This window comes from Esox lucius, chromosome 22 (genome assembly GCF_011004845.1).
Source record: "Esox lucius isolate fEsoLuc1 chromosome 22, fEsoLuc1.pri, whole genome shotgun sequence".
Taxonomy (NCBI): Eukaryota; Metazoa; Chordata; class Actinopteri; order Esociformes; family Esocidae; genus Esox; species Esox lucius.
In genome coordinates, this window is record NC_047590.1 from 8,917,028 (window position 1) to 9,061,206 (window position 144,179).

General features: G+C 42.5%; 1 protein-coding gene and 1 long non-coding RNA gene across 7 annotated transcripts; one reads left to right on the forward strand and one right to left on the reverse strand.

The window, feature by feature from the left end:
* Positions 1–21,619: 21,619 nt before the first annotated feature.
* On the reverse strand, positions 21,620–94,505 carry zeb2b (zinc finger E-box binding homeobox 2b). Of its 4 annotated transcripts, none has more exons than XM_020042352.3 (10): positions 94,283–94,505; positions 92,579–92,725; positions 39,595–39,846; positions 35,666–35,734; positions 33,451–33,660; positions 32,137–32,351; positions 29,870–29,978; positions 27,315–29,404; positions 25,416–25,518; positions 21,620–23,735 (listed from the first exon to the last, which is right to left on the reverse strand). In XM_020042352.3, the coding sequence occupies exons 2-10, from the start codon at positions 92,649–92,651 to the stop codon at positions 23,158–23,160; spliced, it is 3,699 nt and encodes a 1,232-aa protein (XP_019897911.1). In that variant the 5' UTR covers positions 92,652–92,725; positions 94,283–94,505; the 3' UTR covers positions 21,620–23,157. The 4 variants fall into 4 exon arrangements, with proteins under 4 accessions (XP_019897911.1, XP_019897910.1, XP_034145489.1 ...); XM_020042351.3 differs by having other exon boundaries at positions 25,338–25,518; XM_034289598.1 differs by lacking the exon at positions 94,283–94,505 and adding an exon at positions 70,622–70,627 and having other exon boundaries at positions 92,579–92,671.
* LOC105022545 lies at positions 92,670–97,316 on the forward strand. Of its 3 annotated transcripts, none has more exons than XR_828903.3 (4): positions 92,670–92,753; positions 94,550–94,937; positions 95,530–95,665; positions 96,976–97,316. It is a non-coding gene; the product is annotated as an uncharacterized LOC105022545 (long non-coding RNA). The 3 variants fall into 3 exon arrangements; XR_828904.3 differs by lacking the exon at positions 92,670–92,753 and adding an exon at positions 94,066–94,160; XR_004575130.1 differs by lacking the exon at positions 92,670–92,753 and adding an exon at positions 94,071–94,160 and having other exon boundaries at positions 94,550–94,924.
* The last annotated feature ends 46,863 nt before the right edge of the window (positions 97,317–144,179 follow it).

The following is a 144,179-nucleotide window of genomic DNA, read 5'->3' on the forward strand; positions in this document are numbered from 1 at the left end:
ACTTAATGCATTATTACTGGTCACAGTTATCTGACCTATTTTGTTATGTGTTAATCTTTCTTGTTTTGATTATTTTAACAACACAATATTTAATTATTTAATAGTCTGTAATGATGTACAGAAATATGCATCCATGAACACATTGCCTCCAGTAATAATTGATCCTCCTCCTTCTCTTAGTCCACTCAGCCGTCTTCAGACAGGTGTGACAGCCCACGAGGCAGAAGAATTGGATTGCACTGTATCCGTGTGAATAGCAAGGTGGCTGAAAAAAAGTCACTCTCAAAGCCCATTTCCCATCTGTCCTGATGATCCGTTTACTTGCTGAGTCTCTGGGATGAATTCAGATCTCCTGAGCACAACATGAAGAGTTCCCCAGCTTTCCTGGTCCAGAGGTAAGCAAAGTTTAAGCTACAGTACCAAACTAATGCCAGTTTGATTAAATGGCTGAGGACAGAAGCAGCGGGGGTGTTTTTGATCCCTGCAATAGTGCAACTATAGTTATCTGGTTTCCACTGCCCTTCTGTCAGCATACAGCTACACTCTCCTGACATCCTGACACCCAGCACCCTCTGCTAAAACCTATTAAGATCATAAATACTATACTTTAGCAACAAAACTATTTTATTTACAGTATGGTAATTACAGTTGGTGTGGACTATTGTTTTGGTTAAACATCAAATTGCATCTTGGGCAGAGACGCAGTCCCCGGTTTGTTTTCAGAAATGCAGACATTTGTAAATAACTTTTGTTTACGACCACTAAATTAAAGGTTATTTCTTTGAGAGTCTGTAAACACAAATCATAGCTTAGAGATGACAGTTCAAATCAGATGAGTTATTTTATTAACCTATTAACGTGAACAGTTCACTTTATGATCCCAACATGCTGCCTTATTTAACAGTGTTAACTAAAGACAGATACTGTATCATTTTGAAGAATTTCACTGGGCTTCCAATAGCTTACAAAAAAGCTCCTGGTTCTAATCCCCGAGGTGAAAGGTTTGTCATTGTGCCATTGAGCAAGGCACCATCAAGGCTCCTGTAAATCTGTTTAAGAGTCTCTTTTAAATGACTAAAATGTGATATGAAATGCAAATATCCGTCCAGTGGAAAAAGAAAAGTGTTTTTCTTGGGATACGTCCTCTTGCATATTAATTTGTATTAATGTGATGAATAATCATGCTCTTTCCGTAGAAGAGTCACTACACAGGGATGCAGACAGCCCCACTTTGAGCTGTCATAATTAACTGTCTTCTCTCAACAATGGACTTGTATATCTCCAGGAGGACGCTTATTAACACAGGACATTATGGTGAGATTGAAGTGCATTCCGGATTCTAAAAATAAACCTTTTGTGGACCACAGAAGCAACTGGAAAAAAACAATGTTTCACATTGTTGTGTGGTAGCATGGTGCAACCAACCTATAGACTTGTTCAATTTCTGATGGGCTAAGCACGCGGGTTAAGACAAGGCATGTGCCCCCTGGTCTAAATCTGTCTGGCATGGTTCTGCCTCCCCTTTCGTTACCCATGGGGCATGTACACTCACCTCATTAACGACAGAGTGACCCTTGGCTATGCATGTGGGGGATTCACTGCCCTTATACATAACTGGCACATTGTTATGATGTCAGGGGGACGCCCACCTCACGCTCACAGTCTTTTCTTCTCACATTCCATAATAATGTAAAGTTGTGAATAAAAATGTAGCTCTCTAGGGTTTGAAAAAAAGGGTCTTTATTATTATTATTTTTATATGTACATACAATATAAGATGCAGCTATTATTAATGTATTCACATTACCTATGCTATTTTGACTTTCTGTAAAATAGCTGTATACTCTTTCAGAAAACTGTAAGCTAATAGAAGCTATTCACACATTCTTTATTTTATGTTGAATTTGACATCAACTGCTTTAAGCCCTACATTTTAAGGGAATAGGTTTGTTCGCAGTGTTTGCATCAGGGTTGATTACACACCTATGTCGAATATGAGATGTGGGGTGATATCGACCTAGTTTTGTTTTCATTCAATACCACTGTCCTCGCTCTTTTGGAGCTCGAGATTTGGAGCTGTCCCCTTCCTCTACCATGCAGGGTTAGGTCGGGTCAGAGGTCATGTGGTTCAGGCAGGTTGGGACCAACGGGCCTGGTGAGAAACAACCTGGAACAAAAGACAAAGTGTTAAAGTTCTGTCAGTTCGCTTCAAACATTCACCTTCACCCCTCATGGCCTCGGTTCCCTCCGCAAGTACAAAAACTATCCCCTGTGGGGACGCTTCAATGGAGGCCTCTGAACGCAGAATCACCGAGGCCTCGGCTGGGGGAAAGTTTTGATCTCGTCAAGGGAAGTCACAGTGGGACCTCATTGGTGAGCTCTAATGCAGGGGGGGGATGGTGGAAAAGGGTGGAACGCACCTCTGTTTTCAAATGTCTAAAGGGACAAAGACTCTCAAAGGAATGATAACCTTCATAATCAGTTCCAGCGGGTCCACGGTGAACAAACATTTCAACTGACTCCATGCAGCTGTGGGAAGAGTTCTTACTGTGACATCAGAACACAGATGAGTTAGGGGTTGCAATACATACATATGCATGGTTGGATTCATTTGGCTAAATATTCTTAATACTCAGAGTCTAGAGGCTATTTACAGTTTCAAACATTTTCAATCAAGTAATACATATGCTAATCAAAACAATATGCCACTAAAATGGATGAAAGAGTATTATTTTCATAGAGCCTTATATACTGATGACAGAAGGCAGGCCTATGCATTGAGTTTTGCAGATAAGACTGCGAAACACTGGCACAGGCCTGCTACTCATGTCAAATCATTAAGAAAGGGACACGGGAGACCAGGGGTTTGGTCTTGAGACGAAGAAATAGAAGAGTTTGTTGTTTCGCCGCCTTTGACTAAGGTCATACCAAATTAACAGTCTTTCTATTGCATAAAAATAGCATACCATTAATTTTTTCCTCATAAATCTTAAAGGTTGACCTGATTTTTAATGTTAAACTATGTGAAGAAATTAAAGAGGAGAGGGTGGGGGTGGGGGGGGGTGGGGTGAAAAACATTCAGATATGCAGTCTGCCTGCCTGGACTAATTTTAGAAGCGTCGTCTGCACAGGTTTCCATGTGGGATCTGCATGTGGGATCTTACAGGCTTCTTCGATGCATGAACACTGAAATACTTTGGTTTTGTGCATGGAAACAATTAAGAAAAACCAAAGCACCAAAACAATTACCGGAACGTTTATCAATTGCAGTAATTAAAAGTTAAAATTAGGTTTTTTTTCATTGTGTTTACAAAGATTTTGCAGCAACGTTGTGGTCAGCCAATACTGCAATCCCGAGAATGATTATACATCATCAGGTGATGAAGCCATAGCTAACAGTAGGGGGGTAAATCGTTTAATTGCCACCCCATTTGTTAGCTAACAGGCTTAGCTCAGTATAAGCACTATGGTCAGTATTCAGTATTTAAATAGATACTAATTATTTCTAGTTGAAGGTCTTAAAATTTGTCAACTCTTGTGCAACACAATGATAAAGCATGACTGCTTTCAAAACCTAATCATTACAAGTACATTAGATGAGCATAACAGGCTAAGAGGTTGCAACTTTATTAACATGTGTACCCACCAGTAAAGAGGTCTGGCATCAGCCAGAGAAAGATTATGCCTTCAAATCAAGCCAGAACTGATGATCGAGTCCTCCTAAACAGAGTCAATTATAGCATTTTCATTAGGGCTCTTTTGTGCTGTGTATTTGTTGTTGTTAGCTTGATAACATGGAACGCTGACTTTGGATTGACAAGGATTTACAGTGGTGGATTGTATATAAACTACAAGCCCATCACATTCCAAAGAGCATGAATACCAATTAGAAAAAAAAAAAATCTGCAATAAAGAATTAGGGCATTTTTTTTAAGGGAGAAAAGCAAAATATGTGTAGTTTGCAGAAGAATGATGGGCACCATTCTCTTCATAATAATATGCTAATCAGCCTCTGAAATACTGATGAATTTCTGTATCACAAAGAATAAAAATGAAGACTTAAAAGCTACAATATTATTATGATAAGTGTTTTTATTTTTCAGTACAATGTATTTTCGAAAGAAATAAAATGAAGGAATTGCATAAGCAATGACAATTGCTTTTCTAATACTGTTGACAGTCCATAATATATGGTAGCAAGTGCATATGACTCTATAGATGACTGAGGTCAATATATCTGGATGGACCTCATAAGAAAATGATGTTGCATTGGCTAATTCATTGGATTCTGGGATTATGCAGAGCAAGACATAAGGTATCTCAAATGAAAGTCCACAATGTACCAAAATCAGTCCCAGCAATGCTCCCTTCATACTTTTGGCAATGACAATAAGTAACACAACTGTCCCAAAAGAAACATAATCCACAAAGATATGAAAAAACTGCCATTTCTATCCCTGCTGTCTACTATTAAACACAAAGCCCCAATCAGACCTATATGATCCTTGATAGCGGATGAAATTATCATTCATTGCTCTTCAGCGATCAAATAATTTTTCGCTCCTGCTCCACTGACCAACAGGCATGCCGTGGCAATTATAGAATAAAAGACAGGGTTACAAAAAGAAAACTATACTGTTTGATAGATGTGATTAATAAAATGCACATCTCGTCACTTCTAATGTAGAAGGCAAACCTATGAGTCTTTGAAGATTCTCAATCTCCCTAACTTAACCCAGCCCCTACTCATCTGTGGCTCTGCAAGGACTTTATTGTGGTGACCCCACGAGCCATTCAAACTGCCACACATCTTCAGTATGAGGATTATTTGCATTTCCTGGTCTGTTGGAGCTTCAATCAGAAAGCCTAGGACCCACATAAAAAATAGAAACCACGCCCAAGTAATGTAGTCTGTAGACTCAAACCAGATGAAACATCTCTATTTTTACCTTTTCTTGCCAAGAATTGTCGCAGAGACATCCTGTACAGACTTAAAAACCCAAGTGAAGTTTTCTGCAAGGAACAAATACGTTTGGTGTGGTGAAACATCTTTCCATTCCTATGTGTTTTTTTTTACCCCATTCTTTGTAGTTTGATATTCACCTTTGATCTGGTTAAAAATTATCTTAAAGTAGCAGATTAACTTAAGTGCCTGGTTCTCATCTTATCATGCACAAGAACATTCTGAAGACCAGTATTTAGGATATGGAAATACAGGTAACAGAAGAAAAGTTTTATCGTGCGCCCTCATCTGAGATTTTTAAGATTTCAGAATGTTTTGGATGACAGGTGTGAAATAACTTAATTAGATACTGTTTATTTTTAGCTATCTTTCCGGCTGCAAGTTTCATACTCATTTGTGGTTAATCAAGGAGTGTCCCCCTCTAGCAAAAATGATACACCTGTGACCATTCAAAAGAGACTTGTACAAGCTATGTCAAATCAATAAACACCGTACTCTGAATAAAAACATTTTAAAAATAGATAGATAAAAATAGAGATACCCATGCACCCATGGTTGTTATCAGGAATAGATTCGGAAGTGGTTTGTTTTGCACAATGTACAGCAATGTCTGTATCGGTGTACCTTGGTCTAAGGGAGGCTCATTTACAATTCCAGATATTTAGATAAGGCTTGCTTATGGGGAAATAAAAAAAATAGAAATAAAAAAAATTATCTGTTTCCTAACTGCTCTCAGATACATACACATTTGAACCGGATATTGAGATTAATTTATTGTATTTAATTCTAACCTTTTCTATAAGTCAAGAGCTCTACTGGGTTATTTCTAATTTAAAACTGGAGCTGTACCAGCCATGAACACCCTCAATCCTTATTAAAGAGATTTCAGGGCATTCCATAGCCAGAAGGCATGGTTTAAATATATATATAATTTAGTGTCATTTCCAAAGGAAATCTGGGTTTTACAGAGAACAGTTACTGTAATTCTGTTGCTGCTACTAAGGGCTTTAGAAAAACCAAGACATCACTTACAACTGGATCTGTTTGTCAAGGAAATACATTTGAATTAGATACTTTTGGAGGTTGCATAGAAATGACAAAACTATCCACAATTCTTAAATTGAATCCTACTAATATTGCTTTTGACAACTGGTAGAAAACATTGTGGATATTTTTTTTTTAAGGAACGTACGGTTTTGCCGTGTGTGTGTATGACTTTGTTTATTTGAGGCCAAAGGGTGTGACATTAGCCTGGGAATGCAAACCAGCTGGAAAAGCCAGCCAACCTACAATGCTTCCTTAGCTACCCAGAAAACATGTGGTTACTGCAAATAAAAAATAAGAATCACATCAAAACACATAACAAATCAAACTAAACCAAAGACAAACAAAACAACTAATTTGCACACAAAAGAAAACTGAATTAAGTATGGCCTTCCTTGGGTAAGGACTGTTGTAAACAAGGTGCTGGGCTGAGATGATACAGCTGGATATTCACTCCATAAGCAATGGTAATCATCACTCACTGTTTCTCAGTAGCCAGACAGAATCCCACCTCCCAACTACCAAACAGTCTTGGGATTCCAAATCTGACCAAACAAGGACGGTACATAAATTAATTTGGTAGGCCAAATTAAGTTGACTTAGCATGTTATTTTCTCGTTGTTTTTTTTACCTCGTACATGAACACAGAATGTTCGATTGACACAGAAAGTATTGGCTGCAATGAAAATGACTTTGGCTCCTATTCTGTTTCTGATCTCTAGTTATTCTAGTTACACCTGCAACAATCGATTTGTTGGTTTGATTCTGATGGCTGGTCAGTATAAATAAATCTGAAAATATATTTAGCCACCCATACGACCGTAAAATACTTCTGATGTCGCCATTGGCAACTTGAACTTGTTGTGATCATCAATAATAGACAGAGCACCAGTGTTCCATCTCAGTTAACTATGTCTCTAAAGTTGGAATGGAAGCAAGAATTATGTCCCACAAAACAATTGTTACGTTCCTGAAGTATGACAAAAATAAGAGTTGAACTCACTATGTTGAAAGTGTTCTTAAAGTCTGAATATCCACAAACACTGAAAATCATTTAAAGCTGAAATATTTTCATTTTCTAACAAAAATGGAGTGAAAAAGATTATCATATGCAAAGTGTTCTAAGTCTTCATATTCATGTTATAGAATTGAAACGACTCCATCTACTCTTCAATTCCCTGGGGAAAGTTCTAAGCAACTTTTTTTTTTGTCATGTCAAAAAAAAAAAACTTTAATTCAACTTGGCACGTATTTCCCAGAATACTGTGATGCTCAGGGGAAAACATAACTGTGGTCTCACTTGTTAGTGGAGGTTTTGAGCTGAAAAGGCTCAGACAATGGCTGAGGGAAAGGCCCGCTGTACGACTCGCGAGGTATTGACACAGGAGATATTATAGAACAAAGTGGATCCGTGAGAAAGGAGAGAGGACGGGAGATTGAGTGAGAGAGAAAAAGAAAAGATTATCTTAATTATCATTCAGAAGCCGCTCAGAGCAGCACCTGTGCATGAATAATATCATTTATAGGCACATTGAGATGTGCATAATTCCCCTTAAATCATACACATTAGCAGTATAACAAGGGATGAACAAGTCTGTTGCTCTCGCAGGCTCAACTCGGTGCGATGGTAGTTATTGTCAGAACCCTCACCTCCTCAATGAGAATGCAGTTCTTTATTCAGAGGATCAGGCTTTCTCTTCATTCCGACATTTGACTACTAGATGTAGTCCAGTGGAGAGATCATATTAGGCTGCCCCGATGTGATGCCTTGTTTTGGAATTTCTGTTTTTCATTGCATTAAATCATTGGGTGTAAGCGATTAATTTAAAGAGGTTATAGTGCTTTTGACACACACTGGATCACTGGATCATTGGATCGTTGGCAGGATGCGTGGTGGTTAGAGCACCGGTACAGTAATCCAGTGGTTGTTCATTTCAGTACCCAGGCTGGTAATTAAGGTGCGCCCTTGAGCAAGGCACTTTACCCTAATTGCTCCTGTTGGTCACACTGGATTAGAGTGTGCCTGCTAACTGATTCAAATGTTGCCGGTCTGATTCTTCAAGGTGAAAAATGTGCCATTGTGCCCTGGAGCATGGTACATAACCTCTCTGGTTAAGAGTGTCTGCTTAATTAATAAAATGTGATGAAAACGCTTAAGCAGTATAAGTGAATGACTCACATGTTACCATGTCGCAAATAATCTCTTTAAATCATGTCACACTCTCATCATTCAATAAAGCATCGTATTTTGGAATTACCATAACCTAACCATATTGCTTAGGCGTGCAAAATGTGGGTGAACAAGGAAGATAATAAACATACTACACAAGAACATTATTAAATCGCTGCACAAGAACGTCAGTATAACCTTTCCTACAAATTGATTTGTGGGTCCGTCTTCACTATAATGTACGCCGATCTCTGCACGACGATTAGATTTGTTGCAAGCATATACAGTAAGGCTTAGGACACCCCACCCCAGACGCACAAATGAGATAAATTGGGCAGGGAACGGGCCCTGTCTGGAGGAATAAAGGGCTACATGCAGTAGAGCAATGAATAAAAGGACAGTGGATCAGCAAGCAGAGATGTTGAGAATTCAGCCACTGCGGTCTTCTTAGCGTGGACCATGAGAAGAGAGCTACAACCCGCGCGTGCTGTCAAAAGTTCAATGCAATAAGGGAAGCCTTTGTGTGGTGCTAAAATCAAACACGCCTTCACTTGAGTGGAATACTTCAGAACAATGCCAGCAGAGATAGGTCATTTTGCCCCCATACAGCGGTCTTCCCGAACTTCAACTAGAATTGGCCAAAACGTGTTTGTGTAATTCAGGCTTTTGTGTACATTTTGGGGATCTGAAATGGCTAGAAAACCTGAAAAATCAGTTCACAAGTTTTTGTTTTTACTGGCTTAAGGGTTAAGTTTAGGGTTAATTCTACAAGTGGTTATATTGTAAGCTTGCTAACATTTCCATCTGATAACAAAGCACCTCACATTCTCATTGTTGTCTGAATCATCGACTCCATTAAGCCACTCACACGTTATGTATCTTTAGAACAGCATTTTGTTTGGTACTGTGGGCATAAACTTTATTTTTAGAGGACTCGGGACAGTTTATGTGGAGATCTGTGTGTTTTGAGACAAGGCCATTGTGGTTCTTATTATGCTGCTCACTCAATCAAACAGTCTATGCCAGAATCTCCACGCACCGGAGGAAATGCACTCTCCAGAGTATCTACCTTGATTGAGCTCACAGACACCCAGAACACAATAGTGTCGCTAGCTCGCAACGAGAAAAAGGGAAGACAAAAAGACTGTTTACCCCCCCACCCCCCCCCCCCACCCTAATCCGAGAGGCGGACTTGAACCCTGGTCCCCCAGTGACTTTAAGCAGCTTTAAACAGCTTTATTGTCATAGAACAGTACAAGTACAGTACAACGAAATACAGTTAGCAGCTAAGCAGAAGTGCAAATTGAAGAGGGGCAGGACATTTACAAGTATTAAGTAAAGTGTACACTCACCTAAAGGAGTATCAGGAACACCTGTTCAATTTCTCATTAATGCAATTATCTAATCAACCAATCACTTGGCAGTTGCTTCAATGCATTTAGGGCTGTGGTCCTGGTCAAGACAATCTCCTGAACTCCAATCTCATAGAAGAGCAACTTTGACTGAAATAACCACTCGTTACACCCAAGGTATGCAGCAAAGCATTTGTGAAGCCACAACATGCACAACCTTGAGGCGGATGGGCTACAACAGCAGAAGACCCCACCGGGTACCACTCATCTCCACAACAAATAGGAAAAAGAGGCTACAATTTGCACGAGCTCACCAAAATTGGACAGTTGAACACTGGAAGAATGTTGCCTGGTCTGATGAGTCTCGATTTATGTTGAGACATTCAGATGGTAGAGTCAGAATTTGGCGTAAACAGAATGAGAACATGGATCCATCATGCCTTGTTACCACTGTGCAGGCTGGTGGTGTAATGGTGTGGGGGATGTTTTCTTGGCACACTTTAGGCCCCTTAGTGCCAATTGGGCATCTTTTAATTCCATGGCCTACCTGAGCATTGTTTCTGACCATGTCCATCCATTTATGACCACCATGTACCCATCCTCTGATGGCTACTTCCAGCAGGATAATGCACCATGTCACAAAGCTCGAATAATTTCAAATTGGTTTCTTGAACATGACAATGAGTTTACTGTACTGAAATGGCCCCCATAGTCACCAGATCTCAACCCAATAGAGCATCTTTGGGATGTGGTGGAACGGGAGCTTCGTGCCCTGGATGTGCATCCCACAAATCTCCATCAACTGCAAGATGCGATCCTATCAATATGGGCCAACATTTCTAAAGAATGCTTTCAGCACCTTGTTGAATCAATGCCACGTAGAATTAAGGCAGTTCTGAAGGCGAAAGGGGGTCAAACACAGTATTAGTATGGTGTTCCTAATAATCCTTTAGGTGAATGTATGTTACAAGTGGAATGTACATATGTGCAATGAATCCAAATACAGTGTAAATGGCAATTCTAAATGAGCAATGAAGGCAAATAGGGGAGGGCAGAAAACGTACAAGTAGTAAGTATATGTATGTACAAGTGAGATAGGAATAGTTGTGCGATGAGGCAAATGCAAGTACAAATGGCATTTCTGACTGTGCTGTTAATGCTGTGCCATTCAGTAGCCCCCCTCATTTACAGTTATGTCGGGTCAATCAAATCCATTTACCTGTGACTATTGTCAACACAGCCACTTGTGGCTTTTCACTTAAATATTCCAGCATAGCTTTGACTGGCTATAGCTCAACAGTAACTGAATGTGTTGTTTTATATATCCAGGCAAGATTCCCCAAGCAGTATTGCAAAAGAGCTTACTAATTTTTAAACTTGCTACAGAAATACACATTTTTGTCAAACATTCTATGAAAGTTTGAAAATCAGGAATGACTATATATTTGTGGTTTTATTTGAGGTGGTGTATATAGTTAAAGTTTCAAAAAAAAACTGTCAGCTCCATTTAAGTATGAACTAAGGTCATTGTTAATGACCTTGTAATTACAATGTAACAACCTATTCTAACAATAGGTCTCATGCGCTCCTTTGCCCCTTTCTGAAACTTTCTTGGTAAGTAGGACATCCATGCAGGTATCCCATATACATTTCAACAACATTGCTGGTCATAGTGCTTACAAACGTCAAATAGGCATCAAAATGCTAAAAGATTGATTAGCAACAGATAAGCAACCACTTTAAAAGCAACCTTCTACAGGGAGAAAACATAATACTTGTTTTTACCTTAATCTTTCTCCCAAAAAGCATAGCTAACTAGCTACGTTAACACCAAATTGTTTAATTTTCATACCCAGAAGACTTGCACCAAGCTATTAGTCAACAAAACAGTGCACTAAGTTCACCAAATTTCTCACAGGGTCTCACTTGAAATGTATATTCTTGTGTTAATGCCGTGTTAATTACTAAGGCTTTCCTCAAAATGCGCATGCAGTAATCTCATACGACGGACAAACATGTTTCACTCAACCAACCAAGCCTAGATTATTATATGGGCAACCCTCTCAACCCTCTTTAGCAAAGGTATCTGCCACAGGTGAGAGAGATGAACAAAGGACTCACTGGCGATGCAACGGAAGAAGGTAGGTAGCGCTCCAAGCTAGGCTCAATGCAGTAAAAGCCACCAGGTGCTCTAACTCTCCGAGAGTGATGTGAGGGACACTAAAAAGAGTGAACGCTCGACAAAGCCGCTGTTCCAGATGGCGTACCCAGCCGTATCCTTAGAGTGTGTGCCAGACGGCTGGCAGGCGTCTTAAAAGATGTCGTCAACCTGTCCTTGTCAGAGCCTGCAGTTCCCACTTGCTTGAAGAAGACTACCGTTGTCCCTGTGCCCAAGATCACCAAGGAAATGCGTCTCAATGACAATCACCCCACTGCGCTCAACCCTTTTAATCATGAAGTGCTTCAAAAAGCATGTCATGGCCCACATCAAAGGCAGTCTGCCTGGATCACTGGACCTAATGCATTTTGCCTACCACCAGAACAGACACACAGAGGACACATACAAATCTTAAGTTGTACGACAAAACGATTTCCTGTGCAGAACAAAAGGCATTTGATATTGTGAGATGGCTAGAGCAAATGTTGTGAAGAAATTTAAAAAAAAAACATGGTCAAGTTGAAAGTAGTACATCTGATGAACACTAGTTAAATGTCACTTTCTGTCACCTAATGGAACTAGTCACATTTATATCAAAGGAAGTGATTACCATTGGTTATTCGAACCTGGACTGGGAATCACAGGAAGCAAATAGTACTAAGCAGTTCTGTGATGACCAAACCAACTCGGGACAAATTTAAAGGGGGCTATAACGTCTACATCAATTGATTATAGCAAATAATCATCCCACTTATATGAGGACAAGAGTCAAGAACACATCCAATCCCTGGTTTAATTCTGACATCTCTGTTGTTATTCATATAAGAAATGTGGTGGGGGAAAATGCTAGAAAAACTATTTCCAGCTTAGACTGGCAGGCGTTTAAGGCATTGAGAAACCTGAGTATAAAACATATAAAACATTGCGATTGCTAATGCTCTGTTGGTTAACTTGTCAGAGGTGTTCGATGTAGTAGATTACTCAGTCATACAGGAAAAGTCATGTTCATTGGGCCTGATCAAGGACACTTGCCTCTGGTTTCGAAATGTTTTAGGGACAGAACACAGATCATTGTAGCTGATGGAATTACATCTTCATGTCTTGTAGTCCAGAAAGGAGTTCCACAGGGTTCAATTTTGGGTCTGTTCTTTTATGCTGTTCTCTCCGACTACCCACATAAGACATTAAATAAACCTCAATTAGAGCTAAATAATGTTCAAATCTTAACTATACCTAAACAATCTCATAACATCACCCATTACTCACAGCACTAGCTTCTACAATGGAAAGGCTAAATCAGCTAGTGCTGATTTTGAGGTTGACAACTAACAGAGCATTCCATGGACTTGCTTTCTACTTATCTCTCTGAACTGGTCCTGCCGGACACACCTATACATCATCAGACGAAGGCGTCCTTACTGTAAGTGGAGATCCATTGTTCAGTACTGTGAAATTATTTGCCATTCCATGTGAAAGACACAGGCTCAGTTTCAAACTTTAAGGATTTCCCGAGGACTCATTTCTTCAGTAGGGTCTATGGATTCTACGTTCTGTGGATAGGACTGACCCCATTTCAGAGGGTACCTTTTTACACTGTAGCAGTTAATGTGCCAGCAAACTGGGTATCCCGAAGAGGTGTCTTAATTTGATCTGAGGAATGCTCCATCTAAATGAATCTTAGGAGGACCTGAGTCCTTGGGACACATTTTAGGGATCCCTGGCCTGGGGACTCTCTCTAGAGTCCCCCTATCAATCAATCAATCAAATGTATTTATAAAGCCCTTTTTACAACAGCAGTTGTCACAAAGTGCTTTACAGAGACACCCGGCCTTAAACCCCAAGGAGCAAACAACAGTAGTGTTGGATTTCAGTGGCTAGGAAAAACTCTCTAAGAAGGCCGAATTTTAGGAAGAAACCTAGAGAGGACCCAGGCTCAGAGGGGTGACCAGTCCTCTTCTGGCTGTGCCGGGAGAGACATTAAGAGTCCAATTACAATAATAAATAAATTTATCTGGGCCAAATCCAGAGTCTATTTGATTCTAGACTAGGTCAAAAGTATGACCAGGTGGACAAGGACAGGGACAGCAACGGGCCCCCCAAACCAGGTACTCCGCAGGTCTGGACCAGGACCTCATCTCCTAAAATTTTAAACTGGAGGAGACTGAGAAAAGTTAGAAAGTGCATTCCTCATATCCCCCAGCACAATAAAATAGCAGCTTAACACCTTGGAACTGAGACGGGGGGGTCCGGCGAGACTGTGGCCCTACCCGGGGGAGGCCCCGGACAGGGCCCAACAGGAAGGAAATCAATCCACCCACATTGCCAAGCATCAACCAAAGGGACACCCACCAACCGCAACACCCCTGAAAGAGGGCCGAGTATTGCCAGCAGCGTACAGCCCAATTGCACAAGTGCGCAACAGAGAGACAACAACAAGCCAGTGACTCTTCCCCCGAAAGGCATTGGAGTACCTTAAAGACACTGAACACAGCCCACCTGGTCATCTCTGTCCTTATTCACATGGTACCTTAAAGACACTGAACACAGCCCACCTGGTCATCTCTGTCCTTGTCCACCTGGTTGCTTCACTGGACACGAAAGTGAAGAAAGTTGGAGGAGAGGGTTTTTACAAAAGGTGCAGTAGGTCAGAATCGAACCCACAGTGCAACTGCTGCACTGAAAATAGAACATGTGCATTAATTTTATGATTCTGTGTTGTTACATTATTGGTAACACAGTCATACCTGTGGAAGTACTATGTTGTTACAGTACTGTGCTGGTTAAATGGTAATTAGGGCAATTGAATATAAAGTGTTATCGAATATTCAAATATTCTGACTTTCTGGTGTATAGATGCCTCCATCTTTCAATTTAAATTTTTGAAATCAGTTTTATTTTACTCCCCACAGTTTGATTTAAAAAAAATATTGCATCACAATATATTATTCATGTCAAATAGCTTTTCATCTTCTAAGATACAAACTTATCTGATCCTTTTAACAACTATTTATTTCATACCGAAACAGAGCTCTCCCTAGAAGCATACGACTATCTCCTGAGGACATATCTCTTAAAGAAAAGCATCATATCTTTGCATACCTATGATTTGCATATTAAAGGAATGGTAGATGAATGTTGGAAGAATTGGGCATAGCAATCTAATCATTGCCTATCTCTGACTGGAATTCTAAATTCTTATGGGTCTCCCTTCTGAGACATAACAGAAAGAAAATGCTCTTAAATTAAGAGGATCTTTTCAAGTTCATTATTCTCAAGACTATTCAAGTGCTCAGCTCACTTTTACTTGGAGCGATCAGCCTCAGTTGGTTGCATGTGGCTCAGATTCTATTTTTGACATCTCAATTGCCGAAATTAATGGATTGCCTGTCTTGAAGAAACCCTGTTGAATATAGTAAGATAAAGCATTTTGGATATATTTTGATAAACCTTTGGGATGTAGACCAAGCTTGATGAACATGTTTGAGAAATCTACAGCATTTTCAAGGAAACTTTTATCGCCATGAAGGTAACACCTGTGGTAAAATGGAAAGAAGCAAGTGTGTCTACCAGTACTATAATACGACCAGATTAACCGCATCTCAACGTCCTCTGTTAATCATTGTAAGGTCATCACAACAGAAACTGCCTTTGCAATTACAATCTATGCGGACGAAAAGTCCATAGCGTTGGCACGGACCTAAACGCATCACCCTGATCAAGCTGGCACACCATTGATTCATGTGCCCCATGGGTATGGATGCCACACACAATACATAGGCAGGACAGGAATCGTGGATGCCTCCTCGCCAAAAGTGACTGACCATGGCTCTAATGGGTCACTACAGACATGGGTGTCACTGGCTTTACTGCCACTCCGTGTACAGTCACCTTGACCCATCCCGAGTCTGACCCAGTTCTCCAGTCAATCCACCCATCCGCACAGGCTAGCGTAGCTTTCCACAACGTCATCCCCAATTGGGCCTGACACTTGCAGAGGTCACCGGTGATGCAATCCCACCACAGGGCTAATTAGAATAAAGCCTTCATAGGAGATCAGATGAAGTGTTTCCCCCCATTATTAAAGTGGTATCAGGGGAGACAGCAGATTGAAGCTCCTCTCATCACTTAAATGAACTCTACAGACACTTTGTAGAAGACACTCTACAAACTTCCCTTCTGTCCATTCATTGACCAACTTCAGTTTGGGAGACGTCTTCTTGCACAGACAGTAGCCCGAAGAGACATTGTGTACATGATTAAATTCAACGGTCACAATAATTCATCTAATTAAGCAACATTGCTAATTGGGAATCTATTTACACAGATACCATGTTGGTATCTTGTCCAAACAATGTGGATACGAGGGAACATCTAAAAAGCAACAACACCTCTCCTTAGGTGAAGTCCCTCCAGCGTAAGTCAGCGTGTTTCATTTGGATCTCCACCATGGCGGTGACACAGGCCTTTAGTGTGCCCTTCACTGTGTAAATGTGTCCATTTGAAGTCGCCGGCGCAGGCAGAGGGCTGCGGAGCATCGCTCCTCCTCATGCGGATCCCATTACAAGTGCTTCCTGGAAGGTTGTCTCTCATATTACACACGGGGCAGAGGTGGAGAGTTTACAGAAAAGGCACGGCTTTGTTACACACGGAACAATCGCAGCCACAGCAGTGCAACCTGGTCACTGCAGATAGCCAGCGGCTTCTAAGATAGATCACTCCACCTACATGCCCCTGGTGTCCCCGCTGTACAGCAGAGAGCAGCGAAGCAGAAACTCTCTTCCCAACTTTCTTCCTGTTCTACTTGACTCCGGCGTTAACAGAAGCGGAATAATTTATTTTTTCAGCTGGTGTTTTAGAACGGTTCAGGGTTAAATCAAATCTCTGGCGTGAGAGGTCTCTGGGATTCACAAACTCTGGTTTTAATGAAGTAAAAACAACACCCACACAGCTTTTCCTGACCAAATTTGGAGATGATTACAAGTGAGAAAAACCAAGGGGGGTCTGGCTTTCTGTCAAATCAATTCTTCTTCTTCCTCTTCTTCATCCTTTTCTTCTTCTCCTCCTCCACATTTATTTCTACGTTAACGTAATGGTGTATGCTCAAATCAACAAGGAAGTCTCATTTACTGTACAACATTGGAGATACGTAAAATATACTGCATGTACAGCCTCAACATCAGAACCTGTTTGAAAGAATTGGTCAAGCAGTACCTAGATACACAATTTATATTTGCTAGAGCTTTTGCGTCTACCCAGAACAAACCTTATATTAATATTTTAATATCATTCTCATGGGTTTCTTACATATCCTGACAAACAAATTATAGAATGAATTCCTTAACATAGATACAGTTCAGCCACATTAAATGACATGCAAATTGAGTATGCATAATATTATGCCCAGTGAATAAGCTAGTAATACAGCCTGAAAACCTGCTTTTTAGAGTGAAAATGTTAACACTTTAACAATACAATTTTTGTTATGTTACGTAATACGTAACAACCTATGATTGAATAATACTTTTTACTACAGTAATTGATCTCCTAAAGGGGAGGCAACTTTAAATGTTATACAGATTAATGTTGCAAACCAGAAGAATGACGGATAACACTTTTGTTTTGCCATTTTAGCAGCATAAGTCAAGAATCATTACACTTCAAAAGTGCAGGCCTTACACTAAAGCTAATCATTAAATAATTCTCTGAAAAGAAATATACCTAATTATAGGGAGCCAAATTCATATTATGGATGTTTCTTACTTATAGGGCTGAGTGCTAGGAAATACACATTATCCACTGGGGATTATTACCCGACTAGAGTCACCAGCCCTGCCACATTTTGTATTACCAGCCAGGTTTGTTTCACTGACATCCGTGGATGATGGCTGAAATGAATTCCTTTGAGAACAGGAATCACATGCTTTCATGAAGAGGACACTGTCCCAATCTAGAAAATGAAAGTAAGACACAGACACTGCCTTTGCAAGACGGGCGTTTTAGTTAATAAAGTGGCTTTTCGGGCTGTCTCCGTCACAAAGTACATCAATCTCTTCTGTTAAAACATTACATGATGGCTAATGTTACTTCATAATTGGCCACTGTTGTATGTCGACTCCATCACTTCATCATGGTCTCCTCAAATTGAAGAATGTGCTCAAAAGACATTTTATTGAAGACACTGACAAACTAGTTGTATCAGATAACCACTTCAAGTTACAAAATAGATGATATTAGGCCTGAGTGTCAATACTAGCATGCACACCAAATACATGAATTAAATGATACTCACGAAAACTGCCTTATCTCAAAACTATTTGTCATATTCCTTCCTTCTCCTCAAGATATTAAGCTATTTAATTACAGTTAAGAGCATTAAGGAGTGATTTTAAGTATAATTTGCAGTTCATGAACTGTTTTTAAAAATTACACTTAATATAATTAACTGCTGTCATTAGGCCTAATCCCGGAGGGAAAGGAGTGAATGCTTGCTTTAAGAAATTACATATACCTAAAACGGCATTCATTTCAATCCAACAAAAAGGTCTGCGCCGCAAAAGGTTTGGCTCTCTCAATGGCATAATTATCTATTTTCACTGTGTGTAGTGTAAAAACAGTGCTAAGTCTATTAACTCAGACGCTTATTCACCGTGCATAATCATATACCTACCATGTACTAACCTCATAAATTAATTGGCAATGGCCTCTTCAGAGCCAGCGCTAAACGTTGTGTGGGGGTTATAGGCCATACGAACATCTGAGCGTCAATCATTCCAGCTATTAACAATATCCTGTTTACTATAATTCAAGCTGTGTTTAAATGATACCTTGACATCAGAAAGGAGGACAAGAAGACAATGTGTCTTGGGAGAGTTAAATAACTACACGAAACCAATACTTTGAATTACATCTTCCTTTTGGGTCTGGTGGTGAAGTATCTAATTAAAATAGAGATATTTTCCTGTCAAAAACAGTGGGGACCATGTTTAATTAAGTCAAGAGGACAGTAACATATTAGTGATATGAAAGTCTAAGCAGTCATCCACCATTTGCGTGATGTCTTTCATAAAAAATGCATGTGCCCATCTTGAAAGGATCCCTATAATTCGTGAAGGGCCTTCGCGTGCCTGTGAAAATATCCCTTGTAAAGTTTCGTATTGAAACCACGGAAGATAATAGCGGCTTTTCGCAAAAACACAAACAGTACAGTCTTATCACCCAGATGAATAAGAGCTGAGGTGATTAACGTACCCACTGATAAGGTTAAGGAGGTGTCACTTTGTCTCGGCCCGACCGTTTTAATCACCTCGGAATCATCCTATCCTCCTGTCCTATGGCGTCTTAGACGACCGTTGACGTCGGCCATAACTGACCAGTAATTTGAATAGATGTGATTACACCTACACCGGCATGCTGGGCCGTAGCGCGAATTAAGCTCCCCTAGAAATGTGTACTGAGTGATGTTCCCTGTACCCAGCTGAGGCCCTGCAGTCACAGCCATGATCCAGCATTCTAATCACCCGTCAGCCAAAGCCGCTGTTGCTTCGCATTAGAATCTGTGTTTGTGCATATCAAAGATTCCACAAACGCGTTGGCAAAACACATAATCACTTTTGCCTTCCGAGAGAGGGTGAGAGAGAGGGAGAGAGGGAGAGAAATGAAGGGGTGGGGGTTATTCAGGGGTGAAAGGGTGGATAAACTGTCCACGCTGATTGCAAGAAAATAAAGACATACAAAGACACGGGGAAGAGAAACTCTCCGTTGAAGTCTCCGTTTGTCTTGCGACAACGCTGCGCCTGGCTTCATAGGCCGAGGGAGGGGATGGAGCTAGCCATCATAACATTGCTTAAATAGTCTATGTACTCTTCTTTTCCCGCCATGCCTCCTATCCAGTCCAAGCCAAACTCGGTTCGGTTGTGAGGTAGCGTGTTAAATGCATGATAATAAAAGTCCATGCTGGAGTCTTTGCCCCCCGCTCCACACACACACACACACAGATTTTGGGAACCTTGTTGTCTTTGTGACCTCCTCAGCTCGCCAGCCTCCTCCACGCTCCGCACCTGTTGCATTAGAAGGGAGGCCAGATGAGGACCTCTGAGAACCGCTCAGCCGAAAGTAACGGCACTCATTCATTCTGATTCCTTGGAAATCAATGCGTGAGATCATGTTGAAATATATTACCTCTTTATATGGTAAAGACTGGTGATTGTGATTGGTAAATATTAAAACATTCACCGTCGAATGAATGTGTGTGTGGTTGTCTTTCCAACAGCTCTTTTCACTACAATCTGGTATTTTTACACCACAATCAGTGTTTTTCGGATATTCACCGCAGATGGTGAGGCCATTCATGAAAGTACTGAACTCCTCAGTTTTCCACCATTCTCAGCAAGGCAACAGAGCAGAAACTTGACGAGAGACGCTGCCCTCCAATAAGGATATGGATCCGTTTGGGGGATTTTCTTTTATTGTCATCATCATTTTTAGTCAGTTTTTTTGTCCCACCACTGGCACAGTACCCCACCACCTGCTGTCGGCTTCTTTCTGCTTGGGCCAGACTGAACAGCTAACAGCTGGCTGCTCTTCTGACACTCTGATTGGCTAATCCCTACTGGTCACTTGCGCTTCTCCTGCCTGCTTGTCATTGAACTTTCTCTCTCCCAGTGCCAGGTCTGGGCCTCCTTCACAGGGGCCGTCCTTCATTCGCCCTGAGAATGATTCGGGCAGCATATGGGAATATGTAAATAATTTAATGAGGTCAAAAGTGTGAGCTCTCTTTTCTACCTCTTTCACCCTGGATACAAATTTTCCTGGATCTTATATTCTTGTATCTGCCGATTTTTTATTACATTTTTCAAACTGTTTTGGAAAGGCTTTGAAAAAAGTTTGGGTAATAAGTAGACATATCTTATCCTACATTCAGGTTCCATTGTGCTGTGTGTACATTTTGTTTGGTACAATGGTAAAACCTATATTCACTTTTATTTTCGTCTTTTTGTTATAGAGCTTGTAACCGCAACAGCAAGCCAATGACAACCTTAAATCATGTTACTCGTAACGCTTGAAAATATGAATGGAAGTAATGGTGCACACTGAAGGCCAAATACTCCGTTAAAATGTGAGTTTAAACATAAAACCTGTAATGAATCATCAGAATTCATGTTCCAACCACATGTCAGATCAGACCAAACAAATGGTAAAAAGACAATAGTTACAGATTAACTTTACTCTGACACATTAGTCTTGCTCAACTATGTGATTTCAAATGTTTTAAAAGGAAACTGGTACATACTTTTATTTGATTACTGTGGTGTCAAGTACAAGTACACCTTAAATCCAATCACAATCTCACTTATTGAGATGCAGAAAGGTATCAGCATGTTTCATAGAACAGTCCACCTGGAGTGTTCTGTCCCTGAAGGCATCTCATGCTTACCTCTGGTCTCTGTTGACGTTCTGCATTCCTTACCGCGTCTCCCAACAGTTTACAGGACATATTCAAATTCAATGGCTAATCATTTTAAGTCCTCCCCTTTTATCTATGAGAGAGCACCAAATGATCAGATGGCATCAGGATCAATATGAAAACTGGAATATGCAAAGCATGTTCTGTGTTTGGCATTGCTCAACCTTTTCCCTTTCATCTGAGCCTTTTGATGTTACTTTGGATCTGCATATGCAGTGTGAGCGATTAATAGCTATAAGCATCTTCAGACGAAAGTACTTTTCAGCCAGCGTCCACCTTTCATTTTAATGACTTCACTTTTTGAATTAAATAATGAATTAATGTGTGAAACAGAAAACTAAAAACAATTTGGGAAAAATCTGGTGCTGTGACTTTCAGACAAGTCCTTTTCTGAGTTATAGGCATAGTTGGGCACTTCTCTGGCACTGACACGAAAGCATAAAAAATAAATTAGAACAAGACGTTTGTGTTCTGTAATTTGGCTACTTTTATTCGAGCATGTTCATTTCCAAGAGAAATTACAAATTAAAAATTCAATAATACTTTTACAAAGACATTTCAGGAAAGATTTTCTTCAGTCATGGTATCATACATTGTATCTTAACAGTCCCTCTTCATTTTTTTTTAGCAAAAAAAAAAACAAGATGAAGAAAGTGGAATTCTTTTCAGTCGAAAATACAGTGTTTTCACAATATTGTATAAAAGTTCCCAAATTTGGAATTTCCAGTAATTGGAAAGTAAAGGAAATAAAACAAAATAATAAAGTTGAAAATTCGCATTTCACAATTAATGTTTCAAAACACAATAAATGCTCTCTTTACGTAAAATTTGCCCCAATGATCAACGCCAAGTTCCTTTTTACTAAAATATATCTATATATTGAAGAACTATAATACTGTACACTACAGTATGAAATAAATAAAATTAGGAAATATAAAATGGGCCACATAAATAAAATGTTATTTAACCTACAATTAAAATGAATGCAATTTTGCTGTTTAAAAAAAGGGTTTGGTGTAACACTGACAAAAGTTAATGAAAAAAAAAAAATACAACCCTGAAAATTGCACAGACATATTAAAACTAAGGAACTGCTGCCTATACTAATACTGACATGGGTGCTTCAAAGAACAAGGTGAACTATTTCTTAATACCGAAGCTGGTGAAGAAGTGACACATGTCACCTTCCTTTTACACAATACAAGGATGGCACTTGCAGAAACAGACAGATTAAAATGTTTGCATATAAGGCTTTTTCTTCTCAAAAAACACCTTACAAAGGCTTTCTCCTTCATTGTTCACGTCACCCTTCCATCTTTAATTGTCGAACCGTTTATCCCTTCATTTCAAGGACTCTTTAAGACTTAAATATCTTAAAATCAAACAGGTAATATCTGTTAAGATCCTTCACATAAAGAATTTCTGAGGCCTAAAACTGTGTGGCTAGCTGGCCTGACAACAGGGCAAAAGTATAGACAACACATTAAGTGAAAGATAAGTAATAATACTGATGAACTGTAGTGTGGACACTACTGCTTTTTTCAACACTGTATAAATATATACATAGGCAATACTTTTTTATTATTTTGTAGTGATTATAGTAGCGGAGTGCAATTTGTACAAGTCACTAGTTTGTGCTATAAATACTATGGAACACAGGGTTTTTAGGATGTTAGCACCACACATATTTTTAGGCCTTAATACTGTACAATTTTTTAAATGTATTACTTTATTCATTTTTAATTTTTGCATAATGCAGCCTCTTACACGATTCCCTCACCAATCCCCAGCTCACCCACCCCAGCCCAATCAAAACTTCAAATCAATGTCTCCTTTGGCAGACACAACCACCCGCCCCCCCCCAGGAGTCCTCCGATACAAAGCTTCCTAGAAGCTTCAGGCACGTGCATGTACAGCTTCAACACAGCAGTGTGTTGGAAAAACCAAGCGGTAACAACACTGAACAGAAAAAGTAAGATGGGAAGCTTTTGAAATGCAGTAGTTTTATTACATGCCGTCCTCCATATTGTCCTCGTGATCCGATTTGGTTTCTGTTTTCCCGTCCAATGAGCTATCGTCCATCGAGTGCTCCCCGTTCTCCTCCTCGTCCCTCAACGTGTCCGGATCAGTGTCCATGCTCTTGTTCTCGCTCTCCTCTTCCTCCTCCTCAAAGTCCTCTTCCCTGCGTCCTATCTTGGCGTACGTTCCCTCCACTTCCTTCTGACGATCTCTCATTCCTCCGTTCATCCCTCCGTCCCTCAGAATGCCCTCGCGGTCCTCCAGGCCAGGGTAGCCCTGAGGAGTCATGCCCTGTAAGTAGGCCCGGCTCATTAGTAGCTCAGTGGGCTCTAAATGACCCTTTTCCCTGGCCTCTCTCTCGGCCGCCTCCCTCTCCTCGGCCTCCCTCTTGCAGTAGGAGTAGCGGTGGTTCATGTGCTGGGAGTAGGAGCCCGAGTGGGAGAAGCGCTTCCCGCACTTGTCACATTGGTACGGCTTCTCGCCCGAGTGCAGTCGTGAGTGTTCAATAAGGTGGTGCTTGTGTTTGAACGCCTTCTTGCAGATCTGACACTGGTGCGGGCGTTTACCTGAGAGAGATGGGAGGGAGAGGAGAGGAAAGCGTGAGTTTCATGGCTGGCGACTTCGTTGCTGCATCTCACGTAAATTATAATTAAAAAAAATAAAAAAAACATCAAGAGGAGAACAAACACAAACTAAAAAGTCGATTTTGATGATTCAAATGGGTATGGGCAACATGACGTGTATCGGTACTGTGCCAATTCCCAAGTTTGTTTATTCCAAAGGAGAAGATACTAGAAGCTCAAAGGGAACACAGTGACTGCCTGCGCATGCATTCATTTATATGTTTACATTATGAAATTCCCCCCCCCTATCGTTAAAGCGTGGAGGACCAGAATCACAAAACACTTATTTTCGGCATGAGTGCCACACTGATGACGCAACATAAATAAACCAAACTAAACAAACAGAAAGCTGTGTCAAAGAAATAAACAAACACAAGATGAAAATTGAACAAGAGAACTCGTTTAGCTACCCGGATCATCTCAGAATTGCTATGCGCCTCTGTCCCTCAATTATTTTAGGAGTCACAGTGAGTCAGTCATCTCTGCTCCACTCTGTTCATAGGACGGGATTCTCTGAATGCAAAAGTGTCCGAAAGGGAAACTCAAGCAGCCCTACATTGATGGAGTACGATTTCATTACATAATGCTACCATCGTCTGGCTAAATAAAAACTCCCCCGGTAGCCGGCAATGGTCGCGGCGCATATGCCCGGGCGGGGAGTCTCAACTCCTTTCGCATTTACTACACCTCAGCACATCCAGGAGTACAGCATTCTGACACAAATCACAAGACAGTTTCTCCTTTGGCATTCAATTCAGCTGTTGACACCCCGTGCGCCGCTAAAAATACAGACACACGCGAAAACAGCTGGGCAACTACTAGCCGCAAATAGCCGTGGGACGCCTTCAAGACCTTCCACGGCTTCCATACTGGCAGCACCTACGCCCTCCTACTGCTAGCACCGCTGAGCACAGGAGGACAAGACGCAGTCTGCGCAAAACCTTCTCCTCCGCTCAGCTGTGCAGCACGAGGGGGGACGTGTGTACCGAATGACGCAACGTAGTGAAAGAGTGCCATTGTGAGAGGTGCAAGACTTTCATTGTCATCAGCACAATGTTCAATGGGCTGAACCGATATATCGCGCATCCGAGTGATAGCCAATGTTGGCCCGGTCAGGTGATATGGGGTTATACGTGGGTTCGTGTGTGGGAGCTGTCCGCGTGGTCTGGAGTGTTCTGCAGATCATAATAAGCTCAATGAAGTAGGAGGCGATGAATATGATTAGAAATGGCCACGGGTGACCTTATGACCTTATAAGAAAATAGCACAACATTTATGTAGATGCTTTCTACCCCCCCGAGACTTTGATTTAAGTGTGGAGTTAATATTGCCAGAGAAAAGGATTTCTGGCGTAACCCTGACAATGCAATTTCTTGCTCACCCCTGTGAAGAAACAAGTTAGGACTTGATTTACATACAACTGTCAAATAACCAAACAAGATAGAAGTGGGGAGCGAAAAAAATAAATAATGAAAGGGTTTAGTAACACAAAACATTAAAAATAAAAACAATGGGGGAAAATAAGTGTTCCAGAACAGTATATACCTGTGTGCTCATATTTGTGTCTTAGGAGGGAACTGCTCTTCTGGAATGTTTTGTCGCACAAGTCACACGCGTACATACCACTTTCTGTCTTCTTTATCTTCTTCCGGGACAGACAGGAGTCTGAGTCTGTCATGTCTTCCAGTCCTGACATATAACCTGCTGTTCCGTCTAGTAGCTCCCCCTATGAAAAATAAACAACTCAATCAACCGTGACGTCGGCCTGAAGAAAATACGAGTTTCCCATTCTATCGAAGACCGAACTGTGAAGGTAAAGGGACAGTTACATTTTTTGTATAAGCTAGTTGAAAAAAGGACGCTGGGTTGTCTGTGAGCTCACATCGGATGCGACACGTCGGCCTTCTTCATGGCCTCAACAAGGTTTTTCAGATTATTATTGAACAATTAGTGTTCATCTGGGTGTGGGATCTAGGACATCCTATCAGCCAATTAGGGCTGTGTTTGCAAACACATTGCTTTTGCCCATGTGATCAGACTCAGCGTTTCATTGGCCCAAAGGTATCTCTGGTTAATAAATGATTCAAATATATGTTGGATACACAGATATGTATTAGGCGTTAAGTTTAAAATAATAAATAAAATAAAATTGCAAACTGCGTTATTTTAATCAGGCAAATAATCTAGCATATTCTTAAAAGCACATTATTCAATGTATTGCATTGCAAAAAATATAAAAGGCTGACTATACTATAACTGTCTTCAATACACTCTGATTCTAACCCGTCTTCTATTTCTTTCTCCATATTTATATTTAAATTAAAATGCGGTTTAATTTTATACATAAAAGACTGTTAATTCTATATTTATCTGTTCTTTATAAGGGAAGATTAACCCGATAGGCTTAAACTTCATATTCAAAAAATATTATTACATTAGAATGTCATAATAACAAGACAAAACCCTTTGCAGGGCATACTGGCATATTCTTCTAATTTCCAACTCACAATGATTAAATCAAGAGGTGCTCTAAATGACCGATATTGAGGACCAGTGCTCTCATTAAGAAGTGCTTGCTCGGTTCTGACAATAATTCCTTTGCCAGGGACATTTTCTTTCTTACACTGTTTTTAAAGAACAGAGCACTATCATCCCGCAATCAATTTGAGCTAAATGCCCGTAGCTGTATTTTTAAAATCTAATTTAATAACTTAGAATAGGAAACATTATTAATACTTTTTATCAAAATGGTTCCCTCTATGTTAAACAGCCCTCAGCATTCAGCGGTAATGAACACGAAGCCTGTGCATTATTAATCTGCACGTAGAAACTCATTTTGGCTTAGGAGAGCTACTTTCCTTTAAGACAGAATACAAGAAAGTGGAGTTAGATCATCTGTGCTGTGGGTAGCTCCAGGGCTAACCCTTACCCCTTTGTAAAGACATTGTACAACACTTCACTCACATAATTCACAATTCACACACACACACACACACACACACACACACACATACAGACACACACAGACATACACAGACACACACACACACACAAACTAAATGGGCTGCGACGGATTGATTTTTAAAAGGTACATAGTTTATATTTTACTCTGGAGTAGACTACACCGAACAGCTGGAGACGTGACGCTGCCTGCACTCCACAGTAAGGACAATTCACCACGGAGTTTGGCAACAACCGAATCCCCGACATCATAACTTCCTCTGAAACACCAATTATACGCTGATATTGCTAATGATCCCTGCTTAGAGAACTGAACCACTCCAGGCTCGTTTGACAGCTGGTTATCAACCTGACTTGTGTTTTATGCCTAGTTCAGTGTTCTGCAGGTAAGCGTTTGAGCTCATTTACAGACTCTTGAGCACTTGTTAATTAGTGGCACAATGGGCAGATCATTTCAGAGAATCTGAGAGGTGAGAGGACGAGAAATATACAGTGAGAGAAAGAGAGAGAGAGAGAGAGAGAGAGAGAGGAAAAAGAAAACTAAACCACAAATCTATTTACCTGGAAACCTGGCTTTCGCTGGTATTTCCTCCTCTGCTGCTGTTGCATCTCAGCAAAGGTAGCTGCTCCTGTTGCATAAGTGTAGGCCATGTGTGGCAGGAAGCCCATCTGATCCAGCCCTGGGTAGGGCCTGAGCCCGGGGATGCTGGCCTGCATCGGAGGCATGAAGGTGGCGGGCGGGAACGCGCTGTGAGGCGGCAGTGACGTGTACATGGGCTTGGCACCGAAGGGGTTCATCCCGAACAAGGGACTAGTGCTTTTGTTGAGGTCTCCATTGTGGTGGTTCTGGCCCCCCCTGGCTTCGAACTCCTTCTTGAGATAGGCCAGGTTCAGAGGCTCCTCGAAGTGCTCCCGCGGGGAAGGAACACCGGAGCGGTCGTGGTGGCCGATGCTGTTCAGTTTGGGCCCGCTCCTCATGGTCACGGCGTGTTTGGGCTCCCGCACAGGCTTCGGCAGCGACAGGTCAAGTGGTTGTTCAGACTGGTTGGTGTTGAGGTTGAGGCCGAGGTTCAGGTCCTCAGACGTCAAGCTGTTCGGAGTGTACGAGCTAGCGTGGGAGTTTTTGGAAGATGTGGAGGAGAGGTTTAACGGGGAAGGCGTGTTGCTCCTCGAGTGGTGGTCCAGTTTGGAGTGGTCGCCCGTGTGCTTGGTGTGTCCGCTGAATGTGTTGGCTTTCATGAGTCTGTGTTGGTTCTCACAGTTGTTGACATTGTTTTGGAGCTCTGTAATGGAGGGGGATGTTATATGGTGGTCGCGGTCACGGTCAGCAGACTTGATCATGGACACCGGGGATCTCGCTGCCATCAAGTCTTTAGTGTGGTTGTGGTTGTTCGCAGCCAGAACCAGATCTGAATGGTTGTTGCGTTGTTGTTCTAGTGGTGGAGTTCTTGGGTTGCCATACTGGTAAACTTTCCTCTGCTCAAACCACTCCTTAACAAATTCCTGAGGAAGGCCAACCGCTATGGATATCTTTAGAAGTTCCTCTGAATTGGGCTCCATGTTCATAGCAAAGTAGGCCTTGAGCACTGACATGTGGTCCTTGTAAGGGTTGATTGGACTTTTCTCTGACAGCATGGAGGAGAGCAGGAGGGCATGCTTCTCCGTAAACATACCCTGTTTGGTGGGCATTAGGTTCTCGCTAGGCTGTAGAACTGCCTTGATTTCCTCGTTCATTTTGCACAGGTAACGTTCATGCTGATGCAGTGGAATTGGACCTGGGAAGGTTTCTTTGCAGTACTGGCAAGCGAAGGGTGTAAACATAATGTGGTTTTCATGCATCTTCTCCTCTGTACCTAAATCTAGCATGTGGTTGGATTTCTCTCGTTTAATATTGCTTATTTGTCTCTTTGAGTCCGTGGTCAAGCTCTGGAGGCAGGCTTTGGCTTCATTGACTTTTTCCAATGTATAGTCGATTATGCTTTTAGTGGCTCCGTTATGACTTACCACTGGGAGACCAATCTGGTGGCCCCCGTGTGACGTCAATCCCTGTTTCTGCTCCTCAATCTGGTTCCCCAGCTCCTTCATGTAAGCCTTGAGCTTGGAGATCTCCTCCGGTTTGCAGTCCATCTTCTGCCTGCACACAGTGTTGTCCACGATTTGGAGCACCTTCTGCACCTCGCTCAGGTTGTTGCTCAGGGCCGGGTAGCCCAGGAGCTGTTGCTCAATCCCCATTCCCATGTGGTGCATGGGGCTCTGGGCTGAGCCGTGTATCCCGAGCGGGCTTCCGTTTCCCCCCATTCCTCCATTCATGAAGGGCCCAGGTCCGCCGAAGCCGTGGGAGGCCATCATGAGCTTGTAGTCATTGAAGTCCAGAGGCTCTGCCTTGATGTTCAGGTGGTGGTTGCTGTGGTCTTGATGGTGTCCCGTGGGCTTGCTGTTTCCGTTCTCCAGCTTGTGCCTCAGCTGGTTGATGGCAGTGTTAGTGGGGGAGGAGGAAGCCGATGTCGGGGAGGAGCCTGTCTTCATGTTGTTGCGCATCCTGCCATTGACCGCTATCAGTCCGATGCACTTCTTGCTGCTGATGTGGGAGCTGTAGGACCCTGAGTGGGAGAAGCGTTTCTTGCAGTTGGGGCACTCGTATGGTTTTTCGCCTGAAAATGAACAACAACAAATGCATTTTAAAATAAGCGCCATTTTTCTTTTTAAGATGTACCATACATTTTTTGGGCTGTAAGAAAAGTAGGCAGGATTCGGACACGTGCCCCGGAGGCAAAGGCTGAGAACACTGGACTACCCTAGGCCTCACAGACACATTGTCAGTGGCATACGTAACAATGAACAAACACATTCTCAAATATTGAATGTATAAGTGCAGTAAAAAAAAAAAAAGCGCTGTTAATTAAAAGCCCAAATAAGTGCAAACACTTAACTAATTAAACTGCTCAATTGCAAGATTGGCAGATACAAGAAAACAAAGTAGCTCAAGTCATCCATTGGGACAGTGAGAGGAAAGAAAAAGGCAAAAAGATTTTTGGCGTGCCCTAAGAAGTTCGCCACAGTCTCAAATCGAGGTTGTGCCTATTCAAAGAGTAGTGCACAGCCCCCCTGTTACCCACCACTGTGAATCCGCAGGTGTTCCTTCAGATGGTGCTTGTATTTGAAGGCCTTCCCACATTCTGTGCATTTGAACTTGCGGTTGCCAGCCCCCTGGTTCAGCAGTTGGTGCTGTATAGGAAGAAGAAGGTATTTACATGAGATCCAAGCACGGCATTACAGGGGAAGAGGAGTTTAACAAAATAATCACAATCAGCCCTCCATGAAATCGACCGACAAGCCAAATGGCTTGTGTTGCATCACAGCCCATCTTGCCTCTTTTTACTACCATCTCCAATGAACGAGTACAAGAGTGGCGCTGATAACTGAGGGAATCACATACCTTTTAATTTCCTGGCTTTCGAGCCAAGAAAGCAAGCCTTTAGAATTTGGCAGCCAGTAAAATAAACTAAATGAAAGGCACTCTTTTTTTTTTTTTTTTTTTTTAGATAGTTTCCCCCTCATTAGAAACAAGCAATCTGATCTACTTTTATTAATTTGGGGTAATCACTCGAAAGATATTCAGGCTATTTCACAAGAAGTCCTTCCCCTGTATTTCACATACCTGCATACAACAGTACTTTAACATGGAGCAACATTACATTTCCATAAATTTTGAAATGTCTTAATTGGAACAGATTTCCACTAAGCATTTGAATCCTCAAACGTCCCTTTAATAATTTTAGACTACACTGGATAGGATGGGGCTAGGCCTTGATTCCCTGTTCAAAGGTAAACATCAGTTACGGCCTCTCGAATTTGCAATTCAAACAGGGGGGAGGCCTCCGCCGGTTTCAAAATCAAGATATAATAGCAATAACAACAACAACAACAATAACAGCGTACGTGTTAATCGGGTGGGCGTGCACCATTAATTCAGAGTGGGAGGTGAGCGTGTTAAATGGTTAGGAGATACAAAAGATCTCTCAGCAGCGCTCCCTTACGCAGACAGGCATAGCAGAGAGACGCAGCCAGCGTCCCGATCCAGCTTGACAACTGCTGGGGTGTGTGCTAACTCTACCCACATACCTAGCGAGACAGATGGTGTTAGGGAGGACACAGGGAGGATTGTTCAAACGGCAGCAACCTTCAAAGATCAAGCAAAAGTGGGTCTGTCTGTCGGTGGGGCCGCCAAGCGCCAGTCAGGGACCACACTGTTCGTATGTTGCCGAGCCGCGTAAACAAACAGCAACAGCTGCTTGGGCTCCTCCTTCTTTCCTCTTAGGACCCCCGTAAACTTTAGTTATGCCACCGCTAATAAGACACAATCGTTCTCCAGCCCTAATTGTCAATGGCACCGGCACTTGTTTTGGTGGGGGGTGGGGCTCACTATCCTACATGAAAGTTAGGGGTGAGATGTCGGATGTTGCAGGTGGCGTGCGTGCGTGGGATGGGCACTCAAACATGATTGGCGCGTAATTAACGACTCAAATGTTTTCAACATTTGTTATTTGAACGGGGATGTTAACAAATACAGGTTATATTCTAATTATTTTGATGTTGTTTATGGTAAGTAAATCTTTACCCTGGTACAGAATCTCCCGGGATATGCGATTGGGACTTGCCTTTAAGCATTGCTACAGTGGTTCACTAACTTCACAAGAAATATTTGTTTCATTCTTTCATTCTATTTTTTTTTACCCCAAGAGGACAGATATTGTCACACCCTGTTCTGTTCAGATTCCTTTCAAGCAGATGGCACATCCTTGAATAGGTGTGCTATTTCCACTAAGGGAGTAAGATACGATGTACTGTATGCAAATATGCCAATGAATTCCCATGATACCGGTCGTCTGGATATAAAAGACGAATCATTGCTCAGACCTAATGGGTAAGCGTACACATACTGTCTTTGTGTATGATGACAGTATTGTACAAGGAAATGCTTGATTTTAAAGAACATCTAAGCTAGTAGTTGAAGTTATGGAGCAGATCAAATTTATAAATGGGAAATTAACACAATCATTCAATTGTGAACATAAGACTGCAAAATAAAATCAGACAAGGCCATCAAAAAACCATTTAGGCCCTCAATTAAAGTTATTACCATTAAAAGATCTGCATCTTCAAAACGCCATGGAAAATTAATAATGATTGCCAGTCAAAATGACACATTTCTACAAAGAACCATACAGCATTAAGAATGAACTGAGTGAGGGGGAAGGAAAATAAAATAAATGTCATTGTACAACAAAAAAGACAGAAAAGGGCACGATCCATCCTGAAAGTGACTGAAAACTGCAAGAGAAACTACAGAAAAAACAAAAACCCCTAAGCGTGTGATCCTCACCTGATCTCTGCCGGGCTTGTGCGTGGCCATATGTCGCTCAAGCTGAGTGCGGTAAGCAAATGTGTAGTTACACAAGGGGCAGGCAAAGTTCTCCTCGTTCTTCTCATGGCGGTACTTGATGTGCTCCTTGAGTGATGTCAAGCGCTTGTAGCCCCGGTCGCAGTAGGGGCAGGTCAACAGTTGGGCGAAAGCATCTGGAGTTCCAGGTGGCAGGTCTGGGGGGGAACATGGGGGAAGGAGGTAAGGGACAGTGGAGAGGGGAAGTAGGCCAAAAGGTCAGCAAATCAATGGCAGCTAATGGGCCTGCTGCCCAGAGTGGTATGGGAGGTATCTCTGCAATCTGCTCTACAGAGTGCCATCGTCTCAAGTTGGCATTCGTGCCCTGATGCGCACACGCAAACCCCCTCCCCCACAGACAAACATACACACACACACACACACACCCAAACAAAAACACATACATACACACACATTTGTCGCAGCCTTTTTTCCCACACATTCTGCACACACATCCTGAAATGTACTTAATAACTGATATACCACATTCTGTATATAATGTGTAGCGTTACATACTTTTAACAAGCTGTTTCTTTTATTTTGCAAGAGGAGACAAATGGAACAGAGTTTTTGATTTTATACAGACACCAAGGCTCATAAGTGTCAGTCTGACATATTTGAATTAATGCACCTTGACCTGGTTATTAAGAACACCACACCACCCCTTCCCCACCCTAACCATTGTTCCCCTGCCTAATTGCTTTTAAGTGGCTTATTTAATACAGTTTTTCCCACACTTTCATCATTTCTGAAGTATGCATCATAAATCCGTTCTAATTCAATCCCTAGTCCCCCCCAGGGTCCAGAAGGTGTGCTATCTGATTTCAGACCTCTGGCTGCAGCTGCTACTGCTTAGAGACTGAAGGAGCGTAGGTGGACACATAGGCATCCAGGGAAGAATCCGTGAGACCAGCAGCTGCCCATGGCATTAAGTCACAGGGCACAGGGCTGAGCCACAACCCTCTGGTTCTGCTCTGCCATGTGTCAGGAGTCTCAGAGTGTTATCACTGGGATCCTCTCCGTCACGACGACGCAATCTCCTTCGTAATGACCGTAAAGGCGAATACGACGCCGGACTTTGTGAAACCAGTGGCTCACATCACGCTCGGGTCTCCCCAGTCCATTGGAAAAACATTCATTGTGATCCAGGGGGCCAAACCGCTCCTGGATATTCAAGCTCACTCCTTGACAAAATAACACACACTCCCCTGTTTTGTTTTGTCGGTTTCTGGTGCTCTGTAATCTCCAAATTCCTACCATTTTCCTCCTGACCGTTGACTTCGGGCGCCTCAGGCGTGCCCAGCCGGGACAGCTCCTCTCCCTCGGGTGCCTCCGGGTAAATGATGGCTGTGTCGCCCCGTTGCAGGTACTCAGCGATGCTCACCACATGGCTGTGGCTGTCCTCTTGAAGCTTACTGCGCTTAGAGAAGAACTCCTCAAATTCTGAAGTGCAATCAACATTCCTAACTGAAAAGGAGAAGGAAAAAGAGAGAACGAGAGGTGCGAGAGAGAGCGAGAGAGAGACAGAGAGAGGTTTAAACAATTTGATTCTTCACTCCCCAAGAGAAATGTGTTTTCAGCAGTGCTGGGATGATGTTGGGTCTAAATGTGATGAAGAAAACACCATAGCAGACATTCAGCTAGTAGTTGAAGGAGAATACATCTGAATTACTGTGTTATCTTGTCACATAACAGCCACTAACACAAGAAATATGAGTTAATCTTACAAAAGCACCACCTTAAATCATTGGAAATGTCTTATAGATAAACATAGTTTGTTAAAAAGTATAACTAGTTATACAATATGTATGGGGAACACATTTGAGACCTAATTTCCCTCATGTTTTAAAAAGAAATTCTGAAAGTTCAATAAGATTTGGGGAAATTTCAATATTTCAAATTAAATACTTGGGGCCTTCTAATTTTTTTTAAACATTGTGTACCAACAGTGCATTGAAAATCTGCATGTATAGACACAAGGTGTCAAAGAAAGGTCTCTGGTAAGTTAATTTGCTGTGGAACAGATTAATGAGGACAAACCACATTGTTGCACAAAAAAAGCTTTAACCATAGTCAGAAAATACTTTCTAAAGCCATCTTTCTAAAATAGCTGAAATCACACATTGTGTACTTCTATTCTCCAAAGTTCCTTCTCTTTAGGGAATCCCAAAGCTGCAGTCCAGAGATAGCTGGCTCCAATAGCAAATAAGGCTCATCAAAATCTACAACCTTCATTAGTGAAGAGAAGATGATGGAAGGTTCACGTCAATTCAAAACTATTCAGCATCCCAACAAAAAGAGGGAGGTCTGTATACCATTACACACTATATCACACTTGTCACTTACAATATTATTGTGCTGTTAGGAAAAGTAATATAAACTATATTTTAGTGTACTTAGGTAATCGCTTTTTTCATTAGGAATTTTCTGAGCCAAGGTACATTTTTATATTGTGATTTGTAAAGCAGTGATTATTTTATGGGCCCAATTTGTGAAAGGTCAAGGTAGTGGATATGGTTGTCAAAAAGTGGTATGAAAATGTCACTGGTGCCAATGGATGTTTTATTAAATCCTATGATACAACTGTTAACTAGGCTGCCCCATTTCCCGCGTTCTCATTAGAAGGTCTTTGTGTGAACCGTTTGAGAATATCTAATGTAATTAAAAGACACACAACGTTGAGGATGCTTGAGATCCCGGTTTCATTCCCAACTCACAGTTAAACAAATATACATCTTAACATACATCAGAATAATCCAAATTAAATGTTGATGATAAAATGGAATTCAGGAGAACACGTTGCAACCTCAACCATGTAAAACACCCCCTTTTCTAAAATAAGAGGGGGTTGTTTCTTCTGTAATAGTGGAAATCACCTGGATAAAAGAGGGCTTAGGCAGTAGTACGTGATTGCACTGTTCATTTCTTAAATGAAATCACATGTAATCCGGGGGGGGGGGGGGCGGGGTCATCCTGTGCTGTGGCATCACACAGTTTCCACAGCCTTAATGTCCTGAACGGAAACATGCCATGTCTAGATTTCCACAGACAAAGGTCAACCATACATGCACGGGAATGCTTGTGCAGGAATGTTTAAGGAAGCTCCAAAATATATATATATATATAAGAACAGAAGATTCCTGAAGAAGGATTCCCATTATGTATGAAGGGAATGTTTACTTGAACAGCCAATTGTCAGCAGCGGTCAGGATGATATTATGTAGGGAGAACTTAATGCCCAAGAGGCTTGTGGGTGGAAATCAGCTTTGTTTACTTAATTAAAAATGGCAGGTAGGATTTGGTTCCACAGTTTTGTGTAGAGAGGGCTGCGCGGGGGAAACCAACGCTGTATGGAGTCACAGAGACACACAGCCACCCACACTTGATTTCCTTGAATGGAAAGAAAGAGTGTGGTTGGTCTCCTTCGCCCAACAAAACACATCAAATCTCACAATGGACCCAATCAACTCACCTGTACCGTTTCCAACAGACTGTAGAGTGGCTTCGGGCCTCATAGTGTCGTACTCATCTTTCATTTCATCTGTCGAGAAAAGAAGGGAGGATGGACAGGAGAAATTAGTGAAGAGGAGCAGAAGAGAGAGGGGGGGGGGGTCAGTTCAATGTTCAGTCCTGTATTGTTTCAAGCAAACCAGAGTCTTACAATAAAGTGTTCGGAAGAAGGTACAGTCCTATAAAGGGCTCGCTGTGTTGCACTGCGCCGGGGTTTTGTGCTGCTTTCTTAATGAATGCTATCATCAGAGCCAGACAGAGACTTATTTACCTTAAACACCACAACAAAGCGGTGGGTGTGAAAAAGCTGCTCTGCCACTCCGGGGCTAGCGCCAGTTGCCAGGAAGAAAGATTAATTTAAGAAGCCAGCCCTGTCCACCTGAGCAATCAGAGAGGAGTAACCAGCTCAAAAGGCCCCTTGCATTTGTTATTCCCTGACTGCTAACAATCGACACACAGCAGAGAGCACGACAAAACCACGCAGCAGGATTTTCGCAGAAAAACGTGGGCGGTTGGCTTCGGCCCTGGTACCAATCAGCGTAATGCACGGCGTTAGGAACGCCAAGGGCAGACTTGCATTTTGTCCTGGCACAGGTAAGACAGCCGTAAATAAAGGACCCCTGGATTGACAGACAGGCTCGTAAACTAGGGAGAGAACAACTTTTGACATTGGTGGGTTAATTCACTTGGAGTAAGCTGCAGCAGAAATGAGCAAAAGGACATTGTTGGTGTTTTGGTCCACACAAACATATTTTAAGGAGTCCTCTGAAACTCCTTTTGAAGGTATCCTCTGTAATTCCTTTTTAGTCATTCACCTTGTCTATAAATATCAAATATCGAGGTACTTCAAAAAAGATAGTGATGTGTAATAAAAATGGTTGGTTCCTTATTCTGATTTTCCTTGCTTTGGCCATGTGATTTTTACAAAATGTCAAACATATTCTGCGTTGTCACAGTGATACACAAGCCAAACATTCAAAAATGGGGAAACAAAAACGTATTCCCCAAATGTATTGGGGAAAACAAAAAAACTAAAATAAGTTCTTGAGAAACGTTTCAGTCATTAAGAGAGTTTTTTTTTTTCTAAATGTGTTCTCTTAAAGTGAGACAGGTTCCTTCTGCACCAAACAGATAAAAAAAAAAAAAACAGCCAATAGCTTCAGAGAATGAGAAGTACTAAACTTTCCCTTGACATGAAGCTTGACTGTGTGGTAGAAAAACTTGCCAGCCATTTTTCATTTGCATATGAGGGGTTTGGAGTGCCGTTGTCTTCTCAGTAATGACATCAAACCAGGCTGCACTCTAAGGAAATGGCCCTTCAGCAGCATTGTTGAAGATACGCTGGAGTATTGCGAGCAATCAAAAAAATCCCCTACCACATTCTAGTGTTTAAGAGACCATATATGAATACATTTTATTTTTATTTTTTATTTATAATTTACTGAATGTTAATGAAGCTCACTTTTTCCCTTTCCCTCGTATTTCTTTTCCCCTGGAAAGGGGAACGGTTCGCATGGATTCAGCCATTTTGTGTATATATATATATATATATATATATATATATATATATATTTTTTTTTTTTTTTTTTAGCTGCCTTTGGTAAATCTAATTTCACTGCATATTTTTGATATGACTCAAGGAGCACAAGTGGGGATTTTCCTTCTGTCCCTTTCTCCACTCGCTTTACCTTGAAAAGCCCCTATTATCTGTAAGTGGTCAAGGGACGGGGGTGAGCAAACTTCCAGCAGGAGGTAGACTAAGACCATACATACAGCTCACCTCTGCGGCTCGTTGCGCAAATACCTTTGGTACTTTCTCTATTTCTTTTGACATATACACATCCATTGGAAAGAGATGTTTTTTTGGGTGTTTTTTTATAGTTGAAAGTGTAATGTGAGTCGAGAGTCAGCCTGAACGGATAAATGGCATCAGCGAGACGCAAGGCGTGGGGGAGTATGTGAGAAGGCACCTAACTGAAGGACAATGTTTAAGTTTCTGACTGCAACCCAGGAGGGTTCCAGAATACCTCTCTCCTGCCATAAGTCCACCTATTTATTTAACGCCATCCGTGCTGTTTATTTTGAAAACATTCCATTTTTTATGGCAAGTTACCATTGGAACAGGCCACAGTAAAAACATAGGTCCTCCTCCTCTTTATTGTTATTTCTTTGAAAGTCCTTGAACAGGCCCAGACCAGGAGAAGTGAGATAGGAAAGAAAGAAACAGACAGGGGCAGAAAGGGGAGAATGCAGGTGATTTATACTGGAATCTCTGTCAGTGATAATGATGTCATGGATTCCAGCACACAGTGTCCACCACCCCATTGTGGGATGAAAGAATGTGAAGGACAATTCTAGAACACAAAACTACAATTGTGTTGGCACCGGAAAGGCAAAGAGAGAAACTTTCTCTGTGCTCTTCAGTTCAAAACCATGTCCTCTACACAATGTACATGCTTTCGAAGAAAATGCAGGGAGACAGACACAGCTTATCTCAGGGTTATGCTATGTGTTGAGGTATCATTGTAGATAGTATAGCACCCTGAATGAGGCAAAAAGACAGACACGCACAAGCTTGGGAAAGAGACTTCACTCCCAGCATCTACTTTAATGAACTACGCTAGGTCTCCGAAATATGGCAGACGTTTTATCACATGAGAAGCAGATTATCATGGAATTGCAACATAGTCGAATTACAGACATTAAGGCACCAAGATATGCTTTTATTAAATAAATAATTACAGTATGATTTGACTCCTCGTCTATGTTTTATCTTGATTTATTTAAACAATACTATTTTCTTTGGGACTGAACCCTGTATGAACCTTAACTAGTGAATGAAAAATATAAATATGAGTAAACATTGCAAGTTGATTGCCTATGTCAAGTATTTCGCTGATTTAAATGCCAATATCTCCAATGAGTGAACTTTCTCCCTCTCAATACATGCATTTTTTTTTTTGTTTTGCGTATTAACATTTTAGACTGTGGAATATTGCCCCCTTTTCAGCACTCTACAGAGCCTAGTTCATTAGCAGAAATGAATAGCTAACACCAGCTCATTTAAATGGGGTGTCTTACATGAGTTCTCACCCCACACTCTGTTTCTGTCGCACCACTGCAAGAATCATTGACTCTTATTATACATGTAAATGGCTATCATAAAAATAAAAATTTCATTTAAGATTGTTAATGACTTTTGCAGCAGTCTGGCTTCCTTTAATGATTATCCTCTAGCCCTAATTAAAAGTATTTATCTTTCAAGCATCCATGACTAGGCCCCCCTGCTATTAGTGACTGAATGTAAGGCCTCTCCAAAGTTGTATCTATCACCTGCCTGGAACGATCTAAACTAGATTATTAGCAAATGATGCTGAAGATAGCACACTACATCAATCACATAATGTAGGTCTGATCATAGCGCTACGCTAACGCGGACGACATTCCAAAAAGACCGTCATCTTCTGGATTGTATGAACGACCAGTAGCCACGGCTTAATGTCATTCCGTGTAATGTGAGTGAGGGTGAAAAAAAGAATGTAACAAAGATTTCGTGTTCGATACGAGCCGGGGTGAATTTCAGTCACGTGATTGAGGTGTAGGAATCATCCACACGTGTTTACTTCAGGATGAGTGGGATAAGTGAACAGGGAACCTACTCAAATGCAAAAAGTGGCGCCATATTACATTCCCTTTACTTTATCAAGTTACAGTCATGTCCAGGCTCTGCCTGCCCTTGTCAACTCTGACTGTATGTCAAAATGTGTCCTTCAGCACCACCCCTGTGACTGCCATCCTGCTACGTGGGAGGGGGAGGGTAGACTACTATTTCATGGAAACTGAAGTCTGAAACTGTGTGTTCGCGTGTGTGTGTGGGCGCCTATCACTTACCAGTACCGTCGACGGAGGCGTGCAGCATGTCGTTGTCATGCCAGACGTGGTCCACACCGCTGTCCCTCATGTCGTCGTCCTCGTCCTCCTTTGTCAGCAGGGCGTGTCCCACCCTTGGCGAACCAGCCTCGTGATTGGTCAGGCTGGCAGGGCTACACAGTCCATTGAGCAGGCCGTCCTCCTCCGAGACCAGCAGCTTGTCTTCGTCCTCCGTCTCAGAGCCGGTCTCCATCACGTTCTCATAGTTCAACGCTGTGACAGACAGAGAAAAAAAAAAACAGGATGGGTCACCACGGAGGAATTCACTTACGGCTCGTCGTGCAAACCCCTGGAACGGAAGACGGAAAGGTGATCGGACATTATGACCTCAGACAAAGTCATGATTACAGGTAAACACATCCCGTTTTGGGAGCTGGATCCTTTCGTGCTCCAGTTACGACCCCGCCTGTGACCAGATCTGAAGCATTCCCTTCGTGACTAAGATAGTCACATTTACAGATGTGACATGAATAATGTCGACCTGGACTGAAACGGCTTAACCCAAGTCATTTCATTGTATTCACACTTTCTTAATGTGCAACAAACTATACCTATTTCATAGAAATCACTCTTTAATGGACAAAACTCAGGAGATAACCGAAATTGCACTTCACATATACATATATATATAAACCTCCCAGTACTTGAAGAGAAGAATCTGCTCTCTCTCTCCACAGGTTGTTTTTGGTTATCTCGTTCAGGGAGTGTTTTCAACGAGTCACGGTTGCAGAGAGAAATACTGCGCAGTCAAGCCCCACATGAAAATAACTCACACAAGTAGCAGCCCGTTTGATTCCACAACACTTGGTCCCAGACACATGGCAGCTTTTCTTAAAATAGACAGCCTGTAAATAAGGGCTGTGAACTCAATTGAAGGTGGCTGTTGGTGAATTAGTCTGCCCTTGCAAGGCTGACTCTAGCCTCTCCAGTCCACACACTAAGTCCATAAATTGTGGGTCCCACGGAGGAAGTTAAAAGACTTATTAGCAGAATAAACACGGGACATTAACTCAGCCAGACAAACAGGACGGCAGCATCATGGCGACACAGCTCACGGGCTAGTTCCTAAAACACTACACCCTTAAGTCAGACACTCAATGTAACTATGGGGGGGGGGGGGGGGGGGTTTGAGAATGACCTCATGGGAACCCATTTCAAAATGTGAGCAGAGGAAAGGGAGAAATAAGCACAAGCATTAAATATAGATTATTTTGATTTCTCTACTGTAGCCATATGACTTAATAAAGAAAACACTTCTTACTTTACGAACTTGACAAGGCAGAATACATCAGAGCATTTTGTTTTGATATAGTACGGAAAGAGCTACGACCGCACGGCGAATATCCGTTCGTGACGTGGTCCTTGTATAATCCACGGGTCCTCACTTGTCTTCCCGAACAACTGCACAACAGGTGCAAATGAAAAAACCAAAACGGTGGCGCAGGCCAGGCCGGGCCGGCGGAATCTTACTGACCTGGTTAGAATACCAATTGCCGGGGGAAACAAAACCTTTTCAAGAGGTGCGACCGCAAGGGTTTAGGCAAGTTAAGACTGGTTAATGCCCTCGGACATGACAAAGAAAAATGCCAGAGGAAAAGCCAAAAAAGAAAGTGAGACATTCAAACGTTCACACTGTGTGCCCCCCCTGACATACCTTGGTTATACAACTGATAATGCAGTTTTATTCCTATCTACCCACCGGTCCATCCCAGCTCCTGCGAACTCCCCCCCCGGTCTCTGAATTTGAACCATTTCTTAGCAACACAACATGCTGTGGACTCCCCGCGCTCCTTTTCTCCCCGGCGTCTCTCTGAGGGTGGCCTAGCGGGGAGGCGGGAGGTAACAAAGAGACAGGAGGCCTGGGAAGCTATCACCCCGCCCCTGCAGACCTGATCTCTGGACGCCGTCTGAATACAGAGATGCCCAGGAGGAATGAATGAAATTATCTAAGGCTGGCCAGGTCTTAAAAGGCCTTTCTTATGGCCAGAAACTCTGATAGGGCCTTTTCAGGGCGTTGCACCAAGTCTATAGAGTGTAGGTTAACACATGAATGGCAGTGATACAATTTGAAGTCTTCAATATTTAGACATGGAGATGGAGAAGATTGGTCTTGGACATTAAGATAATCACTAATCTCTATACTACTATGGTTATCCAAACCTAACCAAACTACTCCAAAGCGCTACAAAAGCCAGTTCAGGTCTGAATGTTAAGGAGAGTGTTGAGTGGGAGCTAACTGGATGCGATCTGCAAGCACAAACATTGGCCATCAAACGGAGCATTACTCAACAAAGAGCTTGGAGACGACAGAAATGACAGTGTGTAACTTGTCAAGTCAAGAAGCACGTAGCATTAACTTTCGAAAGCTTGCTTTGTTTAGGAGACATCTCTGACAGACGCCTCGCTATCCCACAAGCCCTGTCTGATGTTGGGCATTGTACTCCGAAACAAAGTCATTTCTAACCTACTAATGTTAGCGGAGACTATGTCATTATTTTGTTCTTACCTCACTGCTAATCAATCTTTTGTGTTTCTAGATAAAAGAGACAAAGAAATGACGGTGTTTACTTTCTAAGCTACATTTTCTTTCAGACGACACTTTGAATTATTAGAATTTGTTGAGTTTATTCGTCATCCTCAACAAAGGCAATTATTGCTGACATTTTCTGACTTACATTACCTGTTACCAGCAGATATTACCAACTCTTTTCTGTCTTATGATTTGAAGTAAATAAAAGGGGCACACTTTACAGATATTTAAAATGACAATTTGCTGGATTCAATCTTGCGTAATATCAGGCCTTAAAATTGTCTGACATAACCCTTTCAGAACTGTGCCATTAGGCTGTCATTTAAACCATTAGAGGGCAGTTCAAACATTATATTGATTATGTTGGCTTCAACCTTCCAAAAAGAAGCTTTTTGTTCTGTTGGACAACCAAGGTGACTAACTGAAATCTAATCATTTTTCTTAAATAAATAACATAATAAACATTATTTCCACGAGGACAGTTTCTTTATATCCTTCCAATATATATATTTTTTAAACTGACTCACATGAAACTCTACATATTCCCGCAAAGGGAAATTATGGATTTTATGCACACAAGCAACACACTCAGTGTTACTTAACTAAACAACAAAACATACCTCGTATGAACGTGCTGTCACCGTGAAACCCAGGGGCCTTTCTTTTCCACAAAGCTCTCATAATGGGACCGGGGTATGCGGAATTATCTGCAGTCCGTCCATATCATCCGTCCGAGTCATACCGCTAAGAAGGCATGAAAACGCTCCAAACAGGCAGAGCACGTGGCACCAGCCGACCTGGTCTATCCAGTGACTTTAGACCTGGGTGACACGTGCCCTGTGTTTGGAAGCAGACGCTTCCCCCCGTAGAGGTGTTGGAGAGCCAGTGACTCACGCAGTCTAACTGGCAGTCGAGGCTTCAGGTGATGTTCCGTTTCCTGTAGCTATCAGTGTCATTAACGAGCCGGGGCATTCACCCTATTGGAGGATAACCGTCCTGTCTCATGAATAAGAGCCACGCAGATCACCTGAACGGCTTGGAGGGAAGAGCGGTTTGAGGTGAAGAAACAGGGGGGAGGGGGGTGGGGAGAGGAGCGGGGAGGGGAGGGGTGCATTAAGGTGGAAATGAGGTCATAGCCTCGTGGCTACTTCACTGGAAGGGGCTTTCACAATGACCTTTTAACTGTCATAATTCCTTTTCACAACGGAGTTTAGGGCTGTGAGTAGGCCGTTTCCGTGAATAATCAGCCTTTTAGGGTAGCAGCTCTGGGGGATATATAGGTAGGGGAGGGGTGGGTTTAAATATATTCTTGTGTCTTCTGAATATCAAATATTTCTCACTGGAAGTACATTGACTGTTTTTCATTTATTACATACCAGAAATACCACACAATTGCGTGGCTGTTTGTATTTCAGTGAGATAAACAACAATGGTGGAGATCTTGTCTTGAGTGTAACAGCCTTGCGTTTCACAGGGGGCAGAACAAGCCATAACCAGTAAAAGGACAGTGGCATTGGGCGAACAAAGAGCTGAAAGGAGAGGGGCAGCATTGTAGAGCCGATGAATGGTGAAAACTCAGCCATGTGTAAACTAACCTGGGAATGGTGAGCGTGTTGTCTGGGTCTGGAGGAGTGTGTGTGTGTGGGTGTGTGTGTGCGTGTGCGTCGTGACTGATTCCAAGTGTATCAGGAAAAGGGTGGTTACATTCAATATTTTCAGCCATGAGGCGCCCACAGTAGCCTGACTGTAATTGAATTAAACTCCCATTTATTTGCAGAGTCCTGAGCAACAGGCTGGAGAAAAGGGAAGGCTTCTAGGTTTGCTCAACTGCTCAGAGGGTCCACCTTTACTTGCCCTGTACAGATACACCATCTGTGCATCCCGGCGCACATGTTCCTGCTTCTCGACAAATGTTCTGAGCCCCCTCCTCCACAACACGGGAGCTCCCCCAAACCCAAAAAAAAAAAAAAAAAAAGAACGGGGGGAGAGTCTCACAAAAGGTCCCTAGGCTGCCCTCAGGACTGAAGGCTGGAAACAGGGAGGGTGATCTCACACTGAGCCGAAGTAGAAAGACCATTTTATTCCGTAAATAAAAAGGAAAATCTTCACCGGCTCAGGTAAGATCGAGTTCCAGCTAAAGGTTCCTCTAGACACTGACATGCGTCAAGCAAAGGAAAGGTTAAAATTAGAAAATGTAATTTATTTGATAATTTCCCAGAATAATTAGTGTTAATATGGGTTAATTAATATGCAAATCTCTCAGCAGATGTTCTGCAGCGGGTTCTTGCTATGTGTGTATTTATGTGTGTGTGTGTGTGCGTGTGTGTGTTTGCGTGTGTGTGTGTGCGTGCCTTTGCAGGCTCTACTTTCTCCTGCCTGATTTTGGCTGTCATTTATTGGCTGTAATTACTGTAACGAACCAAATACACACAAAACCTCTCGGAGAGGAAAGGATAAAACGCCATTCAGTTTGAGTCGTTCATCATGGGCAAACTGCTACTTTTCTGACATAAAGGAAGACAAATTCTAATTTTCTTTGACTATAGTATAAAAGCCCCCTTTTTTAAGCTTCTTACCCCCTTTTTCGAATGAATGCAGCAAGCAAGTACTTAAACTATTTGAAATGTGTGTGCTTTTGTATGCAAATGTGTACAAATGTAAATTGTATAGTAATCATGGCTGGGCATACAAAGAAAGCCACCTGCGCATCAATGTCAAATCGATGTCGGACGGTTGACAAGTCACCTATGTCTGCTCGGTTTATGCTAATATTTATAACCAGATACATGATGCGATGTCCTACAATAGGAATAATGGATCAAAGAAGTAAATAAAGGGCTGGTTTTACAGAGAAGAATTATGTTTCTCATCAAAAACGAATGTTCCCCCCAAAAAGTGCTCAGCTGGCGGGCCCCCAGCAGTACAAACAACAACTTCAACAAAAACAAGGAAAATGCAGTATAGTTTATATGATGAGTTTGTATGATGAAGAAATGTTCGGTATGTATATCGCCAGTGTGTTTATATATGTACATTCATATCTGCTTTGCAAATTGTCTCAGCAGACTAGCTGGCTGAGGTCCTCTGCTCTGTCGTTGATAGTAGAATATTGCTGTATGCTGAGAATCTTATCTGGACTTGTATTTTCTCTCTGTCTCCCTTTGGCCCTGTCTCTGTTTCAACACCTCTCCTTGTATCTCTCTCTCTCTCGGCCTGTCTCTGTTTCAGCACTTTTCCCTGTCTCCCTTTCTCTCCCTGTCTCTCTCTCTCAATCTCTCCCTCTCTGTCCTGTCTCCCTTATTCTCTCGCTCTAGCCCTCCTCACCAATTCCAAAGGGCCACCATGGCTTGCTGCCACAGGTTCACGCCCCACACCTCCGCCTCCTCGCCCTCCCCTTCGAATGCTCTTTTATCCACGCAGATACGATTGCATAAAGAAATACACAGGCACACTCAAAAGACAGAGAATGATACACGCCTGCATAAAAACACAGTGTGTTGAGTTCCAGGTACAGGAATCTGCTGACCGAGCCAGTGTATGGCTAGGCCCTCTCGTCGGTTTGATGGGGGAGTGTGTGTGTATGTTTGTCTGTGTGTAGGGAGGGGGTTTGCCAGGCGCCATATTGATAGTCACAGCATAGTGTTATCAGCAAGCTGTTTAATATGGCCTGACTCTGTTGCTCTGTCTCTGTTGTCATGGTTGAGTTAGTAGGGCCTTCCACCTTGTACACAGTCACCAGCATAGCCCCAGTCCACTGGCCGGAGTTATTAAAGCACCTTTCCACCATACAGCAACTGAGTGCCGCTATCAGAGATGTCGTTGGGCTGCGCCACTGCGTGTCTGGAACATTTGTTTTCCGTCACATATCAATTCATCAAGGACAAAGAAAGAAAAGGTGCTCCGTGTGTGGTATCATCCACACTTCCCAGGGCCTTGGAGAGTCACGACGGGACCACTGCCCGTGTCAGGAACATGCCTCTACACAACCTCTCAAACAGAAGCTAATGTTTTTGGATGCAGGTCATATGGATATGTTTCATGCCACTTTAAAGGAGGCAAAACGCATTAGGTGTTTCTGCAGTACACTACACTTCCCTTACAACAGACATGTTCTTGAAAACAACTACTGTAAGGGTGTTCTATGGAAAACGCAGCAATGTTCTGTAGCTGAAGGGCCCCGTTTTAATAAAAAGGAATCCATAAAAATAAATGACTTGTACTAAGTATATGCAAATTCAAATGTAAGCAATCAGCACACAATTAATTTTGCCAGAACTGATTAAAGGCTTTAATAAATCTATATACAGTATTGCTTCAATCTGATATTGTAAATGTATTACACATCCTGTAAGATTAATAAGAATGCTACAATAACATAATGCATTGCCAGGATGGATTACTGTAGGTTTTTGTTAATAACAGCTAAGCAGAACCTGAGTTCTAATTATGCACTCTAACAAAGTCATTTGGTGGTGATTTCCTTTACTAAGAAAATGAAAATGCTAAAAAAAACTAAATCAAAGAATGAGGTAAAAAATATTACAAAACTATGAAAGTAGCAGCATTTCTTTTTTTTGTCCCTCAATGGATTTGAAGTCGTAACCTTCGGCTTAACTGTGGATCCACTGTCTCGATCAACAACATATTATCAAACTGTCTATTTAAACGCAATAGCGATCTCATTCGCCCCCCACTAGTCATTGTTACAGGCATACTCCCAACCTGGACCAACATCTAATATAGATGTCGATTTGGTGTGAAATGGCTCAGTTCACTACCCTGTGAGGCTAAAAAGCCTGACAAGCTGAGTTGTTTTGTGTTCCCAGAAATGCTTTTCACCTTTCCTTGCTGGCCAAAACTATGGTGCAGACCGTTAGATAAGTGAAAGGGTAAAAACAACAGTTTGATCCGGTCAAGGTTGTTATATGTTCCTGTCGAAGCAGCTGGAGCCCACAGCTACATTTATCTCAGAAACACTGAGCTGGCACCTGAAGCTTAACACAAGCTGTCAGTTGCTCTGTCTTCCTCCCTTTCTCTCTCACCCACTCTCTCTCCCTGTCTCTCTCTGTCTCTCCCTCACTCCAGGATAAATAAATAAATAAACAAGAGATGCATTAGTATTCACAGAGTTACAAACTTTTGTTAACCTGACCAAATGCATAATAGAGCGATACAAAGCCTTAACTATACAGCAGCATTGATTTATTATAGCTTCTCTCAATTTTTTCTTTCTTTCTAAAATACTTTTACTGCAGCCAAAACAATGACCATGTTTAATGTATTACCTTTTACTGCATTAAATATTAGAGCTCTTTTTGCGTGGCCTCTGAATTAAATGTATCCTATAAGTATGAAATAAAGGCTTACTGTCACAGGACAGCATCTTGGAAGACTTCCAAGACATCCAGCATAGATTGGGATTCATTGTTAGAGGCTGGGTGAGTAGAATTTTCCTGATGTGTATTAAACACAATGAACTAGATATAATAATACAAAATCGGTGTGAAAGCACATTTTCAGCATAGCATCTGTGCTCCGAACTGTAGAGGGGAGAGAGGGACAGAGGGAGAGAGAGAAAGAGAGAGAGAGAGAGAGAGAGAGAGAGAGGGGAGGGCAAAGATAGACAGACAGAGAGACTGCACCCCGTCATAAAACTCTGCCGATCTGCTGGTCTGTCACTAGCTGGGTTCAGGGCGAGGGGAGGCATGGGGGGTTTAGTAGGGTCGAGGGGGGTGGGGGATCAGGCCCCTCCGCTCGGGTAAAGATCAGTGGGGGGGTGGGGGGGGTGGAACCAATCCACCCATCCAGGTGAGGACCAAGCCAGGCAGGGGGAGCAGTCTGGTCCGCATGGCCCCCCGATCTGAGCCCGCCTGGGCCACGGGTCTCAGCCTGCTCATTCAAATGCTAATGAGTGTGTAAATCACATCTGGTCACCCCCCTCTGTGCCTGGATCTTTGTCACCTGAATAGCATCCCCACCAGGTATCAAACGAGCTGCAGGAAATGGGCCTCTTTTCATCCCCTCATCCTAGCCAACCGCTCTCCAATCAGCAAATGAGCGGCGGGCAAACCCCCTGACATCGGACCCCGGCGAGACTCAGTGCCCTACAGGGAGTGAAACAGCCTCCAGGGTCTCAGAGAGACTCCGACACTGTTACCACTTCCCAATTAGTCAGAGCAGCCAGGAGGACGCAGCTTCCGGAGAGACCTCATCACCAACACGGACGTGAACCAGGAAACTAATAGGATAAAAAAAAAAAAAAGAATACGCTCATCACTACTGCGTTCTGACTGCGACCAAGGTAATAGATTTGAGGCGTGAGAACAGATGTGCCTTTGTAGCCTAGGAAAAGGCCCTAGAAACGTTCTCACACCATTATTAGGTGAACGAAGCTCGACGGCAGATTTGTGTCAGAGGCAACGCGACACAACGTGGGACAGCTTTCTGACAGATAGTCTACGGTCCAACAACAACGTCTTGCTCAATGTGTATTGGTGTTGAATGAGTGGTTACGTAGCGTGTCGCATTCTGTCGGTCCTTCCAGCTCCATGAAAAAAATGAAAACGTCTTTTGGAAGTAACAAAAAACATTTTACACGTCACTTGGCCCAGTTCAGACACTACAGACATTTTACCGCCTACAACTCCCATGGTGCATCTGCATTTCACCACCCAGAAGAGAGCAGAAACAGAAATTATAAGATACACCTTTAATTACGTCAGAAGTGGGTCTCCCTGTCCCCACAGACCAGCTTTGTCCCAGTCATTGGTAATTAGGATTTCTGGCCCTCAGACTGGCCAGTCCATTAAAACCCACAGGACACATTAGGACCTCCAAGGGCTTTTTGTCATGCTAAGCACACCTTTACAAACCCTAATATTTCCCCAGGATGCGTCAACAGAACACAGGGCCTGTAATGTATTGCATGGCAGAGAGGCTTTGACACAAGAAAGACCCATCTGCCCTCATTGAAACTGTTTCCGAAACAATCCCAGTCATTATATTGAAGCATGTCATTGCTTATTGTGGTAGCTGTTACAACCACATTGTACAGCAATTTTTTTTTCACAGTATAACAAAGCAATAAGTAGAAGAAATTAAGAGAAAGTGCATTCAAAGGCACAAATAACTCTTTAAATCCCAACACCTGAACCAAAGTAGATGCTTTAGTCGGTATGAATGACAATGGATCGTCTTTGAATATTCCCCCCAAAAAAACTCTCCTCTTGACTATCTGACAAAAAGCCAGCTAGCATTCAAAAGTGTTTTCGTCCAAACTAACTAAATTCCCTGTCAACTGCACATATAAATGGTTAATCACTATATGACATATGATAGGCAGGTGCCCCTTATATAATTGAGCAGTTTCCCTGGCATAGAGGATGTGTGAAGGGACCTGAGAATTGGAACGGTGCATGTACACACGCCGCAGTTTCTTTTTTCGCGAAAAGAGTAAAAAGGAAATTTTGATCTAAGGCTTTTTCCCCCCTTAGCTCTACCCTTGGGTTCAGCCTCCCTGTGTTTCCGTCAATCCTCTCCTTTTTTGATCAGGAGCATGAAAGAGTGAGCGTGTGCGAGTACGGCAGGTACCTGGGGTAATGCAAGGTGCTAATTAGCTCAGCGGGATAATTGATGTGTAGATTACACCGCGAACAAATGCTTCGACTTGTTTGTTCTTCTCACTTTTACTCTGCTTACCCCACCACCCCCCCCACCCCCGTTCCCTCCTCGCCTCCCTCTCTCAACACCTCCTCTTTACCTCGGCCTTAATGAACAATTTACCTGCCTTGTTAAGAAGATGGCAAAGCATGCCAGGCTGCTGAAGCGACAACACAAAGAGGTTTGTAGGGGGGAGGAGGGGAATTCAGCTCCCACAGGTGAAGATAGCACGCATTCTATATTCTATGTTAACCCTGGTTCTATTCCCTGTTCACGTTGGCCATCCTGGCACGAACAGCAGGAGTGATAGCTCTATGTACAGCGCGGTGAGAGGAGAAGGCCTGTAAAAGAGCAAGACAAGCACATACAAATTCTAAAAGGAAACAATTTCTAAATGAAAGAGCATTCCATTAGCGAGCTTCCAATAGGCCTCTATTGTTTTGCCCCCTATAATGCTATTTCCTTAATCTTTTGTCTTTGGGAAACTATTATTAGCTAAGCACTCACAGCTGCCTGTGAATACGTTCAATGGGTTGGGGGGGGTGGGGGGGGTGGGGGTGGGGGGGGGGGTTGAATTCATTCATTAACAAGTGAATATCCGTTAACACATTTGCTGAGGCTTGCCTATTGCTAATAAACTAATAATGACTGTTTCTTTTAATTGGGAAATTGGAACGAGGGTAGAATTTTTTTTTTTTTTTGCCCCGAGGTTTGTACTGGCAGTGGAGTGGGTGCAGAGAGGGAGAGGGGGAGAGAGAGAGAGAGAGAGAGAGAGGGGAAGGACGAGGGGGAATGAGGTGGTGAGAGAGAGAGGGGGCCTGGCCCATTAGCAGGACAGATGTGAAGGCAAAAGGTGAACAGTTGAAATGTCGCCTCCTTGCCTCCCTGCCAACCACAAGTAATCTGTCTTCGACTAGTTTACAAGTTAAACACATTACTGTGCTTATACAGTCTCATTCTGAAGCCCCTGTGCAGTGAAAGGCATCTCTCCCACACAGGACTCACCAGCACACACACACACACTAGTCTCGGTCACTGCCTGCGATCACCATTCCTCCAAGACTCATGATTAGCAGTAGAGAAGAGCTACACCAGGCAAAGCCTCAAGCTCATTGTTTCCTGATACTTCCTCAAAGTGCCTTGGAAACACTGTTCAGTCTGACTTAAGGAAGCCCCAGTGACTCAGCGTATATCAAATGTTCATCTCGACCGGAAGTCATAATAATTCTACTTTCTCCGTCAGGGCTTGGTCAGACAAAATGATTTGTACAATGTACACTGGAGGAAATGTGCCGTGGGAGAGGACTTCTTGCCCTGTTTAACTCTGTGAGAAACTGCTTTTACACATCACATCTTTTACAGATTTCAAGAATAAAATTAACGTCAAATAAAGGTGGGCATGATCTACAGCCCAAAGCGCGGAATTTAAATTTAAAATATAAATTGGAGGGGTTAAACAACTGATTAAAAACTAGTACTTATCCCATGGTATATCTTTCCTCAGACAGACTGTTTTATTAAAAAGGTTAGAGGAGCAGAAAAGCATGCTGGTACTTTGCAACATGGGGAGGGGGTCAGACAAACTGGCAGTTTCCGTCACCAACCTGATAATTCTCCCAGCATCCCTCGCCCACCCCAGCCTTTTGTTTTTCCTCCCTGCCTTTTTCCTGTCGCCATCTCGTTATTTAATCTTACACCGCCAGGCAGTGCAGAGGGTTTGCTTTCCTCCTCAAAGACAGTGTAGACTACGCAAGAAGGCAAGAGGAAGATTGGGAGCTAGGAACTTGCAGGGGGACAGATGGGGGAGTTAGCAGAAAGGCACAGGAAACCTGTCCTGAGTGTAACTTTTAACAAAAGCCTTTCATCTTCCCAGCTTTCCTCAAGACACCGCACTTCCAACAGTGCCTCTCCTTTTAAGTATTACCTGATAAGGAAACTTCTCTTTCTTTTTTTCTTTTGCTTTCGAGAGCTACAGAAAGGAAAAGGGAAAAGAATCCCCCTCTGTATACACGTTAAACCTCTCATCGCTTTGAACGCGAGATATAGCTCCTTTTATCCCGGCGAAACCCGTTTCCTATGGCTATTAACTCATTCCAGCCAGGTAATTACAGCTGTGGCAATAGGAGCCGTTGCAGATCAGAGCAGAATAAGAGCTCTGGACACTCCACCACTGACATCACACAGCTTCTATGGGCCGAGTCCAAAATTGCACCCTATTCCCTTTTGTTCTACTTTAACCACAACCCACAGACCGCAGGTCGGAAAGAACCCCCCAGAATAGGGAATGGGGTTCCATTTGGGACGGGAGCGCGGCGTCTTAGTGCATTAGGTAGTTAACAGTAGAGAGGTAATAATGCCATTTGAGGATAACGGCTGTCTCTAATCCAGTTAAGTCAGGAGGTCTTTGTGTGACGAGGGGGGGCCGGTGTGCGGCATGGGGAGAGGTGGGGGGGGAGGGCAGGGGGTATATCTGATGGGAGAGTCATAAATCAAACGGGTAGAGACGTTTGGTAAAAAGGGGAACAGCGAGGAGTGGTCAAAAGGAACGCCCCCTGGAGACAGAGGGCAGAAAACCTGAGACAAACACTGGGGATTTCAACACTGAGGCTTTCAACACTGGGGATATTAACACTGTGGATATTAACACTATGGATATTAACCCTGGGACTATCAACCTAGGGTTAAAACAGCAGTGAACTCTGAGCGGTAGGAGGGGAGCGACAGCACGACATCCGCACCGCCCTCCCTCATTCCCCTTCCTCCCTGCTGCACTCAAATACGGAGAGGAGAGATGTTAACCCAAATAAAAAGAGGTGAAGCATTCGTTTGCCACCTATCGCGTTCATCTGTAACAGGAAGTGCGAGGCACTTTCAGACGGTCCCCTCCGGGAGAAGGACTCATTTCTGTTCTTTCTCCCCCTCTCTCTCCTGTCTCCATTCTGTGTTGTTTGTTGTTTCAGTTAATGAAAACAAAGAGCTGACAGAGACATTTTATGTTGTTACTGTAACACACACACACACACACAACATACCTAAGGCTCCCACGTGAGTGTTCAGAGCTGGACATGAAGGGCCTGTCAGACAAGGTCTTTAAATGTTCTGATGGTTTTCACCTTCCTGTACATGGACACCGACATCTATGGAAAACCTCTAAATCCATTGTAATGGACAGTTGGTGCATCCCTGGGGCTCACACAGGGCAAGCATTAAGCTTTCCCGTTGATGCTACTGACAGACAGAAAAGGTATTTGGCGGGCACAACCATTTTGTGCGGTGGCTGCGGGGTGTTTCAAAGGTGCTATGTATGCCTATTTGTTTCTTCTCTTGTTCTTATCTGTTTTGGTCCCGTGTAAGGTGTGACAGAACAAACGGGCTACCAGTTCCCCTTTTAAGTGTGTTCACAGGGTGACAACCACCCAGTCGATCTACTGCAGAGAGGAAACTAATCACGCTTTGACACCTTGAACCGTTGGAGTCTCTCAGAGTGTGGCGACGACATCTCTCTCTGCCTGCCCTGTTCGCTCGCTGTCAGGCCTACAAATTGGCTTCAAATTCGAATCCAAGGTGCCAAGGAACCATTAGACAGACAAAGGCTTGAATTCTACACGGGGTCTAATGTGTCAAAATCCTTACCCTGTGCTACAGACGAATAAACCTCTTCATTACAGCTTGTTATAGACGGTTGTCCATTTGCTTTCCCGATACCCTGGCAGGCCACAGTGAGAGGAGGCTCTTTTCCGACCGCTGCGCTAAACGTCTGTTGAATCACCGCAACGGTTCTCTTTTATTTGAAATAAGGATACTGAGCTGCTATGTTCATAATAAACAGGAGAAAAAAGTCATTCAAGAACAGAATTATGCAGCAGGATGGAGGCAGGTTTGTTGTAGATGTCTACGCTCCGTGGGGTTAAAAAAAAAAGAAGCCAACAAGGGCATAGCCAACCCAAACAGACACCTGCGCCGCTTGGTAAACAGTCAACCGCTGACAGAAAGCAGTCTGTAATTAGACAAAGTAGTAATCTTGTTCCGACAGAGAGGATTATATTTGGTCCCGGTGTGACTGGGGGAGCAGATTTCATTTCCTGGAAAAACCTTTCCTTCCTCCCTCTCCTCAGATCCTCCACAGTTACCTGACTCAGCTGCTTGTAGGAATCACATTCAGTAGACAGATAACAGCTAATCATTTGTCACCCTGAGAACCAATTCCCCGCAATCGCAGAGGAAGAGTGTGCCACTTTATTCCGCTGCTCTGTCAGATGGCGAAGAAATTGCATTCCGCCGCGCCTAACCTCCTGCTCTCCAGAGCCACCCGTAACAACAGTTGACTTCATCAGGAAGAAGCCACCATGGCTAACCCTGAACGCCAACGATTCAGGCGAGGCCCACCCCTGGCCCCTAAGCTCTTTTACCAACACCCCCCCCCCCAACCCCAGACTAGGCAACCCAGCAAAAATACAGACAGACGCCACACAGCTGTTCCCCTCCAGTATTCCTTGAGGTGTTCCTCTGCGTTGCCGTTCAAAAGTCTTAATCAACTGATTGTCATTGTTGTTACAATGTTATCAGAGAACCAGTACAAGTTCTAGAATCTGAATCATATTCCAGATTCCAAGTCAAGTCTCCATGCCTTTTTAAGGACTGGGGGAAGCCATAGCTGCTTAGCATTCTTTTAATGGTCTTTAAAAAAAATAAAAATAGCAATTGTGGGTTCATAAAGGTTATCAACTTTGTTTTGAACCGGCTCCTTGAAAAGAGCCACACCGCATAGGCCAAACTTAATAACATCTCCAGGGGAATGGAGAGGGTAGCAGAGAGGACACAACGCGGTGGGGGAAAGCACTACCTACTAGTACCAACTAGCTCGCTTATTGACATGTTTGAAAGGGACTATTCAATAAGATTAGCAATGGCATATTAGCAACAATTTGCAAAATAAGGCTAACCTAACAAAAGATCTGTGAAATGGCAGCGTCTCAGAGACAGTGCTCTTGTTGATTGAGTAAAATGCCATGTCTGTGTGTTGCAGATAAGAGCCTGGTACAGATGCACTGCCGGCCCAGACACCATTGAGCCTGTGTGTGTGTGTGTGTGTGTGTGTCTCAGTGAGTACAGGAGAGAGACAAGGCCAGGGGGAAGGTCAGAGGTGCGAAACATCATGTTATCTGTTTCTTGCTGTTGTTTTTGTGTATTTTTTTTAAATAAATGTCCGAGCAAAAGCAGAAACCAGCAAAGCTTAATCCTCAGAAGTCCCCAAAGCCTCGCACGATGACAGAGTGTGCATTGTTATCGAAGATCTAATGCAGACGCTTTTAGATTTAGATGAACTGTTATAATTATATGTATTATATTTACTATAGATTTTGTTTAGCCTCCCCTGAAGAGGAAATGCAATACAATGAATGTAACGTGTTCACTTACTAATATTTAAAAGGTGTTTTCATCAACATTTCAGTATTTGACCAATTCCAAATATGTCCATCAATTAACTGAATGTATACATTTGTTATTGTGCTAGGTGGTATAAAAACATCCACTCCTCTGAAATTGAAGTAGGCTGCACAGACACAAATTCCCAGGGAGAAGTGTGATTTTCTCAGGTTTAACTAAATAATGTATGCATTCGTTGGCATGATGAAGCAATTTCTGCCTTTACAACCCCACTCAGGAGGGAACAAGGCCTGGCTTCCTGCATGGATGAATTATTCAACTACCCAGGTGGAGGATTATCCAAACACCTCTAGAAACGCTTTGTGCTAACTCTAATGGAAAAAAAAAAGGTCTTTATAAAATGTATTTGATTGATTGGTTGATTGATTAGTTGATTGATTTACAATTAAGTGGACGTTTCAGTCGGCTCAATTCTATCAGTGTCCCAAACACAATGATATGAAGATATGGTGTTATGAACAGAATTTAAACAACACGATATGACTTCAGTCAATGAAAAACAAACATGGTTTCGAAAAAAACTGTAGGTATAAAAAAAGGCTAGTTCAAAGGAAACGACAGATTGGAGGAAAACATCCGACGTGTTTGTAATGAGAGGTCACATTTGGTTACCTCCCTGTCAGTCAGAGAGCGTCAGAACTCAGAACCAAGAACCCAGGCGAAGGGTAAAAATGGCCTTCTGAGTCAACACCCCGTGTGAGTGCGGCTTGTGGGAGTGTGTGCGTCTGCGCGTGCTGCTGCATGTCTGTTGTGTTAGTAAAAATGGCATTGTGAGTCAACTCCCTGCTGGCTTCATGTCAGGTTTCAATATGTGCCACAGGGGAATTCATACGCCTTCTCTCTCACAAATCTGGGATGACGTTCTCAGGATCACTCAGTACACACTGCTGACTAAATGTAGCTGGAGCTCCGGTTGCCCTTGGTAAATAAATATATATACATGTATATACTACATATATGTGTGTATATATACATAAGTGTATAAAAAAAAAAGTTTTTCAGAAATCAATCAAGAGAGTGTGTGTCAATTTTGATGAGGTTCAGGGTCAAGCGCTATGAATGGATGGATGGACACCTAGTTGCTTTATGCGGTGAACAGATGTAGGCCCCCAGGTGAATGCATACCTAGTTTGTTTGGGCCCTGAACAGATGTAGGCCTCCAGGAAAGAACTATGCAGGATTCTCCAACCAAACGTGAGCGTTTAAAGGCTATTAAATGAAGGACATAGCTCACTATCAGCACCCCAAGACAGCTGAATCCAAGGGCCTGCCTCTGGTTGCCAAAGCCCACAATGAGCCGTAGCAACCAAGACACCTTTTACAAGTTAGCTCACTGGGGGAGTGGGAAGAACTCTATTATTACAGTTTAAATCTTAGTAACAGCAAAACTGGAATTACGATTTCATTATTGTTTAAAACAATACAGAAAACAGGAACGAAAGGCCTAGTGTTCGAAGGGAGGGAGGAAATAAAACCATTGGAAAATAAAAACAAAGGTTTCCAACCACTACCTTTATCCTTCTACCTCACACTGTAAGCCTGGCCAGCGCTCAATATTTACTGCCCTTGGTGTCCAAAGAGAGAGATGTTGTCAGAAAGTAATACAAATCAATGAAGCAGGAACTCCAAAGCCCCCCCCACACACACACACACACCTGGCCAAAGGGCCCCCAGTGTTGTAAGTTTTATATGTGTTGCGAGAGCCTGGATCGTTTTCCACATCCAGGCAGCTAGGCCCCGGCTTCCTACGCCAAGCCAGAGCAGAGCGAGGAGAGCGGGGCCGTTGCCGCCAGGCCACCTGGGAGGGGGCCTTTGGAGTAACACTCTTCATCCCACGGAGTTGTCCGTCTGCCAGCACCGTTGCATCAGTGTCAGCACCGGAGTGCAGGGTCACACACGCTGCACTGAGCCACAACTGGACACCTCCGACCCCGTTCCCCCGATCACCGCGCCGCAACCAGCCTCCAACCCCCCAACCTACTACACCTACTCAGCCGGGCAGGGCTGCATGGAGCCAAACCTCCTTCACAAAAGGGCTCTCCCGGGACGAGTTCTTGCATTGCGGACATGGTGGAGGTTGGCCTGTTTTACAGACCCTGGTTTCCACACACCCCCGTGATGGGTGACCTCCCTTCACGAATGCACACACACACACACACACACACACACACAAACACACATATACAGTACATACACTCATATATACACTCATAAACACAACTACTTCCTCTCTGGGCTTAGGAAACACGGCAGCTGAACAACATTAAACCTGACGTTTTCCAACAGCAGTTTTTCACAGTCAACTCAGAGTTATTTGAATGCAAGGCCTACATATGTACAGGACCGAGGATCACAAGAACATTGGCTCAACTGTTATCCAAGAGAACCTGCTACCGCCCTGTACACACACACACACACACACATCTTAAGGCAGATGAACGGTCGTGCCCTACAAAAGAGACAACCAAAGAGTATTGTTCTTCCTCCACACCTTAGGCCAGGTGAACAGCTTGTGTCTACCTGTTGAGGACACAGCCTAATTCATTTTCGGGGTGAGGTTGGCACGGCTGGGTTTGAAGCTTAGCTTGCTGTTCATTCCTGGCATGCAATCTGTATTAGACAATCTTAGAGGAATTGCTTTAGTGGGCTTGTTTACTAGGACACCTCCCCAATGGCATCCCGTTCCCTACGCCCGTACGGGTGGACCACTTGCACTGCGTTTGACCAGAGCCATGACGCCGAGTAGTGCACTAAAACCGACACGGGATTCCATTTGGGAGGGAGCCAGGGTTTGGCTGAGGACAAGCCACATATGCCGAGTGAGATTCCTGGGATACATTGGGTCCGCCCACACATACCATCCCCATCACGAGTGGATACTCTCGGGTCACAGTTACGAACGCAACCTCATTTCTGTGGGTCTCACGAGCTAAGGACCCGACAGTGTTGTTGGGACGGGGGGGGCGGTTCGTTGTTGGTTCACCGTGAACTGAATCCTGCATTATCAACATGTATTGTCCGGACTGGGTATCATTAGCTAATCAGGGATCAGGGTTCGTCAATATCTATATTACAATTTGCTAATTGCATTTAACTGTCTTCATATGAACATTCAGTGTTACTGAAAGCTTGTTAAAAAACACGAGTCCCTCATAGATGGAAATGACTGATGAATAATACATGAATAAATTGCACAAAGAAAAAACATATTAAGCACCTTGACCTAAATACTTTCCCTCCAGTTACAGTATATCACCATCCATTCAAACCTGCATTAAAAAAAATGCTTTGTCTGTCTTTATCAGCGGCATTTGGAGAGTGAAGAAACATGTATCAAGCATGATGCCTAATTACAATCCCAGTAGAAGAGCTTCTCACCCCCCCACCCCCCAGTCACCCCCCAGTCACCCCAGCCCAGCGCGCCTCCAACCCATCCCCTCCAAACGCACAGAAACAATGGAGAACAAGGGCTAGCATTTTAAAATGCACAACGTATATAGATAAACATTACCCGTGTGAATTGTCCCAAGGGAAGGAGTGACTATATGCTACTGGCGTGGAAGGTCCTCTGAGGCACGGAGCGGCTCTGGGGCCTCTTGACGGTGACACCCCTAACAAAAAGACAAGGGGCTTTATCAGCCCGGCGCTGCCCGCGATAGCCCCTCAGGCTACGGAAGTGCCACTCACTGGCACTTAGAGCTGTGCCACTCCATAGCTTCCATTGCACTAAGAATAGCATAAGGTTCGGTTGGTAAATGAGAGATTATACCACACCACATCTCTGGGACTCCTCTCCGGTTGTAGGTTCAGACAGCGGGGGAGGTGCTGGGAGGGGGGTCAGAAAAGGAATGGAACTCGTAAAAAGAAGCAAGTGGTGACCGAAATCCTCAATCTGATAAAGGATTATGACTCTGATAATAAATATACTCAACCTTATAAATATTTTAGCTTGGCTACTCCCTGGGCTTAATGTGATGTGCAGTGTCTAATTAAGCATGTATCTGATAGATGCCACTACATCATGATGTGCTGGAGTCTATAGGGGGTTTGGCCAGGAAGGGAAGTATTCAGGGAAAGACACGCTTTGTAATAATGATAGCCATGATAATGATGATACTGTTACTTCAATTAAAAGTACTTTCTTCTACAGCTGCTACTCCTTCGACCAGTACAATGGCCATTACAAATTAATGACTAGGGTTGGATATTGTACGTACACACACACACACACACACACACACACTACCAATGGTAGCCACGGCATTGATTGACAAGGCCCGGCTACACTCCTCTTGATTAGGTAAAACCACCTTTTCAGCAGTTAATGCATATTACAGGGACAGTGTTATTTCAGTTCACCTATTTGGGTACAAATTCTGTGAAATTTTGCAGTAGTGAAACTGGTCTATGTTCTGCTGATCTGGGCAGTTTGGCCCAGAGGACCTGCTTGGCCAAGCACTATCTGAGCTGTGATACACTGACACCGAGGACGAAAACGCACTCAGGCACACACACTTGTAGGTCACTGTTCCAGCCTCTGTTAGTATTGCAACACACACACACACACACAAAGGGAAGTATCAAGCTAGTAATAAATTCCTGAGCTAGCAAGATAGAAGTGTGAAGTCCTTAGTTAGTAAGTCATTCTAATATAAAAGCCCAATAGCTGAGCGACTAAAATATGTTTCCTTTCTGAATTTTCAAATTTATGGGTCTTGATGTGGTTGGTGAAAGCCCATAAAAGGCCCTAACAATCACTATAAAGAGAGGAAGCCTAGCATAATTCTTACACAGGATCTTGAGACAATTTATAGACCCTGAATACAAACAAAAATCACTAATCATTCCCTGCTCTGGGGAAAATTCACATTTGGACTCACACTGTTTGATTCTTCCCAGCTTCCCTTAATTTAAGGGTCAAAGAGGTCAGCAGCCTGACATTGAGAATGGCCCTGGGTTCAAAATGTCACCTATTGTCTTCCCCTACAGTTCACTTAAACGCCGTGGGACAAAGAGGTGCTAGCTGAACAACAACCACTAACACGGGCTCCTTGGCTTGAATAACCATCATTGCACTTTTCATTTTTCATTTGATTAATGCGCTAATCAGCTGATCGATACAGATTTTCTTTTTCCTCTTTGAATGCAATCGTCATTTTGTGGCAGTGCTCCACGCCTATGGCCACATCGTAAAAACCAAACAACGGCTTCAGACAGGACGGGCTTCGTGTGGGAAAGGGGCCTCCGATGACCTCAGGTAAACACAAGCACAAGTACACACAGTCATTATTACATTACCACAATGGTGCATTACCGCATTATACTCAGGGAATGCCCGTTCGACCCGCCCTCTCTCCCCCCACCCTGTCTCTCCCTCCTCCCCTTTCCCAGCCGCCTTGCGACCCCCCCCCCCCCCCCCCCCCACGCTGACCTGGCCTGTGTCTGACAGGGTCTCCTTCCTGAGCTCTTATTACTCCGCAAATCCCTCTGCCAAGTGCCCGTGAAACAGGCCTAATGAGAACATTATTGTATTTACCTTAGATAAGGTGAGCTGCCTATGAAGATAAGACCGAGATAACGCCCTGTTTCTATGGAAAATGTACACTGGCACTGTGTTTTACCTAAGTCCTCTGGTATTTCAGACACTACTTGTAGCTCAACATCTTACTGTACACATTAGGTTTCGTTAAAACAAATTGCATCGACATATTGTGAATTTGTTTGTCCAGGCTTAAAGAAAACAGTCCAGCGTAGGCAAGGTTCCAAACCGGTGAAATAAACAGTTGACAATTAAAGCAAGGGTCAGTTATCAGTGGTTTCAAAGCCTGTTTGTTCATGCGTGTCTGAGACCTCGCAGCGCTTTTCCAGTGTGCTAATTGTTAACTGATATTTCCAATGAGGGGTTAGCGCATCCCCAGCATTCACCCAGTAATGCTCACACAGGAGGAAAGGTCATCGACGAGTCTTCTACTTGATCATCCCTGCTTTAGCACATCCCTGCAGTACTCCCTGGAGCTTGTCCGTCACATTTAAACCATTTTTCTATTTATCTGACTGGGGCTCCTCAAAAGTATAACCTATTGACCAAGGTTCAGCACAAGGTCATAAATTCATGGCTTGAGCTTGACAGATGAAAACTGATGGACACGCACAGAGTCACGCAGCTCAATTGTGTTTTTATGTACTACACTTCGGAGACAGTCATCCTCAGATAAGGAACCAAGTTAGTGTAGCACAAAAAAAAATACAAAAAAGTGGTATCTGCGCCTGTCAATTTTATGTATTTACACTTCCTGATTTAAAGTATTTTGTCCCCCGGTGCCACCACTAGTGTGCCAGATGTGTGCCTCCTGCATGTGACCTGAGACAGCCTTGAAGCCAGGAGCTGGGTAATTTCTCGCTCGCATTCTACACCGTCGATCGCGGCGGCTTTTTGAGGTGAGAGAAACTGACAGCATTAACTCTCCAGGGCAGAACTTTCCAGTCAAGTGGATCAGAGGACTGAAAATCGCTTATGAATAGTCATTAGGCCTTCATTACAAACCCCTCACAACCCACTTCTTCCTGTGCAACCAAATGCCTTTTGTCATCTTCACAAGGTGCATCATTTAATTGCCAATTGATTTTTTTCTCTCCCTATATGACAACATGTCACATTACAAAATGCAGCCCTGGCCGACCTTAGGGCTAAGAAAGGCCGTCGTTACTTTTGGCATCCAGGATGGCTTTGTGAATAAACCTGAATAAAGAGAGTAAAGACAACAGAATCCTTGACGATAAAATTATTTATTGACTATTGTTTGTTTCTGTGTCTGTGTTCCGGCTATGCTGTATTTTAAGGTAACATTTTCAAACGCTGTGTTGGCTTATGGTTTATCAGGGTGGAGGCAGTATAAGACAGAATACATTTACAAATATGTCCATTCATTGAGATGTATACGTAGTCAATGTCCGTGCCACTAATATTAGATGTGACACACCTACATCTCTCAGCGTTAAGTCCATGACAAATGGCCTGATCGCTATGGAGTGAGCTATCAAAAGATGTTCAGGTTAACATTTTGGTGACAATTTATCTGACAGCCTTTCAAATTCCAATTTTTTGAAAAAGAGGAAATTCACCTCTTGTCTGAGATGAATGACCACTGAGCATGCTAGATGAAAAATAAAGATAAAAAAGGCAAAGGTACGTTGGTAATTCACGTTTGCGTCTAAACCCATTGGTTACAGCCAGTGTCCTACAGTATTTTACATCCACCTTGTGATGACCTAGCTGGCATTATAAAATAAAGAGCTGATCAACAGGGCGATCAATCGGGTGCACGTTTCCATCCCACGAGGTCCTCCAGAATAGTGTCAGGCGGGCAAAATATTACATCATCACCGTACTTACAGAACAATTTCATCCGCCTGCCCATCTGCGCTGAACGGACGGAGGCTAAACCCGCCCGCCCCCCCGCCCCGTGTTCCTCAAGCCTGCCTTCAAATGTGGGTAAATCAGCACAGTTCCCCTTTGACACAACGAAATGCAGCGCGATTACCGAGTTGGTACGGCCTTAATAAGCTGAATAATGAGGGAATTTCAGAAATGCTTGAGCGCCATTGTACGCTGACAATAAGAGTGGAGACTGAGTAAGCCAGGCAGGGCAGAAGGTAGGTGTTGGGGTATAATGAGGCCAGTGTTGTAAGTAATGTACTCTCCATTGTGCCTCCATGTAAATGCTGCTGCCCATGTCTTCTTCACGTACACACAGCCGCCACGGCTTTAAGCCAGACTCAGTCTGAGATTTCTTCTCTTTCTTCGAAAGAATGGCTCTGTGGCATTTCTCTTTTTCCCCGTCCTCCCTCCCTCCCTCCCTCCTTCTCTCTCTCTCTCTCGCCGTCTCCCTCTATCTCCCTCGCTCAGTTTTTTTCTCGGTTTAGTGACACGCGGTGACTGACACTGGCACAAGCCCTGCTTGTCTTGCTTGTTGAAAGCAAACATTACAGCTGGTAGGATGAACTCCAGGTGTGGTACTGCCAGACTTGTAAACATGTCACTAATTACATATTCTCCCCTCCGAATTACAATGAAGGTCAGTGAAAACAGTTTTTTTTTTTTTTTTCATATATAATCCTTGTTTCTCTAACCGGTAATAACACGGAGGCTGTGGGAGGTCCCACGCTCCCGTTTGGTTCCTGTTATGGTTGTCGTACCAACCGGCGCCTGTGCAACTCAGTTTATACACCTGACAACTTGTGATATTACAGGAAATGGTAAAACAATTACAACTGGATCATTATGGTCATTAATTATATTGACATTTTGTGAGACAATGTTTGTCTTACCGTTCGAAGTATGTGTCTGCATGATACTAAATTCTGCCACGATTCTCAAAGATCATGTCTTTGGCCCAGGCATTTTGTTTGTTGGAAAATGTTTGGAGGAGCGCAGCACTTCAGAAAAAGAAAAACTGTGTACAATTAGCGGCATGTGGCCATTTTGGTGAATAGCCACATACAGTATTTCGATCAAAGAGCCGAATAATTGTCTATTTTGAATAACAAGACCCGAATACTGCTGTTGGACAAGAGCAATAAAAGTCCCTTGGTCTTGCATTTTTCTTGTTTGTGTTTTTCCTCCACCAACCTTTTCTGTTACTGAAACAGAAGGCTAGTGAAAAATGTAACCGGCCACACTGGGTTGGTTGTCGTGTGGGGGACCAGAGAAGTGTGCTCACCCATCATCACTGCCCTGAGAGCCAGATCGGTCGAGTCAAACATCCCAGAGTAATGAACCATCCTTCTGGGCTTGGGTCGGAACCATTCAGGTGAATCACATTCAACAGTCCCACCAATTCCCATGTAAATGAATGGAGCGACAGCCATCTCTTGTCCATTATTACTTCATAGACCTACAGAACCACGAGCAGCCTACAACCTGCAGAACCGATTCATACGATTGATTCTCACTCCAACAAAACGGCACGTTTGAAAACTGAGGCTCGATTCAGTGTACTTGCCCACTGCCAAGTAACCCACTGCCATTTGTGGGGACTAGATTCATATTTGCAGTACTTTTTACAAGCTCTTAGTATTGATTGCTGCAATGGTACTAGGGGCAGGAGGTTCAATCCCAATAACAGCATTCCATTATGAAGAGGCAACAAAGAGCCATGCCTAGCGTTCCGCATCTCTTTCTCGTATACCGTAACACCACCGAAGCCCAGAATATTATCAAATTGATACTGACTCAAATTGATTTGGGTAATGAATGCCTGCACCTTGAAAAATAATGGCCACTTACAGTAATTACCATCACAATTATCAAGGTCAACCAGCAAAACAATGGTCGACATTTTGACAACCCTAGCTGACACACATTCAGCATGACATGACGCAATCTGCTTATCATTATATAATTAAAGTGATATGTTAGCAAAGCAATGTGTATTTTTTTTTTTATAATACACACTTGGTTGCATTGATTATGTAACATTTAAATTGGGGAAATTGTGAGGGAGCTATGTGAGAAACACAAATCCACACTTTTTTGTCCTTCACTCTTTTTCCTTAACCCAAGCCCTGGACGCGTGTCAAAATCTTGGCCAAATTGGGATGACAACAGCAACACAAGTGAGCTGTCACTCAGAAAATCTCATCATGGCCACTCCCAGATATCCAAACATGTTTGTATCAAATCGAACATATTCTTAAAAAAAAATGGTGTACATGCTTGAAAAAACACTGAGGAAAATAAAATGTCAAACATTTGAGTCTTACAAAAAAAAAAAACTTTTATGACACGCTCGGAATTCAGAACTCAGTGCAGTTTAATCGCAAAATTCTATACCCCGGGATCAAAAAGTCAAAAATTATATTTAACGTTGAGAAAAAAAGATACCTTTTACTAGCTTGTCGGTAAAAGCAAGCAGCAAGCTATAGCCAACAGAGTCCTACACCCATTTCTTTTAAAGATCAGTTGACCATCAAACAATGCTGTAGTGGGTTTTGGTTCACGCACATAACCCAGCAATAAACACTTGGCCTTTGTCTCTCATACGCTCGGGTAGAAGGATGACCTCAGCTTCAACACAATAAACCCCCTGTAATGCCGGCCTCCAGAGGTCTGTTGCACTAACTTTATTTCATTTCAATTCAATTTATGAGAAGAAGAAAGGAAAAGAGTCGTGCCTTATCAACTCAGTCAGGTCTATTGCAACACATTTACCTGTACCAACTCAAGATTGGGCCTCACCACTTAGAGAAAGGATACAACAAGCTAGAGCATTGGTCGATGCCAACTGTCAGTGTGCGTGTGTGTGCGGGCGTGTGCGGGTGTGTGTGCGTGTGAGGGAGGGAGAGAGAGAGGTAGGGCTGTTCCTGTGCTTTTGGTGTGTGGTGGCGTACTGGCTCTGAGGTGAACCAAGAGAGGCACCCAGAGCAGCTAAGAGGATCACATATCTAAGCACAACAAAGGCTGTGTCACAGGGGGCGTTCGAGTCACAAGCTCCCTCACTCAACAGACCCCACCCACCCTTCTTGTCCTGTTGCCACGACAGCACCAGGTCACAAAGAGACCACGGATGTTGGAAAGAACAAAACAGAGGACAGATGTGGGCATTGTAAAGCGGAGCATCGGCCTCTTTCCCCAGCGGCATCCGCTAAACGTCAACCGTGGAGAGAAACGGTGATAGCTGCAATCCATATCAGCACAAACTAAAACTAAAATACTGTCTATTTCCTTTTTGACTTGGTTAGCAGTCTTGGCGGTACGTCCCCCCCAAAAAAATGCTAGGTAAACGTCTCACTCGCTTTCTCCTTTGGTGCATGAGGACTGCTTTTGGTCGTGGGACTAGAGACCGACAGAGGTCTTCCTGAGACTTGACCAGGACAAAACCGCTCTAACCTTATGGTCATCTTGTAGGATCTGACCCGAGTCTAAAGTGGCACAAGATGAAGCTGTGTATTATGACAGCTGAGAGCCTAACCAGACTCAGTGAAACGCAGGGTCAGGATGAACCCAGATTGATTGAGACCAGATGGGCGGCGTCATCCCACGTCCACACAGAGTGCAACGACAGGAATAGAAAGGCTTGGTCTACATTAAGGGGGGGAACACTCACATTGTCCTTTAGCAGTCACAGGTGAACAAACATTGTCTTCCATATCATCCTGCACTCCAAGACTTTTGACCAATCTTTAAAACCAAGGGAATAGGACCGACAGTCAATCTCAGGGTAGAGATTAATTATACATAGATTTTTTATTTATTTTTATTTATGCAATAAGTTAAAAAAAATAACAAGGCCCTAGCAAAAGGTGTTTTCTCAAACCTGAGGTTTTTAACATAATGTCCCCTGGCTGTTCCCCAAGCAAAGCCCCTCTAAATTAGACATGACATAACTGTTGAATGTCATCTGGGCCCAGCCACAGTGCTAATCCAACCCCAGACTAGACAGAATTCTTGACAGTGCTGCACCAGACGGGGGGGGGGGCGAAAATGCAGAACAGCGAGGTAATTTGACACAAGACTCTTCTCCCAGGCAATAATAAAGTGTGGCATGAGAAGCAGGTTTTTTAAAGGAATCAATTAAGATTTAAAAAGGTGTTCCCGGCTGGCCAAGGGGGAGCGGCTTTATTATTCTGGGGGATTGAAGGGGATAGGTGGGGGGCCTGGTGAGTGGATTCTGTGGGGGTGGGACAGACCTCCCCCCGTGTCCTCCTCCATCCTAACCCTCTCCCACCTCGCCACTAGACGCGCACCTCTGTTTTAAGTGCCAGTGGTCGTCCATCCCTTCACCCCGACTGCTCACACGACATGAGCCTTTATCTCATAGTCACACCGCGGCCTTAAACTGCTACCTTCTGCTTATAAATCATCTCAGGTTTCGCCTTCCAAACGTCGGAGTTCCTGATCTCTGACTGGCGTTCCTAGCAACTGTGTACGACTCTGTGCCTGGAGGGGACTGATGAACTGAAGTCTTTCTGCCCTTGCACTGTCACACCCTGTTTGAGATGAGCTATCCCTTTTCAAAGGGCTCCTGCGATCAGTTGAGAGGGGGCAGATTGAGTCGGGGTTTGAGATGGTGGGAGGGCGCGGGGAGGGCGGTTAACAGGAAAAAGCTGGACTTCTGACTCTGGGGAGAGTGAACCGGATAAAGCGGATTCTTAACCGCTGGAGTCTGTGGGAGCCTTTCAAAGCTCTCCCTCTTCGAACATACATGAGGTAGTGTCGTGGATTTCAATCAGTTGCCTATCAACGCCAATGTCTATCAAATGAGCAGGCAGTTGAACAGCAACACATCTACATAGGCTACACCTGTTGTATTGGCACGTTGTTGCTCCACACCGGAGCAAGCATGAAAAATGTTTGAACATTGCCTGTTGGAGTTTCTGTTGTTGTGTTTTTTATTAAATGGCTTTCTGCTTCAGTGAGCAGGGGCAAGGTGTGTTGTACACAGCTTACAGAGCTCCCAACCCCCTATCTGTCTCTCACTGGCTCCCTGGGTGCTTTATAGACTACACGGATACACATAAACAGAAAGGGGAAAAGGCTAAACACATAACTCTTATTTATGCCGTTCAATTCAGCCTCAGCAATTCTGCAATTCATTTTCATGATCAATTACAAAACCTTAAGGCATCTGTAATGCATTCTGTTTGACAGCACATACAGACACACACACAAACACACACACACACACACACACACACACAGACACAAACAGACACACACAGACACACACAGACACACACACACACACACCTAAACTGACTAGCTGTTCATAGGGTTTCTGAGGTTCCTGCGGGAATATATTCAACCACCTAATTTCCGTTTATGCTATTTGTTTTCTCCCCCCCCCCCTCAACAAACACAAACACACGCACACACTTAAAAAGAATTGTAAGGGAGCCAGATAAAAAAGTACTAAGATTTGATCTTCTAAACTATCAACTCATTTAAATACATTATACTGTTTATATATAGCTAGCTAGCTAGCTAGATAGATAGATAGATAGATAGATAGATAGAAAGAAAGATAGAGAAGGATGTGTGGTATATGGCCAACATACCACGTGACCATGGTGGAGAACCTGTACACAGACCTAAGCCATGGTGTATTGACAAGATACCACAAAGCCCCAAGATGCCTTATTTCTCTAATAAACCAGTATTACTCAGTGCCTAAATGGAGATATTCAAATGACCAAAATAACAACACTTGTGGTTTGGATATTATGAATGCTTACATGGTTTCAGAAAGGAAGGTCTGAGGCCAGGTTTTGCTCATAGACAGGAAAACACATTTCAATATATTTATCTCTTTGAAAGTTTTTGGTTGTGAACACAAAGAAATAACACAAAATTTCCAAAGTGCGTTGGGGGATGTATAACCTAGTTGCCGTATGTTAGTGGGAAGCTCCACAGAACATTAGAAAGGGAAATTGCACTCAGCAGGAAGAAAAATCATTGTGTTACCCCAGGTGAAAAATATTGTTGCTTTGCTTAAAAGTGCATGCAAGGCAAAGGCAAGCCACATTATTAGAATGTTTAAATATTAATTCTTCTGCTGGGTAGTAAAGATGATCGAGTCACAGTGTCAACTACTTTCTTTTTCCTCTAGAAGGCACAGGAAGTCTTTGTTGTGAAACATCATCCTTTACTGTTTAACCGTCTTGGCTAACGGACAAATGTTTCTGTTTTATTTTTATTAATTTATTCCACATTTTCTCAGGTCTCTGAGAATATGTTTTTAATTTCTACATATTTTATGTATGTATACAATGCTTTTTTAGGACTACTATGTTTAGCAGAGAATTGTGTGTTCTATAATGTGGCACAGCAACTTCCGCGTGTCTTTTAGGTGTCTCAGAGAAATTACTCCACACAAAATCCCACATCTCCTTTAAAGGCAAAATACAATTGATCTTAGTGGTCAATACTTACAGGTGCCAGTCACTAGCTTTGTCAGTTACATTCAGATCCTCTTACAATACTTTTAAAATGGCTTCATTGTAATGAATATAAAGAGTGCCTCTACTTTTTCCATTAAAAGGGCATTAGTATGAAATGCTTTCTGCTATGGCATGTCACAAAGACAATACAAATAGAATTAGATGTATAGGGTTTACCCAACATAGTCCAATGTTATTTCTAAGGATCTTTTATGGCTCTCAGGTAAAGCAGATTAAGCTGATAGTTTCCCCTCTGTATGTCAGAGAGAGATTCAAAGCTGCTAGCTTAAAGGTGGGTATTAAGACTGTAAGATCTAAAACACTTTGGGAGCCTTCGGAGTGAAATGGATAAAGATACAGAGAGCTGAGTGCAGAGACTGGATGGGGTGAGTGGAGGAGAGAGAGAGAGCAGGGGGAGGCAGAAGAAGAGATTGTGGGGAGTGGTGGAGAGGAGCTAGAAAAAGCAGGAGAAAGAGAGAGGAGAGGCCCCAGCATCATCTGACTAGCAGCTCCTTGCTGTCACTCATGGCTGCCCTGCCAGTATTCCCCACCTGAGACGGATTGCGATGCATGTTCAAGTCACTCATGCACAAGAAGCAATACACAAGTTTGGTGTAAAGCCACTTTAAAAGCTCATCAGGCGCATACTTTGCTTGTAGGAAATACCTTATTCATGACGGGGGGAGCCGTAGCCTAGGTAATTACTTGAATCAAGGTGGCCTCGGAAATGTTTAAATCTACAAGGACGTGCAGGAGCATGAATAATGCAAGAGAATTTGCATCTAAATTTTTTAAGTGTGCTTTATTCAAAAACTAAAATGCGGCTTCGATTAAAGTTTGATGAGTGAAAGCTGAGAGCTCGGTGCATGCAGAGAAAAGCTCCTTATTTGTACAAATTATTTAGAATGGTGATAAAGGGGCGGCAGTGGGGGGGGGGGGACATGGAGGAAATGAGAGGAGTGAATAAGACCAGAAGAAGAAACCGTCAATAAATAGGACTGAAGGTTGGACAGTATTAAAGCATCAGAGAGGGTGTACAGTATTTGAGAGTGGGATAATGCAATGTGTTGCCTTGTAAAAACACTGGATCAGATTTTTGAAACCACATACAGTTACAATTACACAAAAGACAATGCAGTAGGTACCTCTGCAATGCTTTTAAAAACACACACACAAACACACACGCACGTTTCTTAAATACGGCACAGTAATTTATTTGATTTCCGAGTGGATGCATGTAATATATTTTCCACCTGAAGATGTATAAACAGAGGGGTTCTGCCTAAAACCATGTTGGCGGAAGAGACCGTGCAGCCTCATTGCATGAGATAAAATGTACAGATGTTTACCTTCGGAACATATCAATGGTTTCGCGAAGTGCAGTAACATGAAAAAACAATGCAATGTGCTTACCTGCGTCTTGATGATTACACAGCATGGCCAGTTACACAGCACCGAAAAAAGAGAAAAGAGCACTTGATTAATTAAGTGTTACATGTTAATTGAAGATAGAAAAAAAGACAATTTGGAACACGGGTGACCTTTGCAAGAAACCAGAAATGATCGTGTCCCAGCAATATTCTGTTGATAACTGAAAGGGCCACAGCAATAGATATTGGCGGCACATTATGTAGTGGATGATACAGGAAGTGCACAAATAATGTATGCACTCTTTACAATGACCTCTTAGCTTATCACACGAGTGTGATGATTGGACCTGGGGTTAGCTATTGCTGGCGTAATTACTTCCTAGTGAAAGTTGATACTGGACCCACGCAGTATTTCAAGTATTGCAGTCATTCGTGTTCCCATTGAATGATGTAGTGGGTAAATGCAGAAAGCTGCTCTCTTTACAACTCCTTCTGGTAGGCAGCGTGTTGTACTGTAAAGGACATGTTCATTACTGCTGTCTGGTCCTGCTGCTCAATTTGCATTTAACCTAGATTTGGGGTCAAACCAGTCTCTGTAAAAAACAAAAAATCTCTCGTCTAAAAGTCCTCAGTATTCTCTTAGGCTCAACAGCGACAGACGGATGTAAGAGAATATACAGTACAGGAGACCATGGGTTGTTGCTCAACTAAAATCCCGTTATGATTCCAACTCGATGTATCACCTTTTAAGAAACTGAACCGAGGCAATATTCTCCACCATCCATCCATCCATCAACACACCCAACCCACATACACGCACACGCAACCCACACACACACACACACACACGCAACCCACACACACACACACACACCCAACCCACACACACACACACGCAACCCGCACACACACACACACACACCCAACCCACACACACACACACACACACCCAACCCACACACACACACACACACACACCCAACCCACATACACGCACACGCAACCCGCACACACACACACACACACACACATACACACCCAACACACATACATACACACACACACATGCAACCCACACACACATGCACACACACCAGACCCAAACACACACACACACACACACACACAAATCAAAACACACCCCTCCTTTTGTTAAACAAACCATATATCACCAAGATTTTTTTTTTCTTCCTTCCCACATTGCACGGGCCAGCCAGAGTAAGGGGGGGGGGGGGCTGTTTTTAACGGGGGCAGCCCAGAAACAAAAGGCCTCTCCTGAGACAGAGCCCTGGCCCGGTGGGTCACCTAGCTCTCCGGGACACAGTTCCCTTTCCCACGCTAACCTCAGGGCTCATTTGCATCGCTCGGGCTGCTGGGGCGATTATGTTCAGGTGAGCTGGTTTGTATGGGGCCGAGGGCGTAAGACACGACAGGCAGAGGGGCTCGGGGTTGGGCGAGGGGGGGGGTCGCAGGGGCCTGCCGCCCACCCCTGATCCTGTCCTTAATTGCGACTGACTGGCACCAGACACAATCACCCTCTTGATTCAGCAAATTGTCCCGGGAGCAGACCGCGGTCACCCAGCACTGCGCGGATCATCTCACAGCAGCTGGCCGAGGTAAACAAGCAGCAATCTCACCCGGCTGACGACAGAGCGGAGGCTCTTACATACATGTCTGTTATCCATTCGCTTCCCTCCCCACTAGTGAACTTATGTCAGGGGAGCATCAACAGGCCGACACACAGTGACTGTCATCTTACAACAGGCTGGAAGCAGATATGATTAAGCATTATATGCACTATATACAGTACATATCTACTGTACATATAAATATATGCGACTAGGGGAAAATACCAAAGCTGTCACTGTGTGTGTGTGTGTGTGTGTGTGTGTGCGTGCAAGGGGGGGGGGGGGCGGGTGTAGTGTACAGTAATGTATGTAAAAAATTTTCAAATGTAATTGTTAGCATGCGGGTCCAATGTCTCAGAGAGCCTAAACGTCAGACAGGACAGTGCAGTGGGTTCATGGAGGAGGGCAATTACCACGTATCCGAAAGGGAAGATCGAGGACGTAATCTTAGGCCTCTGATTAAAGGGGACAGAATGGACGCAAAGAACTGAAGCCTCCCTTATAAGTGTGTTTACAGAGAGACACACCTTTCACAACCATAACACTTCCCCTAACCACTGACCGCAAAGGAAGTTAATTAGCAGTTAGCCAGAGGTGGAAGTTTCTCACTGCGGAGGAATATGGCTTCCAAATGAAAATGCATTGCACATATCGGGGCCGTGTCGGCCACTTCACAGGTTCACTTCAACAGGCTACTGTGTTGGCTTTGTGTGTTCGCAATGTTCAAGACCCATGGTATTGTAGTTGCCTTCAGTTATCCAGAGAAAATGGAATGCGATCTGAGTGTAGCTTTAACTCTCAACAAGATGGAGAAAGAGAAAATGGGATAAGTGTCAACATTGGCCCTGTAAGGGTTTCAACTGTCAGTGTGTCAAGCTACCTTCATGTCCCTCGCCTCCAAGACCAGGTGACCATTTGAACCCCCCCTGAGAAAGTCTTCCAACACAATACGGATGAAACATCTCCTGTGACAGGAATTCCCTTTTTTAGATTACCTTCAATCGCTCCGTCCATAAAAAGAAAATCAGCATGAAAAATCAATCAAACTGGACTATCAGTTACGACATTATATCAATGGTAGATTTGGAGCTAGGTTAGCAATTTCAGACATTCAAACCACTGTTCTGCTCAACACAACTCTATCATATTCTGCAGTTACGTCGTTTTCATGTGCTTTTCCCTAGATTAACCTGAGATTGTGATCTTTTTTTTCACTTCTCCTGAGAGGCTGGCACTGACGGGAAAGAGATGTCTATCTCAGGAAGATGTGCAAACACTGAGCATGACCAACAATAAGATGGGAAAACAGAAAAGAAGCCAAATTGTAAGAAATAACAGATAGCATTGAAGTACTGTCGTTTGGTACCTTCCTCACTTTCATTTTTTATGAACAGCTTTTCTTGTTTGATTTAGCTTCAGCTTTGTGGCTTCCTACAACTGTTTACTGCCAGGCACTGATTGCCTGGAATGAAAAAAACTTCAACAAAAGCAGCCATTTCACCTGTTTGCATCTCCGTGGTTCCATCACATCACAACTCTAGAGACAAAAAGTTGACTCGATGGAACCTGAAACTTCAGACCCAAAACATCAATTTCAGTAGCATGGATGATCAAATAGCACTAATAAAGACCCGTAATGATGAAACAGAAGCGAATGCTTCTTGGAGGCCTCATTGGGTAAATAAATGAGCTGAAAGAACTGTGGAAAAGTAAAAAATGGTCTTTCAAGCTCTTCTAAACACGCCTGAGCTGAGTTTCGCATCACAGACTTTATAATCTTCACTCAATCTCAGAAAATTACCCCCCCACCACTCACCCCCCCACCCCCCCACACACACACACAAAAAACCTTATCAGCAGATACTCCCCTTCACTTTATTTCATTTATGAATTACAAGATAGATGCTATTATATATTATTAATTTCGGTGCTGTTCTTTGGCTCTGGCTTCGTTCGGCGGTGAGCTGCGGATGTCGGAGCGGTGTAATTATGTTCTAGCCGGGCAGCCATCCGTTTCCTTTCAAAAATTTACAGGATTCTTAATCACGTTGCTCATTTGGGTGCGCAGTAGCGAGGATGGCGCAACACAAACAGGGCACGTCTGTTTACACAGAAACACCTGCTTAGCATTGATAGCAGATGTCAGTCACTGAACAGAACAAAAAAACTGAGGAAAATGGAATTAAAAAGGCAAGCATCACCAACTTCTTATTATTTACTTTACTGCGAAAATGAACTACTATAATGGAGGATAGAGAGGAGAGAGAAAAGAGCGTATTACAAACGGCAAGAAAACTAGGCCTCATAATTGTGCTGCTTCATTTCTTTTTCTGTTTTTTTTTTTTCTTTTTCCTCTGGTTTTCTTCCACCTGCATGGAATGAGAGCAGACCAGCCAGAATCCTAGACATGATGAGTTTTGACTAAAAAATTTGGAGGCCGTTTTATTTTTTTTTCTGGCTAAGAAAACATCTATGCGCCTTATATTTCTTCCAGTTTGCATCAGTCTTTACTGCATTATTCATTTGCATTATAGTGGGTTGGGTAATTAAATCTCTCCTAGCTGGGATGCTGCTTGTTCGTTGTATTTAAATGAAATGTGAATATTTTAGTGATGAAAATGCAGAATGCTTTTAATCTACGTTACTTTCCTCCCTCGCCTTATAAATGGATGACTATGAGCGACCAGGGCAAGCTAGCTTTGAAAATACTTTATTGTTCTTGCCAGCTTCTCTAAATGGCTTTCCTTTAGAATAATAGTCCCAAGTCAAACACTGCATTGACTAACACACCGCATTTTACCAGATGAATGTGCTCGGTCAGGGATATCGGAGACAATGGTGACCTGGCGTCCCGCAACCCCAATAGTAAAATATCAAAATGGCTACAGGACTTTTGAGGCGCACACACACAGACAGACACAAAGATACAAACAGCGGAGACACTGTGCCTTTAAAGCCCATCTGGCCTAGAGACGTAATAAAATTGACGTATTGATTCCTTTGAATTTACGAATGCCTGTTTCATAAACTCCATTTCCAAAGCCTAGGCCTCTTTAGAGCGCTGTCATTTTCCCCCCAAATGGATCAATTATATGCCCACGTAATCCCGTTACCTGTGAAATCCACGCATACTTCTCCCATTTGCGGCGGTTCCCAGGCGGACAGACTCACATTATGAGCACATAAACAAACTAGAGGTTTTCCCTGATATTAGGGATTGTTTTCTCACTGTATCTTAAGCACTGAAGAAGAGTAACTCCCTCAGGGTTTAGGAGAAAAGCAGAAAAAGAAGAGCTCTTTCTTCCCCTAACATATGAGTTAGAAGGAAGACATACACACCTTAATACATCCTATTCAACATCCCCTCCCCCACAAAACCTGCCTGGCCCTATAACAGCTGAATGGATAGACGATGATAATGTCTCCTCTACCTCTAGGAAACATCCAAGACAATGATCACTCGGTGAAACTGCACTGATCCTTGTGCGTTCATGTTCACATCTGTTGCCAGACACCTTAGCTGTGGAGTGAGATGGTATCATTATCTCCAGAAATCACATGTTTATGGATCGCAGCCTTCTCTGTCTGTTTCAGATCAGAAACAAGATGAGAAAGCACAGAGGTTGTTAAAGCTTGAGCCCACATTACACTGTGTCAAGGCAGATATGAAATGTACCTTTGCAATGCAGCATAGCTAGGCTTAATGTGGCAGGCTAGGCCCACAGTCTCACATCACACTCCACACCCAGCCACTACAAATCTGTTTTGCCATCATAAACCCCCCCCCACCCCAAAACAAACTGGAGAACAAAATCAGCGCCGGATCTTATTTGCCACAGACCAGCGGGCAACGAGGGGTTCAGTTACAATACACTCGCACTGAACAATCCATCCACAGAGGGTTCACGAAACTCTGAAACACCTTGTCAGATACTGCCTGACCTGTTCAGCAGAGTGACTCAGAAAAAAAGAAAATGATAATGAAGGGATGTTCTGTGAAGAAGAGAGGTGAGGAGAGGGGAGGGATGAATTGAGAAGTGTGTGTGTGTGGGGGGGGGGGGGGGCAGCATAAACTGTATGAAATATACCGCTTTTTGAATTTCTGCTCAGAAGCTCACTCCTCACAATCACCCGGGCACACACCAGCCATTGTACACAAGGGGCTTTAAAGATAAATGGCTGCATGTTAACCACATTTGACATGCTGTCCAGAAAGCAGCCACCTTGGGTCTCAGGATGCAGCAAAAACACAGAGTACAAAACACAATCCCAGCAAGGATGTCAAACATTAAGAAAAGGGCAGAAATGCGTCACATAGCTGTAAAACTCCGGAGGCTTTGTGGCTCTCTGGGGGCTGGTTTGCATTACGCTACATTTTCCCCGAGACGTACTGAAGAAGACTCGAGACGCTGGATTATTTTGTTGCGTAAAAACGCAGATATCGATAGCTTGAGGCGTCACCTTCGGAGGTCGCGTGCGCCACATTTCATAGATCCTAGGTTTTACAAGTGTGGGGACAATACTTTCGGAAAAAATATCAAGTTTATGCCCAGTCCGCATGCGTATTGCTCGATACTCCCACAATCAACGGCCACAATCCTGGGTAGTACGTCCTGAACGTGCCGGTGTAAATTCAAATGCTATGGAAATGATTATGCAAACCGAGAGAAGTCTATCTGGCGTTTTATTCTCTCTCGTAATGTAAACAAGCCCTGAGTGATGTTGAGTGGAGAGAGGAAAAGAGCTGTGTGGGTGTGTGTGTGCGTGTGTGTGTGTGTGTCAGGCGCTCTTTCAGACCACACACCTGAATAAATGTTTAATTTGATATAATGACTGCTGTCATATCACACAAATTCTTTGATAATGACAATTTTTAAAACACCACAATCACAAATGGATATTGTGAGGGACACCATGTAACAGTTAATCTCCGTTTCAAGCCGGGGTTGAGGTCACTGTCATTATCGGGGCAATTAAGATATACTGTAGCATTTGAGGTAGAGGCCATTAGCAACCAGGCTATATAATTCGCTCCTTCTATCTGCAGAGTCTGACCGGGGTTATGAATGAGGCCAAGAAACTGACCATTTGTTGGTTTGAAACGGACAGTGAGGAGAACATAAACAGATAGCTCATTGTTTGTACAACTGGACGAGTCTTCTGTCATCCTAAAGACACACATTACCTTATTCGCTGGCCCCGGCAATTGTTTTCTGATGTATGTATTTGGGCAAAAAGACCTGAAAGACCTTTGAAATGCCACATGGGCCAATATCTCATGTTTGTTTTAACAGTAGCAGCCAAGAGGAATTGCCAAAGTGAAGCTAACGAAAACTGAATTCCAAATAGCTTCAATATTTTGCAAACAGTTTCACCTGCATGCTGGGAATGGGGAAGAGCAGAGAGGAGGAGGATGGCAGTCTCCGTTTGCACAGTCTCCGCAGTCCCTTTTATAAATTACCTCATCAGTGACTGAAATTAACACCGATTCTTGCAGGCAATTTCTCAATTTCCTATGCTAATTACGTTTTTCTCTTTACTTTTAAATTCTGTACCACCTGTTTGGGGGGGGGGGCACATCTTAGGCAACACAGCCGCATTTAATCACAATTTTAATTAACCACAGTGTAGATGTGAAAAAGAAGCAATTATAATGCAGATGAATGATGATTTTTCCACATTAAATTGTTTTGTTTCTTCGTTATGTTGATTGCATAAATACAGCCAGTGAACATTTTTTATCTACTGTAATTTTGTAATTGTTTTGTGGCAAAAAAAGAAAATTATTTGAATAGACAGACTGAGTTCATCTGTTTGCAGATTGTCTAATTTTGTTTAACCCCTTAAATGCTGCCAATACGTGTTCGGGGTAAAGCATCAGTGATTTGACAAGCAGACAGTGTCATACCAACCATTACCAAATTAACATCCACATGTCTCAGTACGATCATCCTGTCAAGTAAAAGACAGAAGATCAACAAAATAAAAGTAACAACATCTTTAACTCCTTCGACCTTAACAAACTATTTAACAAAATCAAAGTCACACCAACTCCCTCCTGCTTTAATGGAAGCACAGATGGGTGCTACTGGAGCAGACTCATAATCTTTACTGGCTCGTGAAAATATCATTGGGTTTGAGCAAGACTGGTGTCGTAGAGGACTTTTACAGGCCGTGTTCTCAGGAACTTGCTTTTATATTAACGTCAAAAGTACCACTACAATAATCCCTAAAATACAATCTAAGCAGCCACTTCCCCCTAACATGGCCTTGGTCTCTAAAAGCATTTGTTGGCTAACAAACTCAACTGATACAGGGATGCACCTCAGGAGAGGTGTCTGGTACAGAGGTGAATTAGATTGACCTGAGACAGACATACTGTCACGGCTTGATATGGTGGAACCAAGCGACTCTTCAGAGACTGGAGAACTGTCTGCATTACTGTCCACATTTGATGGGTAGCAGAGATACCTGGCATGCCTGATGGCTCGGGGCCTTCTACAGGCCTTTCACCCTGACCTGGTAAGCATGGTCTGATGCTGGATATCCCTCCCCCGTCTGCCTCCCCCCCAGCTCGCTGCCCGCCTCCCCCCCCCCCGCCCTCCCCTTCACTAATCTCACTGCAAACAGCTTTCAGTTTGAGCACAGACCATAGGAGAGCGGAGGGAAGAGGAGGGGAGAGGAGGGGAGAGGAGGAGAGAGGAGGAGAGAGAGCAGGGGAGAGAGCAGGGGAGGACACGGAGTCCTGCAGCCACAGGCAGGGCTGTTAAGCCTCGCTATAAACAAACCGTCATTATTGGGAGGGAGGTACAGTGCGTGCTGGCGACTACAATGAATTCATTTTAGAGAAAACTGAAAGATTTCCAAAAAAATTATAGTAATTTACAAAAAATTTAACACACGTATACTGGTCACCGTGAATACTCTATGAATAATGCTAAAAGAAATGATGAGGTATGCTGAGCATTCATCAGCACACACCGAAATGAACATCTGCACTTTCCTAACTTTCTAATAGCACCTCAAACAATCCACAAAAAAGTAAAAAATAAAATATGTACTCATATATATATATATATATATATATATATATATATATATATATATATATATATATATATATATATATATATATATATATGTGTGTGTGTATATGTGTGTGTATATATATATATATATATATCATATTTTTTGGGAAGAAGACACAACCTCTCTCTGAATATTAGCAGTGATGGCCAGGAGTAAACAGAGCATAAAATCCCGAGGAACTGTGACAAGGCCAATATGCATGCAGACAATACCAGGCCAGCATCTCCATGCCTTTGTTCCCAGCTTAACAAAACTCCGCCGTCACACCACTTTGACTCAATGCTGCCTGTCGAACGGGCATCAACCCGTCAGGCCCGGCCTGTCATATGCAAAGCTCACAGAGAGGTGGGAGAGAGAGAGAGAGAGAGAAAGACAGAGAGGAAGAAAGAGAGATTGAAAAAAAAGATCTGAGAAAGTGTCATACTTCTCCCTGGCTCTAAAGCTGTTAGAGGTGTAAATACATTTTAAGTATGTGTGCGTAGGAAAGATAAAGAAAAGAGAGTAAAGATGACACAAGAAACAATGATACTCACCTATACTCACAACTTTCCCCTTTAATAAGAATATATGTTAAGAGGCTTTCAAATCTTGCTCCTTGGGGGATTTGAAGCATTTTACAGCAGACTTTTCGCCCCGCTTTGTGACATTGCAGAGACAGAATTGGAGCAGTGAAGAATCACTAAAAGTTTCATCAAACAAATCCTTATCTCGATTTCTCTAAGGGGCCAAGAGGAGAGGAATGTAAGAGGATAACAGTCGCTGCTCATCTGTCCTGCTGCACCTTGCAGTTCAAATGCGCGTGTGTGTTTGCATGTGCATGCATGCGTGTGAGTGTACAACTTTCTCTGGTGCAGCGAGTAACTCTGAAAGCCCGACGCTCAATATCCACTCCTGCAGCTGGTCACTGAGGGGATTTGATCCAATATCATCCATTGCACTAAACCAATTTTTCCAAAGTCAATATTCCAGCCAAAGAACAAACACTTGTCCTCACTTCTAGCCCTCCTGAAATCCAACAAAAGAAAAACACCGAAGGCAGCCATTACCACCAGATATTCAGGGGCAGAAAGAAAAAGAAAGAAAAAAGGTGGAGCAAAAGAGGCTTAATCCCTTCCGGCTAGCCCTGCACCTACTACCCCTGTGACCTGGCTCGCTCGGGGGCCCTTTCTCTCCATCCTCTGCTCCACCCTGGCCAGCTGGGGAGAGCTTTCGCTCAACCTCCCGCCCAGCCACTGTCGGTCGGCCGCCTTATGCCCCTGCCCGCCTCCCCTCCCCGGTCCCTACCCCGGCTGTCGGGTTCTGGCCTGCCAATTTCAACTTGAAGCTTGACTGGGCTGATTTGATGCAAACACCCCAGAGGAGAATCCCGAAACTGATGAACAGTTATGTCAAGTCGATTTTGCACCGTTGGGAAAAGGTAACCTCTGCGTCTGAGAGAAAAAAAAAAAAAAAAAAAAAAAAACAACAAGGTTAAAGAGACAGAGGAGGGAGGCTTTGGGTGCACGTGTAACAGTGCCCGGCTCGGTTTCGCTCCACATCCCCCTGTCGCCCCATGTCCCCTTGTTGCGGCTTAACGCCCCTCAGAAATGCTAACTGTCAGTAGAAGTACTAATTGCAGATGTGCCAAGCTGCCATTATAATAAAATCAGAGACAGTGTGGACATAAAAAAATGGCTGCCTCATTTGTGTGACTGCTGAAAAGGTGGGCATAACTGAATATTGCATGACTTTAATTACTAAGGAATACTCCTTTCAGCCAGTCATGGAATGAGTGTTGCTGTAACTAATTATGAATGTAATAACACTAGAGATCCCGTGATTGCCAGTTTATATGGTAACACTGAGATACTATAAAAACCCAGACCCATATCACAGTACTAGAATGCATACAGGCAGTAGGAGAGGGAGAACACTCCCGCTTTCTCCTCCTGTCCATCCCTCCATCCATCACGCGCCCTCTTTCTCCCTTTCTCTGTTTACCTCTCCCTACAGTACACATTCCTGCCATTTTAATGAAAACAGACACAATATTGAGGGACTTTCTCCTCCTACACATTTTCTTAACAAAGCACTGATCCAACCAGGCACCTGGACCGTGAAGTGCAATTTGATTAATCCTTTAATTCACAAGACTAAGTACCTGTGTGGCTCTAACCTAACTGCCTTGCTGCCAGCCATATATTTGCATTACTTCATCATCCTGACTCCCTTTGAAGTCAGTTTCTCAGTTCGATACTACTCCGCCCGTACACTATTTAAATATACCGCTGCCAATGGCACATCCAGGGCGTAATGTACGACCACTGATATGGCCGTAGAGGGGGAAAGTAAGAGGCCTGCTTTGATGGGCATGCTAATTCTAATACCCTTAAGTTGCAAGAATAACAAAGTGAGAGGGAATTTATCTCAGGAATGTTGGAACAAGACACAGGAGTGATAAGAGGGAAGCTTCCCTTGGGTAGGAGACCGGGGAGTAGCCAGTAATTACTGAAGGCTGGGGAGTCGCCTGGCCTCATATAGGGTTAACAGTCAGCGGCAGGGCACTTGGGGGCCGATGTAGGGTAGGCTACATATCCTATATATCAGCCCCAACACCAGACTTAGCCCTCTATGCCAGCCCCAGTCAACTATCCTGGTCCTCTATCTCACCCCCCAAGCTTCTATCGCAAACCCCATTCTTCTATCCCAACCCCAGTCCTCTATGCTGGTCCTCAATCTCAGCCCCAAGGCTTCTAACCCAGCCCCAGTCCTTTATCCCAGCCCCGGTCCACAATCCCAGGCCTCTATCACAGCCCTTAACCCTCTATCACAGTCCCGGCCCTGTGGCCTGTGTGTCAGAAAGGCTGAGGACAGGCCTGTCTGTGTGATTATCCTCCAGCTACCTGAGGAGGTGTTTGTTTGACATTGGTGTTTGACAGCGGCGAGACGCAGGCCGTTCAGCAGGGGCTCCATCGCCAGTCAAAACCGATTAACACTTGAATCCACCTCTGAGTTGTTTTTTTTTTCCTAGCCAGACCGGTTCACACACTATCTTTACACATGTCCTTACTACTGATGACATTTAAAGGGGGAGGTGTTTTTTTTTTCTCTCTCTTTCTCTCCTTGGTTCACTTTTATCAAAGGTTAAATGTATGTTTGAATAACAGGGGAAATGTAATTTCACACAATTCCCTCTATTGCTGCAACATTCGGTTAAGAGGCGATTTGATCAAACGATAAGATGAAAGTGTTTAAATTGACTAAAGAATCGTAGTTCTACAAATGACCAAATCTGCACAGCAATCAGCGTCAATTACAGGGAAATAACAGTGGCACAGTTTACTTTCAAAATATTCCACACAGACTCAGTAGGTCCTAAATCAAGACAGGCACAGCCGTCTCCATTTCCACGCAGGCAAAGGTAGTCAAGAAAGAAATCTCTCTACACTCTAGAAAATCTAGAAAAGCAGGGGTAGAGTAGAACCACATAGGTTTTATAGAGGGGTCTATGTAGAATTCTCTGTAGAAGGTTGTACTTACCGGCAAAAAGAGTTCCCCTTTGGGGATAAACCAAAAATATCCTATTTCCTACAACAGTCACATGCCTTTTTAGCCTTTAATAGAACAATATTCTAATAAATGTATGTCGGTGTATTACATATCATAGGACACATCAGGCCTGCAATATTAGGGGCTTGCAAAGGGATGTATCATTCCAGTTGGAATCAAGCCAGAGTCGGGGTCTACAAAAAGTGGAATTGTTAGTCACCTGAAACCTGTTTTCAAAAATACTATGGCGGAAGGGAATGGTGAATACCGAGACTACCTAAATCATGTAAACTGGAACAATCATCTCAGTAGCGGGGGCTATAAATCCAACTAATTACAGATTGGATTAGCGTAAGAAACCTTAAGTTATTTATTGTCCTGCACCAAAAATGAATCTACAAATTAATGTACATGTAAAAGTGCAGCTATATGAAAACATGCAATTGCAATAAAGTAGGCTGGAAAACAGCATAACTGGTTCTATGCAGAACATTTCTTCCTGTCCACAAAATAACTTTTGCTTTGCAAAGAATCATCAAGGAACTCTTTCTTGCTAAAACAGTTCTTAGGATTTTAAAGGTTTGTTATAACCCTAACCCCTTACATAGTATATACCCAGTGTCTTCATAAAAGGGTCCTTAATATCTAATTGGTTCTTGGTAGAATTCTATTCTTGTGTTAAGAGCCCTTTCAGAAGAAAAACAATTCCAAGAGTGTAGGTCACTTGGCTTCTACATGACTCAAACCAATGACAGGAAATGACCTGGAATGAGGCAACATGTTCTACTGAGTCCTAGCAAGAGTAATCATTTAATAGTGTAAAATGCACTGAGACATATGTGAAAAGAGCCTACAATTCCAGATGATACCTTCATCTGAAAAGCTGTTATTGATGATCCCATGTGTCCATGACCTTGTCAGAAGTGCTCTTCCACCCGACAATCAAACATACATCAAAGAGTGTTCGTGTGTGTGTGTGTGTGTGCGTCCGTGTATTGGGTTAGTCCTAGTGAAATGTTAAATCTACTGACATCGGAGGACAAAGTAGGAACTTAGTGGATGTTTTCAGCTCTTTTTTTTATCGATAGCTAAATGTGACAACATGAAACATGCAAATAATGAATAGTGGTCAGATATAAAGTTCGGTTCATCCCCTGACAACATCTACAACCACATCAAAAGCCATCTAACGAGAGAAAGCCCTTATTATTTTCCTCACAATTACAGCACTGGTCTCTGTTTTAGCATTTAGCATACTGCGGCAGGAGCATGGAGTGCCATACCATACTCTAGGTCATTATCACTGCCTCATCAATACTGCTATATAGGAACTAGAAATACAGGCATTACTGGACTGGTGAAACACAGGCTGTTTTGGCTTAGAGGGATGTGGAAATGTCATGTGTGTAGTCCAAGGCTCCAGACTGACACCAAATGGAAGTATTTTGCTAAATCTTTCATGGCTTTGAGTAAAAATGTTAATTGGAACGGCACGACCTTCAAAAATGATCTTTTTCATGATCATCTTTTTCGTGATTTGGTCAAACAGTAACGTGAATCATTCTTGTTCTGAAATCACACTCTCTGCTTGTGCATATTTAGCGCGAAACAGAAAAAAAACCAGGCAAGGGAGCAAAACAATGAGCATAATGATAGAATGATAGCGCAAACTGAGCCAAGACGCCGAGATCATAGCGAAATTTCACATAGCTCTAATACATCATTAAAAGTTCTGCTCATTGACAACATAAAAATATACAGCGGATCAAGTTGCCTCGGACACCCTACCTACAGACACAGCCATCTCACCCCCAAACGAATGCGAGAGAAGCATGGATCATACATTAAGGGAAACCTGTCAATGGCCTAATTAGCGATGTGCAGTTGGTGAATAATTTGTTAGTTCATGAAATGCAGAGCAATTCAAAAAAAGATGTGCTCATCACCCTTGCAGCTGTCAGGCAAAAACACTTCAATCGAATCACGTTGAAGCTAAAAACAGACCTAATATAGTTTAGATGCATTAAGAAATATTGTTTTTTGGTGTTTAAAATGTATTGTTTGCCGGTTAGGGGTCAGCTGGGGGTCATAGGGAGCTCTGAGCATTACTGATTCAAATGAACATCCCATCACTAGTTCATATTGGCCACATTTAAATCTAGCATTCCAAAGCACAAGGAATTTACTTAAACATAAAAAAAAAAAGGTTTTACAAAGTTTAAGAAAATAACTAGATGTTCTCAACAAGGTCTTTGCAGGGAATAAGAATGTGTACTTGGCATACTGACCTGGTAAAATAAAGGTTAAAAGGTGGTCTATTTCATTTAGGCTTAATTGCATTCTTAGCAAAAAACAGAGACTCCCAATGCAAGAACCCGAATGTGAGGGACAGAAGAATGAATGTGAGGGACAGAAGTTCCCTAAACAACCAATCCAATGAAATGACAATTTATATATCATTTCACTCTGATTAGTATATAAGATGAGTGTTTGGCACCTAAATCATGCGGTGGAAATTGTTGATCTGGAGCCCTGATGGAGACCACGCAGTTACTCATGACGAAAATGCAGACTGTCTACACATTGAATCAGGAAAATAAGTTGTTCCAGTAACTTGAAAAATATATTTTCCGTGAATACATATACACCAATGCAATTTGCTGCAAAATAATTATACACACAAACCACTGTAACTTTCCTCCTGTCATCTGTTAAATTAAGAAATGTTACAGTAGTTCACACCTGCCACACCGTCATGAGTCACACCGAGGCTGCATTGTAAATAGGACAGTTGGCGTTTGGGAATATTTTAAAAATCACACGCGACACAATGTTAACTACTGTGGGGATGGGAACAGAAGGGACGGGCCGAATAAAGACTTTGCTTTTTACCTGAGAAAAACTCAAATGAGGCGTGATATTTTCCTTAAATGTATTTTTCCCTCCCAATGCATAGCAACATCGCGGGCTTAGAATAAGAAAGCACACGAATAAATGAAAAGTCCAAATGCATGCAATTATTTGCCAGTCCACTGAAGTTTCAATTTCACTGTTTGCCTTCTGTTTGCACCAGCCGAACAGGGACCAGAAAGGATCGAACAAACAGAAGAAAGCAGAGAGAGACAATCAACTGTAAATATGTTCCAACTTGTGTGCGAGTTCCGTGACACAGTTCAGGCGTACGTCACCTTACAGGGGAGTAGATATGAACTGTCAAATCACAAGAGGACGCTGACAGAGACGGCCTGAGAGGACGAGACACAGCGGAATGATGCCGCAAACACCTTTAATTCTGTCACTTCTCCTCCATCATTCAGCCTTTCACACGCCGTGAGCCTCCCCAGTCCTCACACACACACACTCACACACACAAACAACCTGGACTAATGACACACACAACCACGCATGCTTATACATGCACGGGTGAATTTGGGCATGCACACACACACACACACACACAACCACATATTGTATCAAATCAAGTGAACTAGTTCTTAAAACCAGTCCAAAAGACATTATTATAAGACTAATCAAACATTATCAAATGTATACTACCTATCAAACTAAATTACTTCCTGAGACATTAAATCAACAAATTCAACCAAGAAGCCTGAGGACTACTGGTTATGATACATGATTCATTTTCTTAGTCACTGATGACGCAAGAAATTCGTCTCGAACTGAAGGTTTTGCATGGGGCAGGAAATACAGCTTTAATGATGGGTTGTGTATTCTAAAAAGCCAGTCCGCTATCCAAGATCTTTGCAGATTCTCCAAAAAAATACAGATCATAACAGCATGTCCTGTGGCTTTGAACCCACATGAGTCAGAACAGGAACACTGGGACGGATCGGAGTTGCATTCAACTCCTAGGAAAATTGACATTACAAGAAAACATGGGGTAAAGGAAATGAGAAAGGTTTTCAAAGAGGATGAAAATAAAAGGCTTTGGAAAGTATTATTGATTGATTGAATATGTTCCTGACATGCACGAGAAAAGCAGAAACCACAGAAGTCCAAGTAAAGAGTGTGTGTCCACAAAGAGTTAACCGGGTTCCCTGGCATTGATGCATGGGTTAATATCACGCCTGCCTAGTAAAGCATTATCCCTGCACCTCTCGGAACAAAAGGCTCCTTTTGCAAACAGACTCCTACTTTGCCCCAGTGTCCAAAGGTGTTTGCTGTAGTAAATCTGTCTAAATCCCAGCCAGCTTGGGAAGGGGGGAAGGTGTACAGATAATCCTTTTTTTTCTTAACAAAAAGTTCTGGTCAGAAAAGAAAGAAAAAAAAATCAGGAATTCATATCCCATGATGCATTTAAAGTAGTATGCAGGAGCATCCCCCACCCCTTTCCGCTTTATTAACTTGGCCACCCATTTGCATACATGATTCTTAAGTCTGATAAAGAGAACACAATTTCAATACTTATGAAGATATCTTGCCAAACAACTTTAGAGAAGAGATCAGATTGGTTAAACTTCGGTCCAGATTTTTAGGGGTGAAGGTACCAAATCGTATCTGAAAGTAGAGAGTATGGAGCGACGTACGTGAGAAACGACAAAACGTGTTTTTATTTTTCTCATCCTACATATCAACATTTGTCAGTAAACCCAGCAAAGTGTAGTAAATACAATGAGACGATCACAATGAGAGAACCCCAGAAAGAGTTCCTCTCCTACTGACCTCGAACACACCTGCTCTTCTGGTAATACACACACACACACACATCCTAAGGGATCAACGCAATAGCACGTTTGAATCTCAAAACAAGACCTAACATATATTTAAGCACTCGCATTGATCACCAACTCGTACTTTGAAATGCAAAAGACAAGAAAAAAAATCCCTAATTCAATTTACCCTAAACACACCTGCTCCTAACTATTATAGACTTCTTAAGTTAGCATCTGATCTGTCTCGGACCCTCTTTTTTTTCTGTAAGTGTGAGAGTGAGTGTCCACGAATAGTAGGGGCATGCCATCTTGTAACACTATCTGACTGTCAGGAGAGCTAGGCCTACCCAGGCAGAGTACGAGCTAAATAAGGCTTGTAACCAGGGGACGCCCAACAAACAGCCACAAACACCTAAGTTATTTTACTCACCACCCACCCTTCTGCCTTTTTTTTTTTTTGCTTTTGCTCTCCTCTCTTGCTCTCCTTTTCCCCCCTTTTCATCTCGGCCTTTCTGATGCTGAATGCAAATGTAGCCTGCTGGCGGTGAAAGGGCTGAATTGTGATTAAGAAGAAGAAGAGCTCCTTTCTTTGTTCTTCCCTCGGGGGATGTTTACTGGGAGAGACATGGCGGATCAGATATGAAAGACATTCAGGTCAGCATTGATGTGAGCGAAAGTGAAATCATACCTAAGGCATTCCAAAGACCGTGGTGTCAGGGTTCAGCTTACCGTGCCAGTACTGTGTGTGTTCTTCCCGTTAGGCGAAAATATCTTCACAAGCCAGAGTGGGAGAAAAAAAAAAAATCAAAAAATAATAATAAAATAAAATGGGGATAAATAGGGGAGATTGAATAAAAATATATATAAAAATGTAGACGAAGTTGCCCACTGGTATCCATCCACGCTGTTTTGAATGGACACCGTTTTTCGGAAGGTAACAAGTATATTGGAATGTTTTTATTTTCTTTATTATTATTATTATTTAGATTCAGAAAGTTCTCAAATCTAACAGGTTGAGATCTGACAAGAACATTTTCAGTGGCGGTAGATCAACTACACCACACTGACTGATGCATATATTTTATGGTGACTCACTTTGATAAAAAAATACAGGAAAAAAAGTACCAAACTGCAGTCCCGAAACGCTGTACCTCTATTTGTTTTGAAGGAATCAAAAGGGCAACAAAGGTCATGGCTAAACTGCCTGAAGCCCTGGAGTCATGGCAGGCCGGTCCTTAAAACACACTGTACATCCTCATCACGCTGTAGCCATCATCAGCAGATACCATCAGTCTATGTATCTAAAGTGAACAGTATAGCAACATCCCACCATATGAAAAAGCCTTTCCAAAGACTCCGTTCTCCGTGAGTCAGCTCGGACACCTCATACCTCACCACTGTCACTGCTGCCATGCAAACAGTGCGGCCCCCTGCTCCAGGGAGATTATTTCTTGCTGGCTCCCAATATCTGCAGTAATTATTTCACTTGCTTAAACAAAATAATCCTTTTCTAAACACCGATGCACCAACAGCAATGCCGCCCTTTCCACCACCCCCACCAGCCCCCCACCCCTCTCCCGAATGAAAAAGCCATCAAGGTGTCTAGGTTTGGCTGCTTAGACAATGGTACCCTAGTGAGACCGGCAGCATGAATGGTGCATTGGACTACCCAGTTCCATTGACGTTATAAACATGTAAATGAAACACATTACGACAGACAATCAATTGTCCGTGAGCGCTGGCGAATCTGCCCTCCTTTTCCCTGTGACAGCAACAAAATACTGCCTACCTTTTTTTTTTTTGGGGGGGGGGGAGAGGAGACATTTATGAAAAGGGAAAAACGGGGGGTGAGAAAGAAAAAGGGAAGGGGAGCCTTTTCTTTTCGACTAGGGAGTAAATGCACCTTAAAAGCAAATGAATAATAGAGATGGACAAAATGTTTAGACTGGAAGGAATCTGCTATTGTTTGGGCTGAAAGCAGGGCTGAGGCTAAAGAATTAGTAGGCCTCCTTTATACCTTTATCGTGAATGCATGCAAGCTTTTATAATCACATTCACAGCATTGTATTAAACACTTGGAGCCAGAGAGAGAGAGAGAGACAGAGAGAGAGAAAGAGAGAGAGAGAGAAATAGACCGACAGACAAGATAGACACCATAGACAGACAGACCTAGAAGCTAGACAGCTCCTTCTTGTTTTGCACCTTAAATTATGTAATCAATATATACTGGCGCATGGGAACATTTGTTGTTGAATGCCTTTCTGTTGATGGAAAATTAATAGGTCTTTGTATTACATGAAATATAAGAGCACGTGTAGTGTGTGTATCAGAGTGGGGAAACTCTCCTAAAATAGTGTTATCATTTTCTTTATGATCATTTTCAATGCTGGCTAAACTGTGACACATAACACACCCTATAGCGTTGCTTCAGTTGAAGGTGAACAGAATGAGATGAGCGAGAGGCTGATCTGTAACACGTGTGTAACGCACACAGAACATGTATCTCTACACACAATGAGAGACTTCCGCCTTTCACAGTGAAAATGTGGAAAACCGCGTGCCATTCCAAAGTACTCCTTTTAAAGAGCACCGGTCGACTAATCGTGTTAAAAGGGGACAGGGCTTGTGGAGCACTTAGCCAGCTGTACTTACAAACACACAGCAAGGTAGACCCGCACAGTAGGGTCTGACCTGCAACACCTGGGTAGTCCGGGAGGGAGAGAACTGCAACAAACTGCCCGGGTTGCCAATATCAAGTTGCACCAAAATGTAGGAGTCAGTGTACACTCTTAAGCTGCAGATGTGATAGAGGGATGTACAGTACAGTGTGTGGGGCCCATAGAATCCCACTCTTTAAGTCTGCTGTCAACACAGAATTATGGTAAATACTCCATGTATATCTTATCTGACCAAAGAAATAGAAAACCAATTAATAATCTAGTACATTGTGACCAAATAACCTGAAATTACATCTGAATAACTTGACCTGCAATTCCATAATCTCACTCTAAGGCCTAATTCATTATACATAATGCATTGCTGAATGAAAACCTACTCAAACAAATTGTATGCATGCATTTTTTACAAATAAAAAATGAACACGGTCAATATATCAATATTCGAAATTATCGTTATTTTAATTGTTTATTTTTTGTTGTTGTCGTCTTATTTAGGTTAAATTAATCAGTCTGTATGGTCAGACAGACAAGCTAAGCTTACATGACAAATCTCAATGCATGGGGGGGGGGGGGGGGGGGTGTTCCAATCAATCCGAGTAGCTAAACCACAGCATTCCCAAAGGTGAGAAAATTGAAGGCACCTCATGAAGAAAGAAATGTAAGATGGTCAACTCCGTAATCAGTTTCACGGTTTATTCAAAATAACGGTAGAACACAGAATATAGAAAGTCTACTTTATGCGTCAGTAGTCTGTTATAAGCACATTGTACAACACATCGGCGCTGAGGGGGAAGCGACTAAAATAACATGCTAATTATTTGTGCACAGTGTGTGAAGATGTATTTTGCTTGCAGTTGTTGAATATGAGGCGGTCTTTTTACCGAATAATGCAAATGTCAATCATCAGGTGCATGTTTTTGAAAAAAACTATTTCTGCAACACTGTTCTAAAATAATCCAAACTTTTTTTTACAAGAACAGGTGGGATCTGATGCTCTGAAGCAACAACAACTCCGTGGGTTTTTACATTCTCCGTCTCCTAAAAACGACAGTAAAAAGGGGAACCTACTTTGTAACCCACTTTCGTTCTTTTGTTATTCAGGACAACAGCGAGCTTGAAGCTACACTTGTAAGCATCAATGACTCTGCTTCAATTGAATGTAGGAAATCGATACAGATCATTTGATAACGAAAAATATCCACATAAAATTATACATATTACAAACTGAGCGAGTCGCCTAAATAAACAAAATTGATGCGCATCTCTTGAGGCGACTTAGTACGTCTGAGACTGAAAATCCCAATATTAAAATGCGAAGTAGTCCCGTGTAAGAAAAGATCTCGGGACCCTAGACATGTGGTGCGTGGTTTTCTTGTGCACGGGTGTACATTCAACAAAAGGGAAAGGGACAAACATCTATTCACTAACAGCCCTCCCCAAAATGGCTCAGTAACTCCAGCATGTTACACAGTTCGGTGGATGGACAATTGACAATCGAGTGACAAACGTTTCCTTCTACGCTACTTGCTACATTCAAGCACTCCATAACGCGCAGCCTACACTAAAATAAATGACACACTACCCGTCAAAATACACATTTCATTGCGCACATGCCTGTCTTATATGTTTATTATAAATGTGAAAACTAAACTATTAGGCAATCCACAACAAATTGTCCAGCCATGTTCTGTTTAATATGCTTGTCAGCTGCCAACGGTGTGGGACACTAATCATTCCCTGTAGGGGACTAGGCTTCGAGAGAAAATACAACGCGAAAACCAAACATGCCAATAACTTTTAGACGCATAAAAAGGAATTACATGAATATCATAACTATATATTCAAACGTGCGGGTGTATATGTGACGTGTAGCATGCGTAGCAAACCCTAAACAAATGATAAAACAATAAAATCTACAGGTAGCCTATGTCAACTACAGCCTACAAATAAAACCATCCCTCATCTAACGGTTCTGTCCCGTTGGGAAATAGTGACTGAACCGTTATGAGCAGGGAAACTTTCTGACATTCCTCCCACTCCTACTCACTCGTTTTGCACAACCTTAAACTAGCCTACTCTCAACTTATTACAACTTCCGTCGAAACGGCTCAGTAAAATTTACAAAATAGGCAAAGATGGTAGGCTATGTTCTTAATTTCACAACAAGAGGATAGACAGACCGGTCTGTGTACAGTAGGCTACAATACGGACACATTACGCATGATTTCCCAGTCAGAACAGTCCCTTTTTCCTGTGAGACTAGAGTAGAAGAGAACACACATTTGGCGATTCCTAAGCAGCCCGGATGAACTATCCTACAGTCACTGTGACATCATTACAGCAATAGATGCTCAACAAATATAATTAGCAAATGACAGTTTGGGATTTTCATGTGTTTTCTTACCGTTTTTCCTTCTTGGATTGGCTTGTTTTCTCCTCTTACACCTGGGGCCATCCGCCATGATCTCGTGCTTCATTGATAAGAGTGGATCAGATGGCAGCTCGCATGGACTCGACTCCTTGAATCAGCAGCAGCACGCAGGCTCAATATCTAACAACCAAACACAGGCAGCAACAATGTGGGTACACGGACTGACTAACTGGGATCCATTTAAATATCAGGAGCAAAAAATAATAATAATACAATTTAATATAAAAATGAAACAACTAATTGAAAACGATGTCTCAGTGTTCAACCTATTCTTGTGAGTTGTTTGAAGGTCTAGCAATGTTTTTGTTGATTTGTAAAATGCAAGTGGTCGAGGTGATGGTTAGTGGAAGGAACATTGACGACGGGAACAGCGAAAAGGCTAGGAGGGGGAGACAAGGAGTTACACCTTCACTATGATAGGCTATAATTCCCAATGACTGGCCATGCCGTTAAACCTGCGTTTTACATTGTGTTCATTTAAATATGAAAACTTTGACCCTTCGTCTTTTCTTTACTTTTGTACAGTTTTCCTGGATGATCTGCTTTAATAATGAAATGACTATTCTATTGCCAACGGTGGATTGATTTGTTTGTTTTCGTGTTATTTTAACCTACCGTGATCAATTGAAAGTTTTCTAATCTATATTGGTGACAATTGCTACGTTAAAGGAATGATTTAAAAGATATTTAGGCGTTCTGTCAATTCCGACGTCAGAAGGTCTAACACACAGGCCAGAGGTTGAAAGAGCAGTTTCACTCCGCCTATATGAATTAGCCGAACACATGACAATAAAAATGAAGAGGATACTAAAAAGCGATGTTGTTAAATACGCAAACGTTTTTGGGTGACTAAGTCCTCCACGTTTAAATTACGAAATGTGATAATTTAAGATTAACTTTCGTCAGCATGCACATTTTAAGTTAACGCCGAAATCATAACGGAAAGAAATGCAGAAATCAGTGAGAACATACTAAAAAAGAAATCATGCTTACTTAGTAATCGTGGGAAATTAGTGTTCTAATATTGTGTTAGACTGTTACGGCCAGTAAACGACAAATGACAGGAAAAACAAATAAACACACAAACAATACCATAAAATGATGTGTCAACGAAAATACAATTATCAAACAGGATATTAGCAATATTATGTCATTATCGCCTGACCAATATAATATAAACCATGTTGATATGATAAGCGACTGTTAACCATATTGCAACTGCAACTATGAAACTCAATCAAACCAAAGGATTGCATACTGAAAGTCACTAACAAAAACGAGTTGAATACAAAAGGCTCAATGCTCGGTGAAAGTGCAAAGCTGAATGAGACCGCCGTGTGATTTAAATATTTATTTATATATATATATATATTTATATATATATATACACACACACATATATATATATATATATATATTTATATATGATTCGGTTGGTATAATTAGGCTATTTACCCAATTCTACAAAACGGCATCATCTCTGGAGCGCACTACAAACACGATACTTTCTTTCGGGAGTAGGCTAAAGCGCACCTCTACTTTTCCACCTGTGCAGGTAAAGAAAGTTTAACGCGAAAGATACATTTCCCATACCACCAAACCGCCCATCTACACAAGTCGCCATCTCTAACATGACATTACCAACTAAATGTTATTAGTAATGAAATGGACACATACCTGATTTCGTATAGTAGTATATTTTCGGTTGAATTAGGTTGGTGATAACACAACACTGTAGCGGTAAGCAATTGTGGAAAAATGTGCAGGGATCCTTGCAACGATAATAAAGCCTTAGAAATAGGGGTTCGGGAGGACCGTTATTCCTGCTAGGGCAGGTTAGAACTGATCTCTTTCAGACACTCCAGGAAACAAACCTGGGGACGGACTGACGTGTTACGCCTCTTCTAATGACATTTTTTTTTCTTTTTCTTTTCTGTAATACAGAGAGGAGAGAACCAACCCTGGGACACGCGCCACCTATCTTCACGGGAGGGGATAATTGAGCAGGACCAAACGTGAGCATCTTCTGGTAAACGTGATATGCTTTTTTTTTCTCTCCCCGGCTTTTTCATCGGAGTGAAATGTACACTGTGCCTGTCGGACTCAGACTACCATGTATAGCAGCCGAAGAATCAAGAGTGTGTGTGTTTTTTTTTCCCCCCCGAAGAAGAAAAGTTAAACAGCTCTTCTATTCAACCCTCAATGACCACAACTGAAATGGAGGAAAATGAATGAAATTATAGTGTTGGCAAGTTTTACTGAACCTCATACAAAGACTACCGAGGATGAAAGGGGTGCGGTACAGCATTTGTTAAGGAAGTGAGCATCTGAGGTTTGGGTTGTTAATATTTTATATTTGTAAACGTTTATCTATTTGCCTCCCCCATGGAAGTGTGCTTAGTTCTTTTTGTTATGCAGCCCTGCCGGTATGAGTGAAGCATGCCCTATTTGCACCTACATGTGGAGCGAGAGATGGTAGGACAGATTGAGGTGCACAGAGACATTTCTCGCTCGTACCAAGTGGAGTCAGGTGCTATTCTACACTGTTAAAGAAGTTGGGTGTCAGATTCTCTCGGTGTGTTTTAAAACAAAGTAGGCGCACTCTCACCGCTAACTGGGAAATAGAGTGTCAACTCAGTTACTTGATCAGTTTTGTTTGTTTATTATTATTATTTATATTATTATTTCCATAGGTGTTTATCATTATTATATTGGCACAAATGTTTCACTCTTCTGCTACTAAATGACATGGTTATACCTCCCATTAACGTTTCTCTTTTCGATTTATTTATGCAAACCCGTTGCCTTGTTATGCTGCTTTTTCAATATCTGTCTGTCTCTCTGTAGAGGGTGGCTCCACCTTAGCAACGCTGTGATTGGTTATGTAAATAAAGTATTTTATTTTCTGTCCTGTCTGTATGCAGTAATCAACTGTATGGATAATTAAATCATCAATCAAGAGGCTCGACTGTGATGCCTTTGTCCGAAGCCAATCAGATTCCGGAGAGCCCGGATAAACAGTTTGAAAGGAAAAGGTGCTCAACATCTGGCGTTAAAAAAGTAATAATTATGATGAGATTCCTTGAAGTAATTAATTACTTGAAGTAATTTAAGTAATTAATTATTATTAAGAATATAGGATTTTAATATTATTGCTACTACTTTTCATTATCAATCATTGGTATTGCTATTATTTTTATGAAACGTACATTAGGCCTAATTTGACACATATACGCATACACTACTCTCACACTTTTTTTTTCAGTAACTAGGTTTTTAAAACCCTTTTTAGTAATTTGTGCAGCGTTAATTGCCTGCAGCCAGGTAAAATACGTCACAGCCGAACAGATGTGACCGCGCTTTTTTCATCTGGTAAGTTGCCTACCCAGGGCTCAAGTTATGGGCTCCCTAAGACTTTTTGTGTGTTGGTTATTTGGTAGCAACATATGCGTGTTTTTATGCGGGTGTGTGTGCGAGAGAGAGGACTGTTGCAGGCGGCTGTTTCCATTCGTACATTGACTGCAAATAGTACAATGGCATGACAGATGAAGACCCAGAGTCATTCATTTTAAGTGTGCGCTGAATATACTGCATGTAAAGCCAGGGCAGGGTCTGTCTGATTTCAACCCCCCCCCCCCCCTTTTTTTTTTTTTGTTGAATATTTTATGGAAACATACGGCGTGAAAAGGGATTACTATCTATATTTGACCTATAGGGGGATGTTGGAGATAATTAATCTGAGAGAAAACAACGCAGTCTTGTCTCCCTAGAAAACGATTGACTACTTGCACGTCATTTTTGCTGCAATTAATTATCACTATGACGCCATTGTCCGTTTTATAGAGGCTTATTAATATTATTAAGTTATACATTTAGGATGCTGTGAATACAGATGGCCCTATATCAGTTTTAAATTAAAATTGGAAGAGGCAAAAATATGTTAACGTTTTATGGATGGACAACCAAACTATCAAGGAAATAAGACAATGATGTCAGTCAGCTGTCCTGAAACTCTCACCAGTCCTGCCAACAATATGGCAAAGAGGTGTAGGAACAAATTTAAGAAGTTGTTTGAATCCAAATGCACGTTCTGCTTACATAAATGCAGCTATATAGTACAAGATGCCACTTCTCAAATGCTGAATAAATTTTTACCGCTTTAGTAATAAGAATGATGGTGTTTGTACCTTTATCAATAGTTTTTCTCTTAAACATCACACAGATTATAGGTAAGCTATCCCAGTCACGCCCTGATTGGTTTCACCTGTCTCACTATTGTCGTGAGACACAAGTGTCTCCTGTGTCCCCGTTATGCCTGTGTTTTCTGGTCGCCCTTTGCCAGATCCTGTTGTCTTTTCATGCGTTTCCAGCATCCACTCCCTAGTTACCTGTCTCCTGTTACCCGTTCTCTGCTCAGCCGTCCCAGTGACCGAACCCCTTCTGTCCCTGACCCCGAGCCTGCCTGTCCCCCTGTGCTTCTGCCTTGTGGACCACCTCGTTACGACCTTTGCCCGCCACCCGACCTCGAACCAGCCAATTCCTCTGTACCTCTAGGATTCCGATTCATCGTCCGACCTCTGCCTGCCTGCCGACCAGGAGTCTGCCTATTCCTACACTGAACATCTGTGCACGACACCTCCTCTCTGTGTCCGCGCTTGGTTCCACACCCTGGCCCTGTCAATTCCATGATTAGAAAGAACAAACATTTATTTTTTTTATTTTTTTACAGTCATGGAAACCCAGCTTTCTTTGGATTTCTAGTCCCAGGACTCAGCAGGGATTATGCTGGGAAAGGAGCAGCGAAACATGATGGGGTCGTTCCCAAGACACGTTACATCTGTGCAAAAACTTAGGAGGAGGAGGACGCACAGGTGGCGGTGGGAAAGTGCATCGGAATGGAATCCCCAATCTCAAAAAGACTGTGAGGGAGAAGAGAGGAATGAAAGGGGTTTGAGTGGAGGACCGTGTCATTTCCTGTGATAACACACCCAAAAGCTCCTCCTCATCACACGATTTGAATGTGTCCCCCCGGTCCATTGCATGTTTAGGTTGATTTAAGTTCAAGACAACATCGCTGTGTAACATAAATGATGACTACTTACCGCTTGTGTGGATCGAATGAAGCTGACATTGTGTACCTGAGGCCCTGAGCAGCCCAGCCTGAGCAGCCCAACACAGCCTGAAACTTCAATCTTACCATGTTTAACATACACCAGAGTGAGAGCCTAAATAAAAACAGTTTCCACAAAACATCTTCCACTGATCACATTGAAGTAACATATATACATGTTTATATGTTACTATATATATATATATATATATATTGACACCCACACACACACATGCATACACAAACATATGTTTGTGTATGTATGTGTGTGTGTGGGTGGTTGTGTGCGTGTGTATTTCCCTCTCTTCCATGCTAAACACTGACAACAACAATGATGACCACAGTAAGATGGGCTGTAGACCTCTGCATGGGACACTGTGCTGTAATCAGATGGTCCCACTTCTGTAGAGGGCTGTAGATAGGATTAGACTTTATGCTTCGCCGTTGGTGTGCAGAGTAAAGAACATGATAGATTGATGGACAATTAGAGAACAGAGGCGACCGAGAGTGTGTGATCTTCTGCGGAGAAGTCTCCAACATGCAAAATGAATTGAGTTTACATTTACTACAGGCCTTAAAGGCAAATGAACACTTCTTCGCTTGTGCATTTCTCCAAAAAAAACACTTCAGATGTTTCTGAGTCTGTATAAAAGAAAGAGGGGGAGATAGATGAGAGAGCAAGTTCACAAATATACCAGCACAGATTGCTCAGAAACAAAATGCTTACATCAAAAACATATTGATTTTTCTTATGTTGGTTGCTCTTGTTAAAATCAACATAGGGGTGGCTGTATCTGAGACTGCAAATGACCACTTAATATATTGAACAGCTCATAAAAGACAGATCATATGTTCTTTTAAAAATGTTTTATCTTCCTGTGGAAAGAGGTCAGGTCCCCAGTGACCAGAAAAGTAACAGCTTGATGGAGGAAGGCCGTGAGGGACTCAGAAATACCAGTATTTCTGTTTTAATATTAGGATTTTCCCTCTATGTGAAGCATACTGCATATACCCAGAAGGGAATGGACAAAAGTTAGTCCTGTTCTTTTAAAGAAAAGTATGTTAAACAAGGTAACCTTCTCTGCAAAACAGGAAAACTTATATTTCAGTCTTGACTCAAAAGATGACTTATCGCTCCCAGGAATGAATAATTGAAGGTGTCTACAATGCATTATTAATCAAACATTTGAATAATTGTTGTATCTCTAATCTCTACACACATTTGCATATCAGTCTTTTAATGTGTGTGTATATATGACACTGGATACATCCCTTATTACACAAAAATATAGTATAATTAATATAATGAACTCGCTTATTCAAACTCTAATAGTGTCTGCTTTCTCTGTCCCTCTCGTCACAATTTCTACACATTATTTTCAGTTACATTAACCTGGTGCTTGAAGCAAGGCTTATACATCATAGAACCCCCCCCCCCCCAAACATATATATATATATTTTTTTAATACGATTTTGAAGTAACAACACACAAGCCAGTCACTTTTTCTATTTCCAGTTTGAATAAGACTTTGACCTGGTTGAATGGCCTTTAAGTTGTAATCTTTCCTTAACCCTTAATATATTGAAACAATCAGATATTATGATGTTGTGTTTCTTTGTTGTTGTCATTCTGTTGCTATGATGTTGTGTTGCTGCCCTGTTGTACGGTCTCTATTCACGTATCATTGAGTTGTCATGATGTGCTCAACTTTGTTTGCTGGTGTATTTCTGATGTGTCTTCTGTCTGTGTTTTTCTGTTTGTCCTACACTTCTTTTTTTTTAATCATGCTAGGCCTACTCAGACTGGGCTGTCATAGTAAACAATAGTGGTTTCTTAATTTACATAATTTATAAAAATTAAAATTTCCGCAACTTAAAGATAAGGAATAGCCCTCAATAGGAAAGCCCTGAATATTTTTTTTTCCCCCATTTTCCCCCTAAGTTTATTCTCTATTTTTTTTGTACTCTCCCAGCTGGCTCAAGAGAGTCAAATAACAAGGAACCTGCTGTTCAGCATCTTACCAAACCAACCAACCTGGCACAAGGAGTCGCTAGTGCATGACAAAGCAAGGCACCCCATGTCCGACAGCAACCCCACCAACCACAAAAAGTGCTAAGCCAATTTGCACTGTCTTAGAATATTACGCCCCAAGGCATAGTAGGTAAGCCATGACCAGGGATTCATATTGTCCACAATGATGCAGCTGGACTTCCAGGCAAAGACTGGACTACCAGGCAAAGCCAAGTTTAGTTTCATACATCGTTGCAACACGATCTGTCTGAAATTTGCCAGGCTCAGGACTAAAATGAAACAGGATTTTTTTTGCCCTGCCCTAATTTTTCCCTCACATTGAAGTGTTTTTTAATGCTTTGTTGAAGATTACAAAATTAACACAAAACAATCTTACATTAAACCTTTATGAGTTTGTGAGTGTTATTGCAAGTATGTAAGTATGAGTCCTGTGAGTGAGTTTTATATAGTATCATAGACAATATGTCTTGGGATTTTGTATTTGTGTTGTTCTACTAAAGTGATGTAAATTGCTATCCCACCTGAAGAGATAAAAGGGTATGATTCATACTGCAATTCAATCCAAAGCAATAATAAACATATTATTGAATTAATATACTACCATGTCTATGCACATATTGACAGGTGGCTGCCTGACATCCTGACTCAAAAAAGTAAATTGTAGTATCCTAGATGTGGCAGTATCCTAGATGTGGTATATTCTGGCGAAAAGGGGGCAATTGGTGTCTCATCGGTCAAACTCTAGTGACTCCTTGTGGTGGGTTGGGCACCTGCAAGCTTAAAGGTGTTTGTTGGAGAACACACACTCCGGTAGGTGATTAGTCATTTTACAGAAAATTAGCGTGGGAGTTGGAAAATCTTTAGGTATTTCAAGAAATGTAATTATTAAGCAATTACTAAGCAATAGTTTACTGTACTGTTCTCTGCTTGACTGTACACTAGTTTTCACTATATTGTAGTTCTGTATTTTACTTTGCTCTACTGTAGCTCACTCTACTGCTCTGCAGTTCACATTAATGTATGTTGCTCCACTTTACTGTAATTCCCAGTACTATTGTTCAAACCTGTGTTATTGTACTGACATGGTACCTATACTGAGTTAGTATTTGGTTTACAGGACAAAAAAGAAGACGGTGGAAATGACCATCCAGTATTTGATTTCCACCTCAGTTAACTGCAGTTCAGCTTACTACCTCAACTAACAGTCACAGGGAGGGAAGTTACTTGCAATCTGTACTAACATTACATATAACGTACTAGACGTCCAATTTGCGGCAGTAGGTTGGACACCAATGTAGCCAGGCAGCCAGGTGGAGAAATGTAGCCAAACAATAGCATTCATCATTATGAGGCCGCTAAAAGATTAATACTTAATTGGTGTTGCAGGGCCAGTAGGACGCTTCACTCTTCCCTCTGTTACAGAGATCATATCCCAATGTCCTAGGGCAGTGAAGGGGATTATGCCTTGCATACCATGCCTTGCATGGCATGTTTAGGTCCTTTTAGAAAGGACCTAAACACTGAAGATACTAATGGCACCGATGCTAATGGCACATATTCTAATGGCACCTATACTAATGGCACATATTCTAATGACACCTATTTCTAATGGCACCTATACTAATGGCACATATTCTAATGGCACCTATACTCAATATGGCAGCTATATTAATGGTAGCTATACTCAACACATATTTAGTTACTGAAAATAACATGGTACCTACTGTATACTCAATAGGTGCCATGGGATCTTCAGCATACAGCTATTAACCTTGATCTTCTGGCTAAATATCCAAAATCCTTTTTTTTTACAAATTTTGTCTGAATGTAGATTGGCCATCTTTTTAATTTAAATAATTTTCTGTTAGAAAGCATTTTTACAGGATGTTTTTCCTAAACACCCCAATCAACTTCCAGATGTTGACTCTCTCATGTTCTCTAGCTAGAATATTAACATCTGGAACATAACGGTACATATTTAGCCCATATCCGACTCAACGTTTTGCTGCAGCTGGCTAAAAGCGGGGGGAAAAATACAGTTGCTTCTTTTACAAATTCATGAATGTTTGTTGTTCCTATGATTTTAAAAGTTTTCCATATTAGAGAACAATTTGACTTGGACTGCTTTACACTTTCCTTTGCCCCTCCCCTCAAGCTCTCTGGCGCCCCCTTGGGGTGGTGCATCCCACTTTGAAAATCTCTGCTGTCGAGGAACAGAACCGACCCTTTCTGGAAGTGAAGAATGTCCCAGTTCGAATGATGTGTCTCTGCTCTTACGATCTCCCTAAACACAGCGTTTACAGTTCCAGTGCTGGGGAATAGCAGGGCAGGACTCAGCTGCAGCCACTGCAAACACAGTTAATCTGAGATTCAATTTTCAAAAGGACGTCACCGCATATCACAGGACTGTCATATTCAACTTTAGACTTTATAAGGGCATGGTAATCCAGACACGTCGTGGACTCTAGAGGTCATTATTTGTGATTTATTTGTATTCTCTGACTTTTTTTATTTACCTCACACTTTAGGTGAGGTAAATAAAAAGGGTGTTTAGAGGTAGCAGCTGTATTGAACCTGACATCATGTGAAACACCTTGATTCCACACAGATGGGCTCCTTCAACAAATGACTTGACTTCTAATGCCAATTGGTTGCACCACAGCTCATTCAGGTGTTTCATAGTGAGCACTTCTGAGAGTCACTGCATGTTTCACATGTAAGCATCTCACCAGGTACATCTGAACAGTGTTGTTAAACCAAGGGGTCTTTCCTTAAAGCCTCCCTCACTGAAAACTATTATGTTACTCCGTGACATAACACACGCCATATCGGGTGTGACTACTCTCTCTTCAGGTTGGATATGAAGCACAACTATACTGGAGCCCTGTCACAGAGCATTTTCACGCAACCATAGGTTCCGAGGGGACGTGTTGGACCTGACCGACCGAAACTCCGACCGAAACTCCCCGCCGCTACTGAGGTCTAAAGATGATGTCTCGCTCAACATGTTTTGGGGTGAAATGAGCTTTGATGTAGGAAGTCATGTTCAATCTGTCCTTACACCTCCATGAACAAATCAGAAAAATATGTATTTTGTTGTTGGGAAGCAACTGAAAACATCTCACACAGGCACAAAAAATTCTACTGTCACCAGCAACAGCTCATGTTGTAAAGAGAGGACCATGTTAGTTAACAGATGAACAACACTTTCAGTGAGTTTGAACGCCTTCCTTGTCAGTGGTGCAACCAGTGCTCGCCCTAACGAGCAGCAAGACTTTTTCGGTGCTAGTGTCAATTGAAAATTGGATTTACATCTTTTTTTATGTTTTGTAAATGAAATTGTTTCCATGACAACTGTTGTAGTCCATATAGAATGGCAGTTGGTGTGTTGTGATAAATGAACAAATGACTGTCGTGATCTGGTCATGTTTGCTCTTTGGGTCTCGGGTCTTTCTGTGCATCTGTCTGTCTCTCTCTCTACCTGTCTGTCTGTATGTTTGTCTGTCTGTCCATCCATGTCCCCTGTAGAGCAATGGTATGGAGCCCTCTAGCTCTCACCTCTCACTGCAGTCTTTTTGGCACTAACCTAAACACAGAGAAATTGAAGGGAGCTGATACCTCTTTGATCCTGGTGCTTGTTGTCAAAACGCCTGGGATTGAAGAGACTGTTGGCCACAATTGACTGCGACAATTAGGAGATGATCAGAGCCCTAGAGTGGAGCACTTAAAGGGTAATTTACATGTCAGTTTGTTGAAGAAGGAAATAAAGGAGAGGGCCGAAAAAGATATTCTGCTCCGATTTTTTTTCTTTTTCCATTTTATATCTCCTCCGTGCCCGCCTTGTAAACTGTAATTTGCCCTCTTGCTAAGGAAAAACCTGGCAGAGGAGCTGGGATGCACATTACCATTTGAAAAGAAGCAATCACGGGTCTACCGCTGAGCCTATTGTCCAGTGAAAATGCTGATTTGCAGGCAGTGAGTAAAGCGAAACCTTCTGCTGAGGTAACTCCTATAGTAACATCCTAGTGGTCTCTTCTTCCTAGTTGAGGTTTCTATTCTAAACACCTTCCACCCCCACACTGCCTGTCCCATTACAGGGCTGGTTTATAGCTAGGCGACAACAGTGGACTCCAGGCAACCTGGCCACTGAAAGGCAAGAGAGGAGGGACAGAGGGAGGGAGAGGGGAGGGAGGGAGAGGGGAGGGAGGGAGGGTTGTGCTTTAAAGCTAACAGCAGGTTGATAGGATAATACCAGTCATCTGTTGCCCAGGATCATTTCTATTGTGCCCACCCTTTTTCTGTATCCCCCCCACGCCCGGGACCCACCCTCAACTATATTTCTCCGGCCTGCCTGTCATCTCCGTCGCCGTGGTGTTGTCTGCGGGTCTGACCGAGGCGGTACACTCTGGTGGGACAACACGGCGACTAGGAAGGTCGGAACGGTAATACAGAAGGAGGGATTAAGGGGGAGAACAGCTTTGAGGTGGGTTTTTTTTTTTCTGGCTAGGGATGGCCATCTGAATAGCCTCTTCCACTATAATCTACAACAATATAACTCCCTTCTTTCCGTGCTACAAATGAACTAATCTCTCCCTGCCGTCAACATATAAACACGCCCCTGAGCTAAGTATGTGTAATGCTCCCGGAAACGAGTAAAATCGTGTGTAATGGGTAGATTCTAGTTGACTAATCCCAGGAAAATCTGAATGATTAATCGGTCCGCCCCTGCAAATTGAACTGAATTAGTAATATAGAGACAGGTGGAGGTAGGATTACAGATGACAGATATCCCCAGATTGGAAATGTATGCCAAGACTTATAGAACTGAAACATTAGAATTTCTGGTTGTTTTTGCTTTTTTCCCCGAAACACAACAATTTGTATTTAAGTATTTAAACTCTTTAATCCTTGCTACTTAATTATGCTTTTATAATGGGCTAAATATCATGTAGCTCAAAAAATTATGGAGAGGAAGGTCTTCTGAAACACCAAAAACACATGCACACACACACAGCCTTATCTGTGTGTCTGCCCTTTTCATTACCTGTGTGTGTGTGTGTGTGTGGGTGTGTGTTTGTGCACACCCATCTTTCGCTCGTCTTGTAAAATTAGAGAGTGAGAGAGAGAGAGACATGCTGGTAAATCTGGATCAAACCGCAGCAGGGGCGTGGCTTAATGACGAGCAGATGAGCTGTCGTCCTATTGATTTAAGTGTTTAGTTCCAGACGCTCACTATTCACTTTGACGTGTTTTGTCCCCCATATTCACAGAGAGGTACTGAATAAATTGGTACGCTGCGTCAGGAACTCAGTGACTCTTTGACTTGATGTTGGATGTGGTAGTTCATTTCAGGAAAATGGTGTCGTCCTCATGAGATCGGTTGTATCGGTACTCATGAGGCCCCCCTGCTTTTATTTTATAGTCGATGGTTGTCAAACAACGATCCATTTAATAGAACACCACAACGGAAGGAGCCTTTAAATACCCGCCATACAATCGGCTAAATGTTCATTTATAACTTGAACTATGACCCTGGGATCTAGATTTCCCAACACGCCTTGCACGTGGTGGGTGGCTGAAACACCCACCTCTAAGTTCACCTGTTTGGGATCTGGTACACCTGAGTGCGGACGTCTAAGCTATGACAGTCCTCTTAGCAGACCGGGCTGAAGGGACAGTCTCTGTGGACTGTCAGGTCTATGGCTTTGAACCTCCATTCTGACCTGGTAACTTGGTAACTGGGAAACATTCTGGTGACCCCCCCCCGACCAACCTCCCTCATTCCTACTCCCTCAGTCACTTTCTCTTTCCCCTTCTCTCTTCCTCTCCTTCGCTTTATCTCCCCCCACCCCCCACGCCCCACCCTCTCTCTGCCTCTCCCCCTCCCCCTTTCTCCCCCAACCCTCTCCCTCCTCCTCTGTAGAATGTTCCTGTCCTCTGTTAGCTCCATGCTAACAAATAGGTGTTTGTGTCCCAAACGGTCACAGTACATTTTGATATGTTCCACTAAAGGAATGCTTTAGCAAATAATTATAGATGGGATAAGGTAAACACTTTTAAGGCAAATACAATATGCAGATATAATCATTTGTGAGTAGTAATATTTATTTAGTAGTAGAATTTTTAATTTTTTTTTCATGTGAATTAATTGTTAATTCATTAGGTGAAGATGTGATAATGAGATAATGGCGTCTTTTCTTACTCTGTTATCTCATTATTTTCTCGACAAACTCCAAGTGTTCACCCAAAAAAATATACACCTAATCCACTCCAAAGCAGGAGTTCAGCTCTGCCCTAGTGTTTTGTCTCCATCATAAGCCTCCACCACAGAGTTATATTTGGCTTTTTCTGGCCCCCTCATTAGAGAATTGTTTATCAATAGGTGCACCGAGTGTCAGTAGTTTTTCCCATCAAACCAGGTCTGACAAAGAGAGTACGGTGCCTGGGACCGAGGCAGCCAGGTGAAACTAATGCCATAGATGTCTGATTCATCGGGGGCTCGTTGTTAACAGGGACGTCTGATTGTAAAGGCTCAGTCAAGCAAATGGGTGCAGAGTAACCAATCAGATTCATGGTTTGCCGGGTTCCGAGAAATCTACGGCCCCAACCACAGAGCCCGGGCCCGAAATGGGCCGAACTACCACCCCCCCCACACCCCCCCCCAACCCTGACCGCTTAACTCCCTAGCAAACTGGGGAGGGGGGGGGGGGGGGGGGCGCACACGGGAGGACGCACGCACGCAGACGAGGGGTCAGGCAGGCGTACGCACGGACACACATACACACACACCGGGCCGCTGTAACGTGCACTCTGCATGCCGAATGAAGTCTTCCTGTGAGGTCAGGTGGTGGGATTATAGCTGCATGGCCTGTCAGTCTTTTATAGCTTCTGACTTAGTTGGCAAAGACCTGCTCTGTACTCATCATCCTCGTCATCGCTGACTTCATAGAAATTGGGGGGGTTGAAATCGAACCAGTATTCTTCTGTGTCAGGGGACACGCCCACATGGCGGGCAGCTTCAGCTTCCTGTGTCAGTAAAAACAGATTCTTTTCATGTGATTATTATTGTAGGCCCCGTTATAAAAAGCTCAGTCACAATGCAAACATCAACGAGATTTTCCCAAATGTTCTCCCACCTTGTGGAGGTTTGCTGAATTACAGCGACACCAGTTTGCATTCAAACCAACTCTGCCCTCGTAGCGAACGTACTATATTTACTTTCATCCCCTAGCTGTCCTACCAGCGCCACTGGATGTTAATTTCAGTTAACCATTAGCTATAATATTTATTTAGTATTTACTTACTTGTTTTCAATTACATTTTTGTTGTTTTTTTAGAATTGCGTTGGCAATGTAAACAAATGTTTTTCATGCCAATAAAGCCCCTTCAAATCAAAATTTAATTGAGAAATTGAGAGAGAGGAAATGCTGGAGGAAAAAAAGAAGCATCCATAGGGGTTGAACACACGCTATGCTGCGGTAGATTCCTCAAAGATAGCTTTGTGTTTCCAAAACAGCGAAGGGAGAGGGGCAGAGAGAATGGAAGTAAAAAGAGAGAGAGAGAGAAAATAGAAAAAGTGAAGAGAGGGAGAAGAGGAGAGAGAGAGAAGGGAGCGAGTGGACCAAGAGAAGCAAACAGAGAGTGAAAGGAGTACAGAGGGAGACTGAGAGAGGGAGAGAAAGCAAGAGGCGACTAGACTCACTCCTCCTTTATCCATCCAACACCACCCTTCCCCCAGTAACTGTCACCCACTGCCCACCCAGCCACAGACATCCCTGGCTGTTGCTTCAGCTACCCTGTCCCCTCCCACAGGCTTTATTGAGAGGCAGATGTAGGCCTCCTAGCGAATGAGCAGTAAGCTGTTGTACTTTAAGCCTAATGGGAAGTTTTATATGCAAGAGGCCTTGAACTGATTAGTATAATTCCTGCTTTAATACAGCTGTCCCTCCAGATTAAGGTAAACCAAATGTTGCAATCAGAGATTAGTGTACCTTGCTGGTTATTAACATCCCATGCTTGTTCCCAGCAAAGCACATCAGAGGGGGAGAGGGAAATAGAGAGATTGAGAGAAAGTGAGATTGAGAAAGAGAAAGATGGAAAAAAGAGAACTACATAGTGAAGCTCTGAAAAACACTCCGAAGGAGCTCACAAGGAAATGCTGAAACTTGAACTCCTGCACCTGTTGGGAACTTGGTGGTGTGTGCTGGGAAGGAGCTGTAGATGGGGGATGGGGGTGACAGAGGAGGGAAGTCGGACGGGAAAGTACAGGCAGCCAAAGTGTTCCAGCTGCAGTACCTGTACAGCTGTTTGGCCACGTCACATCTTCAGGGGAGCTCTTGCCAGGTGTGCCTGGTGCTTTAATGCCTAACTGATTGGATTCTCAGAACACGTTGTTCGCTACTTCGCTCCACACACTTGGCCTCCTGTGTCGCTAATCCCATTTCCTTCCACTTAAAGACAAAACAACACGAAAATGAGCATGAATCAAACAGCAGAACGCGCAAGACACAAGACAAAGAAGACTTTGCTTCTTCAAAAATCACAACCACATGTCTGTTTTAGATGTCTGATATTTTTTTTTTGAGGGAGTTTAATCTTGTGGTGTGTTTGAATAATGTGTCAAATCAGGCAATGTGTATCTCTGAGTTAGTCTTTGTTCGGAGGAACACAACATGCGTTTCGCAGTTCAGTGAATGAGTGCTGAATTGCCTCTTCAGCGTCTCCATAGTAAAGACCATTCGCAAGCTTTACCAAAGGTGGTAACACCACTCATTCTGCCTCTCTGATATCGTTTAAGACGGTTCACTAGGTAAGCCTCCACGATGACTCCAGATATGAAGGTCAGTTTCCGCGCCAGAGGAGAAGCCATTATTATGGATGCTGACCCAAACCAACAGATGATTACAATACAATGTTTTAGCCACTGAGAGTGTGCAGGAATACTTTATCCAATTAGAACATCAAATGGCAATGTTTAGACATTCATAACTGCATTCCAGTTCACCTGAGCGTTGGACGGTTGATTGCAGAGAGGCTAAATGGTCAGAGGTTAATAACACTTGACTCATGGCTTGCGGCAATAGTCTGGGAAGCTTTATTGTTGAACACGGGCCTATCGCTGTAGATCCCATTAACCTGGCAAAGACCATTTAAACACTCCGCCTGAAAACCTATTAGGTTAAATTTGAAACCCATAGCTAACCAGTCCGTCGCATTCCAATGAAGAGACTCTTAAATGAGCACGACATCTATCGTGTGCAGTCAATGTTGACGCCGAAGAAATTACAGAACATCTACATTTGGTCCCGGCTGCATTAGTTCAAGGTGTTTAAAAGCCATTAGCGACTGACCACCAACGACAAGGCGACACAACACGGACCGTAGTGCAGCAAGGGGAGGAGGCCATGCAGAGTGCCGCGTTCGCGCCGAAGCCTTTTGTCGTGAAGGAGTTGTCGTGCCCATTAGTTCAGATGTAAGAGCGAAGCTCAGTATTTGCACCACTGCACCACATAAGTGGTTGATTGTATTAAGGTTAGATAGTGGAGGGGAGGTAAGGAAGGCTACCAGCCATGCGTGATGCTCCTTCACAATGTTCACACACATCTGATTCAATCTGGGAGGCGTACGATAACGTGCACAGAGAAAGGTAGTCCCATGCTAATGCTCTGAATAGCACTCTCACGTAACAAGCACATTTCTGACTCTAGCGTGCCGTCACCCAATGATTAGGACTCTAGGCCACAGTTAGGATTTAGGAGTCAGGAGTTGGGAGTATTATAACCAAACGCATCACTCCGCTTTATCGACCCATTCCAAGGTGAATAATTATATTGATGAATGTTTCCTAGGATCGCTGTTTAGAGAAATACTATACCACGTTATTGCAAATTTTTTCATGCAGTGGAATGTGTTTGCTTGTCTGGTGAAGCGTGCGCTGCCACCACATAGCAGAGGCTGTTTAAAGCTGGAGTCTGTAATAGAAACAAAGTTGTTGAAAGACTGAGGGACGGGCCTGGACACACCTAACCACTCTCACATTCAAAGAGGAATGGCTGCCGGTCCGGGATATCAACACACTTTTACCATCTTCTGAGACAAGTGCATCATTACAGTGTCCAGAAACACTGAAGTAAAATAAGCGTATACATGCAAAATGAAAGGTTACCATGAGGGTTGTTTTACTGTTCCTGCGAGGGAGTACTTTTTTGGTTCTAGGTATAACCCTTTCTGGTTCCAAGCGGAAACACTTTGGGTTCCTGGATAGCACCATTCAGAGATCCGGGACCATCTCTTACAGCAACCCCACAGAAGACTAGAACTATTGGTGACAGGGCTTTTGGTTATCTGAGGCTTGGGAACACACTTCTAGTCAAGTCAGGACCAAAAAGAGTGTTTGTGTGTTTAAGGCACAGCTAAAGGTGGAGTTGTTCCTGAGGGAAATGGACACATATAATATATTGCTGTGATTGTTGTTTCTGGGTTTTTCATTGTACTTTCGATGCATGAAACCAAAAGACAAACCCAAAAAGGGTTTTCCCACAGGGACACAGCACACCCATATGGACTTCATTTTAAAGCAAGAGTGCGGCGAATGAAATGTATGTGAAATGTTTCTGAAGAATTATGTTCTGATGTAAGGGCCTCAGTTTCAGACCGTTTGGGGCGCTGGGCTGGATAGAAATGGTTTCACTTGAGATCTTAATTTCTCCCATAGTGAAACATAAGGGAGAACAATAGAAAATCAAGCGCCATGTGACCCCTCACAGCATAATCAAATGGCGGCAGTGCGAACGTCTGACAGCTCGACAGTTCCGACGGGTGCCTGCCAAGCAAGCCATCGCTAAATATACACAAGGGTCAGTCTTTGGCAGCTCTTCTCCATTGTCAGTTGCTGGGGCTTCAGGTTTTCTGATAGAAGAAGGCTGGTGGTGAAAGTCAAGTGACAGTGGTGACAGGGGAGAGGGTTGGGGGCCCAGGGCCTGTGCCGGGGCATCTTCGGCTGGGCTGGGAGGCGTGGGAGTGTGAGGACTGGTGGTGGACGTCCGTACAGGGACCTGGTGGACGTGACCTGCCGGAGGTTGATAGCCAAGCCCAGGCAAACGGCAGGGGGGGATCGGACTTGTCACGGAGGTCCCCAGACGTAATGGCCAGCAAGAGTGACGGTCCTGCTCTTTCCTGCACTGCTGGGGATCTGTGGCTCTGGGAGCATTGATGAACTCAGCACAATGTTGAATGGGAGTGTTTTGGCAGCTGAGACAGTGGGACTAAAGCTGCAGGTCAGAGATAACACAACCTCTCAGATCTCCCGGCATGCGCCCACTAGCGAAGGCTGGCCCATCACAGAGGGCGCACAGGAAACCATACAACAGGTTACAGTTCAAAATGCATTCTGGGACTTTTGCAGTTTAAAAAATTATTTTTGTACTCACATTTTGGCTGTGAATGTACGGTACCGTATGTTGTTCATTTGTTGAATAATCTCAAAATAGAATCACTATCATACCCCAGTTTATCATACCCTGGTTTATCATACCCCAGTTTATCATACCCCGTTTTATCATACCCCAGTTTATAATACCCCTGTTTATCATACCCCAGATTAACATGTCTGGGACAATAACAACACTGTTAAAATGTCTCAGTCCAAAAGGGAAGCAAAGTATGATGGTAAAACACGGGTAGCGTCATCAATTATAAACGCCCACACCGTTGTGAGCCAACAAGTGAAGGCCCTTATTGTCATGAGCGGGGCCTTGTCTATGCCTTGTCAAGATCTACCGTGTGTCATGACAAACAGAACTGCTGTCATTACTGAAATATTTATTTCAAGAGGCACAAAGTGCATGTTGCACAGAAATCCCACTGAATGGTTCGCGCCGTCTGGAAGAAAGGTTTGGGCTGTTATTCTGATGCCTAACACTCAGATAAAAGGAATATTATCATGCAATATTGTAGCATTACCTTATTTATTAAATTTACAAAACCCAACGCGTGCCGAATTCCCCCTACCAAACTGAAACATGCTCAACAAATATAATCTGAACGTTTTGATGCGGGCTGATCGCTCACAGGGAATCAGAGCGGTGGATTTGGCCTTTTCCTTTCCTTAACAACACAGTAACCTCAATACTATGGTAACTCAGCAACACAAGAAATGGGATAATGGCTTGATCTCCCCACGGAGAGAGTGAGAGACAGAGAGAGAGGGAGAGAAGGAGGGAGAGAGAGAGAGGGAAGGAGGAAGGGAGAGGTTGTGGGGGGGAGATCTGCTCCTGACAGTTCCAAACTGAATTAAATCAGAAGGATTAAGGCTACCTGTAAAGAGCTGTCAGGTAGATTTACAGAGCCTGCTGATAAGGCGAGCAGGAGGGTTTAAATACACGCTGGCATCCCGTTGCTATCAGCCAGTCAAAGGAGTAGAATACGCTCTCTGATACGCCCGCACACAAGCACACACACACAGAGCGCACACATTCTCAGAATAACACACACCCTGTATACTTGCGTGCACACACACACACACACACACATCTGCAAACATGCAAGCACACACACACACACACACGCACATCTGCAAATACACACCAACACAGACTCACACACTAGGACAGAGATGGTTTTCTATCTAACCTTTCTTAATGTAAGTACGCACTGAACAAGTCAGTTATGAAAATTCATAAAAAGCCACACAGAAACCAATTTGTCAGTAAAATTTCAAACAAGACAGAATACACAGCGAAAAGCTGGGATCCGTTTAAGTTGGGAAAGTATATTTGGTGGGGAATGGTGGTGTAAACCTTGTAATACCCGAAGTTTGAGTCGTTCTGTGTTCCTCCCCCTACGACAAAATCATCCAGTTTATTAGGCTACAGACAAACAGGTTATAGTGTACCTCACACAGTCAACTGGTTATCGTGAATATGACAGTGGAATTTCAGTTGCTTACAGGAAGCTTCTAATGTACAAATCTGCATTTCCTGTTATAGTACATGTGCTGTAACATAAATGTTGTATCGTCACAAATACTGTGCAATGACACAATCATTTTGTATTATACTCTAAAAAGAAGGGTTAATGCTACCATAATCACAATGATGCAGTTAAATTAATAGAGGGGAGGGGTTTTTAGTTCTTAGCATTTTATTGTAATTACATGGGATTGCAACCATGTGCATGGTAAAGTTTTACTTCACAGATTACACCATATACATGTATATTTGGGGTGTTTATAATACCTTCCAAACAGGCCCATAGAAGCACAAATAAAGGCTTCTAAACAGGCTGGGTCAACTGGATGAAACGGACAGGACCAATGGATCAGCAAATTCAAAACTCAGCTGTGCCGCTGCGACCAGGCAAATCGACCCTGTAGTCCTTAATTGGGTCAGCACCAACTGGCTCGGTGAGAGTCCGGTTGGACAGGATTGTCGTGCCACGTCACACCCTGGCATGCCCGGTCATACCCCATTGATATTGTTTACCACGTAAATAGAAATTTGACCACAATGAAATTAAACACTACTGCTGTTTGCTCCTTGGGGTTTAAGGCCAGGTGTTTTGTAAAAGCACTTTGTGACGACTGCTGATGTAAAAAGGGGCTTTATAAATAAAGTTGATTGACAAAACATCATTCACGGTATACTTTTTCTTAAATGTTTGCGCTGCTAATAAAACCTGACAGGAAAGCATGAATTACAGAGGTCCTTATTCTGCAGGAATGATGATCAAAAGCTAGCTACACACACAGACACCCACACACACACACACACACACACACACACACACACAAACACTCACTCAACCACCAACGCATGTAATGTCTAAATGACTGGGACTCTATTTCTTTATAAAGACTTTCTGCTTGCAGGGAGTCACTCTCTCTCGGGGTGATAAATTCACAGCAACACTGTTCTAGTGAGTTTGTGTGTGTTTGTGTGGGTGTGTGTGTGTGTGTGTGTGTGTGTGTAAGCAACAGCTGCCTTGATCCAGGGGAAAATACCCAAATTCCAGGCAGAGAGCACTGATAGGATTGCTCTCCAATGTACACAGCCACACGGTCCAGAACCTTTCCCCCAGGAACCCCTGCCTAGCTGGTTTCCAGCCCCAGTCTGACCTGGCCTGGCCAAAGAAGCATAGCTGCAGTATGAGCAAACATTCAACACAACCAGACCGTAGCAGCGGATTGGTGTATGTCATCGTTTTCTTCAGGGGCCCTCGAGAGCTATAATCAAAATGCAGTATGACGTAATCAGTGAATTTAGTTACTAGGGCTTTTTTTTTTTTATGCCCCCAATGTCTTTGATTTGAAAGTGAAAATGTGTGTATTTGGTCGCGCAATAACAGTAATGGACTAAGCCCTGAGTCATGTTCACAGCAAACAGTATGCTCTTTAATGGCTTGGTCACATATTCTGACAATTCACCTCACAACAGTGTTAACAGGGTTGTGGCTGTGACTTAGCAAATAAGGGTGAGGCACTATTCTATCACCAGCTGGCTTACAGCAACACACATGGTTCAGTAACAGCACAGTCATCTCAGCCCACAAACAACCTAAAATTAATAATATGAAGAAGAGGGGACATTTAGTAATTATATATACACATATATATGTATATAAAAATATAAAAATATATTTAAATGATGAGGAAACCTTCTAGTCTTGGATGTCATGGACAGATAAAAAAAAGTAGTATTTTTGTAGAGAGCCAGGTATGGAGCATAAAGCAGGGTGAACAAAGTATTTAAAATAATGGTAAATGTAATGAAACCGGTACACCCGATATGTTTCAGTACATTTCCAAACACCTAACAGTCTGCACAGTAATTTCAAGCATTTCCCTCCCGGTTTTAAAGTGAAACATCCTAACATGACAGCTGTTACTGTACAGGAACACATAAATCACCCGGATTGGATGGTGGCCCTAAGGGGCCAAGAAGCTCTTTAAAACTAAAACATTTTAACATACTGTAAATTGTCATCCGTAACATTGGGTACTACTGGAATTGTATTACTCATATTATTTGGTTTTGTTGTTCGCATTTAAGATAAGTCCTGAGATATGACTTCTTACTAACGGTGGCTTTGTGGGTCTTTATTCAATACAAAACTGAATTGAAATGTGTAAAGTGAATTCATCTCCCGGTAACAACCTGGCAGCCACAGTGTCAGTTGGAACATGGGTCAGCGTTACTTTACCCAGTCCTATACAACCAGTCAGTCTGTAAAGCCATAAATGGTTCAGGTTGAGCCAGACTACGATCTTCTCTGTTGTGGTTCAGCTCACCTCCACTTTGCATTTGCCAGTATAAACTCTGAATCATGGCTTGCTGTAACCAGATTCCAGACGGCAGCATTTTCCGTCCACTATGAAGTAGGGCACAGTGAAGGGAACAGAGTGCCATTTGGGACAAGGTCAAAGATCCATTAAAGCAGTGAAATGGATTATAAAAGTGTTTGCTTATTTCAGGCATCAAGGGCATGAACCCGACCGTTTCTGAGTCATTCTAATTGACTACATCAGTTTGCAGTGTTTACAAGGATGCCATAAAAAATGTATTCCCCTGCAGTGTGTGAAGTCCTGACACCTGCACGTGTCCACAATGAATAGAATCACTCCCCTCGTCGTCTGTGGCTAAGGTTTGTGTTGGGAAGCAATTCACGATTGTTGAACTATTAAGGCAATTCTTTCTAATTTGTTCATGTCCTTGTTGCAGCCAAACCTCCCTATGAGTGTTGACCTGGAGGGAATGGCTGCAGGTCGACTGGAAAATATAATCTGAGATAGCGATCGCCGCTGTTCCTTTGTGAAGAAGTTCTCAGCCTTAGACGATTAAGCAATACATGATATCTTGTTTGTGAACTGCAGGTGGGGAATAGCAGCTACACGGTAAGAAATGAACGTAACAAATCGATTTTGCATCAGGTGGTTTTGCTCAAATAAAATATAAGTCAAGGTCAGGGGTTTACATTTCATGAATAAGCAACGATTTGTTGGGTCTTGTACATGAAATGACTAAATCGCGGACATCGCCGTTGGCGCCACTGCAATCAGCATTCTGAAGTTATATTTATAAATACACCTCTTACAGGTTACGGAAGTGTTAGAGATTTGCATATGTAGCCCTATATGAGGTCAGGGTTTTTGTACGCAATCAATACACGTATTTCACTTACAGCATATCTTGGCAGACCGACGAGGCAGCTGTTGTCACAGGTGAATGGAAAACACTGTCTGTTTTTAGGATGTATCAAGAGCACCGCATTACATTACACCCCCCCGAAGACAAACCACCCCCCACTCACCGTATTATTTCTCTACTACGTGCTATAGTTCAGTGTTGACCAAGGTTCCCTAAGGGTTCAGAAAATACCATGTCGGAGAGAGGTAATGTTTTGGAACCGTGACAAGATGTGTTTAGCTTGGACCAAGGGAGCGTTGCCTAGATTTAACACGAACTATGGGTTGAGAGTTTGGTTTGTGTTAGACCTGGTGAAATAAATTATGACTTTCATAAAGATTGCTGGATTCTTAAAGTACGTGGTTGGTCAAAGACTATTACATGGCGTAAGAAGATGTTGGGTTTGAATATGAGTTTAGCTGCGGTTAGGGAGATGTAAAGGGCTGGTGGGTCACCTCATGGAAAGAATTGGCACATTTCTGATTGTTCTGTGTTATTCATCAAGAACTAAAAAGAGTGTTGAGTGACATTGGGTTGTGTGTTATTCTTGAGTGTGTTATTCAGAGGTTAGATACGCAACATAGTAACCACACAGGTATAAGTTGGCATGGATTCCCTTCCACGCATTTTCCCTGTGACAAGGAGTTGCTGTTTGTCTTCTAGTCTTTGTTGAGTAACTTGTAGGAACAGACGAAAACAGTGTGCTAACATTCCCATCCCACTTCCCAAACAGATACATAAACGATTGCATAACGGAGCACAAAGAGCCTTACACAGTAAGGCTTTGCCAATATCAGCAGCTTCATCAGCAAGCGATCACAAAGAAACCAGGAGCTAAGCGGCCTCTCATGTTGAAGAGGGAAAAGGCTTTGAAATGCAGATTGGGTAGCTATCAACTGTCACCTGTTCTGAGCACTCCAACTCCTTGGTTAGCAACCAAATGACGCCCTATTCACTCTGCGGGTCACAAATTCCCTTTGGAACCTGGTGGAAAGTAATACACTACAAAGTGAATAGTGTGCCATATGGAACAAAAATCCTGAAATTACTCTTTTCAAGAAACGTTATTTCATCTTTATCAGCGGGCAACGCCAATTGGGTTTGATAGCTCTATTATGACAGTCATGATGGTGTGAGGTGTTTTATCCTACAAAAGTACGAGTTCATGTGCAATTTGGGGTATGATGAAAAGGGATAGCCTACAACCATTACAAGGAGATACCATTTAACTTTTCTATGTACTACTTAATAAACTTTTAGCTTTTTTCACCATTTTTAAATTAGAGATTTAAAGCAGAACACCCACTGTATTTCATATGAAGCCATTCAGATTAACAGTGTCTTAACTGTTTCTAGCCTACTCTGTTTTGTCCCTTTTTTGCAAGCATTGAAGCTGAAATACTTCTAGCGATTTAACACAATTACACCATCCTTTTCCTCTGCATTAACGTACAACCCATTGGAAATTGGTCATTATCATGAGGCTTTGCCTTTTAGATAACTTATAATGAGGGTGAAGTGTTACATTTTGCTATTCAGAGTACACCGATGCTTCAAACAGGCCTACTTCAGCCCAATTAGAGCAGCGTTAGTACTGAAATGCCTTTTTTCTTTCACATAGACAGACAGACCGAGCCAGGAACAGCAATTTGCCACTTGATATTATCTCACGTTCAATTAGTTTGTCGGTGAGTCAAGCATCTTCTCATTCATTTAGTCAGTTATTGATTTTGAATCTATGACACCTATCATTCGTATCCAATAAATGCAATTCCTTTTTAATCTTTATCCCTGTTACAGTCTTATTGGGTGTCAAGTTAAAGTGACTCTCTGACAGGTGGACGTTTTGGTTAATGACATTTACAATGACTGTGAATTGCCCTCTTCGGACACAAAACGTTGTAACTTTCAATTTCAGTCCATCAAGGATTTGGCCCTTGTCTGTATGACTGTTTGGTAAGTAGCATGACTTTATACACAACAAAGTAACAACACAAGTAATGATTTGGTTACATAGTCTAAACGAATGTTTTTTCAACAATGTACAGGCATCTGCTAAATTACTTGAAGTTAATGTCTTGCTTTGCTCACTAGCCCACTATGCTAATTAGCTGGGTAAATATGGTAACTAATTGTACCTGGCTGTCTAGCCGACAGGCTAAAATGTGCGCAAACAGTGTCTGTTTTCATAACTGGACATAATGTTTTTTGTATAGACTGCTTCCAAATTGTTGGTGTACTTTGCTATTACATATTTCAGTGAACAAGATGGCTTCCTATGAGTTTAAAGAAGTCACTGTCTGAGTCATGCTTAGCTAGCAGGCTAGAAAAGCAATCCTACACGCTGATTTGTCACAGTTAATTCATAAGTATTTCTTGATAAATTAGCAGAGAGTTCTACAGAAATCAGCGGTCATGAGGAGACACATTAGATTTTTATCTGAAATTGTTCAGAAGATATTTATGACTGGGTTTATATTGCCGCCTGGGTTCTCTCTATGTCACACGCTGCTGGTGAACAAATGTCAAGTGAGCTAAACAAATTAGGATTATGAGTTTGATGTAATAACTAGGAATTGGCAATATTTAAGTAACTTGTTACGTTAGGTGTAAAATTACATAAGGAACTCTGTAGCTATGTCTACAGTGCATGCAGATGTGCTTGTGTCTGTCTGCATGCATATCTAAAAGGGTTTTGTCTGAGGTGACATGGCCTACATGTTTATTGATGGGTTTATACGCTCTCTTTCTTGGAAAGATGAACTACATTAAGGAAAAGAAACGGGTGGCTGTCCCAGACAGACAGGTCTCTGCACTGGGCCGTTATACATTATCAGTTCAGTGTTGTTACACATTATTACTACTTATCGGTGCTTTTCAAATTAATCAGCACTGTTTTAGATGTGTTTCTTTCATATCACTAAGCAGTGAGATTAATTTACAAGGAGCCATTGACATTTCAAAGGCCTAAACTACCAACACATTACAAGAACTAAAAGTCAGATTGATCGAAATCTCTAAACACTGAAGATTAACTAATGGCATAGATGCATCTAGCGGTTTCAGGGAGGCATGCAGCCCTCCCTGATCCGGAATGTGCCGTAGTCTGACAACACACCCACACACTCCCACACACACACACACACACATACGTCACTTCACCCACAAACACACACACAGAGAGAGACTTGATCTTGACTAGCAGTATCTATCCATTCCGCAGTGGATTTAGGAGCAGGAGGGGAAGCAGGAGACCCGAGGTCGAATCCAGGAAGAGAAGAGAATGCTGGGCCAATGGCTCCATGCCCTGACAGGGGATTATGGAAAACAGATGACTTACGCTTCTAATTTGTGGGCTTAAATTGCAAACAGAGTTTCAGGAGTCCGGGAGAGTAATAGGTGGCAATAGGGGAGAAACCACACACAGCTATATCAGTATGCAGCCCCTGTAGGTGAAATGAACCAGACTGGTTAGGATGGCTGGATGTATTGCAGTACAGAATGTTTTGAATTATGGGCATGTTGACCATGTAGTTAATTGAAAGTAGGTGAGACATAATGGGAGAAATCTTTGCTTACAGTACTGATGCAATCTTTTTCAATCTTTAACTCACACTGTAGTTTATTTTCAAAACAACGTGAGGCTCATATTATATATATTTTTTTGGGCCAACATTTTTGTCAAAATCCATTTACAGGCCAGAAAAGAGTAGTTATGCATAAATCTATGTTCATTATACATTTTATGGTTTTTAAATGTTGGTTTAGGCATGACCTGGCAAGACTGACATGGTGTTTGTCTTTACGCATTCCATAAAATGTCTCACTCAAAAAGCGGGCCAGACATAATCTGCGTAATTTGCTTAACCCTGGTTTACAGCCTACCTGATATCCAGCTGGACAGTCATTGGCTAATCATAGTCAATCATAGTCAGCTACACTGGGACTTTAAGCTATGTATGCATAACGCACATTGTCTTCAAACCAGCCTTAAAATAAGGATAACCTCAGACTAAGATGAAAGTTAAAGCCCATACTAACAAACAGGAGATAAAGGCTAGCCTTTAAGCAGGACTCTACAACTGCATCTTCTGCTAGAATTGTGGTCTCAGTTGCCATCTTAACAACTGCAAGTGTTCAAGCAACATTGCATTGAAAGTGTCTTTCGAAAAACATGCAAGCAATGTGACTTGCATAGCTGAAGCGTGATTTGTAGGGAGGTAAAGGCCACAGTCAACATGTTTAACCTGCACCTGCTGAAAATATTTCTCTCTACTTCTTACTTCTACTGTTTGGAGAGAGAGCGTAATTTAGTTTCTACGTCCCTTCGAGAAGAGTTGGACGACTATGAATGTGAATACTGGGGTCATGAAAACGGTATTCAACCCAAATGTTGACAATGTTGTGGTAAACCTGTGTGGCTGTACAAAGTTCTATTTTTCCCATGATTGAGTCCGGCTCTTAACTGATCTATCAGTTAGGAAGGTTGGAGGCCACAGGGACGTGAAGTAGGGGGAGCGGACATATTCCGCTTATCTGGGACAGCTGGGGGGGGGGGGGCACATGCCACCTGGCACCTGTTTGGGTCCTGCTGGGGGGGTTACAATATTAGCCTTGTGGCCAGACGAACTGGGGGGCTCCCAGGATACACCCATTGTAGGATTAGCCTTTAGCCTACGGCACTGTTGGAATCCACAGTTCCGGAATACGCAGCAATGCGAGGAGTTTTCAAACTGCTTATGTGTTGTTAAGGAAGCTTACAGTCATGTTTAAAGTGCCCTGTAAACGGTGAGTTGTTGGAACATCCCGAGAACATTGTGTCATGGTCCCCTAGACACGTGCATCATCTAAATTGCTAACGATAAATGTTACTGTGCGCTTGTATGCTTTTGATCTGATCCAGAATAAGTAAACAAAAAAGAAAAGGTGCCCCTCGTAGCTTATGTATTTAGAGGGTTTCTGATATGATTGTGGATGAAAGGGTTGACTGTCTATGCCAGGCAACATTACTGACTGGTCTCACTGACTGGGCAGTCAGTTCTGCGTGGTTTGAGGGATCAGCCCTGTCCAGCCATGGAATGCTTGAATAGACATGGACAGTCATTTCCACATTGGAACTTGATATCAAGCTTGTTGATGGAGGATTGTTGAGAGAGCCGAAAGATTCTTTATGAATTTATTCGAATTAAAGGATTAAAGGAGATGTCAATTGGGCTGATTTCATGGTGTCTAAATAAAAGTCTTGGGGTAAATATGTCCCGTGGGAAACATCTTTTACATCTGGTCCTCATTCGGATTCAAATGTCGTTTGAATGAAAAAATGCTGAATCTATTTGCTAACAAAAACGCATGTGATCGCTCACACACACATTTCATCACACGCGGGAAATGCAATTTACTAGAGTGCTATACTTTATAAATTCAATGTTAAGAGGGCTGTCTTTTTATAATGTTAGTGGTGAATCCTTGACAAACATCCGAACTGAGAGAGATAAAAGAGCTCTTTTCACATTGTGTGTGTGTGAGTGTTCTATATTTAACAGAATGCTGTGCTCATATAAAAGGAGGAAATAAAGGACCATTTCAAAGTTACCCTTGCCGTGCCAAGCCAGTCTTAGTTGTAAACACACAGACCCAGGCATTCACAGAGAACATGTGTTTTTTTCATGAACTCATGCACTAACACAAAAATAAAATAAAAAGGGAAAACTGAAAAATAAGTACTTTGAAAAGAATACTTGGTTTAGAGACATATTTCTTCTAATATAATGTAACCATTCCATTTAAATGAGCGTTCATTTGTTCTGGTGAAAGTCTGCGATTGTAAATCATGTAAGACGCATAGATAGTCCAGTGATATGCCCTTCCGATGCTCCAGATTATTTGGGTTACATAAAGGCGTAACAGGATCAGATTCAGAATCAGAAGGCTAATAAAGGAAATTCTCCTCGGGAAAGTGTGAGCCACACTAGTACTGCAACACAGAAACAGATGGTCACCCTGTCAGCACTGTTGAAAGGTACATTTCTTCAGGCGTCATGCACGCCAGTTCACATGTCCCGCACAATAACACAGTCCGGCCTCCTTGGTTAAATTTTGCAAAAGACGGAACACGATGGTGGTCGACACTGTACTTGACACCGGGGGTGAAGTGAGCTGCCGGCTCGACTTAGTCCATTTAGCGGCACAGCTGAAGTGTTTACAATCAGTGTGTCAGTTCCCCATTGTCTCAGAATGAGGACATTAGAGTCACCTGGTGGGGGTAAAGGGTTCCAAAAAGGAAAGCCTTTGTCTGAACCGGGGTGGACTGGCGGACCTTCCCTGTCACCCTCCCCCTCTCCCTGGGCCGTTTTGTTGTTGTTAAAACCTCACTCAGTCAGTCATTAGTTGTCTACAGCGAGGAGGGCAACGTGAGGCCCTTAGCGGGACCCGGACCTTTTCAAATTCGAGGAACGCCTTTTGTTTTTACACCCTGTCAAAAAACGGTCACCTAATTAAACCTGATATCTCTGGCCGAAGAGAAATCATTTGTTAATGGCTCTTTCAGAATTTACTTAATGAGTTTAGATGCCCATTGTGTTGGCAAGGGGGAGCTCCTGTAAGACGACGCTCTGAACAAGAACGGACACACAAATGAGGGGAGAATATTGAGCAACGGGAGTGGAGCGCTTACATGACTGTGGGCTAGATAGGCAAGGTGTAGCACGAAGGGAGAGGGCTATGGAACCAAGGCAGGTCATTAAATGGGGAACAAAAGGGCCAAACTCCCAGGGGCCCGGTTCCACGGGTACAGCATGCCTGAGCATTGTGTTGGTGAGGCGCGAACATTTTCAGGAGCTATCTACCCAGCACCTTGATCACATCAATTCGCTGACACCATTTTCTTCAACAAACTCCAGCGGCTTCTTTTTTGGGGGCCCTATCAGTTGTTTTTCTTGTGTGTGTCCCCTCCCCCGCCCCCTCCCATTTTATTTCTATGCTTTTGTTCATGTCTCAAGGCTTCTGGTCTCCTTTCTTCTTGGGTCTGTGGAGAGGGAACAAGCTTGTTAGCTGGCATGGATATTTTGACTGGAGCTACACTTCGGCCACTTGCCTATGGAAACAGTGTCAAAGAACAACCTGGTATAATTGTCACATCGGCGAGTCCTGGGAGAGGTTCAGCCCTGATACATATCAAAAGATCCTCACATCTCTTTTCTTTTTCTTCATCCCTGCCTTATCTTTCAGTGAAGGAAACTTGTAAATTAATCTTAGAGTCAAAACAAGACTTTTATTTATTTTTTTTGCTTTGGATTTCTCTCTCTAGTTATTTTTGTGTTTTTGTCCCAGAAGTTTTCATCAAAGGCAGTAGTGTCTGACACATAGAGTAAGACCATCCTTGCAATTTATAGATTTGATGTTTATTGAGGTTCGCAGGCCTCAGTTTATTTAATGAGAGTCAGACTAAGCTTTAGAAGAATAAATAAACAAATAAAATGTGGATTTTGGTTTGAGGAAGGCTATCGAATGGAGACAGGATGAAAAAAAAAGGCGAATGCAATTGCAGATAGAGGAAGCATGGAATGTGCATGTATGTTTAAATTGCATGACAAAATATTATCTTTTTCATAACATACTTATAGATGCAGTCTGGGACTTTTGCAAATAACAAAATATTTCTGTAAACCTCCCATTTTGGGCTGTATGTGTAATATGTTGTTTACATGTGCATAATCTACAAGTAAAATCCCTATTATTCATAAAATTCCAGGTTTGAAATTGAGTGGTTTTGATGACATATAGTAAACAATTTCCAGGGACCTTTTGTGACAGTGCCACATTTACAGCTAGCGGCCGAAAATCCTGGAATGCATCTTTAAGATTCCCAGTCAACCTACATAAAGAATAGACATTATATCATAATTGTAACAAGAGTCATAATTACAAAAAATTATTGCATTTTCATTTTTGAATGATAGATTTTGTAATATAAACTACACTGAACAAAATTATAAATGCCAAAATGTTTGCCCTCATTTATCATGAGCTGAACTCAAAGATCTAAGACATTTCAGAGATGCCGTCTCTAAAGGCATCTCTGAAATGCCTTTAGAGACGGCGTATGGTAGAGAAATTAACATTCAATTCACAGGCAACAGCTCTGGTGGACATTCCTGCAGTCCTGCATGCCAATTGTATGCTCCCTCAAAACTTGCGACATCTGTGCCATTGTGCTGTGTGATGGAACTGCACATTTTAGAGTGGCCTTTTATTGTGGCCTGCCTAAGGCACACCTGTGCAATAATCATGCTGTCTAATCAGCATCTTGATATGCCACACGTGTGAGGTGGATGGATTATCTCGGCAAAGTAGAAGTGCTCACTAACACAGATTTAGACAGATTTGTGAACAATATTCGAGAGAAATAGGCCTTTTGTGTACATAGAGAAATATCTTAGATCTTTGAGTTCAGCTCATGATAAATGGGGGCAAAAACAAAAGCGTTGCGTTTATAATTTTGTTCAGTGTATATTTGGAATTACCATTGGGTCACTGATTTATGTTTCTCAACATCTTCAACATGCTATTGCATAAGAACACATACAGTGCCACCATCAGAGAGGCTAAGGCCTAAATCTGATGCATGTCAGGTGATTACTGGCCCCAATAAATAACAGTACAGACTGTATTTTCAGTGGGTCTGTAGGCAGACTGTGTTACTGCTTAGGTTTTCCCTTTTAACTCGGCAACAATGAACCCTCACGCGCAACCACGCCACCAGTATTCGTCAACTGATACTTCTTTCAATTCATGAAGGACAGCCTAGGAAAGCAAAGACGGAGAGTGAGAGAGCAGGAGAAAGAGAGTAGCGGGGTGGTAGCCGAGAAGAGAGAAGAGGATTCTTTTTTTTAAACCCCACTCTGGTCCGTGCCCTTGCTTTACTTAAACCAGTTAGGCCTGTTACATTAGCCATCCGAATGGTTTATGTACTCGTACCAATTCAATTATTTGTTTCTCCGAGTCAGCTGTGGAAGAAGCCAGGGAAGGCACTCACATAAATTCTAGCTGTTAATTTCCAAGTAATGCAGTGGCCGTGATCATTTAAGACAGGACAATTGATACTGCTGTCAGCGGAGAGGCCTCTCTAAAGGATGTTTTTACAGAACATCATGGTGACACTTTGCTCAGATGAATGTCCAGGAAAGGCTTTTGATTAATGTAATGTAATAAAAGGAATGGGGGGCTAAAATGCCTCTGCACGTCTTGTTAAGAATATTTGATTCATCATATGAAATTACGAACAGTTCCTTCTCGTGGCCGTCCACCGAGGACCTTTCTGTAATATTTTTTTTGTCATCAATCAATATATGTGACAGTGACAACACTTAAAAGTCCCCTTCCCTCTCTCTCTCTCTCTCTCTCTCTCTTTCTCGGTCACTCTCATTGTCAGGACCCACTGTAGATGTATTTCCGTGTCGTACTGTGGAGGTGACAGACAGGAGACAGTGTGGTGGGTGAAACAGTAATGTCACTTCATTTATGTCACTCTGAGATGGCGACGAGCAGGAGTCAGACAGAACACTTACATTAAAATGCACCAGAGTGAAGAAACTGGCAACTCTGGGAATATTAGCCAACAAAAAAAATGATAATATTCTCTTCTGAAGCAGCCAGTGAGTTGTGTCTTGACCTGGGTGTCATATGTTTGACAGTATTTGGACATGATGTCTGAACGCTCATTGATCTGTCTTTGTGACTCCTCTCCATAAACACCGGAGCACAGAGGCCATTACAAAACAAAGTCCCTGGCTCGTTCATGGTGACTCAGAGTCAAAGTCCTGCCCCCTACCCTTGCACCTGCCCACCTCCTCCATCTTATTCTGTGTGATGGAAAAAGCCAAACTGAACCTAGAGAAGTGCTCCAACTCTAAGACGCTTTGTTAATGCAGGCCCAAACCTCGACAGAAGGCAGTGAGATGCGTCGACTGCCAAGTACAAGAAACTCTTTCCATGTAACAGATTGACAACAGGTTGGCTTCTCTCTCTGTTCACAAAATCATTCTGCACCCCTATGATTTTTTTCCCTTCATATTTAACTTTTTGTCCTTCTGTGAATCTGCTTCTGCCACTATATTCTGATTGACATTCAAGTTCTGACAGGCTATAGGGTATATCTTGACAATGTGTGCAATAGGACACACTAGGCTGTGAAGAGAGTCCTGCTGTGACCTGAAGAAATAGGTTACTCATCCGTAGCGTTTTCAGAAATAACTATGGTGTCTGTCCTAAGGTGTCATCAGTTTTTGGAGCCTAGGAAGTCAAATCTTTTTACACCTGAGCGGTTTTTAAACATGTCCCGTTAATGGATATGTTGTACCTGTTTAATATCTAACGACATGGTCAATGTTCATCTTCTTGCATGTCAGCATGTTGCGGCTCACCTGAAAATAACTAGGTTAAAGTGACACTTGGATGGATTGGCCCATTACAGAAGTTACATATTGATGCATATTTCCATACTTGATCTTAGATGGGTCTGTAAAAACGGTGTCCCATAACATGTCAGTAATGAAAAGACAAGTTAAAAACAACAAATACAGGGTACAACCTTACTGTCACCATTTTCACTACAGAGATACAGATTTACAGGTGCCTACCTGAGGGAAATCGGGGGACTTTTGGCCCACTTTTGCATTGTCCCTGCCTATTTGGATATGGACCACCCCTTCCCTTCTGAAACCAATTCAGCTAGTTAGCTAACTGAATCTATACGTTATCTTCATTAAAATGTGTGGTAATATATTTGTGCTGCAATCATTAACTCCATGTCATTCAGAAAGCGGAAGTTTGTCCTTGTCATTTTTCGCGAAAAGTGTTACGGATATTAGAATCTGCTTGTCTTAACCTTGTAGTGTTGAACTGAACCTGTAATAATCATAGCCTACTGAACTGTTTGGATCAAAATAGTAACCCAGCAAGGTTCCAATTAGGTCCCTTGAAAACTTTTGGCGCATCATTATCCAGGGCACTTTTCATGATGATCAAGGGGACATTGGATAATGGTCGCAAGGGAACATTATGTGTGGGACCTTTGTTTATTTCCATATAAGTTCTGAAGATGTCACATGGACCGTGTCAGTACCTTTTAAGGACAGTTTCAGAATGTATTTTACAAGTCAGTACGTCATTGGGTGATGTAGTATGTTCTCACAAAATCAATTTCATTACAACAATAACACAAAACAAGACACAAAACAGGCGCAGATTGTGTATTACAATGTGCAACCATTCCTACATATTCATTACCTATATTTCACCTTCCCATATCGAAAAAGATTGTCCTCTGCACTGTTACTTCAGTGATCAGTAGATCAAATTATATTAAAATGTATTTACTCATCAGCAATTTCAATTTGAGTTCAAGTTATTGGTGGGGCATATTGTCAGGTTTGAATGATAGTGCAGTTTTATACTATGATAGTTTATGTAGACAAACGAGACTTGTTGCTTTATCTGCTTCAGAGATAAATAGTTCCTAGTATAGTATAAACTAGTGAAAATGACAGTTTTCTAACAGTGATGTCTGAAGGTGGGGTACACTGCAGAGACTGCAGGTTAAATCAAGTCAGTCTGTGCTCACGCTGTGTTCCGTTGACCACCCGCAGCTAGCGCTTAGCCTTTAGAAATTGGTCTTGCTCAATCGCTAGACGCTAATTGCGACCTCTGAGCCAATCTTAACACAGGAGAAGAAACACCTAGTGAAACGTAAACCCTATTGAAACGTAGTCAGCGGGTTAGGGTATTTTGTATTTCTTGCATGTGCGCGAAACATACTTCTACATACACGTGTTCAATCTCATCACATGTTCGTTGTTGAGAACGGCCAGTGTGAATACAATGAATGCTAATCGGGACTTGTCTAAGCGAGGTTCAAATTGCTTTAGCATCAGAGCACAAAGTGCTTAAGTGCAGAACCCTTAAAGATGATGTTACAATGTTTATTGGATTGGAGGAGCGGTGACATAGGTGTTTCGAGCTCCACAGACAGAATCCGAAAAACCCATGTTTGTATGGCCGTCCCTAACATTGCCAAAAGACCAAAGAGCTGTGAATGGACTGGCAGCTGACCTTGAATGATTTTATAACTTTCATTTGAAAGTCCTTTGGGATACATTTCTTTATGACCATCGGGAACAACACAGGTACTAAAAAAAAAAACTCTGGGGGAACCTTGAAACAATGTCCTACAAGCATCCCCAGGACTTACCGGGAACTCAATAAAACCTGAAACTGTCCTGAAAATATATCTCCAGGGATGTCTTTGGGAACAACCAGAAAAAAGAGAACTCCTCCAGAGGACCATGAAGAAACATTCTCTGGGAAATCCTGTGAACAAATATCCAGAGAACATCCTGAAAACCTTAGAGATGATGTGTCTGAGACTCACCGGAAACGAAACATAACTTCCAGGAGACCACGAAAAAACATACCGGAGACTTTGTAATTACATACTTTTGTTTGCATGGTAGTGAAATTGTGCAGCATCTGTCGCCCTTACTATTTATTTGATTGATCACTAATGATCTTTTTGGATTCTCTTGATTAAAAAATTAAGTAATTGGGAATTAGCAATTAGCTAGAAAAGTTGGGACAGAGGAAACTAAAGACTGGAAAAATTGTGCAAAGCACAATAAAAAAACGAAACCTTGTTGAAAATTTCCCAACTAATAAGGTCAATTGGCAACAGATCATTAACATGATTGGGTATTAAAAGATCAATCCAGAGAGGATGGGTCTGTCAGAAGTGAGGATGGGGAGGGGTTCACCATTCTGGGAAAGACTAGTGCAACAATTTAAGAATCACGTTTCTCAACATAAAATTGCAGAGATGTTTGGGATCTCATCATCTACGGTACATACTGAAATATCATTAAAAGTTTCAGAGAATCCAGGGACATCTCTGTGCACAAGGGATAATGACGAAAACCAATATTGGATTGGCACTGCATTATAAACAGACATCATTCTGTAGTGGACATCACTGCTTGGGCTCAGGTACACTTCCGAAAACCATTGTCTGAGAACAGAGTACATCGCTGCATCCACAAATGCGAGATGAAACCCATACAAAACAGAAACCAAAAATAAACATGATCCAGAACCGCCACCACCTTCTCTGGGTCCAAGGTAATTTAAGGGTGCCCTATGCAACTTAACGCCACCTATCGACAGTGAGTTGTACATCGGTTCTATAACTCCATTAGGATCTGACATTGTCATTATTAACTATGAGCATATTGACCCCTCCAACCGTCGATGCATGAACAATGAACACAGACCTTCCTTTCAAATGGGGTTAAAGTTGATGGCCATAGCTATGGAAAACAGAATAAACAAAGTAAACAGCTAAACCAATCAAAATGTCATCTGGGTTATCTATTGCATTAGATGCATTGCCATATTGCAGAGACTTGTTGATGGCTATCTGGCGAATATGAAGCCATAATCATGCTAGCTGGAACAATAATATGCGCACGTTGACCAGTTTGCACAAGGTGAATCCAGGTAAAAGGCAATCTAATTGCTTATTTAGAGCAATATTCGCTTATGCATAAGGTTCAGTCAAACAACCCACAATGCATGTTTGTTTTTCTTAAACATTTTGCAGTGAACACCAGGTTGTAACACTATTTTCCAGCAAGAAATAAAGTCAGGGAGTGTCTGCTCCAACACAACTTAGCTGGTTAACTTATTGTCTCGACCAAAGACTTTGGAGAAACATTTTGCTCTTATACAAATAGAATAAACAAGAACATTGAATGATTTTCTATGTAGTGTAATTGTTTCTCCGTAACTTTTCCTTGACTATCTAGCCAACTACTGTAGCTAAATGCGGTGATGTAAACTACTTGTAGAAAGGTAGCCAACTCTGCATCACTATTCACACAAACTTCAACTCTCGCCATCAAATGCAAAATATACCCTTGGTTGTCTTCTGTTAGTGTTGCTTGCGTATATTTTCGTTTCTGGAGCATTCATTGTAGGCTACATGAACCCAAACAATCTTGTCATTGGCCTTGACCGCACACACATTCGAGAACAACCCGGCCTCCTATGTTTTACTTGCAGCCAGAGGCGTTGCTAGAATCAAAATACGTTCCGGGCTCAGTGCACAGTTCAAAAGCCAGCATCAATGATGGTATGGGGGTGCATTAGTGAACATGGCATGGGTGACTTGCACATCTGTGAAGGCACCATTAATGCTGAATAATGTATACAAGTTTCAGAGCAACATATGCTGCCATTCGGATAACATCGTTTTCATGGCCTTGCTTATTTCAGCAAGACAATGAAAAACCACATTCTGCACGTATTACAACAGCATGGCTCCGCAGGAAAAGAGTCCCGGTGCTAAACTGGACAGCCTGCAGTCCAGACCTGTCACCCATTTAAAATATTTTGTGCATTATGAAAAGAAAAATACAACAAAGGAGACTCCGAACTGTTGAGCAGCTACCATCCTATATCAAGCAAGAATGGGAAAACATTTCAATTTCAAAACTGCAGTAATTAAGGCTGGGTGTTTCTGTAAAAGCACTTTGTGACAACAGCTGTTGTAAAAAGGGCTTTATAAATAAATGTGATTGATTGATTGATAATTGGTCTCCTCGGTTCTTAAACGCTTACTGAGTATTGTTAAAAGAAAAGGATGAACCACAATGGTAAACATGCCCCTGTCCAACGTTTTTGAAACATATAGCTGGCGTCAAATTCAAAATGGGCATGTCATTTTCCAAAAACAATAACATTTCTTAGTGTTTTTAATAAATATATGGATAAATGATTTGCACATCATCGCATTCTGTTTTTATTTGCATTTTGCGCAATGTCCCAACTTTCTGGGAAACAGGGTTGCATACACATACATTATTAACCTACCAGAGTAACAAACTAGCAAAGCAGTGCTTTGATTTGATAAACCTGGTTGTGGTAGCCATCTTTAATAGTTTCCACTGAAGACTATATGTCACAGTATAACTATGTTACATATGGTGCTGGAATAGACAAGGCCGTTTTTTTTGTTTTTTAGTCCTAGTTTTTTAGTAGTCTGGAAATTGCTTACTTGTCTCCATTGTATGCACATGCAATATGCTTTACGGATCTCACCAGACAGATTTGCTCTCAAGTTTTGTGATGTCACAAACAGGCAAATTATTTTATTCAGCCAGTGTGTGCATACTGTCTTCCACAGTGCCATATGTCGGTTATGGATAACAGCTTATAGCGGTTGTAATATTGCTTTTTTACTGGTTTGGCATCGCTGTTGAATTTACCCACATGTTGTTACTGCAGAACAGTGTTGGAAAGACAGGAGCCATAGTTGGAAGGGGAGTTTTATGATAATCAAAAGCATTCCAAGGTCTTGAGCACTCCTAACTTGTATGATTTGTTATTAATTGGATTTGATCATATTGTTATTTTTTGTCTTTATGTAGTACGACTTCTTTTAAGGGACAGTACAGCATTAGTGTCTATTCATGGAAGCCAAAGGAATCTAATTTGTAACAAACATACAGAATTGGTGTTGCAGGAAACTTTTGTATACTGTACGTAAACAAATCTGGAGCACTTTTGGCTCATGAGCGCCACTTTCAAAATACCTGAATTTAAAAAGAAATATTCAGGAGTGCATTCTTACGAGATCAGGAAAACCTCAGTTTGCAGAAAACCTCTCAATTTGATTTGTGAAACCCTAAATTGTTGGGTTTGAGCGTTATTCAAAAAGAATGCAATGTTGAGCCTCTTGTTTTTAAACCTTTGTGGAGAAACATTTTTAACTTACGACTCAGGACTTGCGAAAAACAAAGGTTGGACGTGTTACTGATCATAACATTTGCTAAAGTATTGAAATAGACCGCAGTCCTTTGCAAAATATTACCATTTAAAAGAAAGAATGCACACAATATATTTGAAAGAGCAAACAGATTTGGTATTTCAAGACTATGTGCTGTATATTCTGGTCTAAAATCATGACCATTTAATTCATTGTTAAACATCATATTTCACCCTGGCCATTGTCTTCTTTGTGTTTCTGCTCGTGTCAGGCTTTAATTACCATACCTGATTCATTATAACCCCATTTTCCTCCCAAATTCTTCATCTCAGCAACTCCCAGCAGATTTGGGTCAGTTGATGTTGAGATACATGTTTTCTGAAACACATCTTAAACTGAGCGCTAGTGCTTGAACTGATAAATTCAGGCCAGGAAGGAACACACACTCTGCCCCAAGCCAATACAAGGTGTCAAGCATGATGATGCAAGGCAAACATATTAAATTATTAACCCCCTAAACCCAGATGTTGCTGGACAATTTCACATCCCTTTGTGGGACCGGTAAGAGATACACTGTATACTTTAAATGCTGTCTATATTGTATGAACACTCTTAGAAACAAGAAACCAGGCAAGCCTAGTTCAGCCGGGCCCGCAATTAAATGTGTTAATCATGGCTGCCCTCTCGAAAATAGAACCCGGGTCGCCCACGTGAATGGTTGTGTGGTTAACCACTACGGGTGTCAGTATAGCCTTTTGACATTAGATACTTTTGTCACATATTAATATCACGCCGATATTTCGCCAGACACCATTAACCATTGTGTTAAACTGAGTAACGTTTCTTATTAAGTTTACCTTCACCACAAATAGAATCTATGAAATGTATGGCTTTTGCCACTGGCTGTTTTAACAACAATGACATTGATACAATAACTGCTGTATCAATATAGGTGACGATAACATACTTTTTCGTCAAGTGAAAAGACGAGAGAATCGTGTAGCCAGCGAAGTGTTTGTCTCTCCTGACATAATTGACATAATTCGAAAATCCATAACATAGCTACTGAAGATTGTAGCCGGTGACATTTTTGTTTATCCTGAACAAATCCACTTTTGCCACTGCCCGTTTTAACTGTTAATTAGCCATTCGTGACAGTTTCTATGAATATAGGTGAGGATAACTGACTTTTTTGTCAAGTGAAAACAAATCCTAATATCCACCAGAACGGTTTTATTCTAGGCTTCCTATTACGTAGCTATGTAAGTTTATAGCCAGCAACGTTTTTGTCAGTCCTGAACCTCAGGCATAATGCATTATGACTTTTGTGGGAGTTGAACATGGGACCTGTTGTTAAAGCTAGTACCTAGACTTTAAAAAGGTTCTTTAGCTGAAACCTTTCAAGAAACCTTTTCAGTTCCCATTAGACTCTTTAAAAGTTCCATATACAGTAGATCCCTTTCCATAGATTAGTATACATTGAACAGCAAAAAAAATGTAATTCTCCAATGTGGACTGAAAAAAAAATATTTTTTAAACCTTTTTTCAATAATCTAAGATAGAACTTCCCAGCATTGGATTCATAAAGTAGATAGTATGTATATGTTTTTGGAGTACTTTGGGTGGCACTGGGCTTGGTTATCGTTTGACTGTCTAATTTCTGTGGGATTGTAAACACATTTATGTTATCAATTGTGATGTCGGCAAATACGGCAGTCGATCATGTCGTTGTTGAATGTTTATCTACCAGCACACTCTCCCACCTGCTAAGAGGTGGCACGCTTTAATGAAATTGTTTGAATATCCCGGCCTGGTTGCTAAGGAACAGTGTTTCTTGTTCCAGGGGATGTGATGCTTGCAGATTTCTGTCATCAAATAATGATTAGAGATGTGCTAACCTCAAGGTGTGCAGAGCGCTGAAGGGTGTATTGCAACGCTGCTTTGTAAACAGCTTCAAGAAGGGGGAAAAATAGGCCTTTGTGTGCGTTCGCGCGTGTATTTTGCGTGCGTGGGTGGGTGTGTGTGTTTTGCAAAATCTAGTTCCAGTCCTGGCACATTAATAAGAGGACATATCTTACTGATTTCTCTGTGAATCGAGGGTGTGTCATAGCTACCACTGAATGCTTCATGATATAATGTGATTGGCAGTGGTTTAGTGTTGCAATTTGCTTTAAGAAATACTAGCTTGACACATGCTTTGAAAAAGATAATTTTTACAACACGAAGTTAAGCAATTACAATGTGTCCTAGTCAACTTAAAACAGGAATTACAGTGCAATACAAAATTATTTGAGGAGTGTTGGTTATTTTGTCCATGTAATCCAAATTGTTGGGGTTGAACAATCAGTAGATTAATGTGTGGACTGTCATCTTTAAATCTCCAGTTTCTGTTGGTTTACGGTGATGTTTGCCTTCAACTTTGTCTACAGCTCTGTTGGATTCAGCATGGGTGATTGACTTTGGCTAGTCTTTCCACCAGTTGACCCTCACTCCCGTGAGTCTTGAGGCATCTGGTCGGATCTGAGCAGATAAGATATTTCTGTACACATCACAGCCCATCCTAAGGCCACTCTGAGCCGTCACATTAACAATGGAAACAAGGGTGCCAGTTCCAAACACAACCACAAATGCTCAAAATAAAACACCCCCTCAGATAATTTGGCATGCCAGTTCCTTTTTTTCCCTTCAAACTTTCCTCTTGCTCTCACTCATTAGTTGACAATACCTTTTGCCGAACTCTGCCAGCTCGTTTTGATGTTTTTTAGGCATCCAAGTTTTTGAGGCGAGCAAGGAATTTTTGCATCTTGTAGCTCAGCCTCTGTAGTTTGATTGGTGAAGTTGTCTGTGAATGGTAGTAGCAGACATGTCCACACCCTTCTCCCTGGAGAGTGTTCCTGATCACTTTATTCTTTCTTCATTATCGTGAGCAATCTTTGGCCATCTGTAGCGACCTGTAGGGGTCTTTCCTTGCCTGCCAGGTAATTTGCCACTGCTGAGATAAAGAGCTTTCAATTCTTCTTCCATCTTACCAAACAGTTGATTTTGGCACAATGCTTAGGCTGTGTCTCTGAACGATTTTTTTGGATTTCTCTACATCATGATGACCAGCTTGACTTGCATTGACACTTCAATGGTTCTTTTTTTAAACACCAGCAACCAAATCCACATGCAGAGACATCAACTGTCCAAATGATTTTGGTACTATTAAATGGGAGACTATGAAGAAAATGTTTTGTCATTTCTAAATGGTTCAAATGAAAGCCTGTACAGTCTGTACTACAACCCCATCATCTTTGTATCATTTAAAATCCAACATTCTGGAGTACATTGCCAATACAGTGAAACTTGTGGAACTGTCCAAACACTGCACTGTATTTTGGTTTCATTTTCAGGTATTTTCACTACCGTCACATCCTTCCACATTCATATCAGACAAGGTTTTGCTGCTCCACACAACCTTAGAAGAATATGTTACAATCCATACTGTAGATTAATGAATCTACAAGGACTAAGGGACCAACTTGTGTGAACCCCCAAGTCGTTGGGGTCCTCTTTCAATGAATTGTATGCATTACTGTTTATTTAATTTGTATGGCTTACAAATGTGTTATCTAGCTAAGTAGCTAACTTAGGCCAATATTATATTGCCCCATTCCGCTCTGTGACATTCTGTCTGTCTGCTGTCTTCTAGCTTGGCTTCCTGCTTGTGTCACATTGATAGCTTCCCCCCACCCCTGACTGCTGGCTAGCATCTGGACAATGGCATACGGAGAGCAGCACCTCTCCACAGGCTCTCAGAGTGGGATTCAATCAGGATGAGGCAGGAGGTCCCCAGATTGCATAGATCCAAAGCGGCATCCGATCCACGGGGAAACTGGACCTCCCCCCAACCACCCCCAAACACGTGAAGCCTTTGAAGGTGTCATTATTGGCTTATTCGCCAGTAGTTTGGATCAATTGTTCCTTCGTTAATGGATAATAATTGAAGTGAGAATACGATCGCACCGCCATACAGGCTCTTACAAAGAGAACCGTGAAGGATGTGTTTAATTCAAGTTCAGAGTAGCATTAACGGGGGCAAGGCCTAAATTGACATCTCAGTACACTACAAGTAAAGACATTTCCTTCTTTCAATAAGGCTGGGAGGCACACTCTTGATAATTACAAATTCCACAGCGCAGGCTTCCTTCCGCTCCTGACTACAACCGCACAGACACCTCCAGACTGCAGTCGTGGTGTAATGGCTCCACTCCATTCGTGGGCTGTGCATTAAGGCCCGTATCAATTGAAGGGTGTTTAAGTGCTGTGAATGGAGCCCAGTGTCAGGCGTGAGGGGGGCAAGGGCGTGTTGCGTTACGCTGAGCCTGCGATTGCTCAGCGAGCCTTGTGAGCCGCGTCTCTAATGCGGATCGAGACGACCGTTAACCGCGAAAAAATAAAACGTCATCGTCAAGTCCTTTCATTGGAGTTGTTCCTCGCCGATGAGGATTTCCACGTTTGAGAGTTAGCAGCTCGAATCAATCGATGCGAATACAGGCAAGGGGGTTACTACCACGGTACTCACGCTACCACACCGAATACCTTGAACCCCATCTCCCAACAGCCTGTCCTTTTGGACAGCTGAAGGAAGACAGCTGGATTGACCCGAACGGACACACTTTCGGATCAGAGCATGTCAACCCCTTTGACCGGAGCTGCATCACATGTCCTCAGTCACGTCAAAGCAGGGAAAGATATAGAGGCCGTAGCCTCAAAGCACAAAGACGATTATCACCACTCAACAGGACCCGTTGGTCGCACACAAGTGTTTTTGGAGAAAGGAAATCACGAGATTTACAGCAAACAGTGAGACGGGTGAGCGGAGCGGATCTGAGGTGCGGTGACTCATCGTCCTTCGACAGGAACAGGGGGTTGTGTAACTGTGACCAGTTGGGTGTCACACACAACGGCTGTGTTTCTGCGAGACGGCGGACGGACTGGTGGAGGCCCGTCACATACACACACCTGTTCGGCTGCCTGGGAGATTTTGCATCCAGGGAAAAGAAGAAGAAAAAAAAGAAGTGATGACTCCTCCTCCGTTGAATGGAGGAACAGTCCAGGACCACAGCTGCAGTTTAACAGATAGAAGAGGCAGGCCACTGTTACATAACGTCGGCGGTGTAAGCCTTGCTGAAGCATTTGGCCTGGTCAGAGTGAGGTAGATGGGGGTGTGGGGGGGGGGGGGTTTGATAGAGAGGGAGTGAAACAGGGAAGAGAGGGAGTGAGTGAGATAGGGAGGGAGGGGAAGAGAAGGGTGAGCCACAGGAGTGGAGTGAGGAAGGGAGGGGAAAATGAGTGAGGGGGACAAAGAAAGAGGAAGCAACAGAAGCTTGGATGAAATGGACAGATATTTGTAATTGTATTTCTCCCCAAACCTTTTGCCAAATGGATGAAAAAAGTAAGAAATCTCACGGCGTGAGCGAATGAAAGATGCTTCTCTGATTGGTGTTGCATTGTGTTTTTATCACAAATGAACTGAGAAATGCCCACAGGGCCAACTACAGTAAGCTGTGTCTAATGGGCTACAAACAGTAGATAATTAGTCATTAAGATGATCAGTGAAAATAATGACATATATTGCTATTTATGTACAGCCATAACAGCAGCAGCTACTACACGCTAGCTGTAGAGAGCTAAACCCACATGTCCTACCTGCTTTTACACGTAATGTGAAGGCTGTCTATTTCTATAGCACAATGTACAAAACAACAATTTGTTAAGTTTAGATCTACAAGAATCATTTATGTAGAATAACTTCTATAATGACAATATTAATGTATAGGGCATCTATAAGAACTATCTTCATAAGCCCTCATTAATTTAAAAGAGCTACCATTCATACCATTCTAGCATGATGTGAAATAATACTATGTACTATTTATACAAGGATGTTTTCTACATGGCCAATTTCTATGAAGGATTATTTCAGTAGGAATTATTTTAATATTTTCACAAGACTATTTCGATAATGACATTTTGATATGGACAATTGTCACAACCCATATTTTCTCTCCAGAGGTCATGCTACGTAATTCCTCCTTAAAACGAGTCGGCACCTTGTGTGATGGAATGCAATTAAAACCCACCAGTGCGAGATGCCAGGGTTTCAATCTCCAAAGGCTCATCTGAGTCTTACCCTAACAGCCTGGCTTGGCAACACTCAGGTTGACTGCAGAACCAGGACTTCCTCACCTAAATGAACATCGGGACAGGCCCAGATTAGGCCTTAATTGAGAGGTTTGCACACCAGCCAGTTCTCATCTGCTCTTACTGAACATGGCTCTAAAACCCGTGGAAGAACACACGGTCTCTGCTAGCCCAGATTGCCCCACTGTTACACCATTCATGAATAAAGATCCCAACAGGATTTAGGAAACAGGAAAGAGGATTCCCTGCTACACCTTGGAATGATGAAACTGGCCATTCTCAGAGCACAGCAAGTGCAGTGGTATCAGACTCAGGTAGACAGTGCATTATCTGTGTATAGTCTCAGTGAGACAGTGCATTATCTGTGTATAGTCTCAGTGAGACAGTGCATTATCTGTGTATAGTCTCAGTGAGACAGTGTATTATCTGTGTATAGTCTCAGTGAGACAGTGCATTATCTGTGTATAGTCTCAGTGAGACAGTGCATTATCTGTGTATAGTCTCAGTGAGACAGTGCATTATCTGTGTATAGTCTCAGTGAGACAGTGTATTATCTGTGTATAGTCTCAGTGAGACAGTGCATTATCTGTGTATAGTCTCAGTGAGACAGTGTATTATCTGTGTATACTCTCAGTGAGACAGTGCATTATCTGTGTATAGTCTCAGTGAGACAGTGTATTATCTGTATATAGTCTCAGTGAGACAGTGTATTAACTTTGTAGAGTATCAGTGAGATAGTGGAGTATCTGTTTATATACTCATAGATATAGAGTATTATCTGTTCATAGTCTCAGTGAGACAGAGTATTATCTGTTCATAGTCTCAGTGAGACAGTGTATTATCTGTTTATAGTCTCAGGGGGACAGTGTATTATCTGTGAGTGTAGTCTCACTCAGACATAGTATTATCTGTTCATAGTCTCAGTTAGACAGTGTATTATCTGTAAGTGTAGTCTCACTCAGACAGAGAATAATCTGTTCATAGTCTCAGTGAGACAGTGTATTATCTGTAAGTGTAGTCTCACTCAGACAGAGTATTATCTGTTCATAGTCTCAGTGAGACAGTGTATTATCTGTAAGTGTAGTCTCACTCAGACAGTATATTATCTGTTCATAGTCTCAGTAAGACAGTGTATTATCTGTGCAGTCTTGTTGAGACGGTGTGTATTTGGCGGATGCCGGGCGCGGCAGACCGGAAAGAAATGGGATACAGGTGAGAAAGGATAATGGGCCGTCAGGCCTCGCTCACGGGCAGTTTGCGGAAACGCTCGCTGTCAGAGGGGTAATAATTAATGATCAAATGTTAACGGTGACGGCGGTGGGCGGGCAAGCCTAGCGGGGCTGAAGCTAGAGGGGCCGCTGATGCCATTAATTCAGCCCAGTGGAGCCAGGCTCTGCCCAGGACCTGCCGCAGCTGTCACCGCGCTTGCTTAATTATCCTCCGGCCCGCGGCCTCCTCTCCTCGCCGTTCGCTGCTCTGCTGTGTGGCTCTGAGTGCCGGACAGGACAGTACGGTGGCATTCAAGCAGCCTGGGGACACACAAGGCTTCTTGGGCATGGCCGGGAACGCTAAGGGGCATAGAAAGCGGTGCAGGGCAGCATGGCTTAGCAATAGGGCATTTTCTCTGGCGGCAACTTGGGATGTGCTATGAATGATGGAGGGGAGGCCATCTTTAGCTTTATCGTCCCCGGTCAGTTGTAACTCATTAATTGTTTTACGGTATGTCCCACCACTGAAAATACATTGAAAATACATTGTCTCGGCTGGTTCAAAAAAGCTTGTTGAAATGTTTCCCGTGAAAACATTTCATGAAAATATGAGAAAATGGGTCATGTAAAGAATTGCTGTCTAAATGTACTGTATATTCCAAATGGGAATCTACTACCTCAGTGAAATGGACAGAACTAGACCAAGAGACCATCCTTGGCTAACACACACTGGCATCTAATATTTACCAGTGTCAGATATCTCAACCTGTCTACTCTGAAAGAGAGAAGAAAGTTTACCTGCTAGTCTCATTGCCAGGAGACTTTCCAGGGTACGCTCTCACGCCAACCAATAACCTTTAATAATTTATCCCGCTCTGGGGTGATATGTTCAGAGCGTTATCTCTCTTCGCTCCAAGTTGTTCTCTAAGAGAAGAAGAGACACAGGACGGGACAGAGACAGATGAAGAGCTAGAGAGAGTCGGGGAGAGAGATATCCACTCGCTTTCCTGGAGGATTATTTTCGTACCTGTTCAAACATGTTCCCGTAAATTATTCACCATGTTGCGCCCTGTTCGCTTGTACATCGTCATGCTTTTACCTCTCCAGTGGAAATATACCTAGACACACGGACAAAAAGGGCCCTAGATGACATCAAAGCACTGATGTTTGCCTATGGGAGCTGTGAAACAACATTGCTTGCGTAAGAAACAAATGCACCACTCTTCACAACCTGGATTGTGATTTACATGAATTATAGATACCTCGACTGCGCCACACTCTCACATAAAGTTCGGCTGCGTGTTCCAGAGTCCTACCCGGAGTTATCTTGGTACTCCCCTTACCTCCCGTTAAGAGACAAAGTGATTTTCTATTCTTAGTGTACTGTTAATGTGTTTCCTGGAAAGGTTTCAGGTGAGTTGAAGGGTTAAGTGAGAAAAAAGAAAGTACTCTCCGTTGTCTACATACAGCATATACCAGACAGTTGTCTCTATCAGTAAAATGCAGTACGTTTTATAGCATTTGCTTCTCTTTAGGGTCCCTCTTAATGAATGGACAATCGGAAGTGCCCTAATTGCAAGATGAGAAGTGATTCTCTAATATGCCTGGTGTGGGTCTCTTCAGTTTGCGATAATCAGGAAAGAGTGTCTTGAGATGAAAGATTATCAAAGTGAGGGCTGTGCGATAGCTTACAAATTAATACTATCAAATGCTCTCAATGTTCACTTATCTGAAAGGTTGCATGATAATTAAATCTAAAAAGTGAGGAAGAACTTTTTAAAATCCACATGATCATGATTAGACCTTGTTATCAGATACTTTCATTTTTATTTTTTTTCCTGTGCTGTGACAATCGGCAGAATTAGGAGCAATGTGATAAAAGACAGTTACTGAGAGTGTTCAGAATCCATTCCGGCCTCATTCACTCCACATTGTAGCCAAGACAAGATATAGACTTTGTACAATAAATAAAAAATTCTTACCATAGAGGGAAACCCTGTTATGATGTACATTGAAGTAATGGTCTAATGTGACTCCCTCAACGTGTCTAGCAGCGTATAGAGTTTAGAGAACTGAGATTCCGTACAATAAAGCCACTTTGTCCATTGGTCGGAATTTCCAATTGTCTAAAATGCAGTCATGCAATGGTCTATGATGTAGCTGTTTTAACACACAATAAAAACAATCTCTAAAATAAAATTAAATCTCATGGGATTGTAATTAAGCCGGGTAAGACTTCAAACAACCTCCAGAAATATGTATATTTTTTTTTGTGTTGTGATTTAACAATCCGGTTAGAATTCCATGCGTTTGACGAAGGCCCAGATATTGTCATTGAGGGGATACATCTTTGTGACAACAATGACGCTCCGTGGACCCGATCCTGATCTCTCAACATAAAAGGTCTCAGTCCGGGTTCACAGCCACGCACCACTCAGAAAGTGCTTTTCTTTCCCTCCCAAAGCCGCCCACGCCACTGCATCTTGCCGGTCCTCTCCTTCCTTCCTCCCCTCTCTGCACTGGGGGCAGCTTTCTGCATCAGAAGAATGCTTGGCAAATTAATGCGCTACCTCTTGGGCTAATTAAATTAGAAAGGATCAAAACTACAGAGCGGCTTTTGTGGTGGACACAATGTTGTGCTTCATGCGTCTTTGCTCAGGGTGGAATTTCTGCCATTTAGCCTGTTCCCTGCCCGCAGCGGGATTCTGGACTTTCTAACACAGTCAAGTTTCCTAATTTGCTTGAATGAGAAAGAATTATTAACTGATAATAAGAAAAGGAGCGGCGAGGGCTCCGGGCAGGGATGAGTGGAAATGGTGAACTCTGCGGCACCTGAAGCGCATGCAATTTTTATTAATTCCTGCCTAAAACGAGGCATTCAGGAGTAAAATTGCTGTGCAAATGACAAGAACGATTATGGTTGTAATTCCTCTTCTTTGGAAATATGTGCAGCTTTGTTTCAGCTCTAACTGGATAACATTGCTAACAAGTAGACCACTTGCTTTGTTATCAACAACATATTTCCGACCCCTGTAAGGCTTGATCTTTCATTTAATGGTTAGTCCTTCATATGGGAGATGGAATACTGTGCTGTAAAATGGTGGTCCACGTTTATCACATTTACTGCCATCCTGCATCTGTTAAAGAAAACCAAAGAATAACATTCCAGATGAATGTGTGTAATAATTGCAGTACTATTGGATGTGAGTTGGATGTGAGCAAAAAATAGGAATGCAATTAATACACATTACACTGTGCACAAAATTGCTTGTAATAAGCAAAATAGCTGTTCAAGTATGTGGGAAAGTAATGCATAAAGGTCCAACTTAAACACAATTCAGATGGATGAAGAAGAAAAAAATGTAATAATACAATAATTTAACAGAAGATAGTCACACATCACCAGCAATTTAAGGCAGACTTAATCAATTGAAGAGAGCTGCCTTTAAGTGGCCGCTGGGCAAAAGAAAGAAATAATGCCTGGCAGGAAAAAAAAGAAAAATCTGATTTGGATCAGCAACAAAAGTCTTGAGCATGTTTAGCATGCCTCCAGGAGATCTCTTAGAAGTCAAGGAAGTCCCTCCTACTACAAGGCTCTGATCGTGTTGAGAGGTTTGTGCCAAAGGATTAGGAATTAATTCAGTCATTAAAGCCCTTTACCTTGTCATTAAAGGTGGGGTCCCACTCTTTTGCTTCGGATGAAGAGAGATCTGCATTCCCATGTAGGGCCCTGCCCACTTCATTTCAATATGTCTAATGTTATGCACGGCACCACATAGAAGGCGTTTTAGTATACTGTGAGGAATCGCTTCTCTTTTCCTTTCAAGCAGATTGAAAAGGATTTTCAGGTATTCAGAAAAAAAAAAGCCATAAAACTATTTAAATCACAACTGTAAATCCATTTTTATCTCAGAACTGGCATTCGGGAACATTGCCCCTGAGATGGTACAGTTGCTTTGCCCTGCATTCAACTTTTTTTTGTTATTTCATTAAATCTAGTGGTAGATGAGGGTATGTACGTATTTCCAAGGGTCACTCTTAGGTAAATCATTCCCCCAAGTGTGTTCACTCAAATGGCGCTAAGGCTATTGAACTTTTTATTGGGCCATGGCAAGGATCCTAGAAATGTTCTATATTCACTTTACTGATTGCAACCCGACCTTTTTCATGCAAATAATGAAATACAACAGAATTATGCAAAAACCAACCTGAGCTATGAAAAATATTCAGGCTCATAGTTCGTCACACATTGTGAGTAGAATATAACAAAAAACACTGGAGAATAATTAAAATAAAAGTTTACAAGATCAACACATACCACAGTAATGAATACAATTGTATTGAGTGCATCAACTAAAACAAATACTGGAAAGTAAGTTAATTTGCTGTGCCACGAGGAGATTATACAGTGACTGTAAGATGATAAAACTGTTTTACTGAAGCGTGTTATGAAAACATTTACGTAGAGACGTCTTCCCTCTTCCCTTTTAGAATAAACAGTTCACATTTTGGTTGGAATTGTACAATTATGAAGTAAGACTTTCACCAAGACATGTAAAAAGAATTCCAGTGCAAAGAATCTCAGATCTACCAATACAAAAAGTAATACTTAGTACAATGACCAGATCAAGTACAAGGCCTTGACTTGACACACACACACACACGGACAGTGAACTGGGGCTGCTTTATAAAGGCACCAGACAGCTGTCTAAATTGGAAGTTGTGTACTAATCCAGTGAGAATTAAGTCCTTCCTGTGTAGCAAGGGCTTCTCTCGGTCAGTTCCCTCTTCCCTGTACTATTTAGATCTGTGAGCTTGATAAACCTAGACAGCCAACAGGTCTGTTATGAATGGAAGGGCCAGATTTTCTCATAGCTAAAGTCAACCGGGAGATAATACCTCGCCTCTAATGAGGCTCAACGCAGACATTATCTGCTCAACAAATATTTTGCAACTTCCTTTTTAGTCATGTGGAAGGAGTTTGTTTAGACCCCTCAGACATGTCCCGGCCCCTGACGCAAGACCTGTTTGGATTGGACGGCT

Bases quoted from the DNA above. Each gene is read 5' to 3' on its own strand.
- zeb2b (XM_034289597.1), bottom strand. From the start codon at position 92,651: ATGAAGCACGAGATCATGGCGGATGGCCCCAGGTGTAAGAGGAGAAAA. The intron at 35,735-39,594 runs GTAAGTGATAGG...TTTTCTCGACAG, and splicing joins CGCCTCCGTCGACGGTACTG to ATGAAATGAAAGATGAGTAC. The intron at 32,352-33,450 runs GTAGGAATTTGG...GTTCCCCCCCAG, and splicing joins CAACGGTCAGGAGGAAAATG to ACCTGCCACCTGGAACTCCA.